Raw genomic sequence first — 117,973 nt, 5'->3', positions numbered from 1 at the left:
AACCTATACGCGAGTTAGTAATTTCTTTCGACTCGGCCGGTAAAGTTTGGTGCGGTGCGTTGCGTTCACTGATTAGGACAGATATCTCGCACACATCCAGAGGACTGATTACTTCGAATGGAAGCACGCCACATCCGTCCGGGGCAAGAAAGAAACAGACTATTTACCAGGGACAGCCACCAACCAGCGGTGTGCGGGAGCGCCTCTAGTGTAGACGTGCCCTATATGTTAACCCCTCCCATCACCCAAACGCAGCACTTATTGCCTAGACGAGTCAACAAGGGGCTTGGGTCGCGTAGCATAAGATCTATAAGATCTAATAAATATAAGGGGAGAATAACCTAGCTAGTAGATTTATAAAGTTTTACTAAATAAACCGCTAAAGTAGTTAGATAATAATAGTTAATTAGAGATATAGATAAATAAATAGGTTTTATATATATAATAGGTTATATACCTAAAAAGTATTAAATACCTTTTAGCCTTTACTTTTTATTACGTTTTTAGGCCCCTTATAGATAACTAAAAAATAGAGGTAATTTATAGTACTTTAGAAGGTTACTAGTGTTATAATATTAACTATTACCTAGATTATTAGCGTTACGATTAACGCTAATCTAATAGAGAAACTACAGCTAATTAACTATAGATCTACTAGGGGATCTATAGGGTATTATCTAGCAATTTCGCTATATAATATCTATAGATAGTTTCTTTTCTTTATATATAATTTAAAGCTAGTATTTACCCCTATAATTTGTTAATTATCTATTAATACGTATAGTTAACTATATTACTAAGCCTAGTGATTCTAATAATAATACTATATTTTATAATTTTATTTACTATAAAGAAGATTAATATATTTATTATGTTAGGATCTTTATATTTAGGTCTCTTAAAGTTATACTTCTAAAAAATATATCTAAAGCTATAGCTATTACTGTATAAAGTTTAAGGCCTAGTGCTTCTTAATAGAGAGTATATTTTAGTTAGAAGTAGTCTATTAGCTATATCTTCTATACTACTCATCTAGAGAGAAAACTATTAGAAATCTAGGTTAAGAATATACTTAACTAGCTTCTTTTCTTTAAGTATAGTTCAATTCTATAAGTTTAGTATAATGTTATATTATAATAGTATATCTTTTAATTATTAGCAAAGTGTAGTTAAGGAAACTAAGTAGATCTTTACTATAGCCTAAGCACTAAGCTTTACGGCTTATCTTATAGCCTAGAGAGCCAAGTTAAATTAGGCTTTTATGTTTTATATAGACATTACTATAGTAAAAGGAGAATAATTTATAATAATACAGGCAGTAGGTTTAAAGTTATGTATTCTACTTACTTATCTGTTTTACTTCCTTATTAACTCTGTTATATAACCTTTTTATTTCTAGAATTAACAATATTTACTTTTTTATTACTAGATAACTAAGTTTGTTAATAGGTATTATTATTTATGAATTAGAAATATACTAATTTAGATAGTAATAGTAGTCCTTCTAAGCTAATAAGTAAAGTAAGAGCACTAGTTAAACTATATATTAATAAATATAACTATAAGAAAACTAAATAAAAGATATAGATATTAAGAATAAACCTATAAAAAGTAGAATTAAGTATAAATAGTAGGTACTAATTAACTCTATTAGATAGCTATAGTATACTATATAATAATAAATAACTTATATTAGTAACTTATATAGTAAATATACTCTTTTAAGTATTTTAAAGATTATTAACACTTTTCTTTTTTCTTATAGTTAATAAGTAACTACTATCTTTTAATAACACTTATATTATATACTTTATAGACTTATTTTACTCTATTTAATTTATTATTTCTAGGAGATAACTAAGGAGAACTATCTTTATTTAAGGGTAAAGGCCTAGATTTAAATCTCTTTAGAAGTAGTAGCTTTAGTATTATATAAGCTTACGTATTTATAAAGAAAAGACTCACGGGCGCGCTGCTTTGCTATTATTCTTAAAACGTAACTATAAGTAATCTTATAGTAATTATTTAGGTAATTTCTACTTAGCTAGTAAACGTATTAATAACGCCTTTTTCTTAAAGCCTCTAGATTTAAAGAGGATAATATTTTAGACTTTTTAGAGGAATATAATAACTTTACTATTCTAGTGTATAAGAATCTAATTAATAAAATTAAGGAAGTGTATATATATAGTATTCTAGATTATTTATTAGTAGTTAAATTTATTACTTTTAGATAGTTTACTTAGGAGTTAATAAAAAAATAGTTAATAAAGGTCTTTAGATTAGTAGACCTAAAAATATATTAAAACCTAAATAAAAAGATCTAAAACCTTACTATAGGACCTTATATTAATAATAGTAATTCTAGTAAGATAGTATCCCTCCTAGTAACTATTTAAACCTTATAATATAAAGTAAAAGCCTAAGAAGACACTAAGCTAGTAGATAGTAAGCTTATATATATTATCTTCTAGTGTTTCTTATAAAGGGTTATAAAAGTAGTTACTAAAATCTAAGTTATAAAGTTATAGACGTTTTATTAAAGTTATAATTAGATATTAAAAATACACTAGTAGTATAGTCTAGAGGGTAGCTAGCCTTATAGTAGCTCTTAGGAGATATTATAACCTAATTTATTACTATAGTGCTAATAATAATAAGTAAGACTATCTTAGCTAGACTAAAAAATAATAAGACTACCTAGATAGTAGCCTTATTTAGTACTACTCTTATTAACATACTAGTATATAACTTTTAAAATATATTAATTAATAAGGCTAGTATATAAGCTAAAGTCTAGGTAGCTATATAGTAGGTCTTATAGGCTAATAGGTTAATAACTTTTAATATTAGAAATCTAAATACTTTAGATTTAAGATAATAGTCTAATTCTAATTATTAGACCTAAAATAATAGTTATAATTAAGGCTAAAGAGGTTCTAGTTATAGTAGTAGTTTTAGATATAGCTAAGGTAAAAAAAGAGGTAGTTATAGCTCTTACTAAGGAACCTAAAGAGACTAATAATAATACTGTTAGAATCACTAGGATAGTAATATAGTTAACCGTACGTATTAATAGGTAATTAACAAATAATAGGGGGATATACTGGTTCTAAATTATACGTAAAGAAGAGAAACTATCTATAGGTGTTATGCGGCGAAATCGCCAGGTAATACCCTGTGGATCTCCTGGTAGATCCACAGTCAATCGGCTATAGTTTCTCTGTTGGATTGGCGTTAATTATAACGCTAATAATCTAGGCGATAGTTAACATTATAACAAATATTATAACTTCTTTTATATAGATAACGTCTACTAGTTTTATAGGGACGTATAGTATATAGTTATTAGCTATAAATAGGCCTAATAATATATTACTTATAGTATTTACTATTATTACTTATTATCTTAGTACTTTAGTGTTACTAATAACCTTAAAGTGTATATAAAAACTAGTCTTATTAATAAAAGATATAAAAAGAAATAGCTAGATAAAACTACTATCTTTTTTATATATTTATATGCTTATAGGTGTTTAAGCTATAATTTTATATAATATATACTTTAGGCTAAAGGATATTCTTTTCTTAGTAATAGGCTTAAGGCCTACTTAGCCTACTAAGTAACCTAGCTAAAGTTAAATATATATATAAATTAAAATAAATTAAAAAAGATTTCCTTTATTAAAGACTTTATAACCCTATTTTATCTTATAATAATTATAGCGTTAATAAAATATATATATAATATTAAGAGGACTACGCTTCTTAGTTATAAAAAAAGCCCTTATAAAACTTAATAATAATAGAAGTCTATAAGTTTATTTAATATTTAGAAATTACCTCTAAATATATAAAATTAGCTTATTAAACTTAAAGATAATATTATACCTTAACCTAATAAGCCTTAACTAGTTTTAGTTATTTACGTAAGCTAGAAGCTATTTAATACTATATATAAAGGATTTATAATATAAAGAAGCTAAAGCTTAGCACTTAAGCTACTTTATAAGTAAGTAAATAATAAAGTCTTTATACTAAATAGCTTTTTTTACTAAGTATAGCCTAGATATAACTATATAGTCTACTAGTAAGCTAAGGCTACTATTAAGTACTATAAAGCTAAGCTAGCTAGGAAGGCCTATAATATCTTTATAGCTACTAATAAGCACTTACTATAACATATTAATAAAGTAAGAAATTATAATAGTATACTAAGTAAGTAAAGAAATAAGTAGAATTACCTTACTAAGGCACTATTTATTTTTTTTAATATTAAAGGTAATACTAAAGTTATTTATAAAGAATTCTTAAACCTATTTAATTAATTTTAAAGTTAATTTAATTAATACTATCTTTAAAGAGATAAATACTTTTAACTATAAGGCTAGCTATTTTCTAATAACTATACTAAGGAGTATTATACTTTATAACCTTATAGTAATCTATTTATAGCTTACTATTACCTTAGAACACCTTAGTAACCTACTAATTAAAGATATTCTTGATAGTAGCTTTACTATTAACGTTATTAGTAAATCTTCTGTTTAATAAATTAGGCTTTAAAGTAAAATAGTTAAAACTAACCTTAGGATTAAAGGTATTACTAATTATATATACTATATATAATTCTTAAGTATAAAAATAAATAATATTAATCTTAAGGGTAACTATATTAATTATATTAGTTTTTTTATTTTCCTTACTAGGACTTATAATAAGGATTTAGTACTTAAAGCCCCCTTTATCCTTAAGACTTATATATTATTAGAGTACTCCTAAAATTAGATTATTAGCTAGTTTTAGTCTAAACTTTTAAAATTTATATTTCTTTTTTATTTTATATAAAGGGACTAACTACTAAGTTCCTTAATTTTATTAGTAATATAGACTAGTTCTTATAAATTTAATAAGTAAGATTAGTTCTTATAAAGAAGGGGAATAGAGGCTATTACTAAGATTCTTACTATAGTAATAAGTAATGACTTTCTTAAAACTAATTACGCTATTAAAAAAAAAAAAGATTAATATAACCTTAATAAGTATTTAACTTTTAAAGTATATATACTAAATCTAAGTAATATATAATATAGCTACTTTACTTATACTTAATAACATTAGTGCCTAACTAGAATATAATAAAGAGATTATAAATATTATAAAAGAGGATAGCCTTACTTTTAAAGAAATCCTTAAGTTAATAGTTAGAGCCTTAATATAACTATATTATAATAAATTACTTAAGATATTATAAAGTTATTAAAATATATAAAAGTATATAATAGCTACTTCTTAAATTCTTTATTTTATATTTATAGACCTAAAAGAAGATAAGTACTAAGAAAGCTAAATAAAAACCTAAAAGATTAGCTTATAATAATAGTCTTAATTTTTATAACAAGCTACATATAGCCTTTTATAATATAATTAAAAGGCCTAAAACTTTAACTTCTATACTATAAGCGTCTAGCTAAGGGCCTATAAAAGAAGTCTATACTATATATAAAATAAAATATAAAATAATTAACCTAGTAAATAATATACTATTAAATAGATTAATAGCTAAAAGTAACCTAAAATAAAAACTTAAGGCTTAAGAATAAGTAAAAGTAAACCTATAACCTAATACTAGTAGCCTATTTATAGACCTAATTATATTTAAGTTTTTAGATATTAAGAAAAGGTTTTATTTAATAAAAAAAAGACTTAAAGCTATACTAGCTATAGTAGATTATTTACTTCCTTTAGAAAAGAATTTACTAGTAGTAATCTTTTACGCTAAAGAGAAAGCTTTTATATAGGATTCTACTTACTATAGATCTTTTTACTTTTTTATTACCTCTCTATAGACTATTAAAACTATACCTTATAAAGCGTAGTAAAAAATAAGTATTCTAATTCTATAGGCTTTAGAGAAAAAGGTTATTAAGATCTTAAAGAAATATTTAAAGAAAAGCCTACTTAAGTAAACCTATACTATATATTAAAATCTTTTCTATTTAGTTTATAAAGAAAATATTAAAGTATAGCTAATTAGTTTAGTTATAAAGGTTAATAATATAATAATATATAAAAGTAGACTTCTTCTTATAGTAAATAACCTTTTAGAGGGTTTTACTATATACTAGCTGCTTTCCTTAATTAATATTATCTTAAGATATAACTAAGTCTCTTTAGACGTCTAAAGCTAAGATATAACTACTTTTATTATACTACTTAGCCTCTTAAGGTATTATACTTTACTGTAAAAAGCTATAAATTTAGTAGCCTAGTTTATGTATATTATATTCTAGATACTATATAATCTTATTCTTATATACTATAAAGTCTTTATTAATAATATTATAATCTAGAGACTAACTTCTAGGTAGAATAATAAAAAGATTCTTACCTATCTTAGTATTTAAAGATTTATTTTTAAGTATTTAATAAATATTAATAAACTCTTAGTTAACCTTAATCTTACTAAGTTAACTATATCTATAGTTAAATTTAAGTAAGTTTAAATAGCAGTAACTATTATAAGTTATATTTATAGAACTTCTAGCTATAGCCTAAACTAGAAAGAAATAGTTAAGATCTATAAATAGCTTACTAATACTAGTACTACTAATTTAGGTTTCTTCTAGATATTCCTCTTTTTTACTAAATTTAGGTCTAAGATTTTTTATAATAGTAAAACCACTTATATTACTACTTTAAAAAGATATATACTTTAACTAGAGATTACTATAATAATAAGTAATAAACACTTTTAAGAAAGGATTAATAATAGTACCTATACTAATTTTTATTAACTATAGTAAAAAAAGTAACTAAGTTTATTTTATAGTAGACGCTAGCTTTAAAGGGTTAGGTAAAGTTCTTAGTTAATTTATTAGGAATAAGAAACTAGTATCTAGGTTTAAAAGTAAAATATAGGCTAGCGTAAAGCTAACCTATAATACTAAAGAAAAGAAGCTTTATAACGTCCTTAAAGGTTTAAAGTAGGCATATAATATTTATATAGTTAATACTTTTTACTAGAAATAGACGCCTAAGCCCTTATAGCCTAGCTTAATAAAGCTACTAGTAGTATTCTTAGTGCTCTTATTATTTAGTAAATTATATAAATTTATATATTTAACTTTAAAGTTTACTATTTTAAAGAAATATAAAATATAGCTATAAATAGATTATTATAGAAACTATATAAATCTTTTAATATTATAGATAAGGAAATAAAAAAAGAAATATATAATTAGATTAGTTCTTAAATTCTTTTTACTAATATAAAAACTAAAAGCTTTTTTAATAAAGTATATCTATATAGTAATAAGAAGTAAATAAAGAAAAATATTTTTATAAATAATAAGCTTTTTAAATAACTACTTTATATTTTATCTTCTATTTTAGATAATTTATATATATAGTAAGTAGCTTATTATAGTAAGTAGCCTAGTTCTTTTTTTCTCTATACCTTTTATATAAGTTAATTAAGCTATAATATATAAAATTAATTAAAACTACTTATTACTATCTTCTTTATTACTATCTTTAACTACCTTATAGGTTTATATATCATATTTAGCTTTTTTATAATTACTATATAATTATATATATAGTTTACTACCTTCTATATAAGCCTCTTTTTAAGATGTTTTTTACCTCTAGCTTTAATATTTTTTTTCTCCTTATAGTGCCTCTACTTTAGTTATATTAAGTAATCTTCTAAAACGTAGTTATGTCTCTTTAGCCCTCTAGTGCTTACTTAGTATATTTATCTCTATATAAAGTCTAAGTTTTTTAGCCTTAATAAGAGTAAACCTATATACTAACTTACTAATACCTTTAACTTAGAGGTTAATAACCTTATATATTAGTGTTAGTAAGCTCCTTTAATATCTCTAGATCTTCCTTTTTAGTAAGCTAGTACTTTATACGCCCTTTAGTGCTATAGTTAGTATCTTTAGGTCCTATAAGCCTAAGTAAGTTAGATATAAGCTAGAAGGTGTTAGTATATTTAGTATAAAATCTAGGTAAAAAATAACTATTCTAGGTGTAAAAGGTATAAGGCTAGCCTATCTAAAGCTAGCTTATTTATTTTTCTCCCTTATTATAGTAAATATTACTACTTTAAAAGTAAGAGAAAAGTTATTTTTTATAATATATAAAATCTATATTTATATTATCTTCTTAATTTCCTTACTATATAAAAGCTTTAATAGGCTAAAATAACCTATATTAAGAGGCTAAAGCTTATATAATAAATAGAGAGGTATATATAAAGTAATAATCTTATATTTTTTATAAAAATTATTAAATTTAGTTAATTTATAGCTCTTATAGCTATTAAGAATTAAGAGTTAATAAGTACTTTTTATATAAGACTTTATATACTAGTTAAAATAGTTTAACTAATTTAGGCTAATCTTATTTATTATTTACTTATTTTTACTTAAGTAAATATACTATTTAGCTAGAAATTAGCTATTTTAGTACTAAGAGAGAAAATAATATTTACTTTTTATAATAATATATAGAGGTATTACCTAGCTATCTATATATATACTCTAAATAATAAAAACCTATTCTTAATTACTAAGCTACTTTATATAAGGCTTTTCCTTATAGTTAGAGGTTATAATAACCTTTATATATAATAGTATTTTTATTAAAAACCTAGTCTTATTAAAATTATAAGTATTATAATTTTATATCTTATACTTTATAATTATATTTTATATAAGTATTAGCTAGCCTTATATAATTATAAGATCTTTAGATAAGGCTTTTTAATAGTTAATTTAATATTAAAATTACATTTTTAATTATAGTTATTATAATATAAAGTTCTTTACTTATTAAAGTCTAATATATATTATATTATATATATTTAGAAGTTAGTTAGCTATATTTTATATATCCTCTTATTATAGAGAAAACCCTTAATTAATTAGGTTAATAACCCTCTTAAGAATTACTTTCTCCTTAACTTTTATTATTTTCTTTAAATTTAGATATGTTTTATCTTATATAATACGTCTAGTAAGTTAGTAATAAAGTAAGGATTAAGGGACCTTAAAGATAGTAGCTACGTTTTATATAGATATTTTTAGGTTTTTTTTAATAGCTTAGATAGTAAGGATAATACGGCTTTTGATTAAAGAAGATTACATATTTGTACGTAGAGAAATGCTAGTGTAAAGGTTAAAGAGGAAGAAAGGACAGGAAGTAGGCCACTTGCTATGCATGTACGTTATATATAATACATTTAATTAACTATTACAATCCCTACGACTTGACAATAGTCATAGGACATTATGGGATTTGATTACGGCTAACAGCTTGAACTGTGCTAAGCAGCGTTGACCCTCTAAGATTATCTCACGTCAGCTTTAGTGGGTTGTATTAGGCAGTGGTTGTGCCTTTCTGCCGCCTGTTAGTTCTGAATATTTTTTGCAAGCATCGCTATCGCCCGACTATTGTAAAGGCTAGGCTCAGGCCACAGTCGCCATGTTTGTTGAAAATCCAAACGCTATCGCTGCATATCTAGCACTTCCCAAGATGTCTACAACAATCTGAACCCTGGTATTCCAAGAGTGCCAGCAATGTTTCCCGTGAAGAAGAAAAGCGAACGCTATTGCAGAATCAGGAATTGTAATATCTGGTAATCATATAAAGACGGAAGGCATCTACTGCGTCTTCCAAGTGGTAGTTTCAGGCATTGGCTGTTGCCCTAAGCCGTGAGTAGGAGGGGTAGGCATTTCCATCTCGGAAGCAGGCCGAGCTTAGTACCGTGTTGGCCGCGTCCCTAGACGGAATTGTGCGGATTCATCAAATTAAACAACATGAAATAAATAAGACATGCCATTTCAGAACTCGGTACGGATATTGATTTCGGGACCAGCGCTTAGACAAACACGATAGTTTGACCATGACATGGATAATGATGTCAGGGCCCGCACGGGGACTGAAGCCGAAGGTGGATCCATCAGAAATGTGCTGCCATCGACTCGGATGAGTGCCGAAGACCATGTGTCTATGGATAAGATGGCCACGCTGCCTCAAAGCCTGTTGAACCGGGACTTCTTTCTCGAAACATCATTGAAGAAAACCCAATCACCATTTCACACAAGCTACCATAGACGTCATTTCTCATGATTAATGTGGTATGGCACCAAGACTCTTGGTTACAAAAAGCACAGACGGACGGCTCAGCGACCTTATCAGGAGTCGGAGGGATTCAGAACCTGCATAAGTCCTGCCTGTTGCATTTAACGCATACACGACTGCATATGTTTTGCTTATCCGGGCTACCCTCATACACTGTACAATGTCGACTAGCAGTTACAGGGGCTCGCCAACCCCGGACCCCTCATCTAAGGCGAGTCATTCTTATCGGTCCCACACTCAATTGACCCAACACCAGCGCGCATCACATGAAGACTTTTGCAATTTGGCTGAGACGAAATCTTGCAGTCTCTCAATGTGATCAAGGCTTCATCTTCGTCTTCGAGCCGTAAGAGAAAACGCCACGTCAAGTCTGAGGCAGACGACGAAGCTGCAATGCCTCCGCAAGCAGCGGTCAAAGCTCGGTCCGCAAATGCGTCAGTTTGTTCCCCCAGCAATAACACACTATGCCACATGACGGGCTGACTGACCGACCGACATTGCGGTATGCAGATGCAATACTTGCAGGAGACGCAAGGTGAAATGTTCCGGGGAACAGCCTTGTAGAAATTGTGCGCGGAACAATCTAGACTGCGAGTTTGGCGATGGGCGGAAGCGGTATTCAGAATCGTAGGTTGATTCCGAAATCGGACTTCTCCATCCTCCTTGCTGACGCAATGGCTAGCTACGTATCGGAGCTGAGAGCAACCTTATCACGATATGAAGATCAAATTAAAGGTATGAAAACAATTGAAAATTCCCTTTTCCGTAGAGTATTTCGGAGGACCCTCGAGTCTAAACCTCAATAGAGCTCTCTAAACAGCCACGCCCATACCCCATCCCTCAGTCAAGGCGCGTGTCCAACGCAGTATCAAATTCCAGTCCAAGCGGCATTGCGCCTTTTGAACCGACCGGTGAAGTGCCACCTCCAAGTTATGGTATGTTCATTCTTTCCTCATGCTCGTTGCATTCCCAGCCTAATTTCCGACGAAATAGCATCCATAGAGAGCGCGCCTGGACCTCTCTTTGAGCAGCGTTTGAGAAGTCTTTTCCATGAAAACAATGGCAAAGATCGGGATTCGCCGGAGAAGGATGTCCCGGAACATTTGGAGCACGAAGACTCTAGTGACCTTCCTTTCACCCCTGAGTGGACTTCCACCAATGAGTTGATCAAGGGCATTCCTCACCAGGCTTTTCCCAAGGAGGCCGAGTCCAACCGGCTTTTGGATCTCTTCAATTCATATATGGGCGTGACACAGCACTTCCTAGACCAGCGAACGTTTACCGATAACATGACGTTGTTGTTCCAGAGTCAGGCCTCGCGTGCCAGGCAAATGGACACTCCGTGGTTCACTCTGTACTTGTTGGTAATGGCAATGGGTAAGTTGATGGAGGAAGATCCCCGCGAGGTCCGGGGTCCTCCGGGAGCGTTCTGGTTCGCAGAAGCGATGAAACGGCTTCCGCCACTGCACAGCATCAGCGAGTACGGTATTGTCGGTCTCGAGATTCTCTGCCTGGCAACCACATATTTGCAGTGGAACGACAGGAAAAACGATTCATATTTCTTCGTAAGCGTAATACTGGCCGCTTTCCCAACCACGAGCGCTGACAATTGAACAGGTGGGAATAACTGTGCGGCTTGCCCTGACATTAGGCTGTAACCTGCCATTCTCAGAGCAAAAATGCCTTCCCTCAGAGAGAGCGCACCGAATGAGAGTGTGGTGGACGGTATATATGTTGGACCAGTACGTTACCTGGCCACTGAACCGAAAGATCAACGAGCTGACTTCATTTCCGTCAGACGCATATCCGCAGGGCTTGGACGTCCGGCTTCTGTCGATGATCGCCACCTTTCCTTTGATCTTCCGGGGCCGTCGCCGGGCTTCGATTCTCCTGAACCGCTCAACGTGAATGTACAGATTGCCCGTACAACGGGCGAGATCATGTCGTGTAAGTGGTTTCAGCCTCCATCGTCACTTTCGTTGCTAGTTTGTCATGGTTGAGTTGGCTCACTGAGATGGACTACAGCACTGTACAGCAGAGGTGCCTTATCGCAAGCCGACCTTGTCCGGAAGATGCGCAACCTTCTCCAGTCGCTTCATGACACTGGCCGATCTATACCAGCAAACCTTTCCATAGACTTCAGCAACAAGCAGTTTGAAGTCACCAGGGCCGGTGCATCGCTGTATCTGAGGCTGTTTCAGGCAAGCTGGCTCCCTTCCCCTCTCGCATGTTACTCCTCTGGGCCACCTTGTATGCTAACATACGTTTGACTGAAAGGCCATCATTCTTTGCATCAGACCTATCTTACTGCAAAAAGTGAAGGACAAGGTTCAAAAAACAGAAAAGCAGGGACCAGTATCATCAGCAATATCTCAGCTCTGCTTGCTCTGCAACGAATCCGCCTTGAGGATTATTCGAATTCTCATGGCTATGCAGAGGCAAGAGGAAATCGGTGAGTTGTGTTTCTCGGATGGTTGATGACAATAATATTGACAAGAAACTCAGCACCGTTCGCCTTCTTCGACCTAGACGCGGCTTTTGCTGCTTCTTTTGTCCTGATCATGCGCGGTTTTGCACACAAGAACGATAGCCAAAAACCACCGCCACAAGAACTATTTCAAGCCATCGAATTTATGGAGTACTTGTCCCAGGCTGGCAACAATGCGGCAGCGCAGCGCCTCAAGGATATACGGCAGTTCTCGGCTCATGTGTGGGCCAATGTAGTAGCCTTCGATAGGGACCATGACGTACAAATGGGAGGAGAATCCGGGGAAGCACATGGGCTGCCCCACGTGGGGAACACTCCCGGGTCAGTATTGGCGGAACAGTCGGGGCAGCCGTCGACGTCCCAAATGCCACTGACCACACTGACGCCGACTTCTTCGGTGCCATCGTGGGAGGGTGAGATGTTTGGAGGACCTGGCGCGGATACTTATGGGTCGGATACGTTGTTTGGCTTGAATCTGGACGAGAATCTTGAGCAGGCCTTTGGATTGGAGGCTGCTGAGGGCATCTACAACAGTTTCAATGACCCTACACTGCCTCTTACAGGAGTTGATCAGCTCGATTGGGCCGAGTTAGAAAAGATGATGGCACCGGGTGGGTATGGCTCATAGCAATGGCAGTTAAGACAGAATCATAAGCAATATTAACGCAGTAACTTTACCATCAACATTGAATTGAAATAACTCCATAGCAAAATTACGTGCGAATTACACCTGGGCAGTGACTTGACAGGCTAGATAGAGACTTTCCGCTCGACCGTCGGCGGGAAGGGCGAGCGGAGCCAATCGGGTTTCATCCGACGCCGGTTCGGCTGCCGAGCCGAGCAGCATCACTAAGCACGGGGAAGAAGTAGAACACCATCGGAAGATAGCCGAGCAGAGGATGATGCGCCATTAACCATGGAAAGAATACTTAATAACTCAGGGGATCGCTCCAAGAGACCAGAGTGATACCATAGCACATTTTAGCAGTCGTCAGTGAACCACGATTTCTGCCGCATTCAACTTTGAGAAAGTCCAAAATGTCTCAATCAAGCTCAATACTAGGTAGCGTCTCCATCCTCGGTGCCGGCAATGAAGCTTCCCGCCGGATTCTCACCCAGGATGCCGTTGAGTTTCTCGTCATTCTCCATCGTTCCTTCGAGTCAACTCGCAAGCGTCTGCTGGAGCTCCGTGTTCAGCGTCAGATTGAAATAGACAATGGGCGCCTACCAGATTTCCTACCAGAAACCCAGCACATCCGTGACGACAAGAAATGGAAGGGCGCCGCGCCTGCGCCAGGCTTGGTTGACCGCAGGGTTGAAATCACCGGTCCCACAGATAGAAAGATGGTTGTCAACGCGCTCAACTCTGATGTGTGGGCTTATATGGCCGATTTCGAAGGTTAGTCGGCTTTGCGGTCCGAAAGAGTCGTTCCCAGACTTACACATAATATCAGATTCCAACGGTCCAACGTGGGACAACATGATTTACGGCCAACTCAACTTGTATGACGCCATCCGTCGCCAAGTCGATTTCCGGCTCGGAGAGAAGGAGTACAAGCTCAGAACCGACCGCGCTCTTCCAACGTTGATAGCTAGAACGCGCGGCTGGCACCTGGACGAGAAACATTTTACCGTCGACGGGGAGCCCATTTCCGGCGCTCTTTTCGATTTTGGGCTGTACTTCTTCCACAATGCCAAGGAGCTCATCTCCCGTGGGGCTGGTCCTTACTTTTATCTGCCCAAGATGGAGTCCCATCTTGAGGCGCGGTTGTGGAACGACGTTTTCAACATGGCCCAGGACTACGTTGGTATCCCGAGGGGTACGATTCGCGGTACTGTTCTGATTGAGACTATCACGGCTGTTTTTGAAATGGATGAGGTTTGTGATACCCACACTCGTCCCCAGAACGGGTACTGACATCTTTTCACAGATCATCTACGAACTTAGAGACCACAGCTCGGGCCTCAACTGCGGCAGATGGGACTATATCTTTACCTTCCTCAAGCGCTTCCGCAACCGCCCTGGTTTCATTCTCCCCGACCGCTCCGACGTCACTATGACCGTCCCCTTCATGGATGCCTACGTTAAGCTGCTAATCAGTACATGCCACAAGCGTGGTGTGCATGCCATGGGCGGCATGGCAGCCCTCATCCCCAGGAAGGACGACCCGGCGGCCAACGCCAAGGCGATGGACAGCGTGCGTGCCGACAAACTTCGTGAAGTCAAAGCCGGGCATGATGGAACATGGGTTGCCCACCCTGCGCTGGCTTCCATCGCAAGTGAGGTCTTCAACGAGCACATGCCTACCGCAAACCAAATTTTTATTCGAACTGAGGTGGATGTCAAACGCGATGACCTCCTCAACCCCGTTGTCCCTGGCAATATCACTGATGATGGTGTGAGGAAGAACCTGCACATTACTCTGGCATATATGGAGGGTTGGCTGCGTGGCGTTGGCTGCAGCGCAATCAACTATTTGATGGTAAGTTGGAAAACCTCATATTATTGAGTTTCAGACATTTGAATTAACATGATTCCAGGAGGATGCCGCCACCGCCGAGGTGTCGCGCTCGCAACTCTGGCAGTGGGTCCGTCACGGCGTCAGTACTGCGGAGGGCACGAAACTCGACAAGGCGACGATGCTCAACATACTCGACAACGTCACGAAAGAACTGATCAAGTCCGCGCCCGCTAATAACAAGTACGAGTTGGCGGCCAAGTACCTACGGCCGCAAGTGACAGGTGAGGATTATGCCGACTTTCTTACCACGTAAGTAGCCCGTTGTCCATTCTTGTAAGCTGTGTGATGATAACTGGGCTTGATTTACAGTTTGCTTTACGATGAAATCACGTCCATTGGTCCATCCTGGAAGCTTTAGAAAAGGATTCGGTTACAGAGTTTATGATTAATGAGCTAGCTTTGGGAACCATTTAAATTGTATAAAAGTATGTTAGGCGCTTAGCGATATCAAAGCATTGTCTCCTAAACTGAATAGCTGTGACGCTGCCTGCTCCACGCTTAGAACCGTCACTCTTTCAGACAAATCAAGAAACAAAACTATCGGGAAAGAAATAGTCAAACGTATTAAAAATCGACTTGGGCCTGATTCGAACAGACGCTCCCGAAGGAACAAGATTTCTAGTCTTGCGCATTAGACCACTCTGCCACCAAGCCGTGGGAACACTGTGCTTCCAAGTGGGGATGTTCATTTCGGCCCGATACCCAGTACTCAGCCCTTTGCATATGGAGCAGGAAGACCTACAAGGATGAATAAAAGCCAGGCCAGTCGACCACCACGAATTAAATACTACTACATGTACTAATCGAGGCTAGAAACCGTTGACATTAGACAAGAATTCTGCTGCGAATGGGTTACTTGTCATTTGATTACTCAACATCAGCCTATATGCTGGGGCATAGGTTGCGCTTACAAACTTCCAAAGCCGATCAAGCTGACGAACCGACATTAAAGGTAGGTAGATCGTGCCGGAAAATCTACAAATATGTCATCTATCTCGTTCCGACCTTTTCGAACCCTAGCAGAATAACGCTCTTGTCCAGACTACGCAACGATCTTGTGCTAATTGCTAGCGAGTATGATGCTCTAATCGTTTCCGATGATGTCTATGATTTCATGAGTTGGGTGGGTGACCCGTATGCTCAAGGTTGCATTAGGCATTTCTATAGAGCAAAACGGCAGGTAGACCCATGTTAAGTTTCGCAGAAGAGCAAGTGGCTCAAAGAGTGTTATCAGTATGTGGGTCAAAGACCTCTAGGAAACTGTTTGGTGCTATCATTAAACCATCTTAAGTTGAAGGAACAATGAAGTTGCTGAGTGCTTCTCTAACATCCTTAAGCTGTTCCGGCCGGCTACCATAGTATATGTCTGGTTTACCAGGGACAAGGGACCCGTCTGTTAAATGCTCGAAGTTTGAGAATGCAACATCGCTTGCAATACACCTCGGATCGGCCGCGTCCCCCTCAATAATTACATTTACTGTTGCGATCATTCGCATCTTCTTAGTCGCATGAGCATCTGCACGCTCGAACTTCTTGAAATCCTTGTTAGTAAACCGGCTTGGGGACAAGGATTATCTCAGTTGCTCCAACATTCTCTGAATATCGTCGACATTCTCAGGTTCAGGCGATTCGTCTCCGTTGGTGAACTCGTACCTGGGAGAAAAATATATTGTGATCGATCAAGTGTTGCTGGAAAGCACCGTCATATGGCCCTGTGCTTCTTGCCGTCGTAGTATCATGTGTCCCATTGCTCTTGAGTCACCGTACGCTCGGGGTTTGACCGCGGTCAATGCCACTGTCACGCATCCAGCAGTGCTGCCAGTATGACCCGAGCAAGACTTGAAGCGATGGAGCAGAACACTTTGATACCATGTGCAAGGACAGACGGGTAACATAGCGGTTTTGGCACTGCTGATGAACGTCCCATGCTTCTTTCTCCTGCTTGGAGTCGGCTGAAAATGGTCTCAGCAAATGGGTGCGTCCAATGCCGTGACATGAAGACTCCAGAAAACAGGTAAGGAGAGCTAAACTCTAGTTCACACAGTTTGGTCTTGATACACTGTCTAGTTACGCTCCTCCAGAGCTCGGATAACAGCCTCGTGGGTATCGCGGCAACTAGCAAATCTTGACATCATGACACTTCTCCTTGTCAAAAGCTTCTCCGTCCATAATGCCCTGAATATACGACTCCCCTACCAGCATGTTATACCCATCACCGTCGGGTCGGATGACCAGAGGCACCCTGCCACCCTCGGCCAATATCAAGCGGGCACCCACCTCTGTTTCCTCTGGGAGCAAACAGAGCCATCCGTTGGTCGCCCACCCCAATCTTCTGTAGTGTGCGCATTCGAGGTAGTTGGCGAACTGGGAGAATCCCTCCCACGACTTGGAGTTGACCGAATACCGAAGAGGTAGTATTTTGGATGACAGGCTCTTGTATCTCCGCTCGGCTGTCCGCACAGGTTCGAGATTACCCAACCAGGCGTGATACTGCTCCTCCGTCTTGTCAAGGTCTCCGTCGGTGTATGTTCCCGCGCAGAGCGTTTGTCAGTAGACCGAGTTGGGTTTGTCCGTGGGGTTCTGCGGCTGCCTCCTGGCGGCAAACTTTTCCCATTCGAACATGACACTCCAGTATTCGGCCAGAAGTTCGTAAAAGTGCCAGAGTTCTGTAAGTGTTTGCTTCACACCCTTTTTCACATCCCCTGTCTCCCCGACGAGACGACTCTCGCCATTCCCACCCAGAAAATAAAACACTGGCCGCTGAGCTTGCGAGACTTCAACTACTGATGTCAGCTCGTAGGCGTCGAGAACAATGGTGGCGGCATCCACAAGGAACCGGGGATTTGCCTTGGATCCACGGGTCGCATGCGTCTGTCTGGGACGGTTAATGGAGTCGCTCATCAAAGGATGGGCACCCTTGTTGGTGACGCTCCAGTCGGTGACCCACGAGAGAAGTCCACGTCGTGTAGAGGGTGGGCAAATGCTGATAATGTCGAGGCTACCCGTCATCTCGATGCACTGCTGCGATATGCGCCTATAAATGTAGACGACATGGTTTTGATAGTCGGGATTTGCCACCACGCCGAGCGAGTTCTTGTTAGCCGGAGAGGATTGGCCGTCGTCGAGCATACCGAGCAGTGCGTAGATCTTGTCTCTCGGATCTCTCGAGACTCTGTGTGTGCAGTTCAGGAGGAGGTGCAACAGGTTCTCGGCGGGGTGCACGACGTAAAATCCAGGCTGGGATTGCTGAAGTTTGCGTCTCTCCTCCAATGTCCGGATGGCAAAGTAAGTTGAGATGGCCTAGTTCTTGATGAAGCCCGCCCCCCAGATGCCCCATAACGGAAGTTGGCATCGTGGTAGACAGCGCGGCGCAACGTGTTCCATCCTATCTCATAACCACCCCTTCGAAGCACCAGATTTTGCGAGAGCAGAAGCTCCTGGACCGTCCAGGCACGAAACCACCACGGACAGGCCAGCACCTCCCATATTCCTATATCACCACCCCATTTCTCTTGCACCGTGCTCCGTGGTAACGGAAGCGCTTTGCTTTCGAATCCCGGCAACAACGGCAAGTTGCCGATGCGGTTTTGACTAGATATGGCGCTGTAGTACTGCACAAATGGGGGAGACTGCGCCTCTGCGGAGAGCTCCTGAAGAATCGTGAAGGTCTCTGGGGTACGCACTTCTGCAGGACCAAGCCATGCCACTGTCCTCGTAGCACCGCGATAGGTGCTTCCCATAAAAGGGATCTGCCTGTTGCGCTCTTCGATGCTTGACTGATCAATGCAGATGGCGTCCACCCAGAGCGTCCGCGCAGATTTAGTGCTCCTCAGATTGATTAGAATGCTCGCCAGGGTCCTATATACTTCCTTGAAGTGCCCATCGATGAAAATCCATTCTTTTAACTGGTCTGGATCGCCCCAGACGTAGCTCAGGGCCTCGTACTTCCCTGAGGAGTCTTGCAGCCCAATGGGCATCAGGCGGCACTGCAACGGCTCATATTTAAGTTTGGAGGGATATATCTCGAGAAGCCGGATGGAATTCGGCGGCAGAGGCTCATATCTGTAAGGCGTGCTGCTACAAAGGAGCTTATCAATCAATGTTTTGCGTGTATACGCAGTGTCGGCTTCGGATTCTTTATTATTATGGCCTTCAGCGACCAAGTCGTAACCCCTCCCAATTTCGCGTGATAAGATGCGCCTGGCACTCTTCCATTCCTCGTGCCCGGAGGGCATGGTGGGCGACTTCTGATCCTGCTTGCGATGGTCAGGTGTCAGAGGAAGGACGCTGGGGAGCCGCTCGGCTTGAATGAGATTGACTCTAGCATGGCGGGGCTAAGAGAGGGGCAGGGTCGTGTAGTCTCATTCTTATCGAGAACAATACCCCACTTCCGCAGATGCTGAAAATGCCGTGGTAATTTCGACATGATGTTACGAGATGTCACGATATATAAGCCACTGTTACTGCCCACGTAACTAACGGTATCGTTTTGTTACGTGACGCGAGACGTCAAGTGAATAGAAGCCTCAACTGAACTCGTCCTGCCAACACCAAAAAGCCTGATAGTTGATGACAACTACGCTTCTGAGGTCCATGGTAGAAGAAGCTGGCTGTCACCACACCTTTTATCTCAGCACAGTCAACCTGCGTCTCACCTTGGGCGTTTGCACGTAACTCGTGAGATGAGTACAGGTAGAACAGAGCACAAATAGGCGTCAAATACGATGACGGGCGGATTCACTTCTGGGCTGCTAGTAATAAGTAGGCCAATTCAGGCTCTGGTTATTTTTGGCTGTGTCGCCGATGGCGGCTCCCAGAATAATATTGCGTCTCTACAAGCCACGACCCTATACCACTACCACTAATAAAACTGTGTAAGTCAGATACTGCGCACGCTTCTATGCAACGCTTTTGTGATTCTAGCCGCCCTAATGTTTCCCAACCCAATACCGCGTGATTCAGCAGCAACGGTGAAAGCCAAGCAAGCATTTTACGCGGGAGTGCATTGAGCGTAGTAAGGGTTTATCGTAGAGCATCGAGCCCCGGGGACGCATTCAGTCGGACTCTCCGGCGGCCAATTCAGACCGCCGCACTGGCCATAGAGAGGTTGCACACCCGGCGGAACCGGGAGGGGGGTGCACTGCGCGTAGTACGGGTTCACCGTGGAGCAGGTGGCGTACGCTGGGCACTGGGTAGGGCCCATGTAGGCTACGCCGCCGCACTGGCCGTACATTTTCTGCGTTGGCTCACCAGAGGGAGGTGCCGTGGTTGTCTGGGTCTGGAGTGTTGTGGGTGCCAAGGTCCGGGTGGGTGCTGCGGTGCTGCTGGGCGGGATGTTGTTGCTTGTGCTGTTGGTGTGAGTGGCGGTGATGGTCCTGGTCAACCGGATGGTTGTACTGATAGTACTGGCCTCGGCTTCTACAGATGATGCGCTCTCTCTGCTAGAAGACGAGGTGGCGGCAGACGTTACACTTGAGGGAGCGATACGGGTGCTAGACGAGGATCCGACACTGGTCGTTCCGTAAGGGGTAGCACTTCCAGAGGCAGTAATCTGAATCCGAGACTGCGGGAGCATGGAGACACCGCCAGGTATGATGGCGTCCCCCGGGACGACATAGTCATTGAGATTATCGCGGTAGATGTTGTATAGGATGCCAGCATCGTTGGCCCTGTAGAGAGCAGTGCCGAGAACGCCCGGGGGGTTGTCCGTGCCCTCGCCCGTGATCTCCAAGTTGATGCACTGCGGGTAGCTCTGCGCACCGTTCTGCTGGCCGGCGCTGTGGAGGGCTATGATGTCGTGACGGAGAACGTAGTGGCCGGGGGCGACGTTGGCCGGGATCCGCACGAGCCAGGCGTTGCCGTTCTCGATGAGAGCGGTGGCCGCCCAGCGATTGGTGCGCTGGGGCGGATCGATCAGGCCGGCGCCGTCGATCTTGAAGAACCGCAGGTCCGTCTTGTCGACAAGGTTACACGGGCCGTTGCAGTTGGCGAGCCAGTCGATGACGGGGCCCTTGTGACTGTCCGGCCACTCGGTCCACTGGAGCTGGACGGTGTCGCCGGCGGCCACCGTGATGCGGCCCTTCCCAGCGACGGCCTGTCGGTGGCAGATGATATCAGGAGCGTTGTAGGCATCCGGGGCGACGAACCCGTTGTCGCGTTGGTCAGTTGTCCATCCGGCCACGAGCGGCGGGTTGTTGGTATACGGATCTTGCACGGGGATGTAGTTGCGGTAAGAAACGCCGTTGATAACGATGTTAGTGACGTGACCGTGGGCAGCAACCGTTGCAGCGGAGGCCAAGATGGCTACGAAGCTGGCAGTCTTGCTTCGGTAGCTCATTATTGTGAAAAAAGAGAGTGGAAGGACGTTGAAAAAAGCGTCTGAACCAAGAACTGCTCAAGGAAAGGAGAGAACGAGTGAATGGTGGTGGAACCGTAGAGAGTGACGCTGCCTCTAGAAACAGCGTGTTTATGGAAAAGTCGTTGATCTGGACTTATACTCGACGTATGTCTATTCATGGGTGGGCAGTATTCGTAACACAGCTCTCGAGCCAGGGATAGAGTGAGCACAACATTCCAGCCGTTGGTAACCCCTCATGGTCTTATATATGTGACGGGGGACGAGACTTGGCCAGTGCCTCCCTAGCGGAGGGGCCGGCTCACGAACAAATCTCATGGCCCTCTCCAGACGGGCTAGGAAATTTCTTATTCCCAAGTTGTCATCCTGAGTAGGAATCGTAGTCATATGAGCAGTGGTTGCTATGTCGATGCAACCGGGTTAGCGCGAAACCCTGTCACACGCATAGACAGCATTCGTTTTTTTCAGCCCCACGGCGAACCATGCAAATGGTAGGGTTTAGGAATGAGAAAAGGTTTAGTCTCCGTTCGCAAACGGCGCGTGGTGGCTCCCAGATGTGGAACAGCCCCGCGGTTGGGTCTCGCTTCTCACGAACGACCTCGAATGTTGTTCGAATCCGGTTTCTCAGGTGACTTGGAACCATAGTTGAGGCATTTCTGAATCGTACGGACACTGCGCAAACACCCAGAAAGAGTCTTCTGCAGAAACCAGAGCAGTTGTCGTTGAGAGGTGGCAACATCTCGATGCAGGCGTTGCGCCTCGAGCTCTCGGGGCCTTGTTGCCGATATTCGGTGTGAACTCACTCCGTAATCTGTCAGCAGGCGGATTCGAGTGAGACACCGGGAGAACAGTTAGACGTCTTGGCGACCTGTATACTCGCCGGCTAGTGCACAGCTTCAGTAGTCCAGCCCCGTGTCATATTCGATAGCGTGAGGACATGTAAGCGCGTGTCTTAAGCGTCACGCCCAGCCGTAGTGCCCAGGCTGTATGTAAACACCGACACTTTTGGTGTGTGTGGAGGCAGCTTGGCGAGGCAATGCGAAGATAAGTATTCATTTGGACGAAATCAAGGGAGATGTTGGCAACACTGAAATGTATAGTAAGTACTTGTGTATGATGGGCCGCACTGCGTCGGATATATACTTGCTTCCAGCCATGGAATTGACATGTCAGGTAGTGACCAACTGGAGGCGGTGGTGGCTGGCTGAATATACTGGATTGAATCTCAACAGCGAGTCTAGGACAAGCTTATGCTATGTGATGGATAGGAACTCGGAACTATGCAAATCTCAACCACCTAGATGGAGTATCGTGAATATTCAAAGATGCATGGCAACTATACAAGCTAGGTCGAGATGCTGCCACCGCCTACACGCACAGCCACCCACGTTGCTAGCCGAAGGTAACTATGCGCCAAAGGTATAGGCTAAATACAAAGTCACCAATGCAGCTAAGCTCAGGCTCGACATGCCCAAAGATGGGTCCTGCTGAGCCGGCCAACTTGACAAGAATGTGGTGATGGGTGTCTCGGAGGGATTTTCCATTATACAAACAAACGGACCGGTGCCCGAGGCCTCAGACCCGGGAAGATAGTTGACAAAGGCGGGCTGCCCTGGTCTCAGCGATGCCTGGGCCCCCACCCGGCGCGCAAAAAGAAAACAGAAGTTTGAACGCATCCGTCTTTAGAATGGTCCAGCCATCATCAGCCGACTCCCAAGCTAATACCAGAAGCCGGAGGCTTCGGTCGAAAACCTGCCCGCCACCCACGACATCGGACCAAAAAGACATATATAAGCCACCACAAAAAGCAGGGACAGCGGAAATGCAACCCCGGCAACGGAACGGTGTACAAAAAACCTCCATCAACGTTTTTGCCCCGCCAAGATGGCCGAGACTGGCCGCCGACAGCACCGCATGTCTGAAGCACTTCCTCGCCTAGCGGTGTTCCGTGCCTGGCCAGCGGGAAGGGGCGAAAGCGAACCCCCGGGTAGAGCCACGGAGGAGACGACTGGACGCTTCAAAGCGAGACGGCGGAAGGGATACCGGCGACTACGTCTCCGCCGGCGGGATTTGCTCCACGCTGACGCATGGTGAGTCAAGGAGAGGGAGGGGAGTGAGTGTGCATAGGTGATGCCACTCCTTTGGATGAGGACCGGGGCGTTGAGACAGCTGCGAGTTTGGCGTGTGCGTACGGAGTACTCGTACTCCATCGCCCTTGAATAGACGGCGAAGGCAGGAAAAAGAGGTGAGAATGTCTCGTCCTGGGGAGGGCATGTGGAGGGATTTAGAATAGGCGTCCTCGAGGGGTCGGTCTTGTCAGACCCCTTTTGGTTCCGAGGCGAGACATGTGTCTCAGCCATCGATGATAGCAACGTGAAGAATCATGATGGGCATGAGGAAGGCCATGCAGACGTGGCGGGCTGCGGAGCGGGCGAGGGCCAGGGAGATGTGCTTGAGGATGATACAGGCGAGGAGGGCGGCGTTGAAGGCCGAACCAAGACGGAAGATGGAGGTGCGCGCCATGGTTTTTCTTCTTGTTCTTCTTCTTCTCCTTCTGATTCGTCTTCTTCTTCTTCTGTTTTATTTTGCTGGGTGTAGGCTTCGTGGGAAGAGGATGAGATGTGTTTGAGTGAAAGCTGGAGTGTAAAGTGTTGTCTCTTCCGGCCATACATTCATTTATGGACACCCGAAGGATGTCCCTTTGTGTGCTGCCTTGTCAATCCCGGCAAAGGACTCCCTTTCGGCCCCCAATACAAACAAACGCCTTACGGTCCGCGCCGCCCTCGCCTCTTCCTCCTCCCCCATCGTCATCATCCTCCCGGCTCCTCCTCTTCCGCCTACCCCAATAACCCTCCCAGATAAGAGGAGTGATAGCCGATTGTAGGACTCAATGTGGAAATAGTCACGATGCGCAGTTCGGTGACAGGTCTTCTAGCTGCTGCTTGCCCCACCAATTCTTCCCCCCCCTGCATTCTCGGATGAGGAATTGGGAGAAAACAACTTACAGGCTGCAGGCTACAGGGTTACAGGGTTACGGAATCGACACGCTTACAGCCTTGGTGTGCGGCGCATGAGCAGCACTCCAGCTTCCATCAGCCGGGGGGGAAGCACCGCTCAGCCTGATTGGGGAGACTGAAGATTGACCACGGGGTCCCAAAGTGCCTCGTCACAGATGATGAACCTTGGCTTGGGCACCGCACCATACGTAGGCTACCGCAGTGTGACTGACAGCTGCGCCCTGAATGCAGGCACCCCCGTCGCACTGGGCTCTCCAGGCCGGGTTGGCCCTCCGTCCCGAACCAAGTTTCCGTGTTGTACGAAAGGGGATGAAGGGGGAGTGGCTGGCCAAGAATCTCTTCTCAGTCACGGCCGTAATATGTTATATGACGAGAAGGAGGTGACACGACCTTCGCAGCGTGCACGAAAACCCAACTGTGGGAGGAGTGTCACGACGGATAACTAATTTCAACGCACATCCTTCTATTATGGGTATGGCTCAGCGTTCCAGGAGCCTTCGGACTTGAAATCAAAGGCGTCGAGTGAAGCACAAGAGCTACAGTACATCTTGTTTGATGTGAGGTTTTTTTTTAGGTTTTCTTTTTTTTTCCCTGGTGACGGAGAGGATGTTTTGGTAAGTTTAGCTGCCTTTTTGTGTAACAGTCGGAATTGGAAGGATATCATGCCGTATCTCGTCATGGTCGTGGAGGAGAGAGTTGTTCGGGACTGTTGGAAAAAAAAAATCATCCCCCCAAAAACGCCGGTGAAGCCCGAATCCAAAGATACGCACTTCTAGTACTCCGTACGGCAGAAGAATTACAATGTTTGTTTTCCGTCTTGTTTTCGCACCCACTCGCCCTCGTCTCGCCCTCGACCTCGCATGTGGCTGCAGGTCGAGTCGCAGTCGGCCGTCGGGTGGTGTATGCGTCGCGCTTGGTCGCTTGGAAATCCCCCTTCTAGAACTCGCCCTCGGCGCTGTTGCCGATAACGCCCGCAGTCCAGAGCCCGACGAGACCCCACCAGCTGACCTTCCAGCCGCGCCATAGGCCCTCCAGTCCCTGGCCCTTGCGGTACACCGTTTTTGCGACCTTGGCCTTGGCCTTGGCCTTCTTCATCGGTGTCGGTTTGGTCGCCGGAACGGCACGAGACCCCTCCTCGTTCATGATGTAGAACATGGTTCCAACGACACCGTGGTAGCGACCGGGTGGCACGTTGGTCTCCAGTTTCTGGTCCTTGCCCGAGAGCGCGCGGACATGTGACGGGGTGGAGAGGACAGCGACCTGACCACGTCTGAGGACCGTCTCCAGCGGGAGCTTGACAAAGAGCGCCGCCGAGGAAGCACAGAATTTGGCAATCGAAAAGGTGGTAGGCGACACGCGGCTGTCGATAAGGAACCGGGTCCGGAGAACCAGTGGTGTCGACAGTGTGAGGATGGGGTGAATGAGAGAGTGAAGAATGGTGGGGACAACGAGCAGCGAGGGGCAGACGTAGGAGGGCAGAGCCCGGAGGGTCGACAAGGTCCTCCGTGGCTGTTTCGAAGTGGGCGTGACGATCAGTCTAAGGTCAAGAGTTAGCACCGTTCGTAAACAAGGGTAAGCGAACAAGACAGACGGTGACATACCTTGTGCGCACCAAATCCAGGGGCGCGAGAATGAGGCCCGTCGCAACGGCCGCTGCTGCGGCAGCACACAGAGAAGCCCAAGGGTAGGGCGAGGCGATATCAATCAGGCGATCAATGTCCTCCTTAACGCCCAGGTCGGGCACGTTGAACAGTGCGCTCAGAGCACTTCTGGACCAGTTCTCCAGCAAGGACGAGAGGATCGAGTAGAGGAAGGTCGCATTCGACCCCTTCCACACGCCCCAGGCACCCTCTTTCTGCCAGAGCTGGCCAATGACTTCCATCAACGAGTCGGAGCGGCGGATGTTAAGGTGGTAAGGCGGCACGGGCTGCTTCGGCGCCGGTGTGTGTGGGGGCGAGGGCGACGACTGGCGGTGTCGATACGACGGGGTCGGGGTGACGGGAGCGTTGGAGGTGAAGTAGGCAGGCTCGTCGAGATCAGAGTCAGAGTCGCCCTCACTGAAGACGGCGCTCCCGTACTGGGACTGCAACCGCTCCGAGACGGGTGTGGCCAGGGGCGTCGCTGCGGCGGATGCTGCAGGTGCCCCCATCGTCACGTCATCGTGGCTCCGGACCTGCAAGACTGTCTTCGCAACCTCGAACGGTTGGGCGGTCAGCACCGATGCGTACTTCCACAACAGCTCGTCTACGAGGTCCTTGACGGTTTGGACGACGGAAGGGGACGGCTCGCTGATGTAGTCCTTGTAGTCGATGTCGGAAAAGATGTCTCGTGCCTTTGACGCGTACCGCTCGCTCGTCGCATTGCCTGCATGGCGGGCAAAGGGGTTGGGCGCAGATGAGGCCGAGGTCGGGTCGGACGGCTCTCCTATGGTCGGCGGCTTGTAGTATGGTCTCAAGGGATTCACCCCCCCTTCTCGATGAGAGGCCATGATGATCGGTTCGGAGGCTGGCTGAGGCTCAACTGTGGTGGTGCATGATTTCAAGAGCTTTTCCACTTTTGCTCCCAATTTTGCATGATGAAATGGAACGACCTCGGAGATAAGATTAGCGGGGCCCGCCGGTTCCTTCCCGGGACAGTACCTAATACCTACTATCTGTACGGATACGGAGTACGGATACCGGTACGGAGTACGTACTCTGTGCTTGACGGTACGTATCTACTAACCCAAAGACTCTACCTACCTAGGTACGTACCTAGTAGAGGCAGGCAGGTAGGTTGCACTTAACGCGCCTTCCGAGTAAACAAATGGAAGGGGGGTCCCGGAGTCGGAACATCGCCATTTGCCGGCCGATAAGACCGATAGCTGCGGGTCTCGACGGAGCTACCGTAGGCCGTGAACAGCCTATGGAAATTTCCATGAATCCAATACATCTCCACAGGGGCCCTTGCGCATTTGTCGAAGCTTTCCAACAACTTTTTGTCACTGCTTGCTGGCGCCACCCCGTGCAGAGACACCAGCAAATAACTAGCACAAATTAGCTGCAGCGGTTCAACCCAGTTCGTTTGCGCATGGCGATGACTTGGTCGAACTGCCATTGATTACTTTTCTCTCCCTTCCCTTCCGTTGCAATCCAACCCCTCCGTTGCGCCTTTTACTCGACGCCTTTTGTCCTCCGCTCGAGAAGAATCCCCGGCTGAGAACGGACTCATACCGAGCGGCCATGCCCTCCGCGAGACTCAGCGCAACCCTCTGCAGGGTAGCCACCGGCGCCTGCCGACAGGCCCGCCCGCTGCAACGACAGAGCCGAAACACTCACAGCACGACAGCGCCCAAGAGACCTGCGCAGCTCGTCTCCCGACGGGTCCAATGGCCCTCGGCCCGCAGCTTCTCAGTCTCGGCCGTCAAGCCGCACAACCATCTCACCCCTCCCAAGCCCGGCGAAGAGTAAGGACACGGACCCCATGATTGTATGGGGGGGGGGGACCCTTCGACTGACTGTTGCCGCAGGCTGTGGGTGACCTTTGTCGATAAGGATGGCGACGAGCACAAGATTGCCGTCAGCGAAGGTGATAACCTGCTGGATATCGCCCAAGACAACGACTTGGAGATGGAGGGTAGGTGGACGCAGCTGCCCTCACAAGAAGTTATGGCTAGCACTGGACGGCATCCGGCTAACAGCAGAGATTAGGTGCCTGCGGAGGCTCTTGCGCCTGCTCGACCTGCCACGTCATCGTCGCCGACGAGGAATACTACGACAAGGTGCCCGAGCCCGAAGACGACGAGAACGACATGCTCGACCTTGCCTTTGGCCTGACCGAGACGAGTCGGCTCGGCTGCCAGGTCACAATGACCAAGGAGCTGGACGGCCTCAAAGTCAAGCTGCCCTCCATGACGCGGAACCTCCAGGCCAGCGACTTCAAATAAGACATGAAGAATCTCGACCATTTTGGCGGGCGGGCGTTGGATGCGGCATACCTCACCCGCGCTGTTTTAATCATCTGTACTATACTATTACATATTACATGTCATGAAAAAGGGACAAGGGGGGGTGTTGCGAGAAAAGTCGTATCCTTCAATTGAAGCAAGCGCGACATCACGGTTGGGGGAGGGGAGGTAGGGGAATACACGTCGGCTCGGCTCGGCTTATGCTAGATATTCGGCGGGTATCAAGGGACGATGGGAGGGAAATAACATCACTCCTCTAAGCTCATAATCCTGTACAGGGCCGGCATGTCAACGACAAGAGGAAACCGTAAGCCACACCCGGCACTGGCATCCATCCATCCATCCGTTTTTCCATCTTCTTTTTCTTCGTGGGGCTCTCAAGCCTCCTCCAAACCGCCCTTCTTCAGCCCCCCGCCGCCGGACGCAATCAGGTCCAGGAACCCCTTCTTGCTCATCTCGTTGATCTTCTCCTCCCTCCTCACCACGCCCACGACGCCGTCCCTGCGAGCCTTCTTCTCCGCCTCGACGGCCTTGACCTGGGCCGCGCGCACGGCGTTGAAGAGCTTGACGACACCCCTCTGCGCGACCTTGCGCAGCCGCCTCTCCGTCTCAATCATGTCCCCCGTCGACACGTTCTCCGTCTCGGGCGCCACCAGCACGTTGCGCACGCGGCCCCGCTCCATCGCCTCCTTCTTCTGCTGCCGCAGCTGCTTGCGCGCCTTGGCCTCGAGCGCCAGGTCGACGGCCGCCCGCGCCGACTCGTGCGCCTCGGCGCTGCGGGCGAGCACGGGGTCCGCCCGCTTCGCCGTGGTGAGCTTGGTCGCGAGGATCTTGGACATGGACGTCGCAAAGGCCGACGGGTCGTTGCGTTTGGATTTTGTCCTTTGCGGCGCGCCCTCGCCGTCGTCGCCGCTCTCCTCTTCCGATTCCGAGTCCGAGTCCGTGCCGGCGGGCGCGTCTCTGCTCTTCTTCTTCTTCTCCTTCGCCGCCGAGGGAGCGGGTTTTGTCTTCTTCTTGGGCGCTGGGCGCTCGTCGGCGGAGCTCACTGAATCGTCGTCGTCCGAGACGGCGCCGTCGTCGACGTTGGCGTTGAGGATGTCATCGTCGTCCGAGTCGACGAGGTTCACAGCGTCGAAACTTTGGTCTTCATCCTCCGAGGCGGGCTCCGCCTGCTTCTTATCTTGTCGTTTTTGTTTTTTGGACGGGGGCGCGAGTCGGCCGTCATTTTTCCTCTTCTGGGTAGCTGTTCCGGCCATTGTTTTTCAGTCGCCTGGCAAGACAATTGGCGTGTTGATCAGAGGACGTCGTGTTTGGGGGATATGAAGGTAGGTAGTGTTGACTGTACATGGGGAAAAAGTTCCTTACAAAGGTCAAATTTTTGGGTTCGGCTGGTGGGACCCGCTATCTTATCTTCGGTGTAGTCACCGAGACGATGCCGCCCTCACCGAGCACTCTCCACTTTGCCGACTGGGGGTCGGTCCCACTTGATGCTACGGGAACAAAGACAAGCCATAACTTACGGGTGGTTCTTGGTATTATCCCTTGCCAAGTGGCCAGCTAAGACATGCCGTTTAAAGGAAACAGTCCTCGAGCAGTCGAGGCCGGTTCGGCTTACTCACCACAAGCATTCCGCCGTATGACCTGGCAGCGGCAAGTAGCCAATTATCAATTCCCTACTGACCAATGAAAGCCGCTGGTTTGGAGCTATACGGCTTCCCAAGCCAACCTCAGCAACATGCTATAAGCCAGTTAAGCCTAGCCACTGACACTCCTCAGACGCAACCCCGATGGTTCCTTCGGACCCTCCCATCTCTGCATCTCGACAACCTCCTTGGTGGCCGCCCAATACACCAGCCTTCATCTGTTGATGGTTCCTCTCACCACGCTCACCACCGAACAACCGGTGGCTAAAAAACTTTGCCGGCGCCTGAGCGTTCAGTTAGAGCAAATTCGTATCAGCGCAAACCACAAGCCACTGGGGTCGTTTCCTTCAAGTAAACATTATTGCTTCTCATGCATTTCTGTGCGTCAGCACTGAAGCTAAGGAGGTGGGGTCACGGACTCTTGCTCCTTTGCCCAGCTTTTGCACAAAATGATACATCTGAGACGCAAAGCTTGAGGCCGCAAGTTCTTGGCAACACAATTTTGAGAAACCCCACCAATAAAGACCCGGGAAGAGAAGAACCCTTGACCTCTCTCTCTCGTATGCAGCCATGGCATCATCAGATTTTATGACCAGTTTGAAGTCATCTCCGCATATGACATGGAACGGAAGGCTTTGAAGATTCTTACGGTGGCATTCATCACTTTATATTAGTGGTTCCGTAAAGTGGTCGATAAAGGCCAAGATATATTATAGTGATTCTAACATTCAATAGAGGTAGGCTCCAAATCACCTATGATTGTCATTCCTTCAACGGTGTGTTTGGACTCCGAGTTGTAGTTACATCCCGATCGTCAGATGGCATTGCACACGTGGGGCAATGAAAATCTGTTCTGGTCGCTGATGCGAAGCCATCATCGAATGAGTCCCAGGTCTTAGATCCCGGACACAATCACCTAGTAAGTGACACCCGCGGGAGTCTGGCAGAGAACACCCAGCCCAAGCTATTGACATACAACGTCAGCATATTTCCACCGAGGGGCAAGATCCAGATGGCTTTCTTACAGCAGGGAGGACACAGCAGCGAGCACGCTGTCCGATGTCGGCACAGATCTTGCCGAAGTTGGCGGCGGAGGTAGGGACCTTCGGAGCTGTGGTTCGGCCGTTAGATGCATGTTCCAATATGCAGACCTCCATGTAAAACTTACGTGGGCGACAGGTCAAGTCGGCAAGGTCAAGGACACTGGTAGCACAGCACTGAACACTGCTGTACAGTCCAGAGCAAGGGATGTAGACAGAAGTTTCGGTCTCGGTGGTGGGAGCGGCCATGGTGGCGCTGGTGAAGAGAGCAACGAGGACAACAGAGAACTGCATTTTGAACTTTGGTGCTGGTAGCAAGCTTTGTTCTTGACGATTACAAAGGTAGAGTATGATTCGTTCGGGTGATTGGATAATGAAGCAAAAGACTGTTGGTGCTGCCGAGAAGTTGGTTGGGGATGGACAACCGACCACTTTATATACTTGATTTTTGTCTCCTTGGGCAGAACCCACAACCTATCAGAAAGAGCCGGAAATCTTCCCGTCTCTATTATTCTCAACACCAAGTATTTTGGATATGGATCTACAGTCATGCCGCAACGTAATCCCTCAGTCATGGCAGGAACAACATCCCCAGCATATGTGACCGTTTTGTTGGCCGTTGAAATATTGGATTGGCTATTTACCTGCACCTCTATCCTAAAGCCGCAGGTCGCAAATGCATCCATCGTGACACAGGTGGAGAAATAGCATCGCCGCTTTAGAAAGGCTGTCCACAGCCACTTCCGTGTCTGTGTAACGCTGTCCCCATTTGGATGAGCTTTGAGTGGAAAATATGGGAGTTAGATCTTGTGACTACATGACTTGCAAAAGAAGGCGCCGAAATGGAACCTGATGACCGCTACACAAGACGCCCTACATACAGCCGCGTAAAGAGGGAGACACGCGAGCAGCTACTAGATGACTTCAGACATAGTAGTATGAAAACTGACCAACAAGTGTCATAGTACATTACAAAAGTGGAGGCACCCCCGTTTGCTTATAACATTGATGACTGCTATATACCTCTAGCACTTTAACAACATACCCATCAGGCCTAAGGGCGCTATAGGGCTTAGGCCTATTCTTATGCCAGAGGATATACAACTAGTGTAGTCTTAACCACAGGAAAGTACATAGACTCTGCCTTTTTAGACTCACTTTAGACTAACTACGTACATCTATCTCTCCTGTAGCGGGACTTAAACACTAGGCCTCAGGTTACAGTAGCCTACATGGAAGCCTTGAACCAACTTCAGGAATACGGTTGTTGTACGTATTGGATAATCCATGTGCAAATCATTGGTTTCAATACGAAAATCTGCACCCGACTTCGCGCCCGACTCATGTTACATTGGTCAGGTGGGGAGCATAGAATGGAAAGAAAAAGCCTCTCTTCCCAACAGCCAACAGAATAAGCCGAGCGACAGTGGTTGACAAGGGACCTCGAGCTATTATGGTAACTTATTTATCTGATTGGTTTTTTCCGCAAGCCATTTGAGACTATTGTCTTTGTGGCGAAGCTGAGGGTGCGTTGTACAACTCTTCTCAATTGTTCTCCTTGACAGACGACTGTGGAAGAGTACGAACCAGGCTCCTAAGCAGCTATTGGCTCGAAAGGATTAGTATACAAGTGGGTACAAAGCCGTGCTCGAAAGATACAAGGACCATTCCCTTATTAATTCTTGTTCACGAACAGAGTCCATGGGTGGCAACTACCATGAATTGTTCCAGATACCTTGTAGTTTGTATATTACTGATAGTGTTTTGTGGAGCGATTTCTTACTTTACCTTGGTTGGTACCTCTGACCCGATGTTCCAAAATGGTAGGTTTTGCCAAATGCAAAGTCCCGTTATGCTTATACTATCAGACCACCTTCGCGATACTGTCAGACCACCACGGAGAAACCCCCGCAACCCATATTTCACCCACCCGATGTTCAGCTAAACTGCAGGATAGACCTATCAGCGCCCGTTGCGACCCACATTCCCCATCCTCTCCTGCGTCCAGCCCTGTACCAGCTTACACATAGGGCAACGTAATACATGTAGATATCATGCTGGCAGTTCAGGTCCATCTGAGAAGTGACCGGTAACAGCCATTCTAAACACCCTGAGACTTTCTTGGGTACTGCGGCCCCGGACTCATGGTCTATTTTCCCAGGTCAGCTTAAATCAGAGATTAGGTGGTGAGCTAACGGACACTGTCCTCAAGCGCAGGTTATTAAAGCTCACGGCGGCATGTATCCTCTCCTCGTAGATATGTCTACCACTTATTGTAAAGCACAGCCGGAATATCCAAATTGAGGGCCGTTCATCGCACCACCCGCAAGATGGAGGCGCACAAGATCCTCAATAGCATTGTTAAAAACTATTCGGACAGCAAAGCAGCTTCTGACAGGTGTAGTAGCTGGTCCAGACAGGGTGTAGGCCCTGTTGGTGGTTTTATAGCATAGCCAGGCACTTTCACATTTGCATTGACGGCCTTGGGAAACTCGATGAGAAGATTTCCAGTCCGCGCGCCGCCATTCAAGTAGGGCCAATCTATTGATGTCAAAGGTGCGGTGACCTACCTTTTTTCCCCAATTGGTGATCAGAAATCACGCACGTAGTAGAGGTGTGCCACTGGTTGACGATCTTGCGACTGCTAGCCGAAGAATTATTTGCACTGGCGGGCTGTCACATGGAAAATGGACTTTTCATTCATGGCCAGAGCATTGGGTCTCAAGCCTACATACAGACGCTCCTCACTGAAATTATTTGATGTTGGACATGAACCAGAAACGGAGCCGCATCTATTGGGGAATCTGGAAGCCTCGAGTGTCACCTGTTCTATAGTCTTATTGAAGTTGGAATCGAGTCGCCATCTTGTGCATGTTATCATAGACTATTTGCATCCTGAGTGCTAGTTCCGAATATGCTGATATGGTGTCTATAATGGCTAGTCAACGGGAAAAGAAAAAGCACCATGTGGAGTATGCTAAAAGTCGGTAGCTGGTGTACATGGAGATATTCAGTTACCATGAGCTATTTCAGGGAAGAAATCGCTTTTATGATACGATAAACCCCAGCGTCTGCTCAATGAAGATAAAGTATTTGTCCTCCTGAGAAGTTACGCAGGAGGGGGGATGTCTGGTAGAAATACCCCTATGAAGTGGTCTGTGCATATAGTTGAAAACATATCACCACGTCGGTGTCGGCCACAACTGGTGTTAGCCACACGGAGCTATTTTCAGCTTCACGATACATGGTTGGCTCTCCGGCGACCAAGGGATGCAGGCAAAAGCATGGTTTGAAACAAAACCACCATCAAGCGTTTTCCCTTTCTAGAGAGGTACTAGCGGGCCTATCACTACTCAACAGCTGGCATTAAGTCACTGAAGCCCCATTTGTCGCTGGTATGATCGACCTAGGGTTTATTAACATTCAACCCGACGAGGACCTGCTTCGGGGACAAGAACTGTCTTCATTCCCACTGTCACATGTATGCATCTCGTTTGCCCCATTTCATATTGGTTACGGTCGGGGTGATGTTGGTAATTATCACAGCTAACAATTACATGTCCCTCGCAGCGACACTACACGTTTGGCAAGGAAGTTATTAACCTGCTATTGGCTTGAAGGCGTATGTCTGCCATGTTTCCATTTCAGAGTCCAAGTATGTTAGCCTCGTTCGTATCTGGGGCGAGGAGTCATAGGCATTCTTTGACTGTGCGATCAGAAATGTAGGCGGCTAGGCTCATTGGTCCGGACCTTGGGCTAAGCGTTCGTCGGGAAGGGCGTACAAATTACATGAACCACATCAACCGGCGGCTTTTCACCTGTAGAGATGCTACGAGACGAAGGTATTCTAGTCAAGAGTGCCATTTTTAGATTGCCGAGTCTAAAAAGAAGATACATGAAGGAGATGTCGTCTTGGAATTTTGTCCCTGTCACTTGCATTGGTCAGTAAAAGTGGTTAAGTTCCTCGACGGTGAAGCTTGCCTCAACGTATGGGCAAATGCCTCGGCTATGCAAATACAGTGGAGACTTTATTCCTGCGGTAAGCAAACGGCCTTTCTGGGAGATTTTATGCCGTCATGTTGCCTTACTGTACGGTCTAGTGCCAGGAAAAAGAAACGTTCGTCTGCCAGGGAGGACATGTTGCATTAGAGCCGCAGGTCTATGACATGACTCCAAAGGTCCAACGGGCCGAGACCTTTCACTAGACACGAATGACTCGCTCACTGGTGGATGATTCCAAAGGATCGTAGGACCAAGAGCCTCATCGTGATAGACAGGGGCAGATCGAGCGGGAGAGCGGCACTACCAGGGATGGGAGAAAAGGGGGGCGGAGATTTGAACCAGATGATTAAAGGGCAGTCTCACGAATTCCAAGCAAAAACTTTGGCCCAGGGATGGCGAAATTGTATGTTGTCGTCAATGGAAATGCTCGAGAGGGCGGCGGCGGGAGCGCCACAAACAAGGCACAATCTCCAAGTTCGTGCGAAAGGGAAATGCATGTGTAAAGAGGATTAGGAGTAGTAAGTGTCTCTCCTCCCGCCAGCGGAGTTATTGATTGGTCCCTTGTTGAGGCCTTCTCCCTCAGTTGGATTGCGGAGAAGGTGAGACATTGTAATCGGATGAGCTCGTCACCCAAGCGATCCATTCTTGACCGCCTGGTAAAGGTCAACATGACCAGAGAGGATGAGACAGGCTAGAGGGGAACGAGAAAAAAAATGGCGGTCGAGATACGGAGGGCGGTTGTTGAGGAGGGAGTTTGTAAGTGTCAGGCACGCAGGCTAATCTTGTCTCTCATGTTTGGGCATGGGAAATGTCGACGCAAGGGGAGAATGGTGAGCCCGAGGGACGGAAGAATGTACCTTGACGATGTCTGACTGACGACGGTCAGTTTGTTGAGCCGCGATGAGGATGAAAAGATATATAAGGTTGCGTCGACGCCGTCCTCTCTCGATTCTTTTTTTGCAGTCATCACAACAAGGTTTCCAACTACCTACGCTCGTTTTCTCATCATACTTATTTCCGCTCGCTTTTTTTCAACAGTGTACAGGTCTTTTGCCTTGCACGTCCATTCTTTCACTCCGCGACTATGAAGTTCACTCATCGAGGTGCCGCTGGGGCTCTCTTGGGCGTCGTTTCGCTTTTCGCGACGACTTCCGAGGCACAGTTTCTCAACACCACCAGCTCTGCTCCGGTGACCACACCGGTATCTGCCTCCACCACAGTCGCCGGTGGCTCATCGTCTTCTGTTGCTAGCGCCACTCAGTCCGCTGTATCGCCTGGCGCCACAGTCGACTTCGCCACCTTCCGCACCCTGCCCGCTGGAGTGACCGTCAATGTCGTTGTCACCGACGCAAACGGCGTCCAAATCACCTTGACTCTCACGTCGCGTGGTTGCAGGGATGTTCCGAATGGACAATCCCCCTTCACCGATCTCATCACCCGTCCCGTTAGCACCCAGCAGACTTGTGTCGCTGCCTGCTCCACAGGCGCCACGGTCTTCAAGTACAACTCTTTTGTCAACAACGCCTGCTTCTGCGGTAACCTGGAGAGGACTGACTTGACGATCGTTCCTTGCCCCGCCAACCCTTCTAACCGCCGTCGTCAGAACTCTCCTGCCCCGATCATCGAGGTTGGCAACCCTGGTGCCTCGAGCAGTCTGTCTAGCACCGTCTCCTTGACAAGCTCCGTCTCTGGCTCCTCGGCCAGTTCCGTCTCTGTCTCCACGACCAGCTCCGTCTCTAGGTCCAGCTCTAGCACTGTCACAGCCTCTACCAGTGGCTCGACCACTAGTGGCTCGTCTACCAGTGGCTCTTCCACCAGTGGCTCTTCCACCAGTGGCTCCTCCACCAGTGGCTCCAGCACTAGCCGTTCCTCGTCCTCCGGCACGTCCTCTGGCACGTCCTCTGGTACATCCTCTGGTACGTCTTCCGGTACGTCCACCGGTACAGCCTCCAGCACAGCAACCCCGTCTGCTGGTGTCCTCAACCCCGTGAACGTTGGCGGCTTCACCTACATCGGTTGCTACAGGTCTCCTTCCAGCTTCCCGACTTTCAGCATTGTCCTGTCCAACTCGGTCATGACCAACGACAGGTGCATTACTGAGTGTTCCGGCCGCGGCAAGCGCTACGCTGCGACCTACGCCAATGACTGCTTCTGCGGTGACTACATTGACGATGTCAACGAGCCCAAGGTCGCGGAGGAGCAGTGCAACATTCCTTGCGGTGGAGCCCCCTCAACCCAGCGCTGCGGTGGTGTCTTCGGTACTGTTACCAAGCGTCAGCTCCCCGGTGTCATTGCTGCCAACATCCGCTTCACCATCTACGTCCGTGCCAGCACCGGTACCGGTGTCATCCCGATTGTCCCTAGCGGTACCGCCAGTGTCCCTAGCTTCATCACCGGCGTTGTTCTCCCCACCGGTCTCCCTACCGGAATTCCCGGCGGCGACAAGTGCTACGGTGACGACTGCTACAAGGTCATCAACTGCTACGGTCAATACTGCACCTTCAACTTCGGCTGCTACGGTCCTGAATGTGATCGTCGTGTTGTCTGCACAGACGGTTCTTGCCGCCCTGAGGCCTGCAGCGGTTTCGACTGTGGCCGCAAGGTTGTTTGCAACTCCGGCAAGTGTGCTTTCGCCACCAAGGGCATGGCCGAGTACGAGCAGAAGGTTACTTGCTACGGAAACTACTGCCAGGTTGAGAAGTGCTCCGGCGATCTTTGCAACCAGAAGTGCCTCTGCAAGGACGGCTCCTGCACCTTCACCACATGCTCTGCCTCTGAGGCTCTCAACAAGTACGAGTGGAACAACGGCGGCTACAGCATCGTCAAGGGCTGCGACGGCAGCTGCCCCACCCCGGCCCCCCCTTGCAGCACGTGCGGTTACGTCGTCACCCCGAACCCCGTTACCTCCGTTACCTGCAACGGCGCGGCTTGCACCACCGTGGTTGTCACTCCTCCTCCCGTTACCAAGACCCCTTACCTGCCAGCCCCTCCCGCGACCCTGCCCCCGGCCGTCCAGCCCCCTGTTCAGACCCCTGGTGGCCAGGCCCCCGGTGGTCAGGCTCCGGGTGGTCAGGCTCCTGGTGGTCAGGCTCCGGGTGGTCAGGCTCCGGGTGGTCAGGCTCCGGGTGGTCAGGCTCCGGGTGGTCAGGCTCCGGGTGGTCAGGCCCCCGGTGGTCAGGCTCCTGGTGGTCAAGCCCCTGGTGTTCAGCCTCCGGCTGTCCAGCCCCCAGTTACCGCCACCGGGGCTCCTATTGCCCCCAAGCCTACTACCGTTGTGACTGCTGGGGCCAGCAACTTCGTCGCCACCTTGGGCGCCTTCGTCTTCAGCGCCGTCGCTGCTGCTGCTCTTCTTCTTTAAGGAACCCCCCGTGTGGACTTGACTGGTCACACTTTCATTTCATTCGGTGGGAGACTTTTGGGAAGTCGATTAATACATATTGGGGGGCATATGATTCGATCTGGCGGCTTGGGGTACGGGTGATGGCTTTTACTTCGAATGCCTGGCGGTTTTGGGGGGCGCCTGTCAATAGGTACTCCCTGCTCGGCTATGGAGGGATTTTGAGAAACGATTTGACGAAATAGACAATCAAGCGTGTTTTTCACCACACTACTTCCTTTGCCTACTATGATTCGTGACAATGTGCCCCTCTTACCACGGTTGACTTTCTGAGATTGGTGATCTCTTAGCCATCGAATCTGCAAGAAACCTGCCAAGAGGTTCTTGGCCTGGCCATCTTGATTCGTGCCTTTGTATTCTCACCAGTGCGTTTGGTCTCTCAAACCGTCACGGGTAATTGGCTAATCCCCCCGATCTACTCTTTCGCAGCCATCGATTTTATGTCTTGTCTTGCTGAGAAATCTCAGCAAGGGTATTTCTCCCTTGTGGATTCGGAACTGGTCGGGATAGCCAAGAACACGTATGACTTCCGCATCACAATTCGACTCAAATGTTTGTGGGAGAAAACGGGTGTGCTAGAACATAAAGAGAAGCGTTGATTTTCCTCTCTCGTTGCGTCAGTTACCATGGGAAATTGTTCCAGTAATTCCATTTGCGCAACGATATAGAGTGCGTGGTAGCTGGTGCGAATCCGTCCGGGCCTGTGGGGCCGTGATCGGGGCCGTATCCGGGTACCGGGTACCCACCCATATATGCGGAGCTCGGGTCCGGAGACCCGTTTGGTTCCGGACCCTCGGTCGGAGGGCTTATACCGTGATGCAAATGCCCGACCATCGCAGCCCTAAAGCAACGTTTCCTTTATGTCAATAAGATCAAACCAGACTGCATATACTGCCATGCATGGGTCCGAGACCGAATACGCATCTTCTGGAACAAAGAGGCCGGCCCTGGGAGAAGATCTGATGTAAGACCTTGTGCAAAGGAGTATTCCATTTTATGGATCGATGGACTGGACTTCTGTTCTCGGAAAAGTCGCCCTGCAGTCAATAATTGGGTGCAGGCGTCATTCTGCCGGACAAACGTCGCACCCGCCCCCTTTGTGCGTTTCAGCACGTGGGAGGTCCAGGCGACGCTGCAACGGCGTTCCAAGATTGAGATTGGGCACAGATGGTCAAAACGGTTTGCCGGCTAACTCGGGGCAACTTAGTACTAAACTAGCTTCCTGATGCCACAACAAAAGAGCCGAGGTCAGCTCGCTCTGGGTGCATGCAGGTCACAACTGAAAGAAGCATCGCTTGACATGAGGCGGGCTAAACGCCGGCGGCACATGATAGGCGAAAAGATGTCTTGTCTCCGTGTCCAACGAGAAGCTTTTGTCTCAGTCGCGCCCCCTCAGCCTCCCCTCCCTTTCTCCCCCCCGGGTGGTTCTGGGCAAACAGACATCCCGTCCGAGCACCTGGGCCCAAGAATGAACCGCGCAATCCCCCGAACCCGAGCCTGCAAGCCTGCAAAGCCAATTGCCTCCTCTTCCTCAGAGATCGGTGCAGTTCTTCTCTTGCATATCGACTTGGCCACCCCGACCCATACGAATCCATTCTTGAGATCAGGTCAGAAGAAAAAAGAAGGACGAGGAACTGCCGATGCACTAATGGGCTAGCTGTTCCGCAGTCGCCCACTGACAACTGAGACTACATGGTAATGACTGCACACACTCGGACACCACTTTTCCATTGACTGACTTGACACTGACCTTTCCAGACGCGGCCGGGGCACATGGATGAACCTTAACCTGACCAAGACCTTCTCCTCCCCCGCGTCTCCCATTCGCCCCGATTCATATTGCCTCCCCCCCCATCATTATCATCATCGACTACGGATAGACCAACCTCCATTACTCCATTCTCCCTCTCAATCGCTCAAATCACTCCTGCTCACCTCACCGCAACTCCAAGACACGAGCAAGCCACCGCGCTAGCAGCTCCTGCATCCGCCGCATGCATCCCACCCAAGTCCGAAGGGGTGATTGAGAATCATAGGATCAGCTTGCTTGTCTGTCTGCCTGTCTGCCTGGTGTGAACTAGATTGCTTCAGTTCATTGGTATCGCGCTGTTGCGCAAGTAGCAGTAGTAGTAGTAGTAGTAGTAGTAGTAGTAGTAGTAGTAGTAGCACCACCACCATCACCAGGAGGAGGAGAACGAGCAAGCTCACCACAGGACCGACGGGGCTCCTCGCCCGACTCAGCCAGTTCGTCATGGCTTCCGGCTCGAACCGCAAGGCAGCAGCCTCTGATGTCCGGCCCAAGAATCAGCACCAGCAGCAACAGCTTACCAAGAAGTGGAAAAATGTTTGGCTAAGAAGCCTGTCGGTTCGCATCCGTCCACGCAAGGACCCGCCGTTCTCAGCGTCCGCATCGCCTGCAGGAGGAAGAGTAGGAGGAGAAAGGCAAGACCCGGGGCAGGACAGCATCGAGAGGGGCACGCAAACCACCATTGGCAACGCGGTGACAGCACGGCGCCACAGTCACCACCCGCTGCGGCAACGGACAGAGACGCACGCACGCACGGGTGAGCTAGAGGCTGCTCTTCTTACAGATTCTGACCCCTCGACGACCATGTCGGCCACATCCGCCTCACACTCGCCGGTGGTGTCCACAACCGCCCAGACCGCCACCACTATTCCCCAGTCGTTCTCATCTTCGTCCTCCACGTCGCTCAGTATCAGCGTCGGCGCTTCCCTTGGGAACTTCCCGTCGGCGTCATCCACCCCGTGTCCCACCTGTGGTCAGCGCCGCCACATCGACCTCCACCGACCACCGACCCCGGTCAAGCCCGAAGACCGCTTCCAGTTCCGGTCCGGCGTCCCGTACGGCCCGTGGACGATTACCCACCCTCCGCCCTTGGCCCCGGCGTCCGTGCAGACCGTCGACACCTCCCCGGAAGCGCCCGTCGCCCCGCCGATCGACGGCGGCAGCGGTAGAAACGTCGCCGGGCCCCTCGCCTCGTTCCAGCCCTTTTCCCGCCTGCCACCCGAGCTCCGGTCCAAGATCCTCCGCTTCTACCTGGAACGGCCGCGCATCGTCGAAATACGATGCATGAACGACCTGAAAAAGATCCACTTCGCGCCCAACGCCCTGGGCAACCTCGCGTCCAACATCGCCTGGAGCGCCGACAACACCCTCCCGGCGCTGATGTGGGTGAATCGCGAGTGCCGCGCCGAGACGCGCGCGTTCTACCGCGTGCAGCTGCCAATGTACCCGACCAACAAGATCGCCTGGCCCGCCCTCATCAACCCGGACTTCGACACCGTCATCTTCACCTTCCCCTGGAGCAGCGAGATCCCCCTCGACATCTTCCTGAGCGACTGTCTCGCGTTCGACCCGCTGGGCGTGGGAATCCGCCACTTCGGCACCCGCGACCGCGGCGGGCCCGAGACGTGGGACCTGACCCCCGTGCCGGGGTGCGCGCCCCTCTCCGAGAGCCTGGCGAACCTGGAGTCTTACACGGAGGCGATCCAGCTGATGGACGACCGCGCGGCGGCACGGTTCCCCGTGTGGATGATCCACGAGGGCTACCTCACGAGCGGGATCCCCGCCAAGGACGCCTTCTACCGGGATGTGCCCCGTCTCCTCCTGAGCAACGACTACGAGCCCCCCGACGCGGCGAACCAGCGCGCCGCGCTGGAAGCCCTGCGCGCGCAGCTTGGTGATTATCTGCCCCGGAGCGTGGCCGACCGGCTGGTTATGCAGCGCATGTTTTACCGCAAGTACTTCCGGCACCTGAAGATGAAGTGCACCAAGACGGACCTCGCAGGCCTGGGCATGGTGAGGCAGGCCCCCGGCGGCGAGACGGAAGAGTTCTTCTTGAGTAACGGGAGAGAAGTCGTGGGACAGCGGAGAAAGAGGCGGTGTGTGTTGGACGTAAGGCCGAGCAGTAGCTGGCATCTGTGGGATGACGAGTGATGATGCGTATGGGAAGAATAGAATATGTGTATTTATATGTTGTGCATACATGGCTAAGGTGCAAGTGGTCTTTTCCCCAGTACTAGCTTACTCGAAGTCTTCTTGTTTTAAATAGCTAATTGCCGGCTTATGAGGAGAGGCAAATGCCGATACATGTTTGACATAACAGCACATGAGAAAAGCCAATGTTCAATCACAGAGAGACTACACTAGGCACTAAGCTTGGTCAAATTTAATGTGAGATAAAATCATAGCCCGCCTCCTGAAGCGAGCTGGGGTATAATGAACGTGAAAGCCACTGATGTGGCTCCTTCAACACCAAACAATCCCAAACGTATTTACTTCCCTCGTCATGCAATACGTGACCCTGGTACATGCGTCTTTCATGTAGCATTTTGCCAATCCCATGCCGTACTCCTCATCTCCGTAGGTATCTTATAAACCTTTCAATTTCCGACCCCACCGACCGAATGCATTACGAACCCTTACCAAATCTATATACGGGACTGAGCACAGCTCCAAGTCTCGAAACGCCGGTAGACTCTTATCAAGACCCCATTACAAAAAATTGCCCTTCTCCTTGTTGCTCTCCACAATCTTGGGCGCCGAGATCTTGCCCTGCAACCCACCGTCGCCCCTCTCAACGGCTTCAGAGGAGCCAGCCGTGCCGCCCTTTCTCCGCTTCATGATGTCACGCACGGTAAGCGCAAGGTCGAGCCCCGAGATCGAGGAGCCCAAGACAAAGACCGTTGACAAGCCGAAGCCGATGACAAGCGCGAGGTCGAAGGGGACGATCTGCGTAAAGCACAGCGCCACAGAGCTCAGGCCCGCGAAGCCCGTGATGACGGAAGCGAAGGAAAGGGCAAGGAAGAGCTGGTTCACCATGAGGCGGATGTTGGGTAGGCTCGTGAGGGGCAACGGGGGCGGCGGAGAGCCGGTAGATCTGGGGAGTTCGGGTGGTGCGCGGGCCTTGACTACGAGGTGGAGGAGGACTGCACCCAGGCCGACGAGTGTTGCGATGAGGCTGATGACCTGTTATGGGCTTTGTTAGCTATCGAGGAGGGGCTTCGAAGAATAGACTCGGTCAGCGACTTACACCGTGGGCGGTACGGAAGTGTGCAGACTTGGCGGTGACGAGCGCGCCGAAGAGGAAAACGAGCAGGACCGAGGGGCCCATGACGAAGAGCCACATGATGTTGTTCCATTTTTGGACTTTGGGCAGGGCTTGCGGTACATTGACGCGGAGGAGGAGGCTCCTCAGATGCTCGAGACCGATGGCCAGAGGAAGGACGTTGATGTATGCTACGATGGCGAAAAGAACTGGAGAGGTGAGCTGTCAGCCGGGTTTCCCAATGGATCTTCGGGAGGGGGAAGGGGGCGTTTTTCAACTTACTGTGAATGACGAGGAACGCGATCCAGCTCGGCAATTTAGCGCCGTTAATCTCGATGGCGTTCGCGGCGTTGGTGATGCTGCCGTCCAGCGAATCACGAAGAATACCGCCGTCGATGGCGTAAAAGTGGCCCTCGTTGGCGATCTTGATGGTGCCGGTGGGGATGACCTGCTTGATGACCTTTGTGATGTTGCTATTTCTGCCACCACCGCCGCCGCTGATCATGTCGAGGGCGATGGTCTTGCTACGGATCAGGCCGAGGCCGATGAGTCCCAACCCGCCGATGCCCTGGCAGGAGAGGGCGTTGACGCCGGCCTGGGCGGCCGCGGAGACCGTCTGGGCATTGATGACGACGGAGAGGTTGAACCCGTTGTTCGTGTCGACGGAGACGATGGGCGGGGGGCGCTGGCGGCCGACGAGCTCCAAGTCACGGCGGGCAGCGGGCGCGCTCGTGGCCAGAAGTGCTGGGGCGGCGCCTGCGGCGGTCGCGTTCGTGCCGTGCGGGTACTTGATCAGGCCGTAGACAACGACGACACCCTGCCCGCCGATCCCGGAACCGAATCCGGTGGCGGCGCCGCCGATGGTGTCGTCGAAGTCGATCTTGGAGTCCGGCGGCGGGCCCGTGGGGATCGTGGCGTTGCCCTCGAAGAGGGACTGCACGCCACCCATGCTCTGGATGGAGTCGCCGGCGGCCTGGAGGAAGCCGCGGGCGAAGCCCTGGGCAGCCTTGCTGATCTCGACCGTCTGGCCGTTGATGTCGATGGTCTTTGGGATCCCACCGCCGTTCACGGCTGACTTGGCGGCGCTGCCGACCTTGTTGACGAGCTCGTTCGCGGTGCCGTTCTGCAGGAAGCTGCTCGTCAGGGCCTTGGCAAAGGTCTGCGTGATGCCGCCAAAGTCGATGGAGCCGTCTGGCATCTGCTTCATGACCACCGCCTCGTCGGGCTGCAGGCCGAGACCGACCGTTGCTCCCTCACCCAGGCCCTTGCCGAGACCCGAGGCGGCGGCGGGGAGGATCTCCATGATGCGGCGTGACGTGTCGCTGCCGCTCAAGTTGACCTTTTTGAGAAGCTCGTTCGCGGTGCCGTTCCGCAAGAGACTATTTGTCAAGGCCTTGGCGAAGGTCTGCGTGATGCCGCCAAAGTCGATGGAGCCGTCTGGCATCTGCTTCATGACCACCGCCTCGTCGGGCTGCAGGCCGAGACCGACCGTTGCGCCCTCGCCCAAACCATTACCGAGACCCGAGGCGGCGGCGGGGAGGATCTCCATGAGCCGGCGCGTGAGGCCGGGGTTGTTGGCCTTGCTCAAGAGATTGGACGTGTCTATGTTGGAGGTCAGCGTCTTGGTGAGCCCAAAACCAAAGGTTCCGAGGACGTTGGGGAGGCTAGAGTCGTTGACGGGCTCGAGATTCGCGGCGTTGGGGTTGAGCTTGAGGCCGGCCACCGTGCCGTTCCCGATGCCCGTTGCGAGGGAGAGGGCGATGGGCTGGAGCTGCAGTGTCAAGTTCCCTCCCACGCCGGATAGGCTGGACAGGTCTACGGATCCCAGGATGGTCGCTGTGAGACCAACGCCCAGGTTCTGGATCGCGGGGTTCAGGCCGGTCGCCTCCATCTTGTTGTCTGCTGCCACCTTGGCCGCCACCTCCATGGTCTTGGCCTCCGTCGACAGGTTTAGCCCTTGGGCGGCGCCGGCGCCGATCCCTATGCCCAGGAACATGCCTGGTCCGTCGAGATTGCGGACCAGCTGGCTTCCGATGTTCTTGAGGCCGTCGGTCAGGGGCTGGAGAAGGCCGCTGAGGATGCCGGCAGACATGTTTCCTCCACCGCCACCTCCGCCACCTATGCCACCAAAGAGGCCGCCCAAGCCCGGAAGCTGGCGTTTCTCAGGCTCCGTTCCGCTGCCGCTCTTAGCATCGTCGCCCTCCAGGTCCCCAAGGCTTCTCTCAATTATTTTCTTGTACTCCTGTAATGCCTCCTTCGTCTCCTGAAGCCGGGGTGATTCGTAGCGAGCAGCCAGCTGGTCGGAGAGATCAACAGTGAACTCGACCATGGACATGAGGGTCCGCTTCAGCCTGGCATCATTTCCGATAGCCTCGGCAGTTTCGGGTGCAACGATGGAGTCGAGAGCCTGGCTCCATGATTCCAAATCCCGATTCACGGCTACCTGGTTACTCAGGCTGGGCCTGTGATCAAATTGTTGCTTGATTTCCCTGCCGATGCTGAAGATAGAAAATACCATCAAGAACCCTACGCAGAAGTTCATCCAAGCGCTCTGTCTCTGTGGAGGAGCTGGCGGTGGTGGCTGTAACGTCCGCGTAGGGTTCTCTTCTTGTGGCGATATTTTGTTGTACATGTCCATCATCTCCATGATGTTATCAGGGGGAATAGGCTATTGGTTAAGCTTTACAGTGTTGACAGTGACATTAGATGGGTCGTATAACATGGGGATCTATGAAGAGGAAGAGATGGAGGAAGAAGAAGGAATAGAAGAAGAAAACGTCAAAGCAAAGGCTGCCCAGCAGTTGTGAAAGACAAAGGAGAAGGGTGCTATTATATTCCTCTTAAGGCGGGCTGGGTGTTTGAATTGCCAAACGGTGGAGGGAAACAAAACAGGCCCAAAGAAACATGGAGAGACGAACGGGGACATATCTATAGCAAGGCCCTTACAATCTAACGATCACGAGCCTAAACATGGAGCGAGCGATCTAAGTCGTCAGTAGACAGGCGGCCACTCGCGGCGGGATCCCGCTCCACCTGGCAGCTGGCATCGATCCCAGTTGGGTCCACCCCGGATGGACTGACTGAGATTGAAGCCTAGGTGAGAGAGGGAGGTCCCTTGCGAAAATCTCCGACAAAACCTGCCGGGGGAGGGGGGGGGGGGGGCTCGATTCACCGAGTTGGGAAGAAGAAACCCGGTCTCTACGGCGGCAGCCGACCTCAGACAAGGTCAAGCGGGCATACTCCGTCACCGACAGCAGAAGCCAGATCAGTTTACAAGAGTTTGACGCCGAGACCCTGTTTCCTGTCAATATGGCATGGCAGGGTTCCTTGGGTGGTTGATTGATGGCACAAGGCCGCGTCAAGAGGAGCACCGACGATGGCATGAAGATGGAGCAGGAGTTCAGCTGGTCTCTGTCGTGGTGCGAGTAAGTGACATTGGGATTCGGGTGCACGGCGTGTAACCCTAATAGGGTAATTTATGCATCACGATGCTATATAGGGTGAGCCGTGATCCGTGGGCAAAAAAGGCCGGGTATCCCCCCGAGAGTTGAGTACAGTTCCGTTCATCAAGCCATCGATCCACGGAAGGCGTTGAGAGTGCAGGTTGTCAGCGTCAGGGCTTGGGTTGTGCGAGTTTCAGACGGCGAAGTGACGTTGCAGAGACGACTCGGTGATTGGCCCACAGCCCGGTCCCCTTTGCAAATCTCGCACGGTAGCGTACTGTTCTTGGCTGGTGAGGCAATGATTAAGGCTGTTTATTGGAATGTCGGGGGGGGGCAGCTGGTTACTGGCTCAGGGTAGGTAAGCAAAGCAATGCCACTCTACAGATGAATCCTAAAGTTCCTACATGCAAATCATACTACTCCGTAGTAAAGCCAAGAATATAACGGGAAACCAGGACAGGGGCTCCATGCCACACATCAACGCTCTCCCGCAGCGGCAATGACAATGGGGGTGGACTACGGATACACAAGCCGTAATTGACCTTGTTCGTATAATTATCATGCGGTCTATGTAGGTAGTGAAAGTGCGCAGTTTAAGCTACCTGGTTAGAAAGTATGTGCCGAGTCTATTATGGGTTGACGGGTATTTGACACGATCTGACAGGGATGCTGTGCGCTACCCTCTCTCTCTCTCTCTCTATCTCTTGAACACACGCACACGCGCACACACACACATATTGTCTATATCTCTGTCTCTTTAAGTTGCCAAACACCATGTGGCATCGGTCCCTCCACTCGTGGGTGCCGTTCTTGTTACAGAGTCGTGCGGGCGTCTCTTACGAGACAAGTGATTATACGTGAACGCATAGATATACCTACTACCGGTGCAATACGTTTTGGACTCTCGCAAGGCTTTTCCTCAAGAGGCAACGCCCTGTAAAAGGGTCTCGTTGTTTCTTCTTCTGTGTTGTATCATGTCTGTAATGTGGTGAAGCCGAATACGGATCGGTAAGTCCTAGTCTAGCTTGGTAGAAGTGTGGGTGGGGCAGAACTTCATATAGGTATGGGGCTATAGTAGTAGGTACGTAGTGACACCGGCAAGGATCCCTTCATTCCCATGTACCTTGGTACATTATCTTAGTAATCAATCACAGAGTACGGAGTAGTGTGGGTACCTAGAAGGGTGAGCCGCAGAGCATCACGATTCCTGCCTGGATCCACGTAAAACGTCGTCCCAACGTGCGCCGCATTTCGCTCTCAACTCCCATCATCCTCGTTGGCCAAGCGCGCGACTCATTCAGGGGACCGAACGATTAACCACCTACCTCATCGTGCTCGGGTTCGTATTTGGAATCCAAAGCACATGGCGCGTTTGGTTCGTGGAGTGTCCCCCGATTCTCAAACACGTCGTCCCTTGTTCCCCGCTACAACCTCCGCCTCATCACCCCACACTAGCTTCACAAGTCACAAAACACACACACACACACACACACACACCCTCTCTCTCTCTCAGCCTTGCTATTACACGCCTTACCCGAGAGACATCTCATTACATCGCATTACGCACGCATCTTAGCGTCGCCCATATGCTCCCGTTCTTCGCGCACAGAGGATTGATCACCCCATCACCACATTTGCTCGGCATCATTGAACACTCTCCCAACGTCTTCATTCGTCTCGTCGTCCAACTAGAGTCCCTTGTACTATCTCGTCCGAATTCTTCGCTCGCCCAATCCCTGAACTTGCCAAAAACCTAAAGTACCCTCGTAATGGACTCGGTTTACGAGTCTGATGAAGCCAGCCGCTCACCGAGCCCCTTTCCTTCTCTGCTGCCCCTTCAACCGATAGACTTGTTCTCGCCGCCGGCCCAGCCCGCCTCTTGTTCACAAGCGCGAGACGACTATGACGCCAACGTGGTGGAGGCCAGAAACCCTCATGGAGGGGGGTTCCGGACTACCGACACCCATGTCCGCTCCGCTACACGGGAACAACAACCGCCCACGAATCACTGGAAGCTCCTGGAAGCCTGCGAAGGTTTCGACTTGCGCACTTGGGTTGCCGCGCCCGCAAGCGACCCCCCGAAGACGACGGCATTGACACCGCCACCACTGCCGCCCTTGTCGCCACCGCCCGAGTCTGGTCGAGCCGACGTCTTTGGCCGCTTCCCAGACCTGCCCTACGAGCTGCGTTCCAAGATCTGGCTCATCCATCTGGAGCAGCCCCGCGTCGTCGTCATCAGGGGTGTCATGGACACCTCGGGAGTCGAGTCTTCTGGCAATGAGCTTGGCAACGTTGCCTGCAACGCCCACTGGTACTGCGAGAATAGGAGCCCGGCCATTTTTCGAGTCTGCGCTGAAGCCCGTCGCGAGGCTCTGTCCTTCTTCAGGATCCATCTACCCATGGCCTCGCCCGAGTCCGACGCCCACGGCTACCCGCAACGGAGCCAGCGAAACCCGGCGTGGGACCGCATCTATATTAATCCCGATTGGGACCTTGTCCTGTACCAAGGCGCCTCCCGATCGCTAACAATGCCCATCCTTGCCAGCGACCTGCTTGCCTACGACCCCTTGGGCGAGGGCGTCGCCCACTACGGCTCCAACGACTGGCCAAAGAGCATCTGGCACGTTGACCCGGACCCCGGCTTTGGCATGGCCACCCTGAATGAATCATTTGCCATGCTCAAAAGCTTCTTCCTCTGTACCCGCTCCACCTCGGACATGACCCGCCCGCTCGGTGAGGGCTACGTACACGCCGTGACGGGCGAGGTTGGCCGCGCTGGCATGCTCGACTTCGGCCTGCACGTCGTCGACTGGACGCGCGCCTCACGGCTGGTCGTGCGCACGCCCAACAACAGCATGATCCGCAAGGCGCTGATCCTCGGCAAGGGCGTCGACGACGCCGTCGTGAACAACCTCGTCACGGTCGAGATGACGACCCGCATCGACAAGTCCCTTGTCCGCGACCTCTGCTCGACCACCGACGGATGGGTCATCAGGCTGGCCTGGCAGCCCCCTGACCGCAGCATCTCCCATGTGATGCACCTGACAACGGGCCTGCTGCGGCCGCTGCCGCCAGAGTGAATGGCGGCAAGCGCCTGGCAAACGTTGTTCTCATCTCATCACTTTGGGGCATGATTTCTACATACCCGTTTGGGCCGTCTGCTACAAGGTGGCGTCAGCAACCCGGTGGCAGCACGGCGTCACGTAGTGGTATTGGGCAAAAAAGCTTTGGGCTGCCTCCAGGCGTTCCTGTTGGGATGATTGCCCTTCCTGTCAAATGTTTTACACCTATGATACAACAGACGTCTCTCTTTGTGTTATGTTCGTTGGTGTCATTGCCTGAGCGAGAGCGGTCTCAATATTCTCTCCCTGATGACTCTGCCTGCCACCTCGGCTCCGTGCTGGAGAGTGATGGCTCCCACAATGGCGAACACGGCCGAGTTGAGCACGATCTGCTGGCCAGACCCAGCAAGGTTTTCCGGCTGTCGTATGCGCTTAGCCAGGGCGGGCTATTCTCGCTCCTTCCGCAAGGAGGAGGAGGAGGGGGGGGCTAAGAGTTAGGCTTACCTTTGCCGGTTTCCACCGCAAAACCTTGTCGATGCCAGCGGCCATCGCCAGCTCCTCAATCCTTTCCTTGGTGACGACCTTCTGCGGCAGCTCAACGTTGAGATTGTCGAGGCTTGCAAGAGCGGGGTGCTCGAACGGTGCGCGACCGTGCTCATCAGGGACCATGGCCCCGTCCTTTGCCAGCGACGACGTTACTATGCTTCGCGTGGACTCGAGAACAACTGCTTGTCGACCTGTAGCACATGGAAAAGCCCTCTCAGTTAGCTGAAAGTAGCTTTGGGGCGGGCGACGCAGACGCCAAGTCGCAAGTCAATCCCGAAAGCGGGAGAGAAAGCCTTACCCAGATATGCCAGCTTGTCGTTGAAACCCCGGCGGCCCTGGTCGAAACTCTTGTGCGTAACGGCCAACCACTTGACCTCGTCCGGCAGCATCTTATCTCCGTCGCGACCCAGAAACCTGACGTACATCTGGTCCAGCTTCTTGGGGTCCGTGTTGACAGACCAGACGCTGCGCGCCGGGTTCTTGGTGATGTGAGGAGAGAAGGGGGCCTTCATGCCCTCGGGGGTGTAGGACCATCGCGGGCGCTGCGAGACTTCGTCGGGTCTTTCCGCCTCCTCAGTTTTCCTCGACAGTTGGTCAATCTTGCTCTCGGTAGCCGTCCGGGGACCGGTCGTCGCAAACGTTCTGGAGATGCACTGGATAGAAGAAGCGACTCGGGGGGTTGCAGCCGACTGGCAATGCCGGACGGCATGCCTCGTGAGGCCGTAGGCTGACCGGGAGCCGTTGGTTGCCATCTTTGTCTGTTGCTGGCAACAGAGGGACGGCGGTGTGTTGGAAGAGGGTGAGAATTAATGAAGGCGTAAGTAAGTACTCTCGTCGTAGCTAGCTAGAGCTTCCTGATTGCTTTGCTTGAGCTGGAACTTTTTCGCGATCGCTGCACGGAACAATTTCTCGAGGTCACGTGGAAGCGCGCTGGCGGGCGGAGGGATGATCATGCGAGAGCCGGCGCTAGTCCCAAGACGGTACTAGCTCCAGCTCGTAGCTTCCGGGAGGCCCCAGACAAGTCGCTGCTTCCCTTTAACTGAAGAGGGATCCATATCGCGTTTTCCCCACTGAAACGGCGTCACGCTTCTGAAAGACTCGCGCCCATCACCTCCTGCGACGCGTCGGCTTCTTTTGGACCCTGCAGACCAGCCACTGCTGCTGCCGCTGCTGATGCCGATGCACGATCCCACAGCCATGACATGACCTTTGCCCTGGGAGTCCATATTCCCCCAAGCATTTCTCGCAATTAATCACATCATGGCGACTCCTAGCAGGGTGAAGACCACGGCTCAGAGCAGCGCCCTTCTTCTCGAGAAGCTGTCGGCCGTCCTGCCCAGGGGCTACCGCTTCGGCGTCTACCACCTCTCGACTCCGCCCACCAAGACCGACGCTCTCTATTCGGCGCCGCCGGAGGAACGCGAAGACAAGACGTACTGCGAGAGGCATTTCCTCGCCATCTCCATCGATGTTCCCGCCAGCACCGCCCAGACCGACAAGCCGACGAAAGACGACGCCTCGAAGCCGGTCCTCGTCCTCGCCTTGGAGGTCTTCATCTACACGACGGCACACTCCAGCACTTTTTTTGTCTCAAAAGCCGATTCGACCGGCTACCTGAAGCTGCTCAACCTGCCCAAGGGCACCCCTTCGCCCATTAAAGAAATCAGCAGTGTTTTCGTCTCCTATCTCGTCGAGCAGCGCAGTCGCAAGGGCATCCAATCCGTCGTCAGCCTCTTCGCCCGTGCTCAAGATCAATACCTCTTTCCCGGCAGCGTCGAGTACAGCGGCAAGCATGTTCTCGACGACAGAGGACTCGTCAAATGGTGGTGCAAGGTTCTGGACCCCCTCCTGGAGAACAACACCCCCGTGGGCAAGGGTGCACCATGGGGTGGCGTCAAAGGATATCTCGTGATCCCCGGGCTCGACAGCTACGAGACGAAGGCTTTTTTGCCAAAGACCCCCAGCAGCGCCGCCAATTGGGTGCTGGGACACGCCCTCGAGAAGATTTCGCATTATACCAAGGAGTACGACTGGGTGCCCGCGCGATGCCTTATTCCCCGCTTTCCAGACGACCCCAAGTCGCGATTCCGAGACGAATTGGACGAGGAGACTGGAAAGTCAAAGCAGCTCAAGACCACGGGCCAATGGAAGAGCGTCAAGAGCTTGGAGACCTTCTGGGAGATGATGGCGTACAGACAGGAGTGTTCCAGTGGGCGTCTGACTGGTTTCATATGGGTCGTATTTGACCCGGAGGTGGAAAAGGTCTGCCAGGACAATGCCACGACGGCCTTGCCGACACAGAACCCTTCATTTAGTGCTTCCAACCCTCCAGTGACACCGAACAAACAGAAATCTGCCCGGCTGACGACGCCCATGTCTACGCCACGCAAGCTGTTCCCTCCAACATCGCCTGGTACATTATCGAAGGCGAAGCTGGAAAAGCACGAGCGAAAGAACAACAAGAAGAACAAGAAGGCGAAATTATCGGGTGTCATCAAGCCTCGGCAACCGCGCATCAAGACCCAACAGCGCAACTATCTGCTAGATAAGCCCATTTCCACCGCTTACTATTATTGGCCGGCAGAAGGCAGAGGTCGCAAGATTGTCGACGAAAACGATTACAAGCGGGTCAATGAGCTTCTGCTGCACTTGGACTTTGCAAACCTTGATATTGCCACCAGTAGCACCAGGCGATGGATCAGCGAAGTCGGCATTGGAGACTCATGGGGCTTGGAGGTTGTAGGCACACGGGAGACCCCGGTCCCTTCGCCAAGCCAGCCGTCAGCTGGGGCCGTGAATAATCTACCAGGTCTGGTCAAGCGCAAACGCCCAGAAGAGTCGCCTGCTATTGGGTCGGGTGAGCCGGCGAGCAAGGTTAATGTCCTGAGCACGGGGCTCATCCGAAGGAAGTCCAAAGAAGCGACCCCGAGTGTCGACGCGACCAAGGCGAACAACGGTGAACCCCCGAAGGTCAACGTGCTCGGCGCTGGGTTGGTCCGCAAGAAAACGTAACACATGAATTTGAAAGCTATGGTGATATCAAGCCGAGGAGCCGTGGCAGTAGCAAGGCGTTGGATTGGGAATACCAGGGTAAATAACGGATGGGCTGGGTTTGATTCCCCACGCGAGGGTTTACGAGGGATGGGTGAAGGCTGCCCCGAAGTGGGTGTACAAGGCGCAATGCAACTCAAACTGATCAGGTCGCGCAGGTCTTTTAACTGACCTTTTTTTTTTCAATTTTCCGTACTTCAACGTGCGTTACTTGTGACTAATGATCATATGTGTCAACTCGGATCAAGGCTTTTCTGGGAGTGTTTCTTCAATGGGTGCAGCCGCTTGACGATTGTCATTGCCCCAACGCATATAACACATTGACTATGAACTGTTATATACACAATCACCATGTGCCTCGCCGACACTGTAGCTTCGGCCTTAAGACACTTAGACTGCCTTGCTTTCAGGTTCCAACTCCCCTCGTCCCTTGTATGTGCTCTCCGGCAGCGCATTCAGCGCGTCTTCCTCCTTGTCAAGCTTGCGGAACATGATCCAGAAGCCGATGCCACCCAGGCAGCTGATGATGGCGATACAGGTGTACAGCCACACGAGCAACGGGTCGGCCGCCAGGCCCACAAACGCCTGGCCGATGGCGCTCGAGAAGGCGTGGACGAAGAGGAAGACGCCGGTGACGAGCCCGCGCATGTTCTTGGGCGCCTTGGTGAAGGCGTACTCAAGCCCCGTGATGGACGCGAAGATCTCGCTCAGCGCGATGAGGATGTAGCACGGCGTCTGGATCCACACGGTCATCTCGGGCGGGCCGTTCTCGCGGATGCAGTCCGTGTCGCCGGCGCTGTACCCGCACGGCGCCTGCTGGTAAATGAAGTGCTGGATGATGGCGGCGACCATCATGGACAGCGTCGCGCAGAAGAAGCCGAGCGTGATCTTCTTGAGCGGGGTGAAGCGGAGCCCCGCGCGCTCGACGGCCGGGTAGATGAACTTGTCGCAGATTGGGATGAAGATGAGCAGCGCAAAGGGATTGAGGTTGGTGATGATGTCGTTGGGGATACCGTCGAGCCGCATCGTCGCCGCCTGGTTGATGAGGTTGTTGGTCATCTGGCCGTACGCGAGCCAGAAGATAGGGAACCAGAGGAAGACGGCGCAGGCCATGACGCCGCGGCGGACCTCATCGACCCAGGCGTCGTCGAACGTCATCCACGCCGGCTTGTCGGCGACCCGCGAGGGCTTGATGCGCTCCCAGAATGCGTCCTTGCGCATCCCTGTGATGCCGCCACCGCCGCCCTGCCGAAGGCCGTAGCCAATGAGGGCGATGGACTTGCCGAGGACGGAACCAGTGGGCGGGCGCTTGGCGTAGCGGTTGCGGCAGGCGAACATGACGATGGGACAGAAGAAGAACATGATGGTCGGGAGGAGGTATGAGAGCCAGAAGCCGACGTACTTTTCGGCGTAGACCATGGAGATTTGGCCGACAAGAGCGCCGACGTTGATGAGGAAGTAGTAGCGCATATAGACGCGCGAGATGGTCATGACGGGGTCGACGATGACGCGCTCGCCCGTCTTGGGGAGCGTCTCGACCGTTTGCCGGGGCTGCGTAAGCTCATACTGCTCGGCGATGAGGGGCGAGATATTGGCTTTGAAAAACCCAACGCCGGTTCCGAAGAAGACGAGGCCGATGATGAAGGCTGCCAGCGAGCCGCTCGGGTTGGCGATGACGGAGGGGACGGCGGCGATGATGATGAAGATGTGGCCCAAAGTGGCGATGGCAATGGCCCATTGAATCGTGAGGTAACGCCCCCAGTACGTGTCAGCGATGTAGCCGCCTGGGAAAGGAGTCAGATGAGAGTTCCGACTTGGCGTTGAGGGCCCGGGGAGTGTTGGCGAGGTGCTTACCGACGAGTGGCATCACATAGGACCAGAAGGAGTTGAAGAGGGTCAGGGCGGTTGAGGCGCGCTGGCCGAGACCCAAGGCGCCAGCTTGCTCATGTGTGCCTCCGGCGCCGGTCGTCGAGCCCGGCGGGAGGGGATACGCGATAAAGTTGACAACTTTGTTAGAACACGAGGAGTCAGTAGGTAGTCCCATACTCCCGCACGATGTTGTGATAGGGCTATTCCGCCACTTACACACGGCCGTTGTGCCATAGTACGCGAAGCGCTCGCACATTTCGACAAAGCCGATGCTGTAAATTAGCCAGTCCACCTTGCCGTGAACGCGGCGCAGCGTGAGAAGCTCCTCCTCGGTCGGGTAGACCTCGCCGTTGAGCCCGCCGAGGGTGTCGTGGGATAGCCGTCCGTCGGCAAGGTCCCCCGTGTACGCATCCGGCTTCCTCGCGGCGTCAACGCCCTTCTCAATGGCCGGGCAGTCTGCCCGCGCGGCTTCCACCACGTCTAGGTTCGGGGCCGTTGACATATCGTGACGTTTTGTGGTCTAAGAACTCTCGTCGCTTCTCGGCTTGAGCTTGTTCAAGAGGGACGAAAGGGGGGGAATAAAAGGCTTGAGAGCAAGTCGCAGCCGCTGGGCAGAGCTTGGGAGACAGCCACCGCGAGAGCTGGCGGGGCCGGTTGAGCACTTTTGTAGCTTCCCGCGGGCGCATCCTATCGGCGCTGCAGAGGCTGTCTGCGATTGCCAGTCGGTGATAGGCGCGCAATGGAACAGCTCAAGGCGCTCCTCGTGCGGTGATGGTTACATTTCTTCCTTGGCGACCGCGAAGCGAGCCATCGCCGAGAGATAACGATGAGCAGAATGGGAACTCCATCATGGTTGGTTGAGACAAGACAGCGTTGTACAGAGGGTAACGCAGAAAGATCCATTAGCCAACAGCTTCCCGGCTTGGCGGGGAGGAGATCAAGTAACGGAGCAATCGTTCATGCCGCAATTAACGGCAATTTGGCCGGGAAAAGAACACAGGTTTCCATGTCTACAGCCAGCGGCCGTGAATGTCACACTTTTGCTAGAGGATTGTGAAGGCAGAAGACTTGTGTAGGTACTGTAGAACTTGGAACGACTCGCGGGAAGGAGGGTTGAAACTCCACATCTTGGCTGGTTGCCCGGGATAGGTAATGATAGTTTGGATTTCTGGACGGTGTAGGACGAGAACACCGATGACTGGTCTTGGCAGCCTTGGCTTTGCTCGAATGTGGTAGGTGATAAGAAGTCTCAGGTTCTGGGCGGGCATGCGGCCAAGGTATCGAAGGTTACATGTTAATAAACCATATTGTAGCTGTCTTCGAGTATTCACGAATTACTGCATGCAGATGCTGTCCCACAAATGATTCGCCAGATTCGAGGCCCTAGAGTGAGCATTAGAGAACCAGTTCAAGCTCTAATATTGTACCAAGGATGAACAGTGTTCGATGTTTTCATTATTATTATTTTGCAAAATGTGCATAGGACGATCTAATAATGGATCATATGAGTTGTTTTTTTGCCATTCTGATGTCTTTGGAATGGACGGCCATTCACTGGGAGACTATATTACACTTATTGATTTCCTGAATATAAAGGAAACGCAACGACGCATAACTAGTGGGGTAATCTTGTCATCTTGTTATTTTTCATCAGCTTGCTGGTTGAATTTGGTACAAGCACTAAGAAGGTTGGGATTTGAGAAACCTGGCAAAAATGGCTCTGGGTCTCAATATTGTTGTTTCATTAGTAAAGATCACAATGTCAAGTTAAGATTCCTCGAGACTGGAAGTCTTGAACGCGAGGGCTTTCAGGAAGGATTTGCTCGGCTAGTCCAATGTTTTGTAGCAAAGGCGGGAGGATTGGCTGTGCTAACGGTAGGCACATGGTTTGCCCCGTTGGGCCAGTTGGGGATTGTTGACCCTTTGGTGAAGTAATGCCACAAGGGAAACTAGTGATGCTCTGAATAGCCCGAGGCTAACTTCGGGTGCGTGTTGACAGAGTGAGAATGAGCCAGCCTGGTACACAACCATATAGATACACGAGCTCACTACTTTAACCATATAGTCATCCACGGAAAATGCTTCCTCCCAGATCCGCATTGAGTATGGGGTTGGGAACGGAGCTGATCAATTGGTACTAGGTATGACCTATTGTTACTTGTGGGCTACCACATCTAATTACTGTAATTATGTCGCAAAAACGACGCCGTTAATCGCAAGCAGCAATTAGCGCCTTATACCGTATGGATACACTACGACAAATTACTATTCGAATCATTGGTACAATTCTCAGCCGACTATCCACTGGGTCACATGCCATCATTACCTCGCCAAGCAATTAATCAAATTAACTCTAACTTAAAGTCAAATAATTTACGCAAGTAAAACCGTCTCTGTCGGTCGACTATACCAGACCGACAAAGCTGCACCTTCTATTTATTAGACTCGTCATATTCTATGTACGGAGTATACCATCATTACACAACTTTGCTGGTGTATTACAGCTCCACGCCACCCTTTCAACAGGTTCGTTTGCTAAGGTTCACAGTCAAAAGAGGCAGCCGTCGCTTCGAGGTCAATTCTTTTACCAACCGACAGCTTCTTCAGCATTGAGTTCATACCATTAGATTTCTTTTATTGGTGCCCACCACACTTCATCTCAGCATGACGCGACTCGGAAAACTCGTGATGGGGTTCTTTCTACTCCAAGCCGCTTCAGGGAACGATGAAGCGGCCCCGGAGATCCTCAAACGCGACGTCGCTGTTATTGGGGGTGGCTCCAGCGGAACCTATGCTGCTGTCAGGCTGCAACAGCTGGGCAAGAGTGTGGCCCTCATCGAAAAAGCCGGGCGACTGGGCGGACATACGAATACATATGTTGATGCCAAGACCGGCATGACTTTTGACTACGGCACTCAGAACTTCGTCAACACTACAGAGGTGTACAACTATTTCCGCAGACTGGGCGTGCCCCTGGCGCCATTCGCACCAAAGAGGCAATCCGTGGCCGTAGACATGGCCCGCGAGCGGCCCGGGCCTTCTTGGCCAATCGTCAACGCCAACGACACCGCGGCTGCTCTCGAGCGATACAAAGTACAGCTGGCCAAGTACCCCGACGACTTCTTCCGCGGATACCATCTGCCTGACCCTGTACCGGAGGACCTGCTCCTCCCCTGGGGCGACTTTGTCCAAAAGTATGACCTCGGCGCACTCGCGTACGATGGATGGCTGCGGTTTCAAGGCATGGGCAATGTTCTTGCCCAGCCCACTCTTTACGTCATGAAGCTGTTCAACCCAATGCAAGTCCGGGCCCGCGAGGAGAATTCAAAGGTCTACGAGGCGAACGACGATCTCCAGTCACTTTGGAACGCGGCTCAGGCATTCCTCGGCGATAGCGCTGTCACTTGGGCAGAAATCAGCCGTATCGACCGCCAAGACGACTGCGTCACCGTCTCGATCACAACGCCTTCTGGCCCCAAAACCGTTCACGCTTCCAAACTACTCATTACCATTCCCCCAACTCTGGATAACCTCAAGCCCTTCCTCGATCTCAGCGACGAAGAGAGCCAGGTATTTGGTCAGCTGAACAACAGTTATTACTACAACGCCGTCATCTCTCGCTCAGGTTTTCCCGCCGGGACATCGGTATATAGTTATGACTTGGAGTCCCAGTACGGTATCCCCGCCATGCCGGGTGTCTACTACTTCACGGCCGAGACTGTCTCAGACCTCTGGTCCACACAATACACCAGTCCCGATTATCAGTCAGAGGAAACAGTCAAAGCGACAATTCTGGCACAGGTACACGAAGCTCGACGTGCGCTGGGCCGGCCTGACGATATCATGCCGGAAATCATGGCATTCAACAACCACTCGCCTTTTGGTCTGACTGTGTCCACGGACGCTATTCGTTCCGGGTTCTACAAGCGCTACACGGCGCTTCAGAGTCAAAGAAACACGTTTTGGACAGGTCACTCGTGGAGCTCCGGGAGCTCCAGCACGATCTGGGACTTTACAGAATATGAAGTCTTGCCAGCGATCATGGCTTCGCTGGAAAAGTAATCATGGTGGTGGTGATTTGTAGATATTAATAAGAATTGCTCTGTTGGGCTAAGCGGAATATGTCGATTTGGTTGGGGCTGTTGCCTATGTAGTCGGAGGTATGTAGACATGTTGTGTATACGTACCGATTGAGATAAATTCAATTACTATTCTATGGGCGTAGTTACGGAGATAACTTTATCTGTGAGTGTAGTCGGGAGATTTGCGATTCTTACTCTCGTTCATTCTTCTGGTGTAAAGGCCTGTAGTACAGTCGACGTAAGAGGACGTCTACAACAGTACAAGTATGCGAATGAATAACAAAATCGGGCTGCGTACGCAATTGTCGCTACGGTTGTTGCATTCAGCCGTGTACATCCCCAGCCAGCCTTCGGAACCATTAGTCTGTTGAACGGCGTATATCTAGTCACACCAGCCGAATTGGAGAGAGGAAGTAGGTCAGCTGATACTGATAATAGCGCACGTGTCGCCGAATCTTATGATAATCGTGCTTGATGCACGGCTATGTACACACACCAATTAAGTCCAAGGTAGTATCTCTAGTACCCTTACTGGAAGCTGACATAATATTTGCAGCGGGCCTGCTCTTCTCCGTTCCATGCATTCCTCAGCTGGCGAATGAATGGTCACCACACAGTAATACAGCAGCGTCACGATCCTTGCGCACCTACATCAACACCGGTCTTGTGCGACGCGACATAGACCCCAACATCACCATCTGTTCCGAGGGAGGCTCAGAACCATGACGCCCCCGAAGCGCTGGCCGGCGCCCATCCACGTCTTATCCTACCGCGCCCTTCTCGTGATTCCCGTCATCCTCGCCGTCGCGACCTTCGCGTCCCTCTTCATCCACTCGGACGTGAACGTCGCCCTCCTCTACTCGCAATGCCACTCGCGCGCCCGACTCCCGGCCATCAGTAGGGTCCCCGTTCTCGGCCCGCCTGCCTGCTTCGCCGTCTCTTTCTTTCAGACAGCCCTCGACTCCGTCCGCACCTTCGCCAGCATGGCCGCCATCCTGTCCTTCATCGCCGGCCTCATGACCGTCACCACCGTCGAGGCCGCCCGCGTCTGCAACGCCCCCAACGTGCTCATCGCCAACCCAACCGGCCCCTGGCTGGTCTTCAACCTCATTGGCGGCGCCGTTGTGTGGCAGCTCGTCGTTATCCCGGCCTTCTTCCACCGCTCGCGCTCCATCCTGCTCGCCAGGAAAAAGGCCGGTCAGGATGTCGTCAAGAGCGCCCCCTCCAAGGACCCCGACTTTGGCAAGAAGTCTCGCCATCTCGCTGTCGACGCCGAGACTGTCGCCATTCCCGTCAGCGTTGCATGGGGCTTTGTCTTGCCGTCCGTCCTCATGCTGATCTACAACTCTCCTGTCACCATTGCCCTCTGGCTCGTCTTCCCTGTCTGGGTATCTCTCATCCGCCAGGCCGTCCGCTGGGTCGTCTTGAGGCTGCAGAAGCGCCAGCACCGCACTTTCCACCTCGAGTCTCACGCAGTCTCGGTTCTGCTTGTCTACATCGTCCCCATCCTGTGCTCCGCCGTTTCCCACGTGTACCTTATCTGGAGCCTCTTCCAGTGGGACGACAGAAAGGATATGACTCGTTCCACCATCAAGTTTGTTCAGATCGACGCGTTTTACATCGGCTTGACCGTCCTCTACTGGCTTCTTGTTGAGACCGGCTGGAAGGTTCCGCTAGTGGCAGTTCTTGCAGCCCTCCCACTGGGTCCTGGTGCAGGTGTTTGTATTGCCTGGATCTACAGAGACGCCCAGATCCGCGAGCATTTCAAGCACTGGCTGTCAGATGTCGTTGGCAGCGAGGATGATGGTGAAGAGGGCAGGAATCCGGCGGGTGAGGAGACACCCCTCCTTCGTTGACCGAGCAAGGGGAAGCTTCTTTGAAACTTGAAAACCTACCGTTAAATGCTACCAACATCAATCTTGGCATAGAAGAAGCCTCAGAGCTGCCCCATTCTTTCTCGTCTTGTGCAAACGAAAGTGAGGGGCACCGCAGTCATGGATTCAACAAGATGATGGTGTTTAACGTCGTGTCTTTGTTGTCCCAAAGATCAGGCACACAAGAGAAGATGTCGATACTGCAGAACTTGGTTCTAGTACATTATGGAACCCTGCTGTGACCTTTGATGTCGTGTGTCTGCGACAAGGAAAGATGCAGCCAGCCTGAAAGATGGGTTTTGCTTGGAGCCGGGATGCTGCCTTCATCATCAATTGAATCCAAAGACATCTAGAACATTGGTCCGTCCAACACCCGCCAGTGCCTTCCGATGACCTAGCAGAGGAGTCTATCGAACCATTACTGCGCAGCAGCAACCTTCTATTATTTAAGAATGGAAATCTCTCATTCCCTACAGCTACTGGTATTGCCTCACCCTCATCAACCTTTTGGGCTGTTCACTTTCTCGCCTCTAGGAGACACGACTTCGACGCCTCTGCGATTTGACGAGATGGCTGGAAAGCCAACTCCTGACACTGATGGTGTCTTTTCCGAAACCGAGCCTCAAGCGGATATCGTTGTCCAGCTGAAGCACCTAGCCCTGGAACCGCAAACGCAGTACAACGACGAAGTCGTCTCCAGCCCACTTCTGACGGTCCCCCTCATCGATAGGTCACCTCCCTCACAATTCGGCCTCTTTGGCGCCAGCATCTCGGGAGGTGTCACTTCATTGGAAGCAACGCGCCTGTTCCACAACGTCGCATGTCCCTCTAGTGTCTTCATCTGCGGAAGCCAAGGGTCGGGGAAGAGCAACACACTCGCCTGCCTGCTTGAGAATTGCCTCATTCCAAGCCAGCTGGGACAGCTGCCTCATCCCCTGACAGGGATCGTCTTCCATTACGACAGTTTCGTCTCGGACTCTGGCGGTTTGCCATGTGAGGCTGCGTTCATAGCCTCCCACGAGCAAGCTTCAGTCAGAGTCCTCTGTGCTCCCACGAATGTCCGCACAATCCAGGTATCCCTCTTCTAACTTCTCCACAAGGTCTTGCATGGTTCTGATGCTTTTTTTTACAGAAAATCTACAGCGGAATACCAAATGTCACGATCAAGCCCTTGAAGCTGAGCGACGATGACCTCAACACTCGTCGCATGAACGACCTGATGGCCGTCGGGGAAGGCGGCTCTATGCCGCTCTACCTCCACGTAGTCAACCGTATCCTGCGAGATATGCGCATGAAGCAACAGAGAACCGGCCTCGGCTTCAGCTACGCCGAGTTCAGAAGGCTCCTGGGCCGCGAGGACTTGACTCCAGGCCAGCTAAACCCTCTGAACCAGCGTCTTGACACCCTAGAGAGCTTCATGGCGAAGGAGACGCTCGGTTGTGTGAGCGAACCCATTGATTGGCAGCCTAAAGTATCTCCTCTCTCCCCGCTATCAATATCTGGTATTGAGCTAACTATGTGATTTGAAGTCTGGGCAGTTGACAGTTGTTGACCTGTCATGCCCTTGCGTGACTGCGGAGCTGGCTTGCTCCCTCTTCAACATCTGCTTGTCGCTCTTCCTTGAGCAACAGTCCCCTATCGGCCGTGTAGTTGCACTCGACGAGGCACACAAGTACATGAAGGAGTCTGGGGAAAGCCAGGCCTTGACAAACGCACTCCTCGAAACAATCCGGCTCCAGCGTCATCTGGGCGTCCGAGTGCTTATCTCAACGCAAGAACCAACAGTTTCGACGAAACTTCTCGACCTCTGCTCAATGACGGTGGTGCATCGTTTCACCTCCCCCGACTGGTTACGCACTCTTGGCAAGCACCTGGCGGGAATCTCATCCATGTCGGTTACGGTGACGGACGAAGAGGATGAGGTTCAGGCAGTGAGTCCGATTCCTATCGGAGGTAAGGACCCGATGATGGAGGTGTTCAGCATGATTGTTTCGTTGCATACGGGACAAGCTCTGGTTTTTGCACCAAGTGCGGTGCTTGCTCTGCACGGGAAGGGTGTGAGTGAGCCGGCTGTGCTGCAGCGACTGGCCCATCGGGCGCTGAGAGTCATGGTTCGCTCTCGACTCACCAGAGATGGAGGAAGAACTGTGATGGCAATAGGAGACAGCACAACTTGAGGTTCAAGGGTTTCTAGTGCGAATCTCCGTATTATTGGATACAGACACAAACGCAGACGCAGATTCCAGGCCGAAGCCCTAAAAACCCATCGTTTCATGATTCATTATCAGACCCCCGCCATGCCATATCGCCAGATCCCACTCGTACGACCAGTGCAGGATCGTATCGGATTACTGCTAAAAGTTCATGGCCGGCCCCCCGAGGGTATCTTGAGGTGCATTCGCTTGCCCTTCTTCTTGATGCTTTCTCCAACGTTGAGCGGATCTTAGGCATTACTGTTTTAGATGGTGTAAGTTTACCGGCGTGATGGGCTTGCCACCGCTCAGCACGGCCATAATGTTCTCCATGCTCAGCTTCTCAAACCCTTTGTGCGTCTCGACCGTCCCGCCGGCGTTGTGGCATGTCAACATGACCTTGGTCTCGGCAAGCCTCAGCAGCCGCGGATGGGGCCTCGGCTCGTCGGCGTGCACATCCAGCGCGGCGCTCCCAATCCGCCCGGACTCCAGCGCGTCGGCCAGGGCGTTCTCGTCCACGAGGCTCCCCCTCGCGACGTTGACGAACCGCGAGCCGGGCTTGAACCAGGCCAGGGACTCGGCCGTGATCATCTTGCCACCGGCCGGGGTGCACAGTACTACGCAGTCCGAGACCCCGAGCAGCGACTCGAGCGTCTCGTGGAACGTCGCGTCCGATACAGTCTCCATGGCGGCATCCTTGCGAACAATGTCGAAATAGTGCACGTCCATGCGGAATCCGAGGCCGAGTCGCTGGGCGACCTGCTGGCCGATGTTTCCCATCCCGATCAAGCCAAGAACGTGGCCGCGCAAGCTGTGCGAGACGGCTGTGGCGCCAGCGTGGCAGTCCTGGAAGGCTGCGGGGTCGGAGGCGGCGGTCATGCACCACGGGAGGTGGCGAAAGGTTGATATGACGAGGGCGACGGCGAAATCTGCCACTGCCTCGGCGGCCGCGAGACCGGAATTGCAATATATGATTCCTAATGTTGTCAGTCCGATTGATCAACATCATCCTTGAACCTCGCGACACAAGCCGCCGGGAGGAACTCACCCCGTTCTCCGAGAAGTCGCGTGTCGGCCCAGTCGAAGCCCGCACCGGCGCTCGCAAATACCCGACAACTCGCGGGCAGCAGCGGAATCAGCTCGGCGTCCCAGTTGCCCATCTCTCCGCCGGTGCCCCAGAACGGCCGGAACACGGCGGAAAAGTCACCCCACTTGCCGTCCCGGAGCGCCGCGGCGAAGGCGGGGCGCTGGCGCTCGGGCGTCGTGGGTCGGATGATCTCGCACCGCGCCGCGAAGGCGGCGTAGGCATGTGGGTTGTACTTGATTGGGTCGCCGATGTGAAGCACTCTGGGCTTCACGTGCGTGCCGTCTGCGGTTGCCGATGCCGCGACTCCTGCGGTTAAGGCTCCGGCTGTCATGGCCTGGTGAGGACGCGGCGGTGAGGAGCGAGGTGTTTGACATTGCGGTGTTGCGGGTGGATACGGGGTGTTGTGCGGTTCAGCCATTGCGAGTGAGGTTGGGCTGAATAGAATACGAGTTTATGAAAGAGGCTTTCTTCTTTGGGAGAATGGGCCGTTGCAGGGGACGATAGGCAACGGGGCGCGGTCGGATTCAAGAAGAGATGAGAGTTTGACGATATCTGTCACGCCCAGAGATAATGCAAGAGCTCCTATGCGCGCGGCAATTGGGCTCCAATAAGGTTACTAGCAGATGGGGGACCCTGATAACGATCTACCCGGACCTGAGCTTACTAGGGAAGCGATGGGATCCTATTTGAACAGAACATGAACCGATGGATTGGTCGAATTCGAGTTGGACGCCTCGTCCTACGGGAATCTTCCTTAATCTGGGCCTCGGATGGTCACTCCGCTTATCCGACTGGGTGGCGCAATAGAACTCTAGAAGATAGTCGAAGGATGAGGAAGACAGGACAAGATGCTGCGCCAGTCTTTCGAAGCTTGGCAGGACGGTAGGGGCTTGTTGGTGGTTGACAGGGAGCAGCGCGAGAGTGCTACCTACCGGAATTCGCTTCCTATCTTTTTCTTGTAAATTCATGTCCTGGTGATGGAGCTATCATGGCATTGCGTCTTACCCCAGCTTGGGTCTCCGTGCGGAAGATGCATATCTGCAATCAGTGGGCGTCTTCCTGCGATGTGAAGAAGAGCATGTCGCTGCCCCAGAACTCCCAGCAATTGGGCTCCTCGTAACAGTGCCTATACAGGAACCCGAGCCGATGATAACGACGGTCTGATGAGCCAACCAGTTATTACGTGTTGCCCTACTGCAATAATCTACCTTGACAGAACCCAATGGCATTCCGCCGCTGTTAGTCGGGGTTTCCGAAAGAGTCCCTCAGCCGAGGTTGAATAGCAGAAGAATCATGGGTTTTCTTTTTTCTTTTTCAGTGGGTGAGATTTTCTAAGCTGCAGCATATGATGGATTAAAAGGTACGGCTCTAGGGCGTGCGGCGTTCTCAGTTTATGCCTCGAATCTTCATGTCCTTTCTTTTTTTAAGCTACAAAATCGACAACCTCGACTTGGCTTATTTGGCCTTGCCGGTGGGGATGTTGAACAGAACAACCACGTCGCCCTCGTCGAGGCCCTTATCGACGCGGAAGAAGCCCCGTCTCTCGAGCTGGATGATATCGTCCTTCTTGAGCTCGCCGACGCCGGCGTCGCACCACGCCGTCTCCATGGTGGAGGTGTTGGGGTTGAGGACCTGCTCGAGCACGTCGTCCTCCTCGAGCTTGTCCTTGTTGATGAGGTAGTCAAAGTCCCAGAGCTCGGCCTTGACGAGCTTGGTGCCGGCCGTCGAGAGCCAGGTGACCTTCTTGTCCGTCGTCTTGAAGTCGCCCTTGAGGTGGAGCTCGACGGTGAGGTCCGTGATGGGGTCCGTGGCACCGATCTCGCGGGCAAAGGCGTTGCCCCAGCCCATGAGGGTGAACTCCTCGTCCTTCTTGAAGCTCTTGACGTCGGCCTGGTCGAGGATGAGCTCGTTGGAGAAGACGACCTTCTTGGTGCCGACGTCGGGGTTCTTGGGATGCTTGGGCTTGTCCTCGGTGCGCGGTTCGGCGGGGGCCTCGGCGCCGACGACCTTGACCTTGACGGCGTCCTTCTCGAGGATGGCGGTGTGGCGGGGGGCGATGGGGTCGATGACCTTCTTGTTGATGTTCCAGAACGACGCCCAGTCCATGTTGACGACGTTTCGGCTAGGCCCCTGCTTGATGATGAACTCGCGAAGGGCGGGGATGGTCATGCCACGACGGCGCACACCACGAATTGTGGGCATGCGGGGGTCGTCCCAGCCCCAGACGGTGCCCTTCTCGACGATCCTGGCGAGCTTTCTCTTGGAGAGGAAGGTGCGGACGAGGTTGATGCGGCTGAAGTCGTGCATGTAGACCTGGCGCAGCTTCAGGGTGTCGATGAACCACTGGTACAGGGGGTTACGGTCGGTGTACTCGGTGGACCTGAGAGCGTGGGTGACGCCCTCGTGGGAGTCGACAACGGGGCAGGCGAGGTCGTACATGGGGTAGATCTTCCACTTGTCGCCGGTGCGGTGGTGCTTGTTCTCAACGTTGCAGCGGTAGATGACGGGGTCTCTCAGGGCCTTGTTGACGTTGTCGACGGAGATCTTGGCACGGATGCAGTTGTTCAGGCCCTCGGGGGTGCCGTTCTTCATCTCCTCAAAGATACGCAGGTTCTCCTCGACGCTGCGCTCTCTGCACTTGGACGCGATACCCTCGGTGCGCTCGTTACGCATCGTCTCCTGCTCGGTGTCGTCGGCGTAGGCGTGGCCCTCCTTGATGAGGCGAACACAGGTCTCGTAGAGGTAGTCGAAGTAGTCGGAGGTGTAGGAGAGGGCGTCGGGTGTGATGCCCATCATCTTAAGGTCCTCGACAATGGCATCCTGGAACTCCTCGCTCTCCTTGGCGGGGTTGGTGTCATCGAGACGGAGGCGGAGCTTGCCGTTGTAGGCCTCGTGGGCAAAGTAGTCGCTCAGAAGCGCTGCCTTGGCGTGACCGATGTGAAGGTATCCTCTGCGACACGGTTAGAGGCGGGGGTGCTGTTTGCTGTATGACAAACCGTGCAGGCACTCACGAGGGCTCGGGGAGGAAACGTGTGACGACGCCTGCCTCGGCGTTCTGGAGGGAGAGCGAGTAGTTGGCACCCTTCTTACTGGCGGCGACGACCTTGGCCTTGCGCTCAGCATCGGCGGCGTTCGTCTCGGCTTGAATCTCGGGGTGGGTGTTCTCGATAAAGGTGAACCTGGGATCGTGTGGTCAGTGTTCGCACGATACCGGCGGACGAGAGAAGGTGCTCCACGACATACCAACGGGTGAGGTTGGCCATTGTACCCTTGCGGATGAAGCCCATGGCAGCCTTGTTGAGCTTGAGAGTCTGCCAGATCTTGGTCTCGGTCTCGCCCAGCGAGTAGCCCTCGACGAAGGTGCGCAGCGTCAGGTGCTTGTCAAGGGCGCGGAGGTGCGGCTCGATCGACTTGAAGTCGCCGGCCAGGGCGGCGGGAAGGGTTTGGAGCTCCTCGGCCTTCATGATGGCGGTGTTATGATCCGATTACGATGATCAAGAGGTCGGGAGAATACGATGGGCAGGGCAGTCCTGTTGTCTCGTGAGTCAAATGCGCGGAGTGGCTGATATTTCGTGGTGGGGTTAAAATTCATGGAGGGGTAACGCTCGGAGGGGGACTCACCGAGAGCACTCGGCCGGGAAGAGAGGGAGTGACTGTGATTGGTGGCTCAGCGGGCTTGGAGGTCCTTGACCGAGGACGGAGCTTGCTACTTGTTGATTGCGCCGTACAAGAGAGTCTAAAAAGGCTCAAGAAAAAGGGGATGTAAAAGAATACCAATGATCTATTTCAAGGCCCCTTTTAATAGTAAAAACCAAGCATAGCAGGTAATTATGACTCTTCATTCATACCGTACTCTGATGACAGTGGTATGTTGAAGGACTCGAGTACGTACCGTCCACACCGGAACCGGACCGGTCCTCTGATAAGCCATTTTTGATCGATAAGATACGTCTTCTGCCTTGCCTCTCAGGCCACCATCTTTTTTCTGCAGTCTTTGGCTAGAGCTTCACGCGCGACAAATCCGTGAGGCCCAGAGCTTGGTGTTGCACCCTCCAGTTCACGTATACCCGGCCCCGTGATGGCGTCAACAACCCAATGCATGGCCTCGATGGCCCGCCTGAGCCTCTCTGCCTCAGCAAGGCCGACAGCCTCCACGATACCCCGGTTTCTGGTTCCCTCTGTCGCCCAGCCACGATATGCGAGCAACCAAGGGGGCTACAAGAAGACGGAGAAGAAGAAGAAAAAGGTCCCCAAGGACTTTAAGACGTACAACGTCAAGAATTGCCCCCAGTTCTCCCTCTGCGACGCCATGCGGTATGTTCAATATTTTTCCTTTTCCACCTCCGGTTGGGTTTCGCGTTTATACGGAAACCTCCATCCCCCCCCCCCCCCCCCTGAACACTTTACTGATTCGTCATGGCAGCTACCTCCGCGCGTACGAAGTCGGCCGTCCTCCCCAGGCAATCAAATACGAGCTTGCCGTCCACCTCAAGACGCCGCGCAACGGCTCCGTCATCAAGAACCGCATCCGTCTCCCGAACCCCGTCAAGTCTGACATCCGCGTCGGCGTCATCTGCCCCGAGGGCAGCCCGACCGCGCAGCAGGCCCTGCAGGCCGGCGCCGTGGTCGCGGGCGAGGAGTCCGTCTTCGAGGCCATCCGAAACGAGAACATCGTCTTCAACCGCCTTATCTGCCACAGCGACAGCGAGGCCGCGCTCAACAAGGCCGCACTGGGCCGCATCCTCGGTCCCAAGGGCCTGATGCCCAACCGCCGCATGAAGACCATCACCGACAACGTCGTCAGCTCCATCCGCGAGACCATGGGCGCCGACAACTACCGCGAGCGCATGGGCGCCATCCGCATGGCCATCGGCCAGCTCGGTTTCACCCCCAAGATGCTGTCGGCCAACGTCAAGGCCTTTGTAGGCAACATCAAATCCGACATTGCCGAACTCGACACGCCCAAGGAGGTCCACGAGGTTGTGCTGAGTACCTCGCAGGGCCCCGGCTTCAGCTTGAACGGCAACTTTGCCTCTACGGACGAGAAGGTTACGCCGGATCACCTGACCACCGTTATGTAACTTGTATAAGATGAGGGGGGGGGAGAGGACCGAGAGACCAAGAAAAAGATAGGGGGTTGGGATCAAAATGTATTATATACACGTGTATCAGAAAGTGGCATAGCGCTTTAAAACATGTTGGAAAATTGGGTATCATATGCATCGCTACTTTGTTTCTTTGCCGGGTGGGTTTCCTTCCCATCTGTCCGCCATAGCTCGATCAACTGCTCTTGAGAGCCCTGATAGCTTCTGCTTGGGCGTCCAGCAGCCCGTAGAGGCCCAGGTACTTGACTACCCTGGCCTGTCCACTATTCCCCGCCTTTCTCGCCTCCCTCATTGCCGTTCCCAGATCGAGGAGGATGGTGTTTCGGCACCGCGTCATGCGTGCCTCCGTCTTGACGACGAACTGGGCTTCACGCCCGATGGCGTCTGCGAGGGCCTCGATGATGCAGAACTCCTGCGCGAAGCCCGCCAGCTTCGCCGGGCTGCTACCCACCAGGCTTCTTGCGTCGCCTTCCTCCTCGTCCTCCTCGTCGCCCCTATCCGTGTCCCAGTCGTCTTCCTCTTCGTCTTGTGGGGCCTTCCCGGGGAGACTCGTCAGCGCGAGACGCTCCTCCAGCGCGGCCACCCGCTCGTCTAACTCCAGCATCTTCCTCCCGACCTCGATGCCCCGGCGTACCTCCCTCAGTTCACCACTGAGGCCCTGGACCTCCTCCCCCCTCGTCCGCACCCTCCCCTTGATCTCCTCGACAGCCCTCCGGAAACCCAGCATCGCGACACGGACATTCTCGACCCTCTCGTCACCGCCGCGGAGCTCGTTGCCGAGGGACAAGAAGGCGGTGTAGTTGCCGTTGACGAGCTCGAGAAGCTCGGCACTGATGGCGGCGCTGCGGTCGCGCAGCTCGGCCTTCAGGTCGTCAAGGGTTTGATGACGATGCGGCAGTGCGGACAGGTAGCTTGCCGGGTGGAAGTTCGGGGCGAGGAAGTCGGATCGAGGAAGGGCGGCCGGGAAGGGGAGCGGGACGTCTTCGTCGTCATCGCTAGCGGCTGAAGAGGACGAAGAAGAGGGGAGGTGAAAGGCGGCCGTCTGCCGGGTCGGCGATTGGATACCGAGATTGGCCATCTTGATTGTGTATGGGGGTGAGAGTGTGTGTGTCTGGTGGTTCTCGCCGTGGTGGTCGGACGTGGCCTCGGTGGTTGAGTCGACGTAAGGCTTTGGAGCTCGGAGCAAAATGTCAACCCAGCTCAGCTCAGCTGCCAAGGCTTGAGAACCGGAGCCAGTGATTAATTGGATGGGACTTGGTTTCGTGAGGTGCGGCTCGAATGGCACGTTGGTGGTTCCCCTTCCGCAGGCAGCAAAGACTTTATTGGAGGGTAGGATAGGATAGGAGGATAGGACAGGATAGGTATGCAGCTATTTGGTGAGGTCGGATTGGGTTTCGCGGGGGGCTCACTGTGGGAATTAGACATCGGATGGTATCAGTACAGTGGGCGATCCACCACGTTCCCACAGCAGCCGTTCGTTCAGCGGACACGTTGCTGCGCTTTGGCGTAGAGGGGAGTTGAGTCGGCTTTGGATTGGCCAATTTTGAACCCTGTACGGAGCCACACGAGTAGCCTGAGCTATGCCGATAACTACCGTCGACCAGATAATGTACACAGGGTACATGGAGGGTTGCACTTTAAGTCACCACGCAGTGTACGAATAGTGATATAAACTACTGTATTTTGTACCATGTAGGTCATTTCCCCTTCCTCCCACTCCCGCCTGCGGGCCTCCACTTGGATCAGCAAATGTGGGATGAAAGGGCCGATCTGATTGCGCGTAAAGTGGCTTAGGGTTGAGAGATTCAGCGAGCACGAAAAAAGCTTATTACAGTGCCCCATGAGTCCTACCTACAGGACATACTATAGTACCGGTATAAAAGTAGCCGCCGGGGACCAAACCCAACGATTGGTTGTAAAAATGGTGTGTATGTGTGTGTGTGTGTGTGTGTGTGTGTGTGTGTGTGTGTGTGTGTGTGTGTGTGCGATGCCATGCACGGTAATACGGATAGAGTATGGTGGGTTGTGACATCTTATCAAGTACCTCCTGATCTCCCGATGAACTAACCCGAGACGATTGGCCGACTGGCGGTCAGAGATCAATTGGGGCACAGGGCCTGTGGTTACCAGGCCATGCTCACTTTGCTCTCTAGTGTATGGAGTATCCGTACATCATTCATTTACACAATCATGCACGGATTAGGTACCGTTTTTTATCTACCGTAGTTGGTCCTCCAACCCAGTCCGGTTCCATACTCGTGGATACTTATTGCCAAAGATAGGAAGTGCCATAAACGTTTGTTGTAGAAGGTCCCTCGCCGGTGGTGTCCTCGACCCTCGGGAGTGTCTACATGACTCTGTTGATGCCTGCAACAGACATCTCGGCATACGAAATAGGTCATCAGACAAGTAATCAACCTTATTTGCTGATGGTATGGCCATGCTCATATGTACCCGCCAGGCCAGTTGCGACATCGGCCGCCACCAAGGACAAGCCGCTAAAGCGGGATTGAGGCGCATAGCAGTGGATCCCCTGGTGCCGACAGGGCCGATGCAAGGGAAAAGCCGGTCCGAGTGAGTACCAACCTAGTCAGTCACTGAGCAGGTCGAAAGCATGATCCGAAGTCGCAGCTTGGACTGGGGGGCAGGAAACCGGAAAGACACATGGGGGTTGATCGAACGATCCCACGCAGGGCTCGACAGTGTGTTTTTCTGCCCACCCATTGAGTGCTGTGGGTGCCGTGGCCCAGCCATGAGAACAATGACGAGTGTGTGTGTGTGTGTATCCATATCCGTACCCTACGCAGTACGGGGTACAATATGAATATACCACTGATGGTTTGGAACCAGTGGGGACCTGACTGGAGCGTTGTGAGAGTGGGCAAGTACATTGTACACAGTAAGTGACGGAGTGAGTGACAAAGGTCCGGGTTCTCCTAGGTAGTAAGAAAAAAGAAAGGAAAAAAGAAAAAAACCAGCGACTACCGACCCAGGTGAGTGGAGACCCTGCGAGCAAGATAATCTTATCAATCAGATCACAATTGCTTTTGAATCTTCCCTCCCCCTCATTCCCCTCGAGTCCGTCGTGTCCCTCCAATCCCCTCCTCTGCCCTGGCCATTGTTTTCGGTTCCTCTCCGAACCAACAAATCAACCGAGAACTCTACCAGCTCACATCCGTCGCCCCGACTGCCAGAAGAAAGAGAAGCAAAACAGCAATCTCTCCCCCATCAACAACAATTCTTGCCAACACCCTTTTAGGGCATGATCTTTTGGCTATTCTTTTCCTTATCCTTGTACTCATTGCATCTCGAGAATCACTTAGGCACCAATAGCACAACCACTGCGTTGAAGGTTGCTTCCGACATTGCTAGCACTTGGCCACACGCACATCCGTCCTGTCCTGTTAGCTTTGCAATCGTCTTACATTACCTCGGCATCAGCCCATATCGCTCTACCACAAATCTTCATTGCGGATTTCTTGGGCAACATCACTTGCATTGCCGAAATAGAAAGCGAGGAAAGACGCACGTTCCCCCAAAGAAGAAGAACAAGCTGTCTTTGGTGGCGCTTCATCTCATTCCCCTTTCACATATTCTCAAGCCATCTCATCTCGTTCGGTCTAGCCAGCCGAGCGTCCACCTGGGCCGAACCGCCTCCTCGGATTTACCAGCCGGCAAACATCTGCAGCAAGCCTTCTTGCCACCTGTCATTGGCGCATCCCAGCTGTCACCACTGCATCCCACTACCCGCCGGCGAATGAGCGGCCGAACCCCGCCGCCTGTGGAACCACCCTGCTGCTGCTGCCGATACTGCTCGTCTCTTCCATGATGGCCGCCTTGGATGTTTCCACCGATATCTCCTCCTCCTCCTCCTCCTCCTCACACCAACGTAACTCTCCCTCGACCTTCTCCCTCGCCACCTCGCCGTCAGCCACCGACGCTCGTAGCGTTTACAGAGCCACCTCCCGCTCCAACTCTGCCGTTTCTACCCCCGTCTACGCCGCTTCGCCCCCTGCGAGCACCCCCGGCGGCGCACCGACGACAACCCCGAACTGTCCGACAAATGCCTCCCACGCCCCGCATCAGCTTCCTGCCATTCGACCGAACGCTGCGCAACCCATATCCGTCAGGCCGCCCCAGGTCTTGAACAAAATGTCCATGGCTTCCGTCATCAGCCCACCGCCCACTGCCGAGGCCCCCAAGATGTCCATGACCACCAAGGAATGGGTCATCCCTCCCAGGCCAAAGCCCGGCCGTAAGCCCGCCACCGACACCCCGCCCACCAAGCGCAAGGCCCAGAATCGTGCCGCTCAGCGCGCCTTCCGCGAGCGTAGGGCTGCGAGGGTCGGCGAGCTGGAGGAGCAGCTCGACGAAATCCGCGAGACCCACGAAAAAGCCGAGCAGGAACTCAAGGACAGGGTGCACGGCCTGGAAATGGACCTCCAGTCCTTCAAGTCCCGGTGTCTCGTCCTTGAGAACATGCTGGACCGCGAGAGGAAGGATCGCGTCAAGGCCGAGACAGAGCTCGAGGGCCTGAAAAGGCGCTGGAGTGACCAGGCCACAGCCCCGAGGCGCCTGCCATCCCCCCGCCGCCGAGACTCTCAGTTTACCCATCATGAACCCTCCAACCCCTCGGTCGGCCACTCAAACCAGCCCTTTTCCATCTCGCAGATCGTCTCCCCCCAGGACTCAACCCACATGTCAGACTCTCCCGCCCCCTTTGGCTGTGGCTCATGCGGCCCCGACAGTTGCGCCTGCGCCAATGACATTCTTGCCGACACTGTCATAGGCTGCGGCAACTGCACTCTCGGAGGCAGATGCGCGTGCCTTGAAGAGACTATCAAGAGCGCCATCGTCTCGGACCTGAAGAGGGCGCCCTCGCCTTCGGCAGTGGTCTCTGTGGAGAAGCGGCACCGTACCGAGCCGACCCCACCAGACGAGGAGACGGAGATCGACTTTACGGCCATGTTCTCCAAGAAGGCACCTGCTCAGCAGCAGCAGCAGCAGCAGCAGCCGACGACAACCTCTTCCCTCGTTCAGTCTCACTCCCAGCTGCCCTCAATGGCCTTCAAGGATTCCTGCGGGTTCTGCAAGGACGGAAGCTACTGCCTCTGCGCCGACACTGCCATACCCCTCGGCCCCCCCGCTACTACCGACTACGGTCCTCCCCCCGCCTACTCACAACAGACCCAAACCCCTCCCCCGTCAGAGAACGACGCTGTCCCTCCACCCATACCCATGGAGATCGACGCCAACGGTGCCGTCAAGCTCCGGCCCCGTCCTCAGACGACCCAGCCCGTAGCCCCCGTGTCCCGTGGCTGCGGTCCCAAGGGTCCCGGGTCCTGCGCCCAGTGTCTCGCTGATCCCAAATCAGGCCTGTTCTGCCGCGCCCTCTCCGCAAACATCGAGCGCAACGGCGGAAGCTCTGGTGGCGGGTGCTGCGGCGGTGCGGGCGCAAGCGGCGGGTGCTGCAAGTCTGAGTCAGCGCCGCCTCGTCTTCCGACCAAGGGCAAGCTCGGTCTGAGCCTGAGCTGTGCCGAGGCCTACCAAACGTTGTCTAGCCATCGCAACTTTGAAAAAGCTGCCGATGACATTGGCTCGTGGCTGCCCAAGCTCCGCGCAGCACCCAACCCGGGCCAAACACTACCATCATCGTCCCGCCTGCCCATCGAGGTCGAGGCGGCGAGTATCATGAGCGTGCTCAAGGACTTTGACATCCGCTTTGGCAGGGGGCAGTAGACCTCATTTCCAACGAGATATGCTTCATGATCCGGGAACAAGGTGGCGGTATATCAAAAGCCCATGATTTCTCAACAGAAGCGAGGCAGCAACAGCTGGGACGGATGGACTGACGTGCATACGAGTTTAACAAAATGGAAAGAACGGCGTTACAGGTCTCGAACGGAGGATCATTGTCTATTGTTGTTTGTTTTCAATACTACTATCCCCTTGTACCAAAAGGGTAAAATTAGGCCGGGCGCACTACGGGGAGAAGGAGGCTGAATGTCGCTTGATTCACATGGAATTAGCCCAAGCCGGGCCGGGGCCGGTAGCACCCGTGTGAGATTTTGTGTTGCACATGAAAATATACGTTACTGGTCGATTCGCTGCGCCTCTGAACTAGGTAAATAAAACCACAGTGCCTTGTCCGCCCTCGAAGTTATCCATGTCCATTGTTGCAAGCGTGCTTTTTGTTCCATTACAAGTATGTGGGCCAAACCAACAAGGGTATTGTCCAACCTACACACGCCCCTCGCCTCCTGTGCACCACTAGTCGTCATCGTCAAAGAACAGATTCTGTCACAGCACAACACCCAATGTTAATGCAGCTAGCTTCATGGACCCAAAGCCTGTATTTCATATTCTAGTCATGATCTGATGCATAAAAAAGTGGTATATCCTCCATAAAAGCCCACATAACCGCTGCCCTCTATAAAAAAAGCAAAAGAAAAGAAGAAGAAAAAGAAGATATTGGGAAAGGGGGGGAAGAAGCAAACCCTGCCTGCTGCACTATTGCCAAGTCGCAGCGACCTTCTGACCAACCAGGGGTACCGATATATATATGTTCTGTGTATGCGGGTGATGGATGAGAGAACACTGAACCCGCAGATGGTTCCACAAACTCTACCTGTCTCCATCGCAGCGAGACCCGAGCGAAAACAAGGTCGGGGCAAAGTGAAATAAGAATTGAATAAAGTAGGCGGAATAGGTGGAATCAGCCACCTGCCATCTATCCCATGGCGTTGAACTCATTCTGGCGGAGGAACGAAGTGGCAAGCTCGTCGCCGCCCTGTTCTGCTGCCTGGAAAAAGTGAACTGCCACGCACATCAGAGCGGGGTCGCTGCGAACATCTCCGTCTTTGGAGCCTGAATCCTGCCCGGGATGTTGGGAACCAACAGATCCGCTGAGACCGGACGCGCCCGTCGTGCGGTTTCTGTCACCAGCATAGAGCCTGGTGCCAGGGCCGGTCCGTCCAGACGCTCCGGCGTACTTGTCCATGACGGCTTGTTTAAAGACCTCTCTCGGCTTGGAGAGCGGTAAGGTGGTACGCTCCACAAGCTCAGGGTTGGAGAGGTAAAAGATTGCCAGCTCTCGTTGAGCTGTCGGAAGACCCTCCTTCGCCGTGATGGTCCACATCTTGCCTGCCTGTGCCAAGCTGTACGCTGTTGTCACAGGAGGAGGAGAATCGGTTTCTGGCCGTTCCGCATCTTGAACGGGCGTTTCGTTCGTCGTCTTGCGAGTGCTCGTATACACGCACTGGACCTCGTCTGCTACCTCAATCATAGTACGGCACACTTCTTGCTTGAGACCCAAGGCAGCCAGGCCCGTATCCCAGAATGCAGTGCCCTTGTCTGTGTTGTCGAGAATGACTGGGTTGACGAAAGCAGCAATGAATTGTAAGTCACGGAAGAGTGTCTTTGGGCGGATAGACGCGTCTCGGAAAAGTGTCCGCAAAACATTGGTGACAGCGTCAGTGGTAGATGAGATTCCTGAAGCAAGGTTCCGATTCTCGTTAGTACTTTGCCGCATCTGGTGCGGTCCCATGATCGGTGGCGAGGTCAGGGGCGATTGCAGAAGTGTGTGTGAACGTCTGCCTCTGACGTTGTCAATTGCCTCTTCGAGAGGATTAGGGCGACTGTTTCCCGCGGAATCATCGCCTGAGCCGGACATGAATTCTTGCCGGTTCCATCCCAGCCTTGACCTTCGCGAACCATTCGCCAGAGATGCGATGATGAGCTGCTGTAGCTCATACAGAGCATTGAGTTTGGCATAAGGGTTTGGATGGACGCTGAACATGCGGAGCAGGCGTTGGAAAGCCTTCTTGAAAGGGAACTCGGGTGTAGACTCCTTGGGAGTATGTTTGGGTCGGGTGGAAACAGTGTCGCTTGTCGCTGGGCTGTCATTTCCCGGAGCGCTTGCGGTTTCTGTGGTTTCGGAGTTCTTGTCGGTCTCGCCAGCACCTCGCAAGTTGCCAAAGCTCTTCTTCTTTTCAATGACACGCGGTCTCAGCGAGAGTTTACCGGACTTCCCCGCTCTCCGCGCGCGTCTGTCGAGGGCATCTCGCCTATCGATGCACTCTTGACCCAAAGTAGAAAACCAATCGTCGGTTTCCGAACCGCGAGAGAAGACAAGAGTGCCTAGATCGGACAGCAGTAGGCTGACCAACGTCTGGCGCAGCTCGTTGAGGAAACGGGCCTTCTCTTCTGACAGGCGTTGCTGGTGGATTGTCTCGTTGGAGGATGCCGAGGTACCTGGTCTGCCAGTTGACTGGCTTGCTTGAGAGCCCATTGAATGATGTTGAGGGTTTTGGAACACGCTAGACAGGTTCGTCATGCTTGTTGTCGGGGACTGGGCGCGGGACGTTGTCGAGCTCGGTGAGATCGCCGATTGAAACGGCGACCAAAACGTAGAACTGGAGTCGATGGTGTGAACAGGCGACGAGACGCCAAAATAGTCCTGTCCATCTATAATGTCGGACAAGACTGTGCTTGCCCTTGAGAAACGGTAGCTGCCAGAGTCGAACGACTGCTGACTTGAGTTGTGAGCTGACATGCCCCGCAAGTCCCGAACAGAGCTAGGCCGGCCAGTAGACAAGAACCGCCGGTCCGGGTCACTCATGACGCTGGCAGTGTCGTCAAATGGATGGTCTCTGTCGCGAGGACCGTTTCTGCTCGCCTCCAGGTTCCGCCTGTCCCGTTGATACAACTCACTCGACCACAAGACAGGGCCGTCCATGATCGACTCGCCGACTAGCTTTGATATGCAGGTGTCCACTTCACAGCAGAACCTGTGTATGCGTTCCTCTCCGCAGCAAAAGTTTTCGACCCCTGCCTGTTGAAGCCAGCGCGAGGTCTTATCTGCCTGATCGTCGCTCAGCTTATTGGGCCCGCCCTGCTCTTCGGAAGCGGCTAGGAGGTCCATGATCTGTGTCTCTGTGCGATACAGATAACTTGACGCGGGCCCTCGTGAAAGATGGGCGCGATTGCGCTGATATGAGTTGTATCGTCGTGGCATACCCATAGTTTTGAGGGCAGCACAAATATTGCGGCTTTGCTCGTACGGCGCGGAATTGCGAACGTCTGTCACGTACCACATCTTGTCACGGAGAGCGCGCAGACGCTTCATCATGGCGTCGATGAGTCCTTCGTGTCGCTCCTGGCTTTGCTTGAGCCAGACGAGCCATGCATCGTATTCCTCAATGGCGGACGCGCAGCGGCGGATCGAATCTCGTGGTCCTCGGGAGAAAATGTTCAAAAGAATTGCAAAGCCGTTCCGTCGCAAGGACTCAGAGGTAAGGGCGTTGAGTTGTTGCAACGTTTTCCAATAAAGATGCGCCGACACGAAATCGGCTTGCGCTCGAGATTGAGCGGAGGCTGCGGTAAGCATAGCGATAAGCACAGAGGGTGGCTCTGCATCTGCTTCCTCACGCTTTTCCGTCTCCTTGGTGGACGCGCTGTCGTCCTCTTGCAAACTCCCCCATGCAGGAGTCGCCTGCGCTTCGGCGTTGCGTATGCGATAAGGGTTCCTGCTAGGGGTGGACTTTTCAGCCGTGATGATCTTGTTTTTTGATCGATACTTCTTGATGCCAGTGGCCCTGTTGCTGAACTGTGCACGTGCGCCTTCGGGCTCAATACTTGCTGGTATTTCGAAGTCCTGGACGAGCTTCAGGATAGAATCTCTCAGCTGATGGTAGTCCTTGTCCAACTCGGGCTTCTCGTCAATCTCGTCATCGTCAGTATCGCTGGTTGAGGAGTTCTCCTCATCTTCGACCTCTTCGTCTGGGTCATAGGTCATCTGGCTTGACAAACTGTTTCCATCCGCTGAGATGAACAAGACAGCCCATCGTTCAGCACAAGGGTGGCATGAACCCTGAACGACATCCATTCCGACTTGAGCGCCCAGCTCACGGAGAGCGAAACGTAGACGATAACCGTCGTCTTCGTAGTTGGTAAGCCGTCTTTGACTGAGTGGATCCAGAACAGGGGGCGAGTACCGCTGAGGTGAGCCGGTCCTCTGCTCCTCCAAAGTCGTCTCGCGCGACGTTGTAGCGTCGCTGAGGACGGACGATGCACTCGTGCTGAGAATTGATGCTGTATCGAAGTTACTGCGAGATGCTCCCACGGAGATTGGTTGGGAAATCGCCGAAAACCCGGAAATCGAAGGAGCTCCTGATCTTAACCCACCGGACTGGGCCGACATGGGCCGGCGCTCGGGGAACAATGCATTGACCAGTGTGACTAGGTCAGCCGGGCTCACGACCAAATATGGGTGAACCTCAACAGTCTCCCGGAGAGAGGTAATGGAGCGGGCGGGCAGCAGTTTGGCTGGAGGTCTTTGTGATCTGGACCGTTTGAATCGGCTCAGAATGCTGTCCACGTGACCCTGGATCTTGGGCGGAGTCGAGACGGTCCCCTTTTTGTTCCAAGTAATCTCTACGACCAGCTGCTGCGCCCTCATGGCGACTTGTTTGAGAATCTTTTGGCGGCCATACTCGGTGATGTGGTAATCGCCCATGAGACCGTGGCTCTCTGGATGGATGACGACGCCGAGCAGGAAGACGGAGAAAAGCCACTTGTACACAAACCAGTTTCGCGTGCCCTCTACGAGCTTGTTATCCAGCTTCTTTAGTATGGCGTTACCCAGCTCAATGAGACCTTCGGGAATACCGGTCGCATCCTCATCATCGATGATTTCGAAGAGCTCGTTGACGGCTCGGTCATAAAATTCCTCAGCAGCGATACTGTCCTTGGCTGTCCAATCGGCGAGATTGAACCTTGTCCCGTGTTGGTCCTCGGCCTTGTCCAAAAGAAAGGCGCCATCCTCGAGGATCTTCATTAGATACCATTCCATGTTGGACTTCCCGGACCAATCTCGCATGGCGGTCCAGACGTTAAGTACGGAGATCAGCATGGGCTCGCTGCTGGCCTTGGACTCGGTAATTAGTCTCGCTAGCGCCGTTCCCCATATCTCAGTTCGACGTCTGTCTTCGGCGCTATCGGGGCCGGCGGAGTTGGCGAAGCAGGTATGGACCAAAGTTGACAAGGGATCATGCCGCTGGAAGGACAGCAAACGCTCGATAGGATTGGGTGAATGTGCAGGTCCCCGGCTGCTTGGGCCGGCGTGAGCGCGGGCAGTAGGGCGACCGTGGTAGGGCAAAACAGATTCTACAGGCTCCAGCCCCTGGTGGGGTGTGGTAAATGCATTCAGTTCTGTGGGGGTTAGAGAGCACAACCGCGTGGCTAGGTAGTCTGGGTTGGTCCTGATCTGGGTCAGGAAGTTCAGGAAGATTTCTCTGACGGAGGCTGGCAACTCGGAAAGAAAAGGGGTCATGGATCCCAGTAAGCTAGCACCTGAAGTTGACTTTGGGGGTGTGTCGAGGCTTTCCGAAGACGCCAGAGCAGGGGACTGGAGAGAATCCATCTCGGGTTCCAAAAGAGCATAGCGTCGTAGCTCGTCGCAGCTCTTGCGCACATCGTGAATGGCGTTGAAGAGAGAAGCAAAGGTCTTCTTGTCATCGGACCGGAAACAATCAACCAAGTTTTTCCGGGCAATCTCACCGCAGCGGTTCAAGCGGGCAGACAAGGCCGTGGAAATGAGGTTCCTCTGCAGGCGTATCCTCGTGTTTGCGCGCTTGCGCTCCTGATACTTGGATAGTCTAACCAAATGGGCAAGCTCCTCCAGGGTTGTTGTGTCAGGCTCGGGGGCCAAATGAGGGTTCTCGTACAAGGACGGGTCCGGGAGAAGGGACTGAGGGAGCGCGGGCGAGGATGTCTTGTCGGCGGCTGACACGGACGCCGCTTCAGACGAAGGCTCCATTGCGGGCTTGGCCGGCGAGGTGGCAGTGGGTGTAGACGCTTGGGCAATCACGGGCTTCTGGTGCGACCTGGAGGCGGGTCTCCTCGGCATGTCCTCGCTACGGCGGACGGGTGCAGCCTCTGCGCTCCGGGTGGGACTCGGAGATCTCTGGCGACGGGAACGGAAGGAAGGATTGTAAGTCTCGGGAGGAGGCGTCGGTGATGGAGGCTGGTTCGCGTCATCTTTGGGGGCAGCTGTAATGCAACAAGCAGCGGCCGTCAGTAGGTGAAGAACAAGGTAGGAGAGACGAAGGTCGTGGGTAGTATAGCTGCGTGCGACGTACGGACAGACACTATGCGAACTGGCGAGGAAAGGGAGCGCTGCATGGAAATCATAGTGCGACCATAAGTGTGGAGGATGCAAGGCGACCGGGCAGCTACAGCAGCAGCCCTCGTGCAAGCAAAAAGCTGTGCTGTCGCGACCGCTTGATATCGTCGGTTGTGCGCTGGTCACAGTGAATGCCGGGCTGGAGGGTGGATACGATATCTGCTGGAGTGGCGGGGCAGGTTCAGTAATGAGGAAGGGGGGGAGGGGGTAGGGACGGGCGGAATGGAAAGGAGAGGTCGTCGCAATGCCAGTTCCTCATGAAATCGGGCGTGTGTTTTCGTCGGTCGGCGATGTTCAGGTTGGTAAGAAGGAAGTTTTGAAAAGGAGGGAAACAATCAGGAAGCGGACCAGCAAGTCGAAGCCCGGTTGCGGTTGGAGTTTAAGGTAATGCGGGAGGAAGGGACGGTACAAGAAAGGCAAGGGTCGCAAGGCGAGGAAGGAAGGCAAAGGCACAGCAAGCAACAAGGCAAGGAAGGCGAGGCCAGGCTGGCCGGCCCAGGCACGACACGACAACGGACGGGGGCTAGCAGTTGGCAAGAGGCAAGCAAGGTAAGGCAAGGTACGTAGCGTTGGGTACCTGGAGCAACCTGGTGACGGGCAGCAGCGTGGAACCGGCCAGCACCACCACACTGAGGTGAGGGAGCAAGACGTGAGGTAGGTAGTGTGGTAGTGTAGTAACCTACCGGCAGGAGAGACGAGACGAGACCCAAAGGAATGGCTCCACTATCCGACTTGCTGGACCAACCCAACAGCTGGAAAGCAGGGGGTGGGTGGCCCGAAGAGGCCGGAACCAGGACCGACCGGGCAAGAGCAGACCAGCGGTTAAGGAAGGAAAAGGACTGGGCTGCAAGCAACGGGAACGGGGTGAATGCGTGGCAAGCAGGAGCGGCTGGGGAGGGGGCTGATGTTTCCTTCCCTGTTGCTGCGAACCGCTGGCGAATACCTACGTACCTGTCCGTACTTTCTCCCAAGTGCCTACGGATACCTACCTTCATAACGACGAGGCGGGTAGCGTGGGGTAAAGGCTTAGAGGGGAAGAACGGACCTAGACCGAAAGGAGCTAGAAGGAATGAATGGGGCAAGCAAGCCTTTACCACCTGCCACCTCACAAGACAAGACAATGCAATAGCAAAGGAGGAACACCAGGTGGAAGCAACGGGAGGGAAGGCGTAGAAGAGCTGGCTTCTGAGACTGGAATATGCAGAGATTCAAGCAAAAACAGAAGAAATGTTGAACGAGAGGCAAAAAGAAAAAGAAAAAAATAACAGGGGGAAAGAGGCGTTGCCCGCCAACGCCTGCCCGCACTGCTACATCGTACACTAATTTGTAGTGTACTACTACGTAAGGAGGGGGGAGGACCCTACCCTGAAGGGGGGGAAAAAACAATGCGCCGGCCAACGTTCGAATTCCCATTCAACACGTCGAATCCCGGTCCTGGTGTGTGCACCATAATTACCACACCGGTGCCGTTCTAGGCAGTGTGATCTTTTGCTGCCACACAATGCGACCAAGTTGTTGTTCTTGTTGTTTTTGTCTTTTTCGTTTGCCACGCGAACGAATACCGATACCAACGCCAACACCAGCGAGCAACCAACAGCGAATAACCTCGACATCTCTCAACTAGTGCTGCTGTGCTGCTATGAAGGGTCAACAAGTCATCAAACTCCTATTCCATGTTCCCTTCTTCCATGGGTATCCCAACTTGTTCCTCGCAAACCAGATCTGAGCTAGGGTCAACCATGAAAACTGCATGACATTTCCTCTGATTGACTTTGGCATCTTCATCGTCCCTTGCCTCAGCTATCCCCGTCTCCATATTTGTCGCTGCTCTGACTGACATACCGGTAGGTAGACACACATAGAGGCCCGGTTGAGCTGGCCCTTCGTCTTACTGCTTGCTTGTTGCACAACGCGAACCGCCGCCGCCCCTTGATGCATCGTCGCTCTGGCTGCCTCACCATGTCGGACACAGCTGTCACATGAAGGATACGTACTACGCACTCATTCGCCTGCGACACCGGACATGTATGTGTCAAATCAGCCTATTTGCCCTGCAGAGGAAACACCGCCGCCTGGGTCCCGGGTCTGGTGGTCCACGGTCATACATACCTACTACCTACTATACTCCGTACTTACGAGTACGACCCCGCCGCAGCAGACAGACAGACAGACAGACCAGACCTTGTCGACCTTCTTTGCGCCTCAGAGAAGCGGTCTGCAAACATCAGATTCAATGGAAAGCGAATCGGTCATGCCATGTTTGTCCACCTCATCAGCATCCGGGGTACTGCCCCAACAAAGTCGGACAAATCAACGCTCACCGATGGTCCAATAAATGCAAGCAACATCGATACCAGCAATGCAACTTGCCCGGAGCATCGCATCGCATCCACGTGGGGAGGATGGAAGCGGGATTAACAGAAGACTTGTTTCTGCTTCTGGCCGCCTTGATGAGTTGGCATATGCATGGCCTTTTCGGGGGCCTCTCGTCTTACAGGCTCGACCACCCAACGCGCGCCCTCATCGAGACCGACCTGAAGACATGAAATAAAGACTCGAGGAACATTGGATGGGTACCTACCTACCTACCTACTTGAACCACCCTCGGCTCCCAGCTCACTCACGGCCGCTCCGCTACTCCGGCAGAACACCGACATAGTGGACAACCACCCCTGGTCACCCACCATCCAATCTACGTCGTCCACGAGAGCTGGCACGCCATGCCAACACATCACAGGGCCCCAAATAGCACACACCCCCCGGCCCGCCCAACCAGCATCAACCCACACCATCCCGTCTGCTGCCTCAATCATCACCGCGACTGCCTCCCTCACCACCATTTCCGACCCCTGGAGCCAATCGTCGACTACCGAGCCGCTCGCTCTCCTTGCCACCCTCCGTGCAGCAACCTTTACACACACTTGTCAACTGGTCATGTCCACAGAGATGGCCGCCAGACCGAATCCCACACTGCACAACCCCGTCAGTCAGCCTCTCTACCCAGGTATTCGTGTCTCTGGCGTGAGGCATCGTCGTGTGCCAACAATCACTGGTGGCATCGCGTACTCCGTTCCACCCGTTTCGCGCTGTACAGAGGCCTTGGGGATCTTGTACTCGTCCGCCCCAGAAAAGGCACCGCTCTCGTCGCCACCGCATGACCGTCGACGAACAACTTCGGGGGGAGGCGGCTACGTGTGCATAGTTTGTTCCGTCATCTCACAATCTTCGGCACATGACTACGCTTGGTAAGTCTTCCAGCTCCAGCTCGAGGCGCAAGAGGTTCCGCCTCGGCGGTATGCGGCAACTCGCAATGCTCTTTACTCAGAAGCGCCCGTGACAAGGGAACCAACCATTGTTTGTTCTACCTTCCCGCTGGCCCCTTGTATCCCGTTCCGACCGTCAACAATGCCTTTCGGGCCTCTAAAATGGTCTCTACCACGTAGCTGGGTAGTGTAGATCCAGCCACTCCGCGTCGCCAGAGCGGTAGACATTGATCCCGTACCACAGCCGCTCACCCGCCCCCCCTTCCCTGATGATACCAGCCAAGGTACTAAAACATCCCTTCTATTCCGTTTCTGGCCGCCAGCAGATATCTCGCCTTATGCACGTCAAACTCGCCAGTCAATCAAATTTGTCTGTCCTAGCCTCAAATCCCAATTCGCTCTGCCGCCCCTTGTTCATCGTGCGTGCATCCACTCCCATCTCTCGCTCACCAGTTGAGCCCCCAGCCGTCACAGTGCCTGCGCCTCATGTGCTGCGTTCTTGCAGCTCGCTCAGCTTGTTTTACATGTTTTCAGACGGCTTCGTGAGGTCATGGCTATAATTTCCCGCGAGGCTGCAAGGGTATTGCTATTGGGTTCAGATCGTCAACAACCAAGGGTAATGGTTGAATACGGATACGACCTGCATTGAAGACATGGGTAACAATGTCTCTTCTCTTGGCACAAGCATACTCCAAGAGTCGAGCAACTCTTGTGCACATGTGGGTGGGCAGTGCTGACCCTTGAACCATGCAATCGCTTCTCCAACGACAACAAACACTTCGGATCCATTAGCCAACGCTGGCCTCTCTCTTCACGTAGTCATGCCGGATTCCCATTAGCACAGTCTTCTAATGGGTCATCAAGATTAGGGCTGCATATGTCATCGTGGTCTAACCCGCGATCCCGGCGCTAGTGCGCAGGCATAAGCCCAGTTGCTCGCCCCCATCATCATGTCGTGTAACTGTCTGTTGTTCCCTCTGATGAAGCCACTCTGTGATCACTTGCGCCACGTTTCTAGGTCGGTCTGAACAGCATATGGGTTTCCAGCTGGACCATCTCAGTCCCACATCCTGGCGAAGAGTTGATCCACCTCCTGCTCTAGTAGGATAATCGAGTCTCTTCTGTGGCTATGTAAACTATGGACAGAAAGACTCACGTAAGCCTCTTGCAGATGTCGCTTTCCTAACATGTCATCTTCTGGCGAGAAACCCCGGTCTCACTCATGCAATATGTGAGTTTGTGGGGAGCCGGCCTGAAAGGTGGCAAAGCACCTGCTAGTTCTCCTTCATTTGTTTACAGGCTATTCACTGAATATTCTTTGCCTCCCGTTGTTGAAATGTCACGAGGAGGCCGCAGGTAAGCAGAATCAGGCTGTGCCAGATCACACGTTTTGTGCGCTGGCTAGGCCTTATAGCTCCGCTTGGGATTCTCCGAGTATGGCTGATATATGATGGTGCTTCAAGTCCCACGGATAGTAAAGGCCGATGGCGATGCAGGCTCTGAACGTACTCGCCGTTGCGAATACAAGGCGCACAGAATCATATGACACAACGATGTCATTGAAACCCAAGACTCTCCTCATATATGGTTTGTGGCTCTCGACCAGAATCCGAAAGGCATGGCTTCAAAATTCATCTTCAGGGAACAAGGCGCTATGCATCGTGTCTAAGTCGAAGGCAGCGCCTGCTCACATGCTTCACGGTGCTGTGTTTGAACCATGAGTTGGACAACAATCAGACTATAAGATACCTTAGAGAGCCCTTTCAACAAATCTAAGCCAGCTTGAGGTATGCTGCCGTTCTTGGGCAGGAAATCCGAGGTCTCTCACGATGGCTAAACCGGTCCATGCGGTTCTCTGTACATGTAGAGCATAGTACGTCTCTATTTGGGTTTACCCAATCCAGCAGCCCATGGCTGTTGAACGAGATGAGGGCCTTAAGTCTCCCTAGTGCAACGAGACTCTCTAGTCAAGGCTCCTTTCGCAGACGGCTAGCCAAAAAGCGTCACCCATGCCATATCTTTAAGTGTTTATCTGACTTTGCGAAGATTGGGAGAACGGGAGACGCGCTCGCCATGGTGTGTTTGGAGGAGAGAAGCCTCATAGAAAGCATTGTTCATCCACTCTTGCACATGTGACAATGCCGAACTACCATCGGCTAACTCTAAGAAAGGCCATACAAGACCAGTACCCTCTAACTTGGGTTTCGGCTCTGTTCCGGCAGCGCCGTTGGCGAGTATTGATTACCCCTTTTAGACACCGGTCCGAACGACAGAGCTCAACGGGGACAATAGCCCCTGTGCCAGCGCCATTTTTTGGCAGTGTTTAATCAATCGCATAGCTGCCGGGATCAACAATGAGTCTTCTTCTGATTCCAGAGCGTGGATCCAATGATCCAACCCCTTCCTCATCTTCATGTGATGGATTGCCCACCAGGCCATATCGGACTGAACCGAACACTGTGAGCTTATTCCCGCAAGTTTGATTCATCCGCTTCAATAGAATGGCGCGCTGCCCTGAATTCGCACCTCATATGGTCAGTTCGCGTCGGGCCCGACGGCCGTGCAGTTTGTTCTCGCTCTTACTCTGGCGTCTCCCGGTGAGAGGACATGAACACTCACTTCGCCGTCTATGTACGGACGCTTCGAACTCGATTGTGGGAGCGAGATGGGGGTGGAGGTGGTGTATGCCGATACCGCACCCGAGACGTGTCTCGAGCAGGACGTGGTGGGGGGGGGGGCTTTTGAGGCCACGCTCCAGACGTCTCGCGGAAACAGACGCCTTTATGAGGCGTTCTCGAGCGTTATGCGGTTCCACAACCCCGCAGAGCCGTCTGTCGTGATTGTGAGCGTCATGTTCGAGGACAGAACGTGGCACAATAGGTTCGTTTCCGAGTCCAACAGGAGGATCGCCGCGGCGCACGAATTTGCGACCGAGAGGCTGTGAAACCCGGGGGAAGTGTATCTTGAGGCGAAAGCGGGGTTCTTCGTTTACACCGGCTTGTCACCGTGGCTGCCGCCTCCGGAGGGATATGAGTCTGAATGCAACGGGAGTCTGCGTTGCCCGAAGTTTTTACTCGGAAAGGGTGTGTATGTGCATCCTTGTGAGGGATGTTGCCTCGCTCGCGCCCGGATGACTTCGGTTGGTGTACACCCGGCAGAAGAAATTGTCGGCGAAGGGGCTGAAAAGGTAGGTTGGAAACGCTTACGACCACTTATTCTCGAGCCCATAAGGATGGAGAATCGGTGCTGCACTGGCAAGCTTGTCTCGTTCCACCATGACGAGCGACCCCCCCTCCTCCCTCTTGGTGTACATGCAGGACAGGATTTGGTCACATTGGATGTATAGGAAGCGGCGAGTGAAAACAAATCTATGTTCAGATGAGTGTAAATATGTACAACGCCCCTTTCAGAGGGATTACGAAATTAAGTATGATAAGTCATATACATGGTTGGGGCCATGCATTTTGGTCTCAATAGCCATGCTTCTTCACCTTCATGTCACTTCTCCGGCTCCGAATCTAAAAGTGGTAACGGCGGTTGTAGCTGCGGGGGCTACGGGTGCGGCCGGCAGTTTTGGTCTGGTTGAAGGTCTCCCACTCGTACGAGGCGAACATCCAGGGGCCGACGCCCTTGAGGTCGTTCATGGCGATGGGGACGGAGGTGTAGTACTCGAAGCTGGCGTCGCCGCTGAGCGAGCCGACCTCGACGGTGCCGTTCCAGTTGACGGTGCCGTTGGCGTTCTCGATGACAAAGGTGGTCAACTCCTCGTAGCCCTTGGCGGCGGCAGGGAAGTACTTGCGCTCGGGCAGCAGGCCGAGCTTCATGCCCTTGAGCCAGGAGAAGACGAAGAGGGCGGAGGCGGAGGACTCGATGTAGTTGCCCGGGCGGCTGACGTAGGGGGGGTCCATGACGATCCACCAGCCGCCGGTCTTGTCCTGGGCGTTCTTCAGGCCCTCGGCGAGGGTGGTGAAGTACTTGGACAGCTTGGCAACGCCGGGGTGGCCGCGGGGCAGCAGCTGGATGACCTCGAGAAGGGCGACGGAGTACCAGCCGACGGCGCGGGACCAGGTGAGGGGAGAGGCGCCGGTGACCTGGTTGGCCCAGACGGCCTGCTTCGACTCGTCGAAGCCGTGATAGAGCAGGTTGGTGGTGTGGTTGCGGGTGTGGGCGTCAATGACGTCAAACTGGTTGACAATGTCGTCCCAGGCGGTGGTGTTCTTGGCGTCAAAGAGAGAAGTCCACTTGGCGTAGAAGGTGTCAGCCATGAAGATGCCGTCGAGCCACATCTGATTATCGTAGTCAGGGCTACGGTGGAAGAAGCCGCCCTCCAGTGTGCGAGGGTGACGGTCCAGTTGATCACGGATGGTCTTGGCGGCCGTCTTATACTTGTCCTCGCCGGTACGCTCGTACCACCAGAGGATGTTGTTGCCGATGCGGTACTCGTCCAGGGAGTACTTGGTGGGCTGCCATGTGGGAATGCTGCCGTTGGCGAGGACGACGCGCTCGTCGATGCGACCACGGTACCAGTCGACGAGGGCCTCGTCCTTGGTGAGCTCGATGGCAGCCTCGAAGCCGTCGTAAAGGACAGCCTTGGTATAGTGGAAGGGCTTCTTGTCGTCGATCTCATGCTTGGTAAAGGACTCGGCTGTCCAGGCCAGGTACGGGCCGGCGGCCGCGGCGGCGGTCGCAAAAAAGATAAGGGACTTCATGGTGGGCTTGGCGGTCGGGAGACGAATGGCTGCGCCGGAACACCAGGAGAAGAGATGACAGCTGCTGTGGTGAGAGATTGAAGCAAGCGTGAGACCGGATCTGAGCCGCCAAGCTTCCCAAGGTTGGCTAAGGTCTTGGGACAAGACTTCTATTTATTGGCATCTGAGTCGGAACCAAGCCGGTTCGGCACCATCGCCTTGAACGGGATGTGGACATTTTGTGCTTTGATGAGAGGGTCCATTGACGGGGATCTGGGATTGTTTGGAGTAGTCGGGGTGAATAGGAGCGAAGGGAGTGGGGGGATTGCGCTTATTGATCGCCCATAGGAATCATCAGACGGACGCAAGAACCAAAAGAGCATGCGAGAGCGAGGGGCAAAAGTCGAGTCTCCATTGAGGTTGGTTGTCCTCCATGTCCACATGCCTGGAAGTATTGCATATCCAGATGGCGATAACACAAGGGTATGGCTACGGAGCGGCTATCAGACGTGCGCCTCGGCCTGGTGGGAGCTTGTTTATGAGCCAAGTACACTGGCATGGCCACCATGACACCCCCGGCTCGATGGCTCATCTCCGACCATGTCGAGTGCGGGCGAACAGGGGTGGGCGAGGAGTGGAAAAATAAGGTCCGGATCCAGTCGTTGACGGCAGCGAAGTGAGGCTCTCCGCTCTCGAGTCTTGGCGCATCCTGGGAAGATTGAATCAGGCTCACCCGGCCGCGGCAGCGTTGGTAGCAGTGAGGAAGATCACATTGCACACATGTACGCGGCCCTGGCGCTTTTGACAAGGCTTGCCTTCCTGATCGGCTTAAGTCTACGGGTCTATTTGCTTCCAATAAAGGCCAACGAACTTGCTCGTATCTGCTGGGCTAAGGTTTAGATGCTGCCAACGCCTTGGTTGTTGGGAGCCACGGAGCCTCTTGCATATTCCAACTGACCAACTCTTCAATGGTCTCCATAGTACGGCGATCGACATAGAGTAAAGGAGTATCAATGGAGCTCCGGCGCCGAATGTAATTTTAGCCGGTTAATTCCGAGACAACAGGCTTCGATAGAAAACCCTGTAAATACATATAATCCGAACAGCCAGACCTGAACGCATCCTGCCCCCACGATGCTTAGGCAGCACCCACCCTTGTACTTGTGGCAAGAGCTCTTACGATAAAACCCCTGTCTTAATTAATCCCTCATACCATATCAGTATAGACGTATATCTGGAGGTAGACCTGGTCTTTGAAAAAATAAAAAGAGGGGGAAAAAAGCAGGGCGGCTTATAAGTAAACAAGCTGATGTTGAAATTATCCACAAGGATCTTACGGTGGTTCTGACTGTACGGAGTACCATACGGATGTCTCTGACCGCTTACACCATTCGGTCCCTCGGTCTCATTGACTGCCAGGAAGGCCGGCAATATGCAAAACAGTACATCCAATTGTTTGGCTGGGTTGGAAGGAGACGGAGACGGGCCGGCAGGTAGACCAACGAACGGCAGGAGCAATGACCAGTGACCGCGTACTCGTACCTACCCTACAGTATCCATACCTGCACAAAACGTAATGGTAGCGGGGTCACGCCATTTGCATGTGGCCCAAGCTCCTTGGCCATCAGACTGCATTCATTACCTACTAAATTACCCATCCGTATAGTACCTATGTACTCCGTATTTCCAGTGCAGATGGACGGAAGGTCAGATACCGGTAGACCAGGTCATGCTCACCGAGTTCAGCTTGCAGACTCTCGTCGATATCAGCAAGCAAATCGCGCTTGCCCGACTGCCTCGATCACGTCATCATCGGCCTTAACTGCTTCACACGCCACTACTTGGATAGTAGACATTCCAGGCTCATCAGGCAGGCAGGAGGATCCGGCCACAGGTGTGAGACGTGAAAACGCCCACCACGACCGACGATTGGACGTGGCGAGGCTAGGCTGAGACGAGACAGCACAGTCTGCAACGCTCGGTTTTTGGTCACTAGACGCGGGGAGACGGTGGATTTTGATTTTTCAACTTTTCCATCACCAACATCATCAACCCAACCTGGCACTATTACATCGCCTTCGGTTCCTTCCCCGCTTCTGCCTAGAGCTTAAGCACGAGCCACCACTGAAAATCGACATCATTCCAACGTCTGTTGGGCTTTTCCAAGGTACAAATACAAGCCGTTCCCTCGTAAGGCCGATAGGTACACTACATAGACTGACTGTATACACTGTTTGTTTAGAGAGCGTAAACCCCAATGGGAGAAACCGCTCTTACACAAAACGTTGCCAACCGAGACGAACTCGGCACGCTACTATTGTAGTGGTCTGTGGGTTCCCGCCCCCAGCCGGATTCAAACCATCTTTTGGGCTTTTATCATCTTCTAGTAGCGTATCACCCATCACATTCCGCTCTGGGGGTCGTCAAACCTGTAGAAGCCGAGCGGTAGTCGCAGTCCTTGACGCACAACGCACCAACGCCTCAGCCATGTCGCAACTCACGCCGCCGTTGACTTTCAAGTCGTCGACACCCATTGTGGTTGCCCTTGCCAACCCACAATCCACCTCGCCCTTCAACAAGGTCCCTCTCGAGGTTCTTCTCCGCATCTCTACCCTTCTCAGCACCACGGAATTGGGCGCTCTACGCCTGACGTGCAGATCCATCGAGCAGTCCCTGTTCAACACATTCATGAAGGAGTACTTTACCAAGCGTCAGTTCATGATCACCGAGTTCAGCCTGCAGGCTCTGGTCGATATCAGCAAATCGCGCTTGTCCGACTGCCTTGACCACGTCATCATCGGCCTTAACTGCTTCACACGCCACTACTTCCCCCCGGGCAAGGAAGCTTGCGAAACTCGCTATCGCGAGGCCCAAGCCGATCACTTCGCCCTAGTCAACAGCGGCCACCATGTTGTTATGCTGACTGAGGCTTTTCGGAACCTGAAGAATCTCAAGACCGTTGGCATCCGCGACTACCACTCCAAAGCACGTCGTCTTCGAGATGGATTTACTGCCACATGGGCAAGCTACGGTGCCACCACTCTGGAGAAGGAGACGGAAGTCAACCTCTTCCGCGTCCCAATAGACGAGATCCAGGCCTATGCGAACAAGGTCTTCATTTCCGTCTTCACATCACTCGGCAATGCCGGTGCACGCCCCAAGGCCTTCGAACTGCTTCGGAAAGGCCACGGCGTCCCTTCAGACGACGCCTTCAACCTCTTTACCAAGTACCTCCAGCCAAAGGTCACCCCTGTTCTCCGCGGCCTGGAGACGTTCCTGTGCGTCGTGAACGTGGCAAACGGTCCGTTCCGCACCACAGCACCTGTAGCCGGCGCCGACGACAACACGGCCTTCAGTCGGCGTCGGCACGACTATCTCCTGCGCCTCTTCCTAGGGCACATGCCCAATTTGAAGCACCTGAGGCTGAACTTCAGCCACCCCGGTAACAACTCGGACGCCGTCGATCACTTCATCAACTGGCTCGGCACCCCGGTTCCCAAAACCGATAGATCGTCGACGCTTGCAGCTTCCGAAAGCCAGCTTCCGCCACCTCCTCCCCCCGTGGCATTTCCGCACATCGAGGAACTCAACCTGGGTCTTGTGGATGTCGAGCCAAGACGCCTGGTCCATCTTGTCCGGAAGCTCTCGCCGACACTCAAAAGACTAACACTTTGGAAGCTTACGCTGTGGAACAAAGCTGCCGAGGCCAAAAACCTTGACGAGCGACGCGACCACTATAAGGTAAACCTGTGGGCCAAGACGCTGAAAGCCCTGTGCGAGATACCCAACCTTAACTTGAACCACATCAAGATTGGCAGCCCTGCTCAACGTACCTTCATGACCAATACCAAGGTTTGGTTCCACAACAAGGGCTCTCCCGACGACAAGGTGGACTTGAAGGAGTACACCGGCATCGACTGGAAACACTTCGTCGAAGAGCTAGTGGGGCAAGTCAAGGCGGAACTTCCGGTGGAGAGTGAGGAAGACTTGGACGAACATGAAGTGACAGACTCGGAGCTGGACGAAGATATGGAAGGTGAATAATTCCTCGGCGCGCGTTTGGCTTTTCACGGCGCGCCCTTTTGTCCTTTCGCGTTATAACATAGCCCGGGCCAGAGGATGAGCAGAGTGAGGGTACATCATGGCTAACGACTGCACATTACCTAATTCAGCCGACTTGATGAACATATATTCTGAAATCGATGCCAACACGGAAGACATGCAGGAAGCGCTGGAGATACTGGGGGACATGATAATGTACGAATCGGGCTTACTATGACAGTAATGCCCCCTACCCGGACGACATGCAACAAGCGCTGGAGATGTGGGAGGACATGGTAATGTACGAATCGGGCTTTCGCCCGCTAATTGATGTTTTCATAGACGTTTGCCCTAGAGATATAGATATGCAGACTGGCCGGAACAGAGGCCGACAATGGTCTTTAATGTTATGCCTGGGTGGCTGGGTGGATTGTCGGAAATGAATTGATGAACAAGCTTCGTTAATTATCTACCAATGCGAATTTCCGAGGTGGCCAGAGTGCGTTGTTATCCAAACAAGACAGTCAGAAAGGAGGAATAATCAAGATGCCACCAAGGAGCCGCGCAGCCAAACGATGACGGTTACCGTTCGGGTCCCGGGCTCCACCATCCAGGCAGCTAGGCCACTAAACTAACGAGATGGCAATGACGGGCAGCTACTTGTGGGAATGGCTGGAGGGACGTCGTCGAGATGAAGCGATCCCCCGATGCTGAGTCGTCGCTTTATTGGATAACATGACCACGAACTGGAGCTCAGACGGAGTCCACAGCAGGCAGGACAGGCCCTCACCTCCCCTGCACGTGAACACGCGATGAACCTCGACGGATGCAGTGGCTCGTGCGCCAGGCACCAGCGGGGTCGGTGCCTGCAGCCCCCTGTTGGTTCTGTCCAAAGGAGCTGAAAGCGCGCGTCGCACCTTGCCTTCCTCGGCCGGTGCCTTCCCGCCATCTATGGATGGGCTGGCGCTTCCTCGCCGAACGCCCAAGCCAAATAAAGTCGGCTCGCGTCGTCTCCTTCCTTTCTCCAAAGCTTCGTTCAATATTCAAAATCGTTTCTCGTCCTTTCTGAATCCTTTGCTCTCATCCATCACCTTGGCTCTCAATTGAGATCCAATTCCCCTTCAAGAAGTCCTCCCTCTTCACTCACTAAAGTCCCAGCGCCTGCCACAAGCTATCTCCACTCCCCATCACACCCAGGATGCCCCCGAGAAGATCGGCCCGCGCAGCTGCCAGCGCCAGTGCTGCGGCCGATCCCGCCCCAGTTGCTCAGCCATTGAACGGCGCTGTCATCGCCATCAGCGGCACCTTCGACAAGAAGCGCACCGAACTTGAGTCCTGGCTCTCCTCCCTCGGCGCAGGTATCGCAAAATCCATTACAAAGAAGACGACTCATCTCATTTCCACCCCTGAGGACTTCAAGGCCCTCACCACGAAGGTCGCATCTGCACAGAAGAACGACATCCCCATCGTCAGCCTGCAGTGGGCCGAGGATTGCGAGTCTCAGGGTTCACTCCTCTCTCAGACTGGCTACGAATATGGCCAGCAAGCGGCGAAGCAGGCAACCCCTGCCCCAGCAGCGACCAATGGGTCCAACAAAACACAGAAGAAAGGCGCCTCATCACAGGCCAATGGTTCCCACCAGAACGACTCGCAGTCGCAGTCGCAGCCCGCTGCAGCAGCATCCAAGGCCAATAGCGCCAGCAAGAAGCGCACAAAGGCCCAAGTCCAGTCCGACACCGAGAGCGATGCCAAGCCTGACGTCAAGAAGCAAAAGGCCGCCACCGGTCCCAAGGGCAAGAAGAAGAACACCGACGACGCTGACGACAAGACCGACGTAAAGAAGCAAGCCGCTGCTACACCGGACGCCAAGGGTAAGGCGGCTGACAGTAGCCAGCTCGCCTCCAAGGGATTCAGCATTCCCCTCGATGAGGGATGCAGGGTCCAGGGTACCGTCTACATTGCCCCTGACGGTGTCATTTACGACGCGTCGCTCAACCAAACCAATACCACGAACAATAATAATAAGTTTTACCGTCTTCAGGTATGTGCATCCTGAATAGTGCTCGTATCCGCCTTTATTTCTGACGCTTCCCAGCTCGTTCAAGACGGTACGACGTACAAAACGTGGACCCGTTGGGGCAGAGTCGGCGAATGGGGCCAGTGCGCGGTCCTTGGCGGCGGTTCCCTCAATGACGCTCTGAGCAACTTCGAGAAGAAGTTCAAAGACAAGAGCGGTCTGGCCTGGGCTGACCGTGGAGACGATCCCAAGCCCAAAAAGTACGCCTTCATCGAGCGTAGTTACGAGCCAGACTCGGACGACGCCGACAGTGATGACGACAACGATGCTGGACATGCCGACAAAATCAAGAATGAGGAGTCCGACGAGAAGCCCGAGCCGGTTCAGTGCACGTTGGCGAAGCCTGTGGAGGAGTTGATGAATCTGATTTTCAACCAGAAATACTTCCGCGACGCCATGACGTCCATGAATTATGATGCCAACAAGCTGCCTCTCGGCAAGCTCAGCAAGGCCACAATTCTTCGCGGGTTCCAGGCACTCAAGAACATGGCTGAGCTCTTCAACGACTCCACACTTGCCGACTCCAAGTACAGCATGAGCGTGCCGGAAGCAACTGAGCATTTGTCGAACCTATACTACTCCCTGATCCCCCATGCCTTTGGTCGCAATCGTCCTCCCGTTATTCAGACCGGTGTAATGCTCCAGAAGGAGGTGGACCTGCTCGACAGTCTTTCGGACATGAAGATTGCGTCCGATCTTATGAAGGTCGACCGCAAGGTTCATGACATTCACCCTGCTGACAGACAATACCAGGGTCTTGGAATGAAAGAGATGTCTCCTCTTGATCCCAATAGTTCAGAGTTTGCCCTCCTGTCCGAATACCTCCAGGGTTCCAAGGGCGCAACCCACCATTTCAATTACAAGGTTGAGGATATTTTCCGCATCGAACGGCAGGGCGAGCTAGAGCGTTTCGAAAAGAGCGAATTCTCATCCATCAAGTCCGACCGGCGCTTGCTGTGGCACGGCTCTCGTGTAACCAACTTTGGTGGTATCCTCAGCCAGGGCCTGCGAATCGCGCCTCCCGAGGCTCCGGTGTCTGGATACATGTTCGGCAAGGGTATCTATCTTGCAGACATGTCTACCAAATCGGCAGGCTACTGCGCCTCCAGTAGCTCTGGTGGTCAGGCTTTGCTGCTACTTTGCGAGGCCGAGCTCGGCGACCCGATGCAGAAACTCACCAACGCGAGTTACCACGCGGGCGAAACCGCTCGGGCGAACGACATGTGGTCAACTTGGGGCCAGGGCAGGACTGGGCCGAGCCGGTGGAAGGATGCTGGCTCCGTCAACCCGTCCCTCGAGGGTGTCAAAATGGTGAGAATGTCCGGCGTCCGTCTTGATGCAAGAATCGTCACTAACCATCCTCGGATAGCCCGACGTGAGTGTGAAGGCAGGCGACAACAACATCTCCAATGCATATCTCATGTACAACGAGTACATTGTCTACGACCTTTCTCAGGTCCGCCTCCGATACCTGTTCCGCGTCAAAATGTAGTATGGTTACTGTTGTGATGTTGACTATCGCCTGGATATCGGCGGTATGGATTAACGCCGAACGGCCGGAATAACTACGGCCGATTTGCTGTGGATCCACCGGATTCATGGGGATATTACGCGGTGGATTCGCCACGTAATCCTACAATAGTTTCTTTTCCTTTACGCATAATTTAGAACCAGTATTTACCCCTATTATTTATTACTGCCTATTAATACGTACAGTTAACTGTATTACTAACCTAGTAAAACTAACACTAATTAGTAGTTAACTTTACTATAACTACTACTAAAAATACTATAGATTAGTAAGGTATTATAAGAAGAGGTAATAACGTTATTAACTGCTTATAGAGGCCTAGAGTAGGCCTTACTAAAAAATGTTACTATAAATACCCTTATAACGCTGTTTTGCTATACGCCCTTATAGGTTAATTACTAAGATAATAATACCTAACCTCCTGTAGTTAGTAAAGGCCTAGTAATTTATGTCTATATATATAAGCCTTATTACTTTATAAAAGGCACTTTTAACTATAAAAAACACCTTACTTTACGTACTAACTTATTTATTAGGATATTTAACTGTTTAATAGTAGAGCTAATCTATAGTTATGTGATTTACTATTATATAACTTACCCTAGTAGCTTACTTACACTACTATAAATACCTATAGCAGTAACCTCTTCTTTTTTCTTTTATTATTATCTTTACCTAGCTACTAATAGTTAATTAATACTATTATAGCTATATTAATTATAATCCCTATAATACTAACACTAATTAGTAGTTAACTTTATAGTTACTACTACTATAGATTAGTAAGGATTATTAAAAGAGGCTATAATACTTTACTTACTATAGCAGCTTAGATTAAAGTATTAAAGTGCTACCTAGCCTAAAGATTATTAGTACTTAAGGTCTTATAATACCTAGTAAATAACCCTTTAAGCCTTATATTTACTATATAATAACTACTATTACTACTATTAACTTTATTACTTTTAGAGAAGTCTTTTCTTTTATATACTACTTACTTACTAATAACCTTTATAGTATTTAGTATAATTATCTTCTTTTTATACTTAAGTTTTTTTAAGTTTTTTTTTTTTTATCTTTTAACCTTTTTTTCCTCTAATTATTAAGATTTTTATCTTACTAAGTTTTTATCTTACTATAGTAGTAATAGCCTATATAAGATTATAAGTAAATAGACTCCTATAAGTTCCTATCTAAATAAGATCTTACTAGTAGGACTAGCTATAAAGTAGTTAAGTAAGAACTACTTAAGTAATCTATTTTTAATATAGTATTTATAAATAAATAGCTTTTACTAACCTTACCCCTATATACTTCTAATATTATATTATTAGCTAGGTATAGCCTATAGTAATTATAACTTCTTTCCTTAACTAGATAGCTAGTAGCTAATTATTACCTTTAGTAAGTACGCCTCTTTTTATTCTTTAAGTAAAGTAAAAAAGGTAGAGGTTACTTATATTACCTTAATTTACTTACTTTTTTTTATCCTTTAAATACCTATTAATAACTACACTATCCTTTTTACTTTCTTTTTTTCTTTAAGTAAGGTATAGTTATTAGTAACTAATATAACTTTTACTTAACTTTACTATCCTAATTAATCTAAAAAGACTACTTATTATTTACCCTTAAGTAAGGTATATAACCTTAACTCCTTACCTTTTTTCCTTTAAAAATCTTTAACTATAGTATCTTACTTACTAAAAGGTAAGGTCTGCGTGTGTCTCTTTTTAGAGGTAGTATACGTCTCCTCTTGTTCTTTAAGTAAGATCTAGCGTAAGGCCTCCCTAGAGCTATCCCTTTATGTTACTAAAGCGTAAGGCCTCCCTAGAGCTATCTCTTTATATTACTAAAGCATAAGGCCTCCCTAGAGCTATTTACTACTATTTATTTATTTATTATTTTATCTTTTTATTTACTTTATCTCTTACTTATACCTTCTTATATTATATTATTTATTTACTTATCTTATTATTATTTATACTAATAGTAGTAATTTCTCTAACGTATAGATTTACCTTTAACCCTATAGGTAAGAAGTAAGTGCCTATAATTAAGAGGTTAGTAAGGCTAATAGAGGGTAATAATAGTAAAGAAAGAACTAAGTAAAAAGTAAAGTAAACTATAGGCACTAGCTAAGGTAAAGGAGTATATCTATCTATAGGATATTAAGGATCTATATCTTATCCTAAAGCGTAGCTAGCCCTTTATTATTATATAACTATAGGGTATAACTAATTTAGCTAATATTCCTAACAGCCTTACTTAAGTTAAGTAATATAACGCCTTAAGTACTATTATTATACTTTAAATAATATAATATAGCTTTATATAGCTATATAGTTAATAGCTATAGAGATATACTACTAAAGACTTTAAAGAATAGTTACTTAACACCTTTAAAGGGCTACCTATAAAACTATTATTAAATTTAAAGACTACTTAATATATAGGGGCATATAAGTATTAATAGTAAAGTTACTACTATACTAAATAAATCTACTATACCCTTAAGGCTAATAATCTAAAGGTATAGACGCTTAAGGATATTAAAGAAGAGAAAAAAAGAAGTAAGGATTTTTACTTAAAGATTAATAAACCTAACTTTATATAAAATATTATAGACCTACTACTAGACATAATATTAACATAAGATTAACTAGGCCCCTCCTATATTATTACCCCCTTAGTATAAGTTACTTAAGTCTAAGAAAGTTAATAAAGGCCTATTAATTTAGCCTTATTATATAATAACCTAAATTTTATTCCTTTACTATTTAAGTAAGTAAGTAATACTTACCTTTACTTATTAGTTATACTAGTTACTACTACCTTACTTATAACTTACTAGCTTACTAACCTTATTAAATTATACCTTAATAAGATAAAGTATAGCAAAGCAGTATATAAGTTACTTAAATTAAAGCTTATAATCTTTTATAACTACTATATAAAGGCTAGGATCTAGTAAGAGCACTTTATAAGTGCCTTCTTTATTATACTTAAAGGTAAGGCTATAGAGTACTATACTAACTATCTCTATAACTAGACTAACTTTATTACTATAGTTATATAAATAAGAGGTAATTTTAAGAATAAAGAGACCTTTTAGGCCTACCTTACTAAGCTATAAAGGACTAATTTAATAAGGACTATCTTAGATAATCTAGACAAAAGTAAGGCTAAATACCTAGAGTTACTTATTAAGAGAGTAACTACCTTTATAAGAATAGTTATAAGGATTAGTACCTTATCTAATATAGCCCTCTATAACTAATTACTTAACTCTTGCTATAGGATAAAAGAATACTCCCTTACCCTTTTTAATCTATCTTTAACGTTTACTAGCGTGTGTAGCTAGCTCTAATTAGTAATTAGTAACGTAATATAATTTAAATAACCTATATATTAATACCTAACTAAAGAAGTAGATAATTAATACTAAACTAACTATACTTATAATAGCTAGTAAAGTTACTAGTAATTTAGCTAATGTAACTATAGCTATAGTAACTTTACACTATAGCGCCTTTTTAATAGTAATCTATAGTAATAAGCACCTCTTTTACCCTTATTATTATTTATAAAGAAGTACTATATATATAGTAAGCCTAACTGTTAGTTAATAAGGCACTTAAAAAACAAAAGGTAATAAGCCTACTATAAGTATAAAGAGTAGTATCTAATAGACTCTTTACCTAAAGCCTTTAACTACTTTATAACTAACTTTAAGGGATATAAGCTATTTACTTTAGATAAGGAAGGTAACTATATAAAAAGTAATAAAGATAAAGAATTAGGCACTATATTTTATATATTAATAACGTTCTTTAACTTATTTACTGTTAATAGGCCTGCTCTTTTTTTATTACTATATAACTAATCTATAACCTATTTTCTTATAAAGGATAACTCCTTATATAAGAATCTATATAATAATAAGCCACTTAATACAGACGTCTTTACTTTTAATAAGTAATATTTATTTATCTTATTTTATAGTATTATACCTAACTCTAGCGTAGCTAAATATTTAACAGCTAGATATAAGTAGTATCTTACCTTTTACTACTAAATAAAAGGAAATCTAGCTATAAATAAGTTATAAGTAGGTAAAGTAAAAATCCGCTTTAGTAGTAGTAACTACTTTAAATTATAAGGGGTAATTAACATACTAACCCCCTTTAGTACGCTAGCCTTCTATATAATACTATTAAACACCTTATTTCTACTTTACCTTATAGATATAGATTAGTATAGTATTAAATTTAATAACCTTACTAATAAGCTAATCTAAGGTAACACTATTATACCTACTGTCTGTAAATAAGGCTATATATAGATACTACTTAATTAATATAAGTAAAGTATTACCTGCTACTATCTTATAAATATTAAGTTATAGTAAATTTATTATTACTTTAGCTACCTATTAGTTAAAAAGCTTTATTACGTTCTCTAATAATCTAGTAATAAAGTTAAGATTACAGCCTTAAAGAAATTAACTAAGGTCTACTACTACTACTAGATAAATATAAAGGCGCTTAGTTACTTTAAATTTACTTTATATAATAATAAATATAAGTTTAACTATAAGATTATTATTAATATTATCTACCTTAATAGTAACTACCTAGCCTTATATATAGTTAATACTATAATATTCTTCTAAGCGGCCTGTTTACTTAAAAATATTACTATAGAGTATATATAGGAAGCACTTTAGATATACTAGATTAACGTCTACTTTAGCCTACCTAACTAGATTATTACTAATACTAGCCTAAACTTTTACACTAGTAAATTTAAGTAGTTAGTAAGGTTACTTTATATTAACGTTAAAGAAATACTAATTAAAGCCTATAATAGTATTAGTAAGGTTAAAAAATACTATATACCTCTCTAATATATATATAATATCCTCTATAGTAAGGGCTATACACCTAAGGTTACCTTTTAGCTAGCTATTAAAGTAATTAATAATATAGCTAGCCTAAATAGCCTAGTACCTACACTACTAGTCTTTAGCGCCTACCTATAAATCTCTAACTTATTACTACCTTTACTAACCCTACTTAAAAAGGCTAAAGTAGTAAGAAAAGTAATAGAGGCTATTTACTAGATCTATATAAAAAAGTAAGTTAATAAGGTAGTAACTATACGTAACAGCCTAGATACTACTATAATAGTAGCCCTTCTGCTTTAATTTATAGTCTGTATTTAGTATAAAAAAAAAGGCTAATAAAGCCCCTTTTACCTTATTACTAGTAATAAGACTACTTATACTATTAACCTCTCTTAAGGCCTATAAACTTTTTATTTAAACGTTATTAAACTATACCTTAAAAATACCTATAATAAGTAATAATAGCTACTCTTTAAGGTAGGTAGGTAAGGTAATAAGGAGAATAATAATAATAGTATAGTAGCCTTATTACTTACTAACGTCCTTACGCCTACTAAAGAAATATATAATAGTATTACTATTACTATATACTTATAGCTAAAGTAAAAAGCTAGCTGCCTATAAAGGTATATTAATTTCTTTAATAAAGCTAGCTTTACTATTAGGCTTACTACCTTCTTTACTACTATAAGTATAGCATACGTCTTAATAAAGGAAGAAGCTAACTAACTGTTATTAATTAAACTATAGAAAAAGAGTATTATTACTACCCTAAGGAAGCCCTTTAAGTAAGTAACTACTACTAAGATTAAAAGGCTTATTACTTATAGGGTATTTTACTTTATTTAATATAATAAGAATAAGTATACTAAAGTATAAATATTTAAAGTATAGATTATTAATAAGGTAAAAGGCTAGAATAAAAAACTATATAAGAAATCCTGCCTAGTTATCTAAGGATACACTAATAATAGTAAAGAAGTAATTTTTACTTAGTTACTTATAATCTAGTAAGCTAGCTAGCGCCTTATTTTTACTCTTACTTTATCCCTTATCTATAATAATAATAATTTCTTACTTTAGTTATATAATATTACCTAGGCGTATATATAGTTAACTACCTTATTAAATTACGTAATTCTTATACGCCTTCTATTATAGATATAGGACCTCTATCTAAAAGGCACTATTATATAAGTAGTAAAGCTATTATATAGTATTATAAAGGCAGGCACTTACTAGTAGGTAACATATAGTTACTACTATAGAGAAAAGCTCTAGATAAAGACTTTAACCTTTAATCTATACCTACTAATTACTAATATAGAGAGCCTAGACTTTAGGATTATTAGTATATAGACTAATAATACTATTACCTTTTTAGATAAATCCTTCTCTGCCTATAAGGCTAATAAGCTTACTAAGGCTATATTTACTACTAAGGAGAAGTAAATCCTTACTATTAATAACCTGCTTACCTTTAATAGCAGTATAGTATCTCTAACTACTAAGGGGAAGCTCCTTCTCTAACAAAAGGGCTAGGGCAAGAGACTTTAACTTATTAATAAAGAATCTCTATAAGCACTTAAGTAGTACGTTAAGTAATAGGCCTATAGTGCGTATATTACGTTAGTCTACTAGCCTAAAGCATGCTTTAACTACTTTATTATAGTATAACACTAATTACCTAATATAAATAAAATTAAGGCACTTAACTATTATATTATATAGTAAATAAATAACCTTAACTATAGTCTATTATTTTATTTACTTAACCTTAAATCTATAAAGCTTTTTATTTTTATAAATAGATTATTTATAAATAATAAGGACTTTACTTTATAGCTAGGATTTATTATTATTCTTACTAATAAGGCACCTATAAGTACTACTATAAGTAATAGATTTACTATAACTAGTAATATTATTTACTTTAGCTTAATAAAGTATAAGTAAGTTACCTAAAGTGTACTAGCCTCTAAGATCTATAGTATAGTTACTAGCGCTAATATTACCTACGCACTTAGTATAACTATTATAATAATTACTAACTACCTTAAGCTACTATATATACTAATAATCCTCTATACTAACTTATACTTACTTTATAAGTGCCTTATTAAGCTTAGGACTATAAAGGAGAAAAGGCTTATAATTAATATTATAGCCCTCTAGTAGTTATATAAGTAACATAAGGTCTATAAGGTATAATAAATATAAGGTAATAATAATCCTACTAACAGATTTACTAAATTATTACTTAATAAGGCGCTAGAATAACTAGTTAGAAATAGGATAGTTTAGATTAGTATAAAGGGATAGGTTTCTTAAGCTATATAACAGATTATATAAATAAAAAGTATTAAATACTTTTAGGCTTTTAATTTTTATTACGTTTTTAAGCTTTTTAGCTACTAAGCAGTATCTAGGCTATTTATAGTAATTTTCCTTTACTTTAGAAAGTTACTAGTGTTAGGATATTTAACTATTTAATAGTAAAGCTAATCTATAGTTATGTAATTTACTATTACATAACTTACCCTAGCAGCTTACTTACACTACTATAAATACTTATAGTAGTAACCTCTTCTTTTTTTCTTTATTATTATCTTTACTTAGCTACTAATAGTTAATTAATACTATTATAGCTATATTAATTATAATCCCTATAATACTAATATTATTATTAATTAGTAATTATTTACTTTTTACTTTTTTTTTATTATAAGCCTATAAAGCTTACTAACTTTTTTTTTAAATATTTTTTCTTATTTTTTTTTAAGTTATTTTATATTACTAATATAACAGCCTTTATTATCTATAAGCCTATTATAAGCCTTTCCTTTTTAAGTTTTTATTTAACTATAAGTTTTTATAATTACCTATACTACTAGTAGTAAATCTCTTAATAGATATATATACCCTTTAATAGTAGTTAAGGGAAACGCCTATAACTAAGAGGTAGTTAGGCTAATAGAGGGTAATTATAAGTAAGTAACTAAGATAAGCTACTAAGGTAAAGAAGGCGTAAGTAACGTATAAGGTAATAACGCTACTAGGCAGCCTAGGGTAATTTACCCTAAGTATATGCTACTACCTAACGTAGCTAAGTAAGTAGAAGTAATTATAAGTAAATACTAAGTGCTAGAAGGGCTAAAAGAGTTTATCCTTACTAACTAATAGCAAAAGGACTATATTACTAAGTTACTATAAGATCTTATAGCTACTAAGAGGAGGAACACACTTACTACTATTACTACGTTCTATATCTCTAAGTATAAATACTATAACTACTTATATAGTATTCTCTAAGATAAAGCGTAATTTAACTTTAAAGATTAGTTAACTAAGGACTTTATAATATTACTATATAAAGTAACTAAGGAGTTACGTAACTACCTTACTAGTTAAGAAGTATAGATTAACTAATTAAAGAATTTAATAGTTATATTATAACTTTATAAGGCTACTTATAATAATAAGTAAGTTATATAGAATAAGGAGATAATAGCTACTATTACTTATAAAACTAAAAGGTTTAAGAAGTAGCTAATAGATACTAATTTTTATAAAGATATTACTAATATAGTAGTATTACTTATTAAGGCTATACTTATAGGTAAAGTAACTAAGTAGGTAGTTACTTATAAATTACTAGTAATTACTAAGGCGACTTTATATAATAATCTATTACTTATACCTCCTCTAGCCTTATTACTATAAAAACCCTAGATAATAGTAATAATATATAAAGCCTAAGTCTAGCTGTGTTTTTTAACTATAGTAACGCCTACTATAACTACTACTATAATAAGTAAGTAAAGTAGCCTAACGCTAAGGTAATTAATAAACTTAATAAAGTTTTATAAAATAACCTAGGTTTAATATATAGTAGCGGCCTATATAAAACTATTAACTTAAAGTTACTATTTTTTTATAACCTTTATGTCTATAAAGGTATACTATAAACTACTGTAGTATAGTAGTAATAGTAATACTTAAAGGGAAGCTATATAAGTATTATACTACCTTATTACTTAGTTATTTTAATAATTTTAATATAATAATAGTGTTAGTTTTACTAGGTTAGTAATATAGTTAACTATACGTATTAATAGGTAGTAATAAATAATAAGGGTAAATACTAGTTCTAAATTATATATAAAGAAAAAGAAACTATTATAGGATTATATAGTAAATCTACTATATAATATCCCTATAAATCTAGTAGATCTATAGTAAATTAGCTGTAGTTATTCTAGCTGTTTAGTATTAATCTATACTACTAATATCTAGGTAATAGTTAATATTATAACACTAGTAACCTTCTAAAGTTCTATAAATTATCCTATTTTCTAGTTATCTATAAAGGGCCTAAAAACGTAATAAAAATAAGAGGCTAAAAAGTATTTAATACTTTTTATATATATAACTTATTATATACGTAAAACCTATCTATTTATCTATATCTCTAATTAACTACTATTAATTAACTACTTTAGTGCTTTATTAGGTAATACCTTTATAAATCTATCTACTAGGTTATCTTCCCCTTATATCTATTAGATCTTATAGATCTTATGTTACTTATATAACTAGTAAAGCACTATAATATTAATTATAAGTTACTTCTCCTTAGTAGTACTAAGCTTTATAAGGCACTTATAGAGGGAGTATAAGTTAGTATAAAAGATTATTAGGATTTATAGTAACTTAAGGCAGTTAGTAATTATTATAAGTGTAGTGCTAATTATATAAGTAATATTAGCGCTAGTAACTATACTATAGACTTTAGAGGCTAGTACGCTATATATAACTTTTTTACACTTTATTAAGCTAAAGTAGATAATATTACTAGTAAGTGTAAATTTCTTATTATTAGCAGTAGGTTATATAGTGCTGCTTTTATTAGTAAGTGTAATAATAAAACTAAGTTATAATATAAAATTATAGTTATTTATAAATAAGCTATTAATAAATATAAAGAGCTTTATAGTTATAAGGTTAATTAGCTAAAAAAGCAGGCTATAGTTAAGCTAACTTATTTACTACTTAATCTAGTAGTTAAGAGCCTTAATCTCCTCCTCTATAGGCTCTTAGTGTTATATAGTAACTAAATAGTTAAAGTAAGCCTTAGGTTAGTAGATTAATATAATATACGCCCTATAGGCCCTTTACTAAATAAAATCTTACTTAGTAGTAAGTAAATTTACGTTAACAGGCTAAAGCTTCTTGCCTTAATCTTTTTAGTAAAAATTTATTTTACTATTATAGCTAAAAGAAAGCATACTACTATTAAAGGTAATAAAATTATTAATAGTTAATAGTTACTTAGGCTTTATAGTAAAGGTTACCTTCTTAAGCTCCTTCTCCTTATAGGTAGAGAATCTATTATCTATAAGGCTAATTATATTATCTATTTATATACTAATAAGGCTAAAATCCTTATTATTAGCTAATAAAATAAGCAGGCAGGAGTTAAAGGTTAATAAATCTATCTAGAGATTCTCTCTATAGTAGTAGTTATATATAGCCTACTAGTAGGTGCCTGCCTTAGTAATACTATAAAGCGGCTTTATTACCTTTATAATAGAGTTACTAAGGTAAAGATAGTAAATTTATATAGGAAGTCTTATAAAAATAACGTAGTTAAGTAGTGTTATAGATTAGGTATACGCCTAGGTAATATTATATAACTAGAGGTAAAATCTATATTATAAAAGTAATAAGGTAAAAGTAAGGATTAGTTACTAGGCTATCTATTAGATTATAGGTAACTATATAAGAATTATCCCCTTACTATTATTAGTATAACCTTAGATAACTAACTATAATTTCTTATATAGTTACTTATTTTTTTCTTTAACTTTATATACTATATATAACTTAAAGATCTATATATTACTATATGTTTTCTTATTATAAGTAATAATATAAAATACACTATAGTTAATAAGGGCTTTTACCTCCACCTTATTAGATTCTTTAAAGGGCTTACTAAGCGTAGTAATAATACCTTTTTTATATAGCTTAATAGTAAGTATATAGTTAGCTTCTTTCTTTATAGTAAGGTATACGTTAGAAACTTTAATAGTAAGGTATATCTTATAAAAGAATATAGTAATTAGGTTCTTTTATAGGTAGCTACAGCCTTACTATAAGGGCAGCCTGTTATTAATAATAATAGTATTATATACTCCCTCTATAGATTTACTAAGTGCTTATAGATTATCTTATACTTATATAGGCTTATTATTTCCTTTAGCTAATCTATTAACGCTAGCTATATCTCTATACTTAATTAGGATTAAGATCTTCTAATTAGCCTATATACTATCTTACTTTAGGCTAATTACCTTACCTTACTCTAGTAGTACTGTTATTTATAAGTAAGTAAAAAAGACCTTACTAGCTGTCTTTTTCTTACTATATATAGATAAGTAATTAGAGTAGTAAGGCTATAGTGCTTATTATATCTAGGCTGTTACGTGTTACTAGCGTATTACGTACTTATCTTTTAGCCTAGATTTACTACACTACGTTTATAGCCTTTTTTACTGCTTTAGCTTGTTATATAGTAGAAGGGGTAAGTAGTAAATTATCTATAATATAGGGGTATACCCTAAAAATAAGCAGGGTTAGTATAAGGCTATTAGGGCTAGTAGTATTATTAATAGCTTTAATAGCTAATTAAAGGGCGACTTTAGGCTTATAGTTACTATTAGTGTAGATAATCTTATACGTATAGTAAAGGGTAGTATAGTATTATTTAACCTTACTAATAGATTAGTAGGCCTTAATAGGTACTTTATTAACCTTAATAGATAACATATAGGTAGTATATTTAAATTTAGCTATATAAAAATTTAGGCTAGTGTTAGTAGTAATCTAATTAGGCAGGCTAAGCTATATGTTAATCTAATATATCTATAGTACCTCCTAAGTGTGTTCTATAGTAATTAAATATAAAAATCTTACTATATTAAATACTATAGCTAAGTTAACTATATAAAGTATAGGCTTATTACCCTCTAAATATATTACGTTAATAATAATTTTATAGTTAAATTTATAGTTATTATGTAGTATAAACTTAAAGCGACTAGGCGTCTTTACGTTAAGTTAGTAGTAATAGTAGTATTTATTAATCTCTTTAAGCGTAGTAAGGGAGGTTAATTTACCTACTTATTTAAGTAGCTTATAAAGGTAATTTACTAATAGGTAACTAAATTAGTAGTAAATTTAGCGTAATTTACTATCTATAAGGTGCTACTCTATAATAGTACTTTTAAGTAGTTCTAAAAGTATTTACGTATAGCCTTATTTTTAGGTAATAAGCATAATAATCTTATCCTTAATAAGCTAGTTAGTAAGGTTATTAAATTTTACGCTATAGTAATCTATATCTTATAGGCAAAAGAGAAATAGTATATTACTTATTATTATATAAAAAATAAGCTTACTAATTAGCGTAGGTATATAGATTATACTAAGGGATTTATAGTAATCCTTACTACTAAAGTAAATTATTACTTTACTAGTATAAGTAGTATCTAATAGGATCCTCTTACTAAGGTGTTTCTTGAGTATAAGGTACTATTATTAGCTAGCTATAAATACTTTAGCTGCACTAGTGTTAGGTATAATACCTTAAAATATTAACGTAAAGTAGTAGTTATTAAATATAAAAATATTACTACTTTTTATAGTTAGATTAGGTAGTGCCTCTTTATATAGATTTTTATAGGTAATAGTATAAAAAGTTACCTAGTTATATAACTTTTTATAAGTAAATAGGCTGTTAATTAACTACTTACTAAAGTATATAGTAAATATAAAAAACGCAGTAGATTTATAGTTTTTACTATCTAATAAGTAAGTTATACTATCTTTACTTACTTCTTTAAGATAAATTAGCTTATTACTCTTATAGTTAATAAGAAAGTAACTAAAGGTAGCCTATAAAGCCTACGTAAAGTAGGTGCTTTTATACTATATAAAGGAGGCTTATTATTCCTCTTTAGTGTGCTTAGTTAACTAACAGCCTAATTTACTATAGATAAAGCACTTCTTAAATAAATTACTATTAGGTAGTGCTTTACTACTAGCTAACTATAGAGGGCCTTATAAATAGCCTTACTATCTCTAGAGGTCTGCCTTATAGTTACGCTAGCTATTATACTTATAGTTAACTTAGTATTAGTATTACTATAATTATTATTAGTAAAGTATTATAACTATAGCTTATAGTAAAGAAGTAAATTTATCATACTACTATATAATTATATATAAAGGCTACTAAAGGTAGTAAGTAAATTAAGAATAGTAATAAAGTATTTAGGCACACTCTAGCAGTCAGTAAGTAATTACTTATAATAATCTTTATTATATAGGGTACTATTATAAGTAGTTACTTATACTAACTAGGTAATTTACGTAATAAGTGCCTTAAGTACTTTAAGCTTACTTTTACTAGCGTTTTCTCTAGTAATTAAATTAAAGGAGGTATAGTAAAGCTTAGCTAGGCGTAAAAGGTGTACTTTATTACCTTTAAAGCGTTATTTAAGCTTTACTATTATTACGTTAAAATTATTAAAATAACTAAGTAATAAGGTAGTATAATACTTATATAGCTTCCCTTTAAGTATTACTATTACTACTATACTATAGTAGTTTTATAGTATACCTATACAGACATAAAGGTTATAAAGAAATAGTAACTTTAAGTTAATAGTTTTATATAGGCTACTACTATATATTAAACCTAGGTTATTTATATTAAACTTTATTAAGTCTATTAATTACCTTAGCGTTAGGCTACTTTACTTACTTATTATAGCAGTAGTTATAGTAGGCGTCACTATAGTTAAAAAACGTAGCTAGACTTAGGCTTTATATATTATTACTATTATCTAGGGTTTTTATAGTAATAAGGCTAGAGGAGGTATAAATAATAAATTATTATATAAGGTTACCTTAGTAATTACTAGTAATTTATAAGTAACTACTTACTTAGTTACTTTAGCTATAAGTATAGCCTTAATAGGTAATACTACTATATTAGTAATATCTTTATAGAAATTAGTATCTATTAGCTACTCCTTAAACCCTTTAGTTTTATAAGTAATAGTAGCTATTATCTCCTTATTTTATATAACTTACTTATTATTATAGGTAGCCTTATAAAGTTATAACATAACTATTAAATTCTTTAATTAGTTAATCTATACTCCTTAACTAGTAAGGTAGTTATATAACTTCTTAGTTACTTTATATAGTAATACTATAAAGTCCTTAGTTAACTAATCTTTAAAGTTAAATTATACCTTCTCTTAAAGGATACTAAAAGCGCGTAGGGTATAAGGGACTCTTGTGGTGTAGTGACTATATAGAACACTATAACTACTAAAAGTAACATAAGATTCCTTACTAATTAGTATATAAATTATATTAATCTATCTAGAATTAATATTAATTATAAGTGTTAAACTATAGGATTAAGTATAATTATACCCTAATTAGGTAGGTAATTACTCCTAATTATCTTATGTTATTATAATTAAAGGTAAATTATAGAGAGGCTTTAGTTTAATTAGAAGGTAAGTATAAGTATAAAAGATAAATTATATATATATATCTCTAAATCTATTAATACTAGCTTATATCCTTATACTTAATTAGGATTAAAATCTTCTAATTAGCCTATGTACTATCTTACTTTAGGCTAATTACCCTACCTTACTCTAATTATCTCCTAATTTCTTCTTTATAAGTCCTCTTAGGGAGAAATTATCCTTAAGATTAGCCCTTATATAACTACCTTTATAGTAAATTAGTGTTAACCTTTCTTTTTATTCTTCTTCTTAGCCTCTACCTCCTGCTTATATACCTCTTTTATGTAATCCTATTAAAGCCCTATATCTTTATAATTCTAGCCCTCCTAATTCTAGCTTAATAATAGTAGTACCTAGGGCGTATATATAGGGGTTATATAAGCTAACTTATTAATTAGGTTATTATATTAATTAACTTACTTCTTTTATATATACTTATTAATTACTAGTTTCTTAAAAAGCTTATTTTAGTAGTATAGTAGTTAATAATAGTAATTTATAGCCTCTAATTAAAGTAACTTATTAGCTTCTTACTAATTAAGCTTTAACTTACTAAGTGTTAACTTATAATTTACTTATCCTAACTATAAGTTTAGATCTTAAGAAGTTATCTCTCTTAGCTATAAGCCTTTATTTTACTTAATTAATAGAGGTTTCTAAAGTAGTTAAGCCTAAGTTAGAGGGTTCTTCTCTATAACGTCTTTAATTTTAAGTAAAACCTAAGCTAGAGGCCTAGTTTTAGTAACTAATAATAAAGTTAGCCTAAACAAAATAGGAGGTAAATATAGGTTTATAAGTAAACATATAAGTCTCTCTAATTATAGCGTTACGTTAAGTGTGTAGGGGATTAGTTATAAGGTAACTAGTAATATTTAACTAAGAGGTATAGGACTTATAGGAGTGTACTTAGAATTAGACCTTTTTTTAATAGTATTTATTACTAAGGCAGACTAATTAGGTAGGTTTTAAGGTATAAAGCCTAGTAATAGTGTAAGTAGTAAGCGCTATCTCTAGCTAGTAACTAATTAATAATAATATAGGCTAAAGATCTAAAGATTAGTTAGTGTACTTTATTTAATTAACGCTATAGAGCCTAGCCTTAAATATAGCTTCTTAATAATTATATAATTTAATTTAGTGCCTACTAATACCCTTATATAAATGTTTTTATATTAACTATAGACGTCCTTAAGATATATTCCTAGAGTATTACGTATAGTATTATTAACTTAGTTACCTTTATAATAAAACTTATAGCTAATCTACTAAATTTAGTATATATATATTTAATTACTTAGTATACTTTCTATTTTATTACTTTAGAAGATAAGATTCCTAGTTAGGTATAATTTACTATACTAGACTACTGTTTAGAACTACTCTAAAACATAGAGACTACACTCCTGTAAGCTAGGCTATTAGGCTACGTTAATAATATAAGCACTAGCGTTAATTAGATTCTTAATATATAGTAAGGCCCCTATATCTTAGTAGAATCTTTAGAGCGCTAGGATATTATTAATAAAGATTACCTTAGATTAGCCTACCTCCTAAAAAGGGTTATACTAATAAACTATACTATTTTATTAGTTAATAATTATTCTTATAAAGTGTTTAGGATAATTAATAAATAGTAAAAAGAGGACTAGGTGTATAGAAGTCCTAATTACTTTATAAGTAGTAAGTAACTAAGGAACTAGGACTAAGGTAACGTTTAGATTAGTAAAATATTCCTAGCTAATTAAAACTACTATAGTATTATAGACTAGTAATAAGTCCTAAGTTATAACCTCTAATACTATAGTAATCTTATCCCTCTCTATTTAATCTCTTTAAAGTAGTTAACCTTATAGGTTATAGTAATTAAAGAGGATAGCTCTTACTTTTTAGTAGCTTTAGCCTTACTATTCTTACTAGCTATCTTAAATTATAAAGGCTACTAGTTACTGTTATAGGAACTAATCTATATCCTCTTAAAGAAGCTAGTTAGAAAAATATATATTAAGTTTAGTTAGAATAAAGCGTATAAAACTATCTTAAATAGGTATAACTTATAAGTACGCCTAAGTCTAGTAGCTAAAGTAGTTATTTATATTAAGATTAATAAATTAGGAGTTTTAAGCTTCTTTAGTTATAGCTAGTAGTATAGTCTTAAATCTAATTAGTCTATTTAATTACTAGTGTCCTATATAGTTATATAAGTTATTCTTAAAGTTATAAATAGTATAAGGGCGCTAGATCTAGGTAGCTATACTACTATAGTTTTATAAGGAAAAAGAGATTAGACTAATAAAAGATATTATAGTAGCGCTTAGTAATAAAGAAAAAAAAGTAATTAGTCTTAGGTTTAGTAGGTATATAGCGTAGTATGTAATTTTAAGTAGTAATTATAATAAAGAAGAAAAGATTAGGTTTAATAGTGTATAAAGAAGAAGGTAGCTTTTATAGAGAATAGCTAGATTATTACTTAAATAATTATTATTATTATTAAAAAAGGTAAAAAAGAAAAGATTAATTAGAAAGAAAGAAGGTAAGTTAATATAGTAATAGGTAAAGGAGGGCCTTAATTAAAGCTAGGAAGGAATAACCTAGTAAATAAAGTAAAATTAGGAGAAAAAAGAAGTAATTTACTTATTATTAGTAAGTAAAGTAGTAAATTATTCCTTTAAGCTAATTTTAAATTAGTTAGTTAGTTCTTTTTCTTACCTACCTAAATTAGTTTACTACGCCTTCCTTTTTAGTAGATTAACCTTCCTAAGGATAAAAAGGAAAATCTTTTCCTTATTAACTTACTTTTAAACCCTTTTATTAATAACTACTTTTATTAATTAACTTAAATCTTTACTTTACTATCTTAGTTTTTTCTTTTCTAGATCTATTATTATTAATAGTTAATATATCTAACCTAAACGCTATTAATAATTATAGGGTTAAGTATACCCTACTTATATAGATCTATCCTTAGTAGTAGTTAAGCTTTATACCTAGTAAGGAGTTCCTTAAGAGCTAGAATATCTTATACTATTTCTAGTAAGTCGCTTTAAATTATATAGTTATAAGTTAATTAGTCCTTCTTTTTTTAAAGCTATTACTAATTATAGGTTTCTCTTAGTATTTAAAGTATATTATCTAGTGTAAGCTACTAGGCTTAGTTAGGGAGCTATATTATAAGCTTTAAATTATTAATTTATTTAGTAATAAAACTATTAGTTAAGTAATAATTAACTTTTAGGGGTTATATATAAATTAAGCTATCTTATATAAAATCTTAGTAAATCCTAGTCTTATAAATAGCTCTCTTATCTTTTTATGTTACGTCTTTATAAGTAAGGCCTATACTAGTTACTTTAGAGTGCTATTCTAGAAGCTCCTTAGTTATACTCCTATAGTTAACTTACTTTTAATTTAGGCGTATAGTGTTTATAATATTATACTATATAGTTACTATACTTATAGCTTCTAGAAGTAAGTTAGTCTAGATCTAGAGGGGGATATCTAGGTTATAGCTTCTTATTTTAAGTGTATATCTCTTCTTAAGGAGTTCTTAAATTAGTACGCTAATTATATATTTTAGGAGTCTAGCGTTAGTTATAACTACTAATCTAATAATAATTATTAGTATACTAGTAGTTATAAGACTAAGCTAAATAATAAAAAGCATTCTAAGTATAAGAATAGTAGTAAAGAAGTCCTTTTATTAATTAACTTAAATATTAAGCTAATTTTAATTTTATACCTTCTAGCTTTATAATCCTTTAAAAAAACTAAAAGGATAAGCTAGTAAAGGTAGAAAGTACTAAGACTTTATTAAAAGTAGTAAGGTAAACTTTAAAAAAAGTAATTTTATATATAACTTAGAGGTTTATTAGAGGATTACTTAGGATTAAGATAGTAATTTTATATTTATACTAAAGTTCTTCTTAAAGAAAGTAAAGGTTTAATTAATTAGTTTTTTTATCTTAAAGATAATAGTAATAAGGTTAATAGCTAACTTAAGCTTTTTAAGTAAGGTAAGCTAGTGTTTTTAAAGTAAGGAAAATAGTAGTTATAGACTTCTTCTTATAGTTATTAATTACTTTAGTAAAGTAGCTATAAGTAGTATAATTTCTTAAAGCTTCCTCTTAATTTATTTATCTTTTATACCTTTATATAAAATTAGTAAAGAAAAATACTTTAATTAAAAAAGCTTAAGAAAGTATATCCTTAGTATTAACTATTAATTAGTAGTGTACTTAATATACCTAAGTTATCTTTAGCTAGTAGTAAGTCCTAAAGATTAAAAGTAATTTTAATCTATAGGGTATCTTTATCTAAAGAAAAATAAAGTCCTTTAGGTGTCCTAGTAAATTTCTTTAACTAATTACCTATATATATAGCTTTAGTAATTAGATCTCTAGAGAGTATAGTTAGCTAATATAATATACTTATAAAAGAAACTAAATAGATCTAGTAAGGTCCTTACTAATAGTAGTCTAGCTTCTATAATATAGATATATTAATTTTTCTCTAAATATTAAAGATAAGAACTAGATCTCCTTACTAAAGTTAGGTTAATTAAAGTAAATATAAATAGCTTTTATTAAACTAATTATATATATAGGCTCTCTACTAAGTAATAATCTTTATAGTATATTTATAGTCTTAGTTAAGCTATTAAAAAGCTTAAAGGTAAGTCTAAACCTCCTCCTTAGGGTGTCTAAATAAAGTCCTAATTAAGAACCCTCTAAGTAGTAGTGCGCTACTTAATTAGAGTAATAGTATAATAACTATAGATAAGGTAGAAGGGCGTATACCCTAAAGAAGCTTTAATAGTAGTTTAATTTATAAAAAAAGTAGTTAGGAGTAGGGGGTAAATATCCTTTTAGCCTTAGTCTAACTAGATATAAAGTGTATATATAATTAGCTAATATTCTTTCTTAAGAAGCCTATTTACTTAAGGGTTATATACTAATATAACCTTATAGCGCGTCCTATAGTATTAATTTAACTTAGTAACTATACTTATATTCTCTTGTCCCCTATTAATAATTAAAGTACTATAGAGCCTATTATAGTAAATAATATCCTTCTAGAGAAACTTTACTATGTTCTTAGAGGTAGTATTCTTAAGGATCCTTACCTTAATATAGCTAGAAAATTTATAGTAAGCTTTAATAACCTTCTATTTACTAATATACTATATATCTAGGTAAACTTATATAAATAGGTAGTAAATTAGTTTAGTAAAGATATAGGGATTATTTATACGCTTAGATTAAGCCTTTTAATATAACTTATAGCTTATAATTAACTTCCTAACTTAGGTATATATCTCTAGCTAAAAGTATTATTTAGTAAGGTAGAAGTAGGTAGCCTTATGTCCTTAGTGCCTTAATTTATTATATACTTTAGTAATTAACTCTTAATAGTAGCTTAGATTATTAATAACCCTTTATAGTTAAGTAGAGGTCCTTATCCCTTATTAAAATAAGAGTTAATCTTATATTATAAATTATATAGCTAACTACTTAAACTAGTAGAACTAACTAAGGGAAATCCTAAGGGGTCTTTTAAGTAAAAGTAAGAAATAAGTAGTTTATTTTAAGTTAGTTAACTATTATTCTAGTATAAAGAGGTTATTAAAATATTAATATCCTAGTCCTAATTAGTTACGTTATTATTTTAGCTATACGTATAAATAATAAAGTTCTATATAATATAAAGTTAAGGCACGTTTATATT

The 117,973-nt window shown here is 47.4% G+C and overlaps 29 protein-coding genes and 1 non-coding gene across 30 annotated transcripts; 15 read left to right on the top strand and 15 right to left on the bottom strand.

Moving 5' to 3' along the window:
* Window positions 1-10,961: 10,961 nt before the first annotated feature.
* On the top strand, window positions 10,962-13,271 carry GLRG_10082 (fungal specific transcription factor domain-containing protein; the record flags this gene model as incomplete). The annotated part of the gene is made up of 7 exons (XM_008100767.1): window positions 10,962-11,090; window positions 11,149-11,720; window positions 11,773-11,897; window positions 11,954-12,102; window positions 12,181-12,405; window positions 12,473-12,607; window positions 12,661-13,271. Coding segments are annotated over 7 exons (1,946 nt in total), but the record flags the coding sequence as incomplete, so codon positions are not given.
* Window positions 13,272-13,681: 410 nt separating this feature from the next.
* GLRG_10081 (malate synthase A) lies at window positions 13,682-15,523 on the top strand (the record flags this gene model as incomplete). Its single annotated transcript, XM_008100766.1, has 5 exons — window positions 13,682-14,042; window positions 14,098-14,522; window positions 14,575-15,126; window positions 15,185-15,414; window positions 15,475-15,523. The coding sequence occupies 5 exons, from the start codon at window positions 13,682-13,684 to the stop codon at window positions 15,521-15,523; spliced, it is 1,617 nt and encodes a 538-aa protein (XP_008098957.1).
* A 214-nt stretch (window positions 15,524-15,737) lies between these two features.
* GLRG_13254 lies at window positions 15,738-15,819 on the bottom strand. The gene has a single exon. It is a non-coding gene; the product is annotated as a tRNA-Ser (tRNA).
* Window positions 15,820-17,712: 1,893 nt separating this feature from the next.
* GLRG_10080 (heterokaryon incompatibility protein) lies at window positions 17,713-19,400 on the bottom strand (the record flags this gene model as incomplete). The annotated part of the gene is made up of 2 exons (XM_008100765.1): window positions 17,713-18,465; window positions 18,579-19,400. 2 exons carry the CDS (start codon window positions 19,398-19,400, stop codon window positions 17,713-17,715), a joined length of 1,575 nt encoding a protein of 524 aa, XP_008098956.1.
* Window positions 19,401-20,155: 755 nt separating this feature from the next.
* Window positions 20,156-21,502, bottom strand: GLRG_10079 (glycosyl hydrolase family 61; the record flags this gene model as incomplete). The annotated part of the gene is made up of 1 exon (XM_008100764.1): window positions 20,156-21,502. The coding sequence occupies one exon, from the start codon at window positions 21,500-21,502 to the stop codon at window positions 20,156-20,158; it is 1,347 nt and encodes a 448-aa protein (XP_008098955.1).
* A 2,035-nt stretch (window positions 21,503-23,537) lies between these two features.
* On the bottom strand, window positions 23,538-24,043 carry GLRG_10078 (uncharacterized protein; the record flags this gene model as incomplete). The annotated part of the gene is made up of 2 exons (XM_008100763.1): window positions 23,538-23,600; window positions 23,894-24,043. 2 exons carry the CDS (start codon window positions 24,041-24,043, stop codon window positions 23,538-23,540), a joined length of 213 nt encoding a protein of 70 aa, XP_008098954.1.
* A 1,430-nt stretch (window positions 24,044-25,473) lies between these two features.
* GLRG_10077 (uncharacterized protein) lies at window positions 25,474-27,025 on the bottom strand (the record flags this gene model as incomplete). The annotated part of the gene is made up of 2 exons (XM_008100762.1): window positions 25,474-26,074; window positions 26,139-27,025. 2 exons carry the CDS (start codon window positions 27,023-27,025, stop codon window positions 25,474-25,476), a joined length of 1,488 nt encoding a protein of 495 aa, XP_008098953.1.
* A 733-nt stretch (window positions 27,026-27,758) lies between these two features.
* GLRG_10076 (2Fe-2S iron-sulfur cluster binding domain-containing protein) lies at window positions 27,759-28,462 on the top strand (the record flags this gene model as incomplete). The annotated part of the gene is made up of 3 exons (XM_008100761.1): window positions 27,759-27,982; window positions 28,046-28,152; window positions 28,227-28,462. 3 exons carry the CDS (start codon window positions 27,759-27,761, stop codon window positions 28,460-28,462), a joined length of 567 nt encoding a protein of 188 aa, XP_008098952.1.
* A 398-nt stretch (window positions 28,463-28,860) lies between these two features.
* Window positions 28,861-29,739, bottom strand: GLRG_10075 (uncharacterized protein; the record flags this gene model as incomplete). The annotated part of the gene is made up of 1 exon (XM_008100760.1): window positions 28,861-29,739. The coding sequence occupies one exon, from the start codon at window positions 29,737-29,739 to the stop codon at window positions 28,861-28,863; it is 879 nt and encodes a 292-aa protein (XP_008098951.1).
* A 1,303-nt stretch (window positions 29,740-31,042) lies between these two features.
* GLRG_10074 (fungal hydrophobin) lies at window positions 31,043-31,460 on the bottom strand (the record flags this gene model as incomplete). The annotated part of the gene is made up of 3 exons (XM_008100759.1): window positions 31,043-31,090; window positions 31,152-31,237; window positions 31,295-31,460. 3 exons carry the CDS (start codon window positions 31,458-31,460, stop codon window positions 31,043-31,045), a joined length of 300 nt encoding a protein of 99 aa, XP_008098950.1.
* Window positions 31,461-36,252: 4,792 nt separating this feature from the next.
* Window positions 36,253-38,526, top strand: GLRG_10073 (WSC domain-containing protein; the record flags this gene model as incomplete). Its single annotated transcript, XM_008100758.1, has 1 exon — window positions 36,253-38,526. The coding sequence occupies one exon, from the start codon at window positions 36,253-36,255 to the stop codon at window positions 38,524-38,526; it is 2,274 nt and encodes a 757-aa protein (XP_008098949.1).
* A 2,290-nt stretch (window positions 38,527-40,816) lies between these two features.
* On the top strand, window positions 40,817-42,523 carry GLRG_10072 (uncharacterized protein; the record flags this gene model as incomplete). The annotated part of the gene is made up of 1 exon (XM_008100757.1): window positions 40,817-42,523. One exon carries the CDS (start codon window positions 40,817-40,819, stop codon window positions 42,521-42,523), a length of 1,707 nt encoding a protein of 568 aa, XP_008098948.1.
* Window positions 42,524-43,081: 558 nt separating this feature from the next.
* Window positions 43,082-46,281, bottom strand: GLRG_10071 (uncharacterized protein; the record flags this gene model as incomplete). The annotated part of the gene is made up of 3 exons (XM_008100756.1): window positions 43,082-43,555; window positions 43,620-43,843; window positions 43,917-46,281. The coding sequence occupies 3 exons, from the start codon at window positions 46,279-46,281 to the stop codon at window positions 43,082-43,084; spliced, it is 3,063 nt and encodes a 1,020-aa protein (XP_008098947.1).
* Window positions 46,282-48,846: 2,565 nt separating this feature from the next.
* Window positions 48,847-50,157, top strand: GLRG_10070 (uncharacterized protein; the record flags this gene model as incomplete). Its single annotated transcript, XM_008100755.1, has 1 exon — window positions 48,847-50,157. The coding sequence occupies one exon, from the start codon at window positions 48,847-48,849 to the stop codon at window positions 50,155-50,157; it is 1,311 nt and encodes a 436-aa protein (XP_008098946.1).
* Window positions 50,158-50,408: 251 nt separating this feature from the next.
* Window positions 50,409-51,437, bottom strand: GLRG_10069 (RNase III domain-containing protein; the record flags this gene model as incomplete). Its single annotated transcript, XM_008100754.1, has 3 exons — window positions 50,409-50,558; window positions 50,644-50,876; window positions 50,984-51,437. The coding sequence occupies 3 exons, from the start codon at window positions 51,435-51,437 to the stop codon at window positions 50,409-50,411; spliced, it is 837 nt and encodes a 278-aa protein (XP_008098945.1).
* A 508-nt stretch (window positions 51,438-51,945) lies between these two features.
* GLRG_10068 (H3 K56 histone acetylation protein KAT11) lies at window positions 51,946-53,697 on the top strand (the record flags this gene model as incomplete). Its single annotated transcript, XM_008100753.1, has 1 exon — window positions 51,946-53,697. The coding sequence occupies one exon, from the start codon at window positions 51,946-51,948 to the stop codon at window positions 53,695-53,697; it is 1,752 nt and encodes a 583-aa protein (XP_008098944.1).
* A 429-nt stretch (window positions 53,698-54,126) lies between these two features.
* GLRG_10067 (POT family protein) lies at window positions 54,127-56,107 on the bottom strand (the record flags this gene model as incomplete). The annotated part of the gene is made up of 3 exons (XM_008100752.1): window positions 54,127-55,520; window positions 55,591-55,743; window positions 55,822-56,107. The coding sequence occupies 3 exons, from the start codon at window positions 56,105-56,107 to the stop codon at window positions 54,127-54,129; spliced, it is 1,833 nt and encodes a 610-aa protein (XP_008098943.1).
* A 2,162-nt stretch (window positions 56,108-58,269) lies between these two features.
* GLRG_10066 (flavin-containing superfamily Amine oxidase) lies at window positions 58,270-59,667 on the top strand (the record flags this gene model as incomplete). Its single annotated transcript, XM_008100751.1, has 1 exon — window positions 58,270-59,667. One exon carries the CDS (start codon window positions 58,270-58,272, stop codon window positions 59,665-59,667), a length of 1,398 nt encoding a protein of 465 aa, XP_008098942.1.
* A 742-nt stretch (window positions 59,668-60,409) lies between these two features.
* GLRG_10065 (uncharacterized protein) lies at window positions 60,410-61,543 on the top strand (the record flags this gene model as incomplete). Its single annotated transcript, XM_008100750.1, has 1 exon — window positions 60,410-61,543. The coding sequence occupies one exon, from the start codon at window positions 60,410-60,412 to the stop codon at window positions 61,541-61,543; it is 1,134 nt and encodes a 377-aa protein (XP_008098941.1).
* Window positions 61,544-62,130: 587 nt separating this feature from the next.
* On the top strand, window positions 62,131-63,738 carry GLRG_10064 (uncharacterized protein; the record flags this gene model as incomplete). Its single annotated transcript, XM_008100749.1, has 3 exons — window positions 62,131-62,634; window positions 62,694-63,002; window positions 63,091-63,738. 3 exons carry the CDS (start codon window positions 62,131-62,133, stop codon window positions 63,736-63,738), a joined length of 1,461 nt encoding a protein of 486 aa, XP_008098940.1.
* Window positions 63,739-64,011: 273 nt separating this feature from the next.
* On the bottom strand, window positions 64,012-65,258 carry GLRG_10063 (D-isomer specific 2-hydroxyacid dehydrogenase; the record flags this gene model as incomplete). The annotated part of the gene is made up of 2 exons (XM_008100748.1): window positions 64,012-64,730; window positions 64,802-65,258. 2 exons carry the CDS (start codon window positions 65,256-65,258, stop codon window positions 64,012-64,014), a joined length of 1,176 nt encoding a protein of 391 aa, XP_008098939.1.
* A 1,037-nt stretch (window positions 65,259-66,295) lies between these two features.
* Window positions 66,296-68,304, bottom strand: GLRG_10062 (glutamyl-tRNA synthetase; the record flags this gene model as incomplete). The annotated part of the gene is made up of 3 exons (XM_008100747.1): window positions 66,296-67,790; window positions 67,852-68,019; window positions 68,084-68,304. The coding sequence occupies 3 exons, from the start codon at window positions 68,302-68,304 to the stop codon at window positions 66,296-66,298; spliced, it is 1,884 nt and encodes a 627-aa protein (XP_008098938.1).
* Window positions 68,305-68,918: 614 nt separating this feature from the next.
* GLRG_10061 (ribosomal protein L1p/L10e family protein) lies at window positions 68,919-69,921 on the top strand (the record flags this gene model as incomplete). The annotated part of the gene is made up of 2 exons (XM_008100746.1): window positions 68,919-69,154; window positions 69,264-69,921. The coding sequence occupies 2 exons, from the start codon at window positions 68,919-68,921 to the stop codon at window positions 69,919-69,921; spliced, it is 894 nt and encodes a 297-aa protein (XP_008098937.1).
* Window positions 69,922-70,120: 199 nt separating this feature from the next.
* GLRG_10060 (uncharacterized protein) lies at window positions 70,121-71,023 on the bottom strand (the record flags this gene model as incomplete). Its single annotated transcript, XM_008100745.1, has 1 exon — window positions 70,121-71,023. The coding sequence occupies one exon, from the start codon at window positions 71,021-71,023 to the stop codon at window positions 70,121-70,123; it is 903 nt and encodes a 300-aa protein (XP_008098936.1).
* Window positions 71,024-73,770: 2,747 nt separating this feature from the next.
* On the top strand, window positions 73,771-75,684 carry GLRG_10059 (bZIP transcription factor; the record flags this gene model as incomplete). The annotated part of the gene is made up of 1 exon (XM_008100744.1): window positions 73,771-75,684. The coding sequence occupies one exon, from the start codon at window positions 73,771-73,773 to the stop codon at window positions 75,682-75,684; it is 1,914 nt and encodes a 637-aa protein (XP_008098935.1).
* A 991-nt stretch (window positions 75,685-76,675) lies between these two features.
* GLRG_10058 (uncharacterized protein) lies at window positions 76,676-82,137 on the bottom strand (the record flags this gene model as incomplete). Its single annotated transcript, XM_008100743.1, has 2 exons — window positions 76,676-81,996; window positions 82,086-82,137. The coding sequence occupies 2 exons, from the start codon at window positions 82,135-82,137 to the stop codon at window positions 76,676-76,678; spliced, it is 5,373 nt and encodes a 1,790-aa protein (XP_008098934.1).
* Window positions 82,138-88,021: 5,884 nt separating this feature from the next.
* GLRG_10057 (1-aminocyclopropane-1-carboxylate synthase) lies at window positions 88,022-88,336 on the top strand (the record flags this gene model as incomplete). Its single annotated transcript, XM_008100742.1, has 1 exon — window positions 88,022-88,336. The coding sequence occupies one exon, from the start codon at window positions 88,022-88,024 to the stop codon at window positions 88,334-88,336; it is 315 nt and encodes a 104-aa protein (XP_008098933.1).
* Window positions 88,337-88,910: 574 nt separating this feature from the next.
* Window positions 88,911-90,101, bottom strand: GLRG_10056 (glycosyl Hydrolase Family 88; the record flags this gene model as incomplete). The annotated part of the gene is made up of 1 exon (XM_008100741.1): window positions 88,911-90,101. One exon carries the CDS (start codon window positions 90,099-90,101, stop codon window positions 88,911-88,913), a length of 1,191 nt encoding a protein of 396 aa, XP_008098932.1.
* Window positions 90,102-92,567: 2,466 nt separating this feature from the next.
* GLRG_10055 (F-box domain-containing protein) lies at window positions 92,568-94,124 on the top strand (the record flags this gene model as incomplete). Its single annotated transcript, XM_008100740.1, has 1 exon — window positions 92,568-94,124. One exon carries the CDS (start codon window positions 92,568-92,570, stop codon window positions 94,122-94,124), a length of 1,557 nt encoding a protein of 518 aa, XP_008098931.1.
* A 1,195-nt stretch (window positions 94,125-95,319) lies between these two features.
* GLRG_10054 (uncharacterized protein) lies at window positions 95,320-97,690 on the top strand (the record flags this gene model as incomplete). The annotated part of the gene is made up of 3 exons (XM_008100739.1): window positions 95,320-96,162; window positions 96,217-97,509; window positions 97,568-97,690. The coding sequence occupies 3 exons, from the start codon at window positions 95,320-95,322 to the stop codon at window positions 97,688-97,690; spliced, it is 2,259 nt and encodes a 752-aa protein (XP_008098930.1).
* Window positions 97,691-117,973: the final 20,283 nt, after the last annotated feature.

The sequence above is a fragment of the Colletotrichum graminicola genome (assembly GCF_000149035.1).
Source record: "Colletotrichum graminicola M1.001 genomic scaffold supercont1.55, whole genome shotgun sequence".
NCBI lineage: Eukaryota > Fungi > Ascomycota > Sordariomycetes > Glomerellales > Glomerellaceae > Colletotrichum > Colletotrichum graminicola.
This window is presented reverse-complemented; position numbering and strand designations above follow the sequence as displayed.